Source organism: Vulpes vulpes, chromosome 7, assembly GCF_048418805.1.
Source record: "Vulpes vulpes isolate BD-2025 chromosome 7, VulVul3, whole genome shotgun sequence".
Classification (NCBI taxonomy): domain Eukaryota; kingdom Metazoa; phylum Chordata; class Mammalia; order Carnivora; family Canidae; genus Vulpes; species Vulpes vulpes.
The window spans coordinates 92,723,120-92,867,298 of record NC_132786.1 but is presented as its reverse complement, the minus strand read 5'-3'; the positions used below and the strand labels follow the sequence as shown (position 1 = coordinate 92,867,298).

Sequence of the window (144,179 nt, the reverse complement as noted above, 5' to 3'; positions counted from 1 at the left end):
TTGTAATCCAGATTTTGTAACTCTGTGGGAGAGAGGACTGTTTCTGATTCTTTCTTTTGAGGTGAGGTTTCCTTCTAGTCATTTTGCTCAGTGCAGAGTGGCCAAAAGCAAGCTGTATTGGGAAAAGGAGAAAAAGAGAGAGAGAAAAGAGAAAAGAAAAGAGAAAAAGAAAAAAGAAAAAGGAAGAAAAAAAGAGAAGAAAAAAGAGAAAGAAAAAGAAAGAAAGGGAAAAAAGGGGTGGGGGAAGCAAACAAATCAAAAAGCAAAAAAAAAAAAAAAAAAAAAAAAAAAAAACCCAGGGGGGAGTATCTTCCGATTCTGTATACTTTAAGTCCTTTGACTTCCCCTGGAACTGGTCCGTCCAGCTGGTCTTCTGGGGGTGGGGCCTGCTGTGCTGATTTTCAGGTGTTAGCACTTGGGGAGCTGCTCTCCCCCTTCCAGGTGCAGGGCTCAGTGTGGGTTGTTTACCCCGTGAGGCCCCAGGAGGAACAACTCCAGTGGCGGGGCCAGCTCTGCAGCCCTGGAGTCAGCCCCCGCAGTATCTCTGGGGCTCTCCTTCTGCAGGGCCTGGGGGCTCCGCTGCAGGGCCGCTGATCTGCTCAGCCCCGGGCAGGAGCGTCCTTGCTGTCCTGGGCCCTCCCGGCCTCTGCCTGTCCCGGGGGGAGGCCAGATCCTGGGCTGTGTCCCGGCGCCCTGTGCTCCGGGGCCTGCGCTGTTGGATTCGCTCCCGCCCCGCAGCCCCCTCCGCGGAGCCGCCGCCCGAGCCCCTCCGAGCTGCTCCGGGTCCCGCCGTGCGCGCTGCAGCCCTTAGGGAGCTCGGCGCACTCTCCCGGGGCGCAGGTGCCTGTTAGTGTCCCCGGGAGCCCGAGGGCATCCCTGCCCTCCTGGGTCCTGCTCTAACTCCCTGCGGGCCCCTTTCCACCCGGGAAGGTTGGTGCAGCTCCTGCTCCTCCGGGACGGGGCTCTCCTGTCCTGGGGACACTCGCCCCGGCCTCAGCCCGGCTCCTCGTGGGCCCCTCCCCCTTGGAGGCCTTTTGTTTCTTTATTCCTTTTTCCCCGTCTTCCTATCTTGATAGAAGCGCGAAGTCTTCTCACTGTAGCATTCCAGCTGTTCTCTCTTTAAATCTCAGGCCGAATTCGTAGATTTTCAGGATGATTTGAAGGTTATCTAGGTAATTTGGTGGGGACAGGTGACTTGGGGACCCTACTCTTCCGCCATCTTCCAATATTTTCATATCATTATCAAAATCAACCAAATCTAATGAGAGAAGGAGGGAAAGAGTGCTTTACAGATCATTATAATCTAGTCCTACTTATTAGATGACAGTCCTATTGATGTTAATACTCAACAAACTGGGCAGCCCGGTGGCTCGGCGGTTTAGCGCCACCTGCAGCCCAGGGCCTGATCCTGGAGGCCCAGGATCAAGTCAGGTGTCAGGCTCCCTGCATGCAGCCTGCTTCTCTCTCTTCTCTCTCTCTCTCTCTCATGAAAAAATAAATAAAATCTTAAAAATAATAATAATAATACTCAACAAACTGTGTTGGAATTAGTATAATGCAAACATAGACAAATTCATCTTTATTTTGTCCTCTCTCCAGATTCAACATGGCACATAGTCCAGCAAGTTATTAACACAGGGACCTGAAACATAAGCCTATTGAGATCCCTTTCTGCAAAGGCTTTTGCACCAGCTGGCCACGCCCTCCTCCCCATGCCCTCCCCCCACACACACATCTTTTCTTTTTAATTTAGTCCAGTCATTGCCATGGAAGCCCTGCCTCTTATTCTAAGATTGGCCTTTCTGTACTTGGAAGTTAGCACTAAAAATCAATCAATCAATCAATCAATCTGCTAAGAATTTTTAGCATGAAAATGCCCCTATTTTATATACAAGGAAAGCAAGATGTAAAAAGTTTAATGACCCTACTAAAATGACATGGCCAGAGCTCACTTTTCTTCTCTGTGTATCCAAGCTTTGTTCTGTTGTGCCCTATTTATATTTAAGTATAGAATGTCTTTCCAAATCCACCTCCATTCTAAAGTTGAAGAAAATACTATTAAGTCAATAAAAGCCCATTAAGCCAATATACCTAGAAATCTTTCCTTTCCTTCTTTTACCCACAATCACATGCAGTTGTAAGCAAATCAACTAATTTTCTGATCGGCAACATTGGAATATTGATCCCTGTTCCACTTCCTCACTGTAAAGACCACATTACCTACACCAAGTTCATCATCATCATTAGGATTCTTTCACAAACAGTAGGAGAAAAAAACAAAGCTGTATGTTCAATTCCTGAGCCCCCCCTATAAAAGCCACGTCAATTCCAGAGTTATCATGTTGGCTTAGAGGACATGAACTAGAACACATTATCCATAAACATGGTTCTACTCAGGAAATTTTGCAAATGGATATGAATGTACTTTACAGAGCCTTTCAGGAAGTCTTCAATAAACTGAATCCATCATATCAACCTCTAATATATTCGTTTGATACCAGCAAGCAGCTGAATCAAATTATTTTTTTGGTGTAAGCTATTGAAGTCTTTGATGCTGGACTGCAGCAGAGTCTTCTGAGGCAAATCCAACTGTCCTTGTGTCTGGAAGAATTTGTGTCAAAGAAACTACAAAGCACTTTTTTTATTATTATTATTTAATCTATGTTCTACTACTTCCTCCCTTTCCTTCCTAACAAAGAAAAAAGAGAAAGACATCAAATAGGAATGGGATCAAATAAGAATATTTATGAAAGTGATTTGAAAATACAGAGTTCTATATAAACATCAAGGATTACAAACTTGATGACTCTAACCATGCTGCAGAAAAAGGACTCAGTATTCATTCTTCAACCCTGACAACCTTTCTACTCTGTCCCTCTTTTCTACTCTGTCTCTCATCATGAATGCACAAATGAGTCCATTTAAATCTTTTTCAAAGGATCAAGTTTTCTGAGATCAAGAATGGCATTTCTTTGCTACATTCCTAAATGGTTATCTTATGGTCTTTATTTAGGCTGAGAAATTAACACCTTTCAAAGAAAATTGCCGGAAGAGCACAACTCAAAAACAACCAAGTAAACAGGAGAGCTGTATCAAATTTTTTATCCAGAAGGCCTGGCCAGTGACATCAGCCATGGAAAATATCATGGAAAAAAGGCTTGGCTGCCTTTGTTCTCTGGGGCCTCAAACTTTCCCTTGTCAGGGCTGATCTTCTCTAGACCTAATACAGTGGTGATTTCATTAAAAAGAACACTTGAAAAAAAATGAAAAAAAAAAAGAACACTTGATAAATACTCATGTTCAAGTGAGAGAGAGTCCATTTTCTTGCTGATTTTCTTGTGGGTTCAATTTTAGCTACAGCCACACCTAGGAACCTAGAGTTTAGTGGTTGTCCAATAATCTAATCTTCAGTTCAAAGTAATACAAGTTTAGAATAGCTTTTGACCTACAAGCAGGTTTTGGTAGTTCTGTGAGGTATATTTTTAGTGGTAGCAGAAGCTTCTAGGAGTCTAAGAGATAGTGCATTTGAATGAGTATCTCACTTCAGGTAACCTTTTTAGATTATAGTAGGGATCAATGACTCAGTTAACTTCAAATTAGCAATTTAGTATCATGGGGGAATTTTAAAAAGCAGTGGAGAGGTACTGATGAGTTTGAGAAAAGAAGACACTCCCTGGAAATTTGTATAGGTAAAAAATGTTACCTCATACAGAAATCTAATGTTAATTTGTTGATTTTTCAATACATAAAAGAGCCTGTTTTAGATTTTTCTTAGCTATAATAAATTTCCTACACTCCACAATTGGATCATAGCTGACATTTTCTTAAATAAAGCCTTCTCTCACTATATTCTCTCTCTTTTCCAGTGTTCTCTAGATTTATCTATGCAGTATTTCATCTGCCTCACTTAAAATTATCTATCTCCTTGAGGATGAATCTGTAGTTGCGAATTCTGTCTCCTGAAATGCAAAAATACCTACAAGAGAGTATGCAAATATCTGTGGGGGAAAGCATAATTTGCTTGTTTCCATTTCTCATTGTATGAGGTTTCAAAAGTCAGCTCTATTACTGCCTTATACATAAGCAGTTTCAATTTAATATACATTATTTCTTAACAGAAAGGGAAACAGAACATGAGAGACTCCTAACTCTGGGAAACGAACTAGGGGTGGTAGAAAGAGAGGTGGGCGGGGGGGAGGGAGTGACTGGGTGACGGACACTGAGGGGGGCACTTGATGGGATGAGCTGAGTGTTATTCTATATGTTGGCAAATTGAACACCAATAAAAATAAATTTATTTTAATAATAATAATAATAATAATAATAATAATAATATGCATTATTTCTGTATGACTTACCTGTAAGTCTCCTGAAAAGATACATTTCCTGTGTCATTGAGTGCTCATCTTTCATAAAATGAGTCAAGTTACTGATATCCTTTGAGGGTATGGTGGAGGGAGGCTTGGGATAATGAAGACCAAAATATGGAGCGAGAAAATGTCCATTTTGTGGAGAGGAGGCAGTTTGTCATGCAGGCAAAGACATGTATAATCAACACGCCCACTGTTGACCTTTCAAGTTCAGAAATACACCCTTAGTCAAAGATTCAACAAGTTTTATCAACTACTCTTTTGAGTAGAAAATTATCCTTTTGAGGGCTAGTGGGATCAATTGTATTTAAATTTGAGTGGTTTTGAAGCACCTGGGTGCCTCAGTTGGTTAAGCATCTGCTTTCAGCTCAGGTCATGATCCCGGGGTCCTGAGATCAAGCCCTACATGGGGCTCCCAGCTCAGCAGAGAGTCTGCTTCTCCCTCTGCTTCTCAACCTCTGGCCCTTCCCTACTCGTGTTCTATCTTACTCTCAAATAAAAAAATATAATCTTTAAATAAATAAATAAGAGTGGTTTATCAACTGTGACAGTAAGAGAAGTAATTCTGCAGTTTGAGATATGGGAAGGAAGGCAAGCCCAGGTGAGTGACCCTTGGCAAAAAGAAGAGAGGTTGAAGATGGTTTACCCACCTGGAAGTTTTATCTATTAGTGGCCAATTTTCCTTGGATCAGAAGGCTATGGCAGAAAGAACACTAGATACATTACAGAAAGGACAGAGAAACAAATCTACTACCAACAACAATAACAATGAAGTTACATAATAAGCCCATCATGCATGGAATACTTCCCACAGGCCGGGCACTAGCCCGTCTTCCTCTGTACCAGTTATTACCATTTAATTTCCATCAAACTTTAGGTCAAGCCTTCCATTACATTTTTACGGAAAAAGTTTTTCTAATTGTGTATTTGTGGTTGGTGTGCCAGTCTCAGAACTCAGAGATCCTAGAGAAAGGCAGTTATTGAGCTAAGCTGGGCAAAGCTTGATAGTGTACCTCACCACACACAAAAAGAAAATGAATCTGTCAAAAGCAAAGAAATAAAGTGTTGGTGAAAATGTGAAGAAAAAGGAACTCTCACAGTGTTGGTGGGAATGTAAATTGGCATAGACACTGTGGAAAACATATTTTAAGTATTTTCCTCAAAAAATTAAAAATTGAACCACCATATGATCCAGTAATTCCACTTCTAGGTTATTTACCAAAAAAACCCCAAAAATACTTATATGAAAAGATACAAGCACCCCTATATTTGTTGTAGTATTATTTTCAATAGCCAAGATAGGTTGCTTCCATAAGTGCCCATCAATAGTGAAATGAATAGAGAAGAGAAGACATAGTGTGTATGTGTGTTTGTGTGTATAGATATGTATATATATAGATAGATATGATAGAATATTATACAGCCATTAAAAAGGATGAGATAGTACCATTTGTGACAACATGGATGGACTAAGAGGATATTATGCTAAATTAAATAAGACTCAGAAGGACAAATACTGTATTTCACTCAGTGCCTAATCCAAAAAAAATTAATAAAGAAACTAAGAGCAGAACCTGACCTCTAGAGAACAAACTGATGGTTGCCAGGAGCAAGGTCAGTGGAGAGGTGGACAAAATGGGTGAAGAGGAATGGGAGATGGAGGTTTCCAGTTATTGAATAAGCAACTCATAGGAATAAAAGGTAATAGTGTAGGGAATACAATAAATGGTGACAAATGGTAGCTATACTTGCAGTAAGCATAGCATAACATATAGAGATGTTGAATCATTTTAACATTGTGTATCAACTCTGCTAAAATATGTAAAAGAGAAAAGAAAATGGGTCAGAAATTGGCAAGGGCCCTAGGAATTGCAACATTCTGGTAATTTCTAATTTGGAAACTGAAGGAAGCTTCATGCTCTTTAACAGTAAAACTAAAAATGTGAGCCCTAGAAATTCAAACTGTTGTAACCTTCACTTCATGGAGACACATGCATGAAGAGAAGCAGGGGCAGGAGGAGATGGAGAGATGGAGTCTGGCAGCACTGGGGCATCTAGGTGGTCCTTACTTCCAATGCTTCATGAAATCAGCTCTACATTCTCCTTCTTGCACTTGGTAATGTCAGCCATTCCATGCTTTCCCTCACTGTGAATCCAAGTCCTTCACTTACAAATATACATGGAGCATCTAATTAACTTCTCACAACCTTCAATTCATCAGTGAAGGAATAACTTTGAAAGGATAAATAGTCAAAGAACCTCCCTTAAGATCAGACAGGTAGCAAGTTATAGGCCAAGTCCACTTGCAGGCTCTGAGCTCCTCACTCCAAGTTTGTCTACCAGGACCCTTAACCACCCCAGGCTTTGTTCTCCAAGGTCAATTTTATTGTCCTTTTTTTTTTTTTAATTCTCTTGAGAATCAAATCGTTTAACATAAGGAAAATCACTTAGATTACTGAAAAATGCCACAAGCTAAAGCATTTCCCCACTGGTCCAAGTGCCTGCTGCCCGCTGCAGGCTATCTGGCTTGAAATTCAGTCTATTCTCCCATAAATTGGACTTGTTGAATTGTTAACAGATTCTACTACTTACATCCTGCTTGTCTGTTTCATCCAAGGTTTAATTTCTTTGTGCTTGACAATACAAACTTAACAGATGATAAATGATCACAACATTAATTTAAACTTTAAAATAAATACTGTGCAGCTTAAGTCAGGGTCCATGAATTTTAAACCCCCTCCTCAACAGAAAAAAAATGTGAGAAATAGAGAGGGCACTAGAATTAATACCTTAAAAAATAAATGACAGCTCTCATCATGCTCAGGGAAAAGGTAGGAATACTGCATCACTCCAAGAAGAATGCAAAAATGATTTCCATGCTATTGCCAGTGACATATAAAGGTAAGAGAGATGGGCTATCCAACAAGAGCATAATCTATGAAAGAAAAAAAGCTTTTTCATCATGTTTATTGAGCTGGATACTACTCATGCCAAAAGGGTTAATTGTTCACTGTAGCTTCAGCATTTATTTTAAACTACTACAATATCCCTTTTAGGTTACACATAGGGAAACAGAATGTAGCTGTATTACATTTAAGTTTTTGATGATTCAGTTATTATATACAAATCGCTTACCCCCATGCTCATTAAAATCATGGTCTGAGACCAGTTGTTTTTATTCTCTTGCTAAGAAACAGTAAAGTATCTTTGTATCCATATTCACTAAACAGATCAAATCAGAGATAACCAGAAATTTTAGCACATTTTTTTCCCAAAGAAATACTGATCATGAATGGTGTCTGAACATGGGAGACATCAACTTGACCCAAATAAAATTAGCAAAGCTAAACATTGCCCCCAGTTGTAACAGAAAATACCAGCTTTTGTGCATATTTACATTTCTTGTCTCTAAAATCCAGGTTGGTAATAATGAAATCTTCTCCTTTCTCAGCCACAAACAAGTTAAAGCTGATCTCAGATACCATAATGTGGTTTCCAGGGCAGGGGGGGTTTACTGCCCTCAACTCTCTGGAAAGCTGGTAAGTTTTCAGTGCAGACAGCAGGGACTCTGGCCCAGACTACACACTCTTTGGTTTTATACAAAAATGCTGCCAGGTTGGACCGTGCTACCCAGGATAGGAAAGTAGGGCAGTATTCTCTAATGAGAAGCTATGATTAGAGGCAAACCCTTCTGTATGCAAATTTCACTGATCCTGTATTTATCTACATATTTTTATAAGGGATTGGTCATCTGTGCATGTGGTTGCCCACTTTATCCACTGCTATTACTTCTAAGTATATCACATATAAACCTTTTTTTCTTTTCAAGTAATCTGTTACATTTTCTCTTTTCTTCACTTTGATTACTTACAAAAATCTTTATTTTTTTTTAAATTTTTTTATTTATTTATGATAGTTACACAGAGAGAGAGAGAGAGAGGCAGAGACATAGGTAGAGGGAGAAGCAGGCTCCATGCACCGGGAGCCTGACGTGGGATTCGATCCCAGGTCTCCAAGATCGCGCCCTGGGCCAAAGGCAGGCGCCAAACCGCTGCGCCACCCAGGGATCCCTTTTTTTTTTTTAATTTTTTTATTTATTTATGATAGTTACGCAGAGAGAGAGAGAGAGGCAGAGACATAGGTAGAGGGAGAAAAAATCTTTAATAAAGGTATCTCTACACCCAATGTGGGGCTCAAACTCACAACCCTTTGATCACAAATTGCAAGCTCTATAGACTGAAACAGCCAGATGCTCCACTTTGATACCTTTATTAATTAAAATTTGCAAGTGTAGGAGGCACCTGGGTGGCACAGTGGTTGAGCACCTGCCTTGGCTCAGGCCGTGATCCCCAGGGTTCTGGGATCAAGTCCCACATCAGGCTTCCACAGGGAGCCTGCTTCTCCCTATGTCTCAGCCTCCTTCTGTGTGTCTCTCATGAATAAATAAATAAAATCTTTTTTAAAAAAGATTTGCAAGTATCAGAGGTAAGGCAAAAACTCATTTATTTCTATATCATCCCCAGCTGGTAGGTCTAGATATTCCTCATAGTAAGAAATCCCCCAGAAGCCAGCCGCTGGTTGCAGAAAGGTGGTACACTGTCAGGTTTCATGTGTCAGGACACCATGTTGCATTCACTCTGCTAATGGCCATTAACTATGTTGTGCTCAGCTATAGTAATATTATGTTTCACACATTATGTCAAGCAATGCTTCTTATACCTTCCATCTAGGGTGGATTTTATATATGTATTTTTACTTTCCTCTATTCAAACCAAGGGGTATGGGAAGTTAGAACCTTTCACCTAGATCCTTTCAGCCCTGTAAAACACTTCTTCTTATGCCAAAACCTTTACATATCACTGCCAGATTTATCTTTCTGGGGAGTAATTCCAATAAAATTCAAATTATTTAGCCTGGCATCCAAGGCCTTCTATGTTCTTGATACAACTTGTCTTTCAAAGTCAATTTACCATTATGCCTCCCATAAGCATTCCCACTCAAACCAAACTCATTTTCTACTTTATTCCCCTGTGCTTTCCCACTTCCAGGTAGAATGCCATTTAGTTGGTCTTTTAAACACTTAAATTATACCAATCCTTATAAGCCATCCAAAACTCTTGCAAGAAACTGCCAATAAAAGTAGTTTCTTTTTCCTTCTATAACTCTCATAACACCTTTTATATTTTTTACCACATTTATTTTCCATTATCATTATTAGGGAATAGGTCTGATTTTCCCTGTAAGACTGAAAGCAGGATTTGTTATAACTATAAAATAATCCCAGTACATTCTGTAGCATCGAGTGGGCAGAGACTCAACCATTTGTAGAATGAATTGAACAAATTGCCTCATTTTCAAGAAACGATTCAGCATTCATGTTTGTCTCAGCAACATTGTATACACCGGTGATATAAAGCCCTTGGATAAACATGGTACAAACAAGGTGATTAGCTAAGCAGGGTATATTTCTAACTTGCTAGAGCAGTGTTCATTGGGAAAAGCTCCTGGAGTCAGGGTAAATAGTAAAGACACCAGTCTCTCTTGCCCTACCACACTCTGCGGACGTTTGGAGCCACCTCACGAGGCCAGACATCTGACTCTCCATGAACAACACCTCCCAGATCTGTTATGCTGGGATGCATTTAAGAAATGTATCTCATGATGGAATTTTTGCCTCCAGTCCTAATTGGCAACTCCATATATGTGGGGATAAGCACAAGGCCTTCATCTGATGAGGCATCCAAGCATTCAAATTGCAGCTCCAAGACTTAGGAAGCTTGCAACAAGGTTCACCTCTGGAATCCTGCTCGGGAAAATGCTAAAGCACCCTCCTCCGAGCCCCCCATCTGCCCCCCGCCCCCGTATGATGCAGGAGCTGTGGTACAAGTCCAGGGGCTGACTAATGCGCTTTAATTGGTTTTTATGGTGTTTTGCAGGAAGGAAGGCTTAACTGGTTTCTATGGTGTTTTGCAGAAGACAATTCTTTTCCTAAGAAACTAGCTTGCAGGGGTGCCTTGGTGGCTCAGTCAGTTGAACGTCAGATCTTGGTTTTGGCTCAGGTCATGATCTCAGGGTCATGATATTTATATCATGGGCTACCTGGGTCTCTGTGCTCAGCAGGGAGAACTCTACTGAAGATTCTCTCTCTCTCTCTCTCTCTCTCTCTCTCTCTCTATCTCTCTCTCTTGCTCTCGCTCCTGCTCTACTCTCTCTCTCTCTGTCCCAACCCTCTTCCTTTCTGTGATTCTAATAAGTGAATAAATCTTTAAAGAAAAAAAAAAGAAACAAACATATAGAAAATTAATCTTAGACAAATTCATGTTTACCCTTCATATATTCATAGTTCTAAAACATCCTAAATTGTGTTGTATAAAATGTATATATTAGGGGACAGGCCTAAGCATATATCATGGAAGTCACTCCCTATTATGTGTATGTAAAGCCCTAGCTAGCACAAAGGAATATGCTCACTAAAGTAAAACTGATCAACAAGCCAGATTACCATAAAACCAAGCCTGGAGTGGTTGTTTAGGTCTTGGCACTCTACTTCCAAGGAGAGACAGTGGATCTTCTTAAGCTCTTCCTTAGGGATCAACTGAAGAGGGATATCTTCATGTATTCTCACAAAACAGGGAAATATTAAAATTTATCTCCTATGAGACAAGAGGACTTGTGGTCCAAGGGATTGTTTTATCATTGCTTTGAAGTCTAGAGAAGCATGATTCTGGCTGTCATCTGTTTTAATGGACTAAAGATCAAAGGAAGAGCCATCTGAGTCAATCACATTTCTAACCACTGGCCCTGTAAAAACAGATGATGTGTTTTATTAGCCAATGTGCTCTAGGAGAAGGCAGTGGTGATCAGAAACCATATCCAAAATCATATCCCTATCAAATCCCCTCCTCAAAAAGAATGAAAACAAGAAAGACAAAGGGAAGATTTGCTCTGCCAGCTAATCGCTATTAAGTGCAGTCAGAGCTGCTACCCTCTCCTTGCCACCCAGAAGCAAGTTTCAAAAAGCAAAACTGACTAATTTATGTGGGTTTTGTGTGGGGGATAGCTGTCAGAAATCTTAAGTCCAGAAATCCAGAGAGGGGCAGAGGCAGTATGCTAGTTTCCCGAGACCTAGACTGTCAGTTTGCCATGAAGATCCAGCAAGGAAGAGGAAAGAGAGCAAGGCTTAAACATAATTCTTTGCAAAATTGCACCAGGGAGAAAGGAGAAGAGAAGAGTCAAGGTAGGGACTGAGCTCTAAGCTCAAACATATCCCACCTCCCTGGATAATGGTCTAGAGGGTGGGGTGGTCATAAGATACAGCAACATCCTAGAGCATAAAAAAAGCCTTACACTCCCTGGCAGAGCCAGCGCCTGCAGTCCTAGTGACCACTGGCACCACAAAATAACGCTGTTCTACTTAGGTGCTTAGTCAACTTGAAAATGCTGTGTGATTTTTGCTATTTTTGTAAAGTCCCTGAAACTGGAAAAAATTTCACTTGGAATTATTTAGGATATATAGTTTTCAACAGTCAAGAGAACGATGTTTGCAATGGAGGCCATGGAGATAATTGTTGAAGGAAAGTGAGTTTTACATCAATGAAAAAAGTAATTATCAAAAGGAACAATTATTTTAAATGTAACTGTTGAGTATTTCCTCGTTATTCATGTTTTAGATAGCACCAAATGTTGCTTTGTAGAGGCTTGAGAAATTTCTAACCTTGTACACTGAAAGGATATTTCTAGTACTATACTGCACATTGTACAATGTGTTATTCCTGAGATTTAGTTTTTGTGTAATTGTACAGCCTGACCACAGAATAGAAATACATAATTAAGATGATTCATGTTGATCCTGTTTTTTGCTTTTGAGCAAAAAATTTTGGTTCTCATATTTTCATGGTTTACCAAGTGCTCTCTTTAAAATTTAAGGATCCAGTATATTTAAAGGGGATTAAATTCTATGTTGTCCATGCAAATTGGCAATATTCTATTTTAATGGGGAGGAGAGGGCTTGTATATATTTTTTAACTGACTTACCAGATGTTAGAACTTTAAAAAAATCTATCAAAAACTCTGCCACTGATTCAAAATACCCTGGCATTTCTCTTTCTTTCTTTTTTCTTTCTCCTTTTTCTTTCTGTTCTTTCTTTCTTTCTTTCTTTCTTTCTTTCTTTCTTTCTTCTTTCTTTCTATTTCTTTCTCTTTCTTTTTTCTTTCTTTCTTTCTTCTTTCTTTCTTTCTATTTCTTTCTCTTTCTTTTTTCTTTCTTTCTTTCTTCTTTCTTTCTTTTTCTTTCTTTTTTCTTTTCTTTCTTTCTTTCTTTCTTTCTTTCTTTCTTTCTTTCTTTCTTCTCTTTTCTTTCATGTGAACACTATTATTTACTGAAGTACTTTTGAAGGGTATAGGCAGAAGTTGAACTACCACCGTGCATTGTGTTAGAACTGCTAGGCTAACACTTTCTCTGGTCTTTAAATTCACAAATGGGGTATTTGCAATTATACAAAACTGAAATTCTCTGTGCAGTTTTCTGAAGATCTGAAACATCTGCAATGAATGATATATTGCTTTCACCGAGATAATACTTACTTTAGAAGTAATCTTTAAGCCTCTGAAAGAGTAATAAGACTTTATTGACTTTGATATTTTCTTTATAAAATTTAAACTCATCCATAGGGGTCAATTTCTAAAATGCTTGAATTCATGCTCTCTTGATATCTCATCATTCCCTAGAACACAGCATTTTGATACAGTTTCACAATGGCACCAAGTATAGGACTAAGCACAAGATAGGAAAAGGAAAGAAAAAATGAAAGAGAGAAAAAGAGATGAAGAACAGAGGAAAGGATGAAAGCTTATCCAGAAGGACTGTGGTGTGGACACAGACATTTAGAGTGGTCCATCAAGCTTAAAGAGCCTTTCAATCTTTCAGTTATTCTCCATGTGGTGAGTCCCATCCTCACAAAGTAGGAACAACAGAATCTCTAGCATCCCTGCCCAAGTATAATCAGCACCCCTGAGCAGGTGACAGCTCCACAGGTGTTTCCATGCCCAGCTTCTCACCCCTTTTCTCCAGGCTAGTCAAGATCCCATCCTGATGCCCTTTGCAAAAAACAAAGACCCTGACCAGCACAGATAGTTTATTTGTGGCTTTCCTTTCTATTTACTCTGTCTTAATACACCTCTTGGTCATTCCATTGAAGCTAAAAGAGGTCTTAGCATATATGATTCTCTGAATTCATATTACAGCACGGAATTGAGAAATACTGTGCACCCCTAATGCACAGTCTCCCAGCTCTTGCCAATTTTAATACAGTAGTGCGGCTTTTTCCTTAGTGCCTCATGCTGAACTCAACACCCAATGAAAGAATTTGACAAGTCAAATAGATTTTAGATCAATAGCTATAAGTAATTAAATTCTACCATTTGCAGGTATATGATGAAGTATTTACATTTTGGAATAAGTGTCCCTTAGCCTTGCATATTCCTCATCTGTATCTAGTGACCCCAGCAAAGTGAAATAAAAATACGCAATAGACACACCTCACATGAATGTATGCATATGTATTGAACATCACATATAAAACAATCAAAATCATTCTGAGCAGCCATTTGAGCAGTTTGGTTGATTCAAGGGGAAATTCAGTCAAAGTGAAGATAAGCACCCCTTTCCTTTCATGATCCTTAATTAGGAGGATCAATAGAATAACTGTCACATTTTGGCAGGCCATTAAAATCTGTTAATTAATTGTAAGTAAGGTTCATCAAAGCTTGGAGTGTATTTATTGTACTTGATTTTCTACCATTAGCAGTTAAGAAACTAAAGAGCTTTCATTTCTAATTTTATTCTCATCTAATTAATTCAATGACACCCCAGTCTTGTTTCTCTCCTAAAGCAGTTATGCACAATACCCACAACCACTAACAAGGCACCAGGGCCAGGCACTACAGACCAAATTAGAAACCATCTCATTCCAATTGTGCCCACTATTCATCCCTGATCACAGTTTGACTGCATCTTGAGAATAGATGTCAAATTAGTTTATAAAGCGCTTTTGAAAAAAAGGATCCTGCTAAGCAGTATCATGAGATCATAGATTTAAAGTATCTAAGAGTCATTCAGCTAGAAAGATGGTTCCAAAGGCCAAAGACATTGTAACAATGCTGCCTTGGAGCATATTGCTAATCTTTATCCTTTGTTTTTATTGTTTCAATTTACAGTTCTCTTCATTTGCATCATTTTTCCATGCTCTCCCCAAAAAAGAAAATTAAATCTATTTCACCCTTAAATTTTCAAATGTCTGAAAGAACAAATCTATACATACAAGGAACTTGCATACAGGTAACTTTATGTCAAGTAACAGTACGGATTCAGAAAGAGCCCTGGAGTAGTAGGCTCTCTTCTTCCTGCCCTCCACTTAGGACAAACCCCACCTGCTTAGTCAATACAACTAACTAACTCCTAGGAGGCAGTCACAAAAGCCATGAGGCCAGCAATGGAGTATGTAAAAACCGCCAGAAATACCTGATAGGGGTACCTAACTCAGATTGAGAGAGGGGATCACGGTAGGCATCTTTGAGGAGATGCCTTTCAAATAGCTCTTGAAGAGGAACAAAGAATTATCAAGTAAAAACCCAGGGGGAGTCTGTGGGGGAGAGCAGTAAGCAGAAGGCAAGGGGATGGGCATTCCATAATGAAGGAACATCATATACGTGAGTTCAGAAACTGATAAATGTCTGCTTTATTCTGAAACAGTTTTTTAACAAAGGAATCAAGAAAAAGGAAAAATAAAGATTTAACATTTTTTCAAGTTTCCCTGTATTCCGAGCACTGTGTAGGGTGCATTTCACACACAATGAATATCTTCACATATATAAGTGCTGTCTACACTGTGGGGTCTTTGGAGGCTGACCTCACGAAATGTCAATCCTATGACACCACAAGCAGTTTGCACAGAGGGCTTCACACTGAATTTTCTTAAATGTTTTTTTTTTTCTGAATTGAAAATAGGAGACTAAGCAAGTCCACATCATGTAGTGAAGGTGTGACTTTTTTTTTTTTTTAATTTGAAGGCAGTCAGGGACTCGAACATACTCTGTGTCTCTATCCTTGAAGTTAAATAACGTGTGTTCTTAGTGCTCTGAACCCTTTCATGAGTGGTGGAAAAAAGCCACTGATGAGAGAGGTGGGTGGGGAGTTGAATATAGGGTGCTTGCATAGAGTGGTAATTTTAGCACAATTACCCTATTTATCATCATAGATCAATGAAATGATAAAAATAGAACAACAAAACACTCGTCATGGAAAATAAAGCATGTTGTATGTCTCTTCACTATCACCATGTGGTAGACTTTTCAGCCTGTTTCTGTCCAAAGCCCACATCTAAATACCATTAACAATTTGCTCCAGGAGAATTATGATCTCACCCTCTGTATGAGGCAAAAGAAGGCAAAGCAAGAAAAAGGAGACTGCCAGAAAGCGAGGCCAAGGACAAAAATATGTAAAAAGAAAGAAATGGAGGAAAGAATAATAAGCTCCAGTGAAAAAATGCCAAGGAAAGATATTTTTATAAATACTCTGGTTCTTAAATCAGCAGACTGAATATGTAATCAGAATATAGGGATGCTATTTAGTGCTTTCCATGATCAGAAGGAAAATGTGATTTAATGGGAAATGAAATATTTCTGGATACTTACTACTAATTCAAAATATCAAATAAATGTTCCAGGGAATAGCGGCAAATTAGATGTTTCCTAGGATTTTTTCCCCCCCTTTTAAGGACTTTTTAATTCTAAATATAGGACTTTCAGTTTATCATCTTAAGGCACTTTTTTTTTTCAGATACAAATGATGCTTGTCTTTTACCTTGTTGATTTAGTTTTTTTTTTTTAATTCAAAGTTATCATAAACAATAAGGCTAATTCTCCATGGCTGCAATTTGTCCACATATTGCCATGTACTCAAAACAGGAATATTTCAGGAGCCAAAAAATGAGATTAGTTCAATGAATATGTTTCCCAAGGCTATTTCAGTAGATTTTTCTTCTAATTCAGAAGTGTTCTTAATATTTACTTAGCAATTATTCTATTAACTAGCAAGTTTTTTACATACTATTCCATGTAACTCTACTAATTTTTTTGTTGTTGTTGTGAATGTAGTTTATTTGTATATTTACCTTAAAACAAGATTTTAACATGTAGTGCTAAGTAATCTGGTTTAATGTGAAAACAGCTCAAAGTAGATGCCCCTTTGAAAGAGCTCACATGGAGAGTCAATGGAGGCAAGTTTGCATAAATCATCTTATGATATGGTGATTAATATTGTTTGTAAAGAAAAAAAGCTTAGATGTAGATCTGTATTTAAGGAATTATTTCTTTTAAAGTAAAAATGGTCACTGATGGCCGCTTTGCTAGGTATAGTTCCATTATATCGCTCTTGTTTTATTGACTAGTTCTTAATCCCGAGGCTTATACCTGGGATAAGTGTGCTTTAGGCATTTGTGAATGAACTGAATGAGGTCATGGGGCACAAGGCTGTAACCCTTTTCTTGTTAATGACAGTACTGTAAGTCTGATGCACAAGCAGTATGCATTCAAAACACTGATACCTGACAGTAGGTCGGGGGAAAGAGAACCGGGACTCCGACTCCGGTTTATGGGGTGAAAAACTGAGAAGGCGTAACTACCCCACAGATGAAGAAACCGCAAAAGACACGGATACGATTGTGCTGTAAAAAGGAAATGAATCACTCCCTGGCGGCTGATGCACTGGCAGTTTCAGCACACTGCAGCCTTGCCTCTTTCGGGGCCTTCACTCCGACTTAATTTCATGGAAAAGTAGCCATCTCCAAACAAAAAGAATGCTATTTACCAAAAGAAAGAGGCCTTATAATGTGGGACTTAATAAGGAAAAATATTTATCTGTGCCCTGCACAGTTTTCAAAAGCCATTATTTCGATTCAATGTTTGGTATTTTCTGCAGTGCTGGTTACAGAACAAAAGAACAGCTTCCGGAATGAATGAATCACAGGATATAAAAGGTGATACAGTAATTTCTCGAGAGCTCAAATTCCTTAACAGTGATCCTTCTAGGCAACCTGGTAAGTAAGGGTTTGGGCAACAAAGAGTTCAGTGCATGCCGCAAACGTGCATGATCTGCTGCACAGTGTATTAGTTTTCAAGAATGTCATGCTTAAATGAGGTAAAATTGGAAGCTACCATCCCCCAACTAGCATTTCCCAGCTTGCACTGAGGTAAATATGAAGAACTTTAACTGTTCAGTGTTAAATGAACCAAAATAACCGAAGGATCCTTCCAGGTACCTCAAAAGAAAAAATGTGCGTAAGGAGTATTTCAAACGTTCATGTTCAGATGAATGAAATGATACAAATTAAAATCAGTGCAAACTAATAATTGACCAATAACAGAATAACAAAATATAGACTCGATTCTTTTTACAGATGGTAGTCAAAGTGTTTTGCTCATATTTGTTAAAATCAGACCTGAAATGATGATGTGTATAGAATAGGTACAGTGGTTTTTCACTATAGTCCAGTGTGTCATTAAAGTTCCACCCCTTGCTTTGAGCTGATCAGGGCATGTGGTAGGCTCATGTGGGCTCAACAGAGCAGTCAGGTAGACTCACAGTCATCCCAACTGGAAGCCTTTCTATCTCAACATACATGTCCGACCCACCCTCGGGTCAAATGCCAGCACCAGTGGACTCGCTGAGACGTTAGGACTTGCCTTCTGCTTTTTCTCTGGTACCATTTCCCAGATTGGCTCCTTGATGTGTTCTGGTAACCGTTCTAATTTTGTCTTTGTCACTCCCATGGCAACTCCTTCAGGTAAGTTTCGCTGAATATATTCCAAATAGACATCTGCTGTACTTCCAGTTGGATGTTCTAACTCTAAACATCTGTAAAGTGTTCTCATTTCATACTGAACTCTGTGCTTCTTGAAAATATGCACTGATTTGAGAAGAGTAAATCGTTCTGTTTTCCTTGGAGGTTCGTGTACTTTAATAGAGATTCCAAGTTCTTTTGCAGCAAGCACGGCAAAATATTCGTAACTGTCCAATACAGCCTTATCATGGCCTTTTACTAAAACTGACAGGCGCTTATATCATGTATCTGGTTCATCAGAAATGGTTATCGTAGGCTTAGTCAGATCCTTGGGAATATCAACCTGTAGGCTTGAAAACTGTACCCATTTCATGCTGGTACTGAGGAGAAAGCCACCATTTCTGGCTGTACTGCTCTTAGAACTATTTATAGAAAAATTCCTTGAACCCTGCCACAGACGGCATGTCTTGCCGTCTCGCACTCTACTAAATTTTTATTTTATTTTATTTATTCAAGAGAGCAAGAGAGGATAAGAGAGAACAAAAGAGATTGCAGGGGTAGGAACAAGCAGATTCTGTGCTAAGTGCAGAGCCTAAGGCAGGGCTTGATCTCAGGACTCTGAGATCATAATCTGAGCCAAAACCAAGAGACAGACACTTACTTGGCTGCGTCCCCAGGCACTCCAATAATTTTTTTAAATAAAAGTACTGTTATTTTTTTAAGTCATCTATACACCCAATATGGGGCTTAAACTCATAACCCTGAAATCAAGACTTGCACAATCTACCAACTGAGCCAGCCAGACAGCCCTAGATCAACTTTGAAAACTAATTCTCAATTTCTCTAGAACCAAATATACTGTGACATAAAAGTTAAATTGTGTTCCTCATGGGTTTGATGGGAAGAATATATTTTAAGGTCAATCTTTATATGTTACTCTGATCCAACAGGTAAACCAAAGCATAGAAAAACAGTTATAAAAAAACACAAGGGAAACACATTTTAACCCAAATAATTAGAATACCGGATGTCATTTTCAACGTGTTATATTAGTTGACATCCATGCCTATGTATATTTATGTACACAGATACTAGAATGAGTAAGGATACTCTTTATTCAAGAAAGATGGAGGTGTGAATTGCTACAATTTAGCAGAGGCAATCAGACAATATTACTAAATAACACAAATGTGTACATATACTTTGTAGTTAATTCTAACAATTCTTGAGTTGATAATCAAGTTTATGTATCATTTAAAAATTATAATGTATTGTCAGTATTCTCTCACTAAATAGAAACTTCTTCAGTAATGCCATACTGCCTTGCATATGCTAAAAAATATGCTTTCTGATGGATATATATTTTTATTAATAAGATCCAATGTTTTGCATATTGATTCTTTTTATAGAAAACTACATCTCAGATTAAGAAGTCTAAGTATAGATAAAGAGGATTGATTGAAGAACCATGTATAAAAATATATTCTTTTTTGTTATTTCAAAATCTATTTTGAGGATAATCAAAACTGAATTTTCCCCTCAGATTTCATCACTTAATCATACTGATGGTGACAAGTACTTTCCCTCTATCATAAATAATCTTGAAACTTCTACTCAAAGATGTTGAGCAAATTAAAGGGCCCAGATCTCTGTCTTTAAGTTACATATGTATCATCTAATAGTTTTTCTGTTGTAGAAAGGTATGACACCATATGAGGTCCTAACATCTCACTTCTTTCTTTTTTTTTTTTTTTTTTTTTTTTTTTTTTAGATTTTACTTATTTATTCATATGAGAGAGAAAGAGAGAGAGGCAGAGGCAGAGGGAGAAGCCAGCTCCATGCAGAGAGCCCGATATGGGACTCGATCCCAGGACTCCAGGATCATGCTCTGAGCCGAAGGCAGACGCTCAACTGCTGAGCCACCCAGGTATCGATAACATCTCACTTCTTACCAAAAAGCCAAAAGTGTTTAAAAGTATAAAATTCGGGAAAAAAAAAAAGAAAGAAAAAAAAGAAAGAAAGAAAGAAAGAAAGAAAGAAAGAAAGAAAGAAAGAAAGAAAGAAAGAAAAAGGGATCCCTGGGTGGCGTAGCGGTTTGGCGCCTGCCTTTGGCCCGGGGCGCGATCCTGGAGACCCGGAATCGAATCCCACGTCGGGCTCCCGGTGCATGGAGCCTGCTTCTCCCTCTGCCTGTGTCTCTGCCTCTATCTCTCTCTCTGTGTGGCTATCATAAATATATATATATATATATATATATATATATATATATATATATATATATATAATTCGTGGACTGTCAAACAACATCATGAACTGAATGAATATCAATTGGTACAGAGTTCAATGAGGATGAAGAGGAATGACAGATGTAAGGACCAAGAGTCATCAAAGTATTTCCTTTCCAGATCACATACTGTTAGAGCAAGATTTTCTGATATACACAGAAATAACACACAAAATTTCTTTGAAGTTTTGAGTATTAATTTTTGAATTAAAAAAAAAACTACAAAATCCCAAATGTTGGTTGAGTTTCTGAATAACAAACCAAATAATGAACGCTTCTCTCAAGTTTCATCTGGACCAAAAAATTCAGTAATACATATCCCAATGCTTTTCTATACACAAAAGTGAAAAACTTGGCCAAGAAACTGAACTATAGACTTAATATTCATCTACCAAATTATAGAGTTGGAATCAAATTTCATTTTCTTGTTCCCCTACAATCTTCTGCTGTCCTTCATCGTCAGTGTTAAGGAAATGTAGGGCTCCTAGGAATAAAATATTATAGAAATCTCCTTTTGGTTATTCCACTCATTTACAAAGAAAGTCTTATACCAACAATGTGAGGGTTGAGTTTACTGACATCATTGGAGCAAATGATAATGTTGATCACAGTCATGTTTTTAAAGAGTTAGTAGCCTACACATACACTTTATGCAATTTTACAAATCACATGCCACTTTCTGCCATCATCAGCATCCCATGCTCATCACCAGCCTTCTTAGAGCAGTTATAGAAAGCCTGGTGCACAGTCACCTTTCTGGTAGGTTCTCCTGCCTTTTTCTATATCTTTCTTCTCACAGTCCATCTCCTGCCTCAGTGGCTGTTCTAGCTCAGTTTCCTTTACTGACCATTATTCTTCTGCAATGGATTTCTGACAGGAGCTCCCCAAAGCTGAGCCAAACTTCTCAAGTTAATGGCACAATCCTCCATACTGCCCTTAGTTTAAATACCAGCCACAAGTTCCAGGTCCCTAGGACACCTTTACTTTTGACCAGCTGGCTATAACATAGGGGGGTTTCCACTACCCCTTCAGGATTTTAAATACTAGAACAACTCCTAGAATTCAGGGAAGTGTGATACTGATTAGTATAGTTTTATATAGCAAAAAGGGCATAAATCAGAATGAGCCAAAAGAAGAGATATACAAACCAAGATCAGGGATATTTTTAAAATACACATGTTCCAAGGTCTCTTCACCATAGAGTGAAGAGTCAGAACATGTCACTTTCCTCCCAGATCCATGTGTGACAAGACAAAATATTGCCAACTACACAAAGTCACCTGTACTTCAGGATCCAGAATTTTTATTGGAGCTTTATTACATAGGTAAGATTGATTAAATCTTTGGTTGCTAGGTTGAATTTCCACAGGTCAGGCTAACGTCATGAAGTTCAGAGTCCCAACCCTCCAATCACATGGTTGGCGTTTCTAGCATGGCCAAGCCCCATCCCAAGTTATCTTAGCGAAAACCACTTAGGGACACACTGTATGTCAACTTCATTGGCATCAACTAGCAGGGCCACCATGAATAAGACACTCATCTCTCCGGAAATTGCAAGGATTTAGGCCTCCTCCAGGAACCAGACCCAAAGACTAGCCAAATTCTTTATTACACAGGATCCTCTGTCCTTCAAATGCTGCCCCCACCCCCACCGAATTCTGTCTTCCTTATTGTCATCAAGAAACTAAGGAATCTCATCTTTTAAAATGCATTCTATTATTCTCTTTAGACAGTTAGCTCCTACTTCCCCATCACCAGATGGACTCGCTTCTGTTTTCTAGATAAGTTCTCTAAGTACCGTACATATTTTCAGCAGCACCAACATCACCTCAGTCTAGAAGAAATCTATGTTCTCAGGTCCCACCCCTGATAAACTCAATCAGAAACCCTGGGATGGTGTCAAGTAATCTGTATTACTTTAATCTTTAATAAATCCTACAGGTAATTCTGATAAACATGAAAGTTGGAGAACCATTTTTCTTGATCTGTATCCTAGCTAGCTTTGGGATCTCCACACACTTCAAACCCAGTGAGTAGAAAATCTATAATCATCTTTTCCCTCATAGCCTCTTCTCATATTTTCCCTGTTTTAGGAAATAGCACCATCAACGTATTGAACAAATATATTTCATTTATTCAGTGCTTTGTATGCATTAATAAGGACAGTCTCTATTCTCGTGGAGATCACAGTTTAGTAGAGGTAAAAGACAGAAGGAATGTCCTAGTCTAGTGCAAGACAAAAACCAGCATCAGGGAGGCATTTCCCTGTGGAAGGGAGATTTAAACATTTATAAAATGGCAAAGGATTAACTGGAGACATAAAAAAGAAGAGGAAAAGCATCACACAGAGGAAGCCACATGTATAAAAGATTAAGGTTGGGTAGACTGTGTCTAATTTTAGGAACTTGAAAAGGTTCTTCCAGCATATTAAAGCATATTGAGAGGGAGAGAGGAAAAGTGAGAGTTAGTACTTCATGTAGAAAGGGATGGTGCTTACACTTGCAAGCCTTTAAAAGATTTTGGTCATTAGATTAAGAACAAAAATTGAATTATGAGTAAGGACTAGTATATTCAGAAGTTTTTGAAAGGTCATTCTGGATAAAATAAGCAACTTAAGGGGGGGAAATAAGGGAATATGGAGCCCAGACAGGAAATTACTCCTACAGTGGTCTATAGGTAGGTGGGGAGGTGGCTTGCAATAGGAAGGAAGTGGAAGGGAGAGGTAGACCACTTCAGAAAGTATTTGGTCTCCCATCCCAACAACTTTTATCCTTGGTTCTTCGCCTATGCTTTTCTAAACCAAACCATCTTACAAGCATGGGATTTTGAAAATCGAATTTTCTTTTAGATCAAATGTTCTGATTCCTATAGCTCAATCCTAGTCTAACTTTGAACCTGTAGTAACCATTTAACTGTTCAACTTTCAATGCCCTATCACAAGAGATCTCAGTAACATATCTTGATCTTATCATACCCACAGTAAACTTAGAACATTTTTATTTTTAGCCAACTGAAAGAATAAAGCCCAAAATTTGAAACATGGCTTTAAGGCCTCCTAAAATTCAAGGATTCTTATCAAGGCACAACTTTTTAAAATTTAACTTCCAACTCTCTGTTTCAGCCATACTGTATTGTCCTGAGTTTCTCCTCGCCTCCCACATTGAACTTTGTTCTCCGTTGCTATTCCTTTTGTTTGGACATTGCCTTACTACCACCCACAGATGGTCCATTGCCCATATGTCTAGTCACATGCCTACTAATCAACTTTTGTTCAACATTCAGTTCTTGGTATCAATGTGACTTCCATCTCCTGGAATCCCTCTCTAGCCTCTTGATTAGGGGTAGCTGCTCATCCTTGCACTCTATAGCACTGTGTAGCTCTGTTGTAGTATTTATTGGACTAAGTGATATCCATTTACTATTCCCTATCTGCCATTCACTCCTTGGACACAAGAAATCTATTTTATTCATGTCTGTATGTGGTGTGCCTTGAAATCTACTAAACTTAATAAATGATGATAAATGATTAAGTTAATGGAGTCAAATCCTAAATTTAATCATGGCTTTACTTTTGAATAACTGCATTAAGGCCACTCGATAGCCTTCTCAACTTTGGTTTCTCCATCTCAAAACCAAGGTAACACCCAGATTCAAAATGGTATAACAGTTAATTGAGTATTTGATAATGGATACCATTTTAACTATAAAAATATTAATAAATCTGATATATTTAATTTCTTGGTATTTTGGTTTTCTCTTCTATAAAGTAACAAAGGTTTCAGTAGGTCTGGCTTTTAAAGGGATCCCAGTAGATGCTATGTGACTAAGTACATGAATGAATGAGGCAAATATGGTATAATTTTCTGTTCCCTTGTCAGAAAAACTTTGCTACTATTTACTGTTTGAGTCCTTTTGAAACTCCAGCATTGAAGTCACTATTTACCTGATTCTCTCAAAATCCTTGATTGTTCTTAGTATTATTTATTTTCCCTCCAATTGATTCAGCATCAAACACAGAAAATTAAAATCCTCACATTTCTCCTGGTCTGAGAATGAGCCTGCTTCATAAAACAAAAATAAGCATACATACAGTCCCTCTGCATTTTTTATTTCTTCATTCTCCCCATTTGAAAAGTCAACTCCCTACACACACCCCTGCTTCATTTCTGTCATATTTTCCAATATCATGTAAAAATAACTTAGAGTAGATAAAACAGTCTAATTTCTCTCTGGATAAACAACCAGCATAAAAAAATCCAGGATACAGCAAACAAATATTATATCCTGCAAAACACTTGCAAAATGTGTGATGTAGAATCCAAATTTAGGAATAGAGTCCAGCTGTCCCCCAATGTTCCTTGGGTAAATTCATTTTGAATATTAATTTACCATGCAGTCATTGAGTATCAACTCAGAACAAGGACTCCTCATCTTCTCATCAGTGATTTTCCCTCCTATTGTGACCTCTGGGCAACTAAAGGTCAGTAAAGTAACTTAACCAGCAATGAAAGGTGAAGTCAGACATAGCCTGTGCTTTTTAAATCTCTATTCATCTACTTCATAGAGAGCTTTTTAAGATGAAAACCAAGTTACCAATTTTCTTCCTCCTTTCAGAGAAGTACCCTTAAGCAATTGATAAAGGTTACAATATTTCCCGTTATGCTACTTTATACAACATATGGTATATTTTAAGCTTTTAACCCTATTTCATATATAACATGTTTCATGTTTATTCTATGTGGAAACTACAACCCAGAGTTCTTAACTTCAATGGCTTTGAAAAACACAGGAAAGGGGAGAAAAGGGGGGTAGCCTTCAGAGATAAGAGAAATAACATCAGTTATTTCTTACAACAGTCCTATTGTCAAAGATATTTTCTCTTCCTTATCCATCTTTTAAAACATAGATTTAAGATTCTGAAAATCCTGTGGGAGAACCTGAAAATGTCTCAAGTTTAGATTGGAAGTCTAGCAAGAAGAAGAGGACCCCATTAGTGGATCTCCCAGCTTACTTCTGAGCTGACTCCAGTTTTCAGGTATGAGACCAGACTTATACTTCAGGCATCATTCAAAGGAAATGGTTTCTCAACTATCAAGGCCTCATACTGTCATACATTAAGTTGCTATGCAATTATAATGAGGCAGTTTAACTCTGAGCAAATAAATGAATCTTTCTATGTAACACATATACCTATTTACAACATTGTAAAATATGCATTCTTGAATATATATATGCAATTCTCCTAAGTTGATCCACTTTGTTCAGTCCTAGTATACTGACGGTCACAAAAATAGAGTCCATGCTAATTTCATTATAATTTCAGTCACTTATAGTATTTCCTTAATACTGTAGATAATATTCCTCAGAAATTTTTAAGATCCTTATTTTTCTACTTCCACTCACTTGTCCTCACCCACCACAAAAGCTGAAATAGCAAATCTTCACTCCCCCAAGCACAGAGCTGTGTGCCCCCAAGGCTGTTATGCTTATTCTTCTCTTCCTCTGTATTCTTGGGCACCTTCCATTCTCACTTTCTGACACCTCCTGTTTCTGCCGGCCCTCTGATTCACCATCAGGAGACTCAAGAGTCTGATTAATGTAGCAAGATAGTCATTAGAAAACAAAGGAAAAGATAGTGTCTTCTTTAGAGTACTGAAGGAAAGCAAAGGCATTAAAATATGCTGTCCTCCCAAATAAACAATTTATCAATACATAGTAAGTTCAATAAGTGACAATGGGGGTGGATCAGAAAAGGGGGGGCGGTATTAGGGTTTTGGTTTTACAAAAAACATCATAGCCATAATGATAAGAGTACATCTAAAATAAGGTATGTGGAGGGGCAGCCCAGGTGGCTCAGCGGTTTAGCGCCGCCTTCAGCCCAGGGCCTGATCCTGATCCTGGAGTCCCAGGATCAAGTCCCACATTGGGCTCCCTGCATGGAGCCTGCTTCTCCCTCTGCCTGTGTCTCTGCCACGCTCTCTCTCTCTCTCTCATTAATAAGTAAATAAAATCTTTAAAAAAAAATAAAACAAAATAAGGCATGTGAATCACACTTTAGAAGTTACTATATGCAAGTTAGGATGCGTTCCAAAAAGAATATGAGTCTAGAGGAAGAAATTTAAGTATTCTATGAACTAAGATTGAAGATTAATAAAGTTAAAAAATAATATGACAATATAGTGAATTGGGGTGTTCAAAAGCCCAAACTAAGGGGAAATGAAATACTATTATTTGTTTCAAGGGCCAATGGATGAAACCTAATAGGGAGATAAATAAATTCATCTTATGAATGAAATATCCACATGTATTACCCAAAATATCAATTTTATATTAGGGGTTTATGATGTTTCTAACAAAGTAAATATTGAAGGGTAAGCTGGATAAAAACTTGAAAAGGATGTTATGTCCTTTACCCTATGGGAGTCTTACAACTCTGTGTTTTCCTCATCTTCTAGAATTTGATTTAGTAATATAATCCTTTAATTTTGCCAAAATTTTTTCCATGGACTCCATTTCGAGGCTCAGGAAACCTGGATAGATTTAGCATTGACATGTATTTTTTTTAACCTTCAAATTGACATACAAGATCTATATGCAGACTTTATGTTTCGCAATGAAAGTTTTAATTATATACCAATACTGTAACACTTAATCATTTAAAGATGCCTTTATTTATCCCACAAGATGTAATAGACATTTTTATCATTTTTATGCAAGCATAAAAAAGGGGGAAGGAACTGTGAAGAATAGATACCAAAACGTCTTTATCTAACCTCAAAAACTACTATGTAGTGAATTCATGAAGCAGTGAACCACATGTCAAGGATCTTGGGGCCAGCCAAGAGCCTTGAGAAGTATAACCAGTCAGTAACTTTTTGTATAAAATGAAACAGCTAAAATGGATGATACTGATCCATTCCAATTCTAGGGAGATCAACTAGGTCTAGTTTGCCTGAGACCATCTAGACGTTAAAACTCAAAGTCCCACATCAGATAATCCCCTAAGTCCCTGGAAAAACTGGATGGTTGGCAAGTGATTATAAGGTTAAAATCTTTTTCAAAAAAAATTACAAATATTTATAAACAAAATTTGAATGGAGAAAAAAGTGATTAAGTCCTTCAAACATTTGTTCTTTCCAGGATGGAAAAAGGTGAAATTGTTTTTTAAAATTCATTTGCCTTTTATATTTTTATTCCAAATACTACAATGTACACTTTTTAAAAAGTGATAGTTTTAAGCGGAGTATTAGATGGGTAGTAAGTATACAGATTTATACCAGATTACAAAATGTGGGAACACAAAGACCATATTTTCTTATATTATATGTAGCTCTAGGCTAGTTCCATAAGAATGGTTGGAAAAAACTACATTGAAATCCGTTGACCTGCAAGTTAACTTTCTAGGTCATTTCTATGAATGTCATTTCTATGAATAATCATGAGCCTAATTATGAACATACAGTTGACTGGAATTTTATAATACACACAGGCATATAAAAATCTTTTCCATTTTTGTCAAATTAAAAAACAATTTTAATAAAATAAAGTAAAGGATATGCCTGGGTGGCTCAGTGGTTGAGCATCTGCTTCAGCTCAGAGTGTGATCCTGGGGTTCTGGGACCAGCCCCATATCTTGCTTCTCCCTCTGCCTATGTCTCTGCCTCTCTCTCAGTGTCTCTCAAAAATAATGAAGTATTTGAAAATTAAATAAAGTAAGGTAATGAAGAAGAAGAAGAAAGAAGACAGAGGGGGGAGGAAAACAAAAATTGAACAGAAGACTAAAGTAGTTGTGGATTCCTTCTTTTATTTTATCACCTTGATTTTTTTTTTTTTTTTGAAGCTGCATGATTGGAAAAAAATGTTCCCTCTCAGTAATTGTGACTTGCAGCTATGCCAAAGAGAAAAAAAGTTGTGATAAATTATTCAGACTCAATTAACTGACTGCCTTTTTACATGTTTAGACATAATTAATGAAATGAATATATATTTTTAAAAGTAATTCATTAGGGATTTTTTTTAAAAATCAAATTTTCTAAAGAACTTTTCTTCAAATGCTGTTCTAATTGGCATTGATGACATTATATTTTTCAAGCTTTAAAAGCCCTTTTCAAAATTCTTTTGATTTTTCATTAAGTTATGTAAAATAATACATTAAAGTATGTTTAATAATTTTTGACATCTCAATATCATGTATTACAGGTCTGTGAAAAAATGAAAGTCATTCTTATTTATCAGTTAAATACATTAGATGTGAATTTAGTAAGTACTGGGAGCAGAGTTTTGGAAGAATTTCTTATGCATTCCTTTTAAAAATTTACTATATTGATCTTGTACAAATAGATACTGAATATTCAGGCAGCATATTATTAGATATACACATTTCTTACAGTATTAAAAACCAGATGCTCAATAACCTGCATGACAAATTAGTGAATCGGAAATAATTTGTTGCCTTTAGATAAAATAAATATAGCTAGGTAGTCTGATCCCTACCCATTCAAATTTTTAAGGAAGCTTTAAATGATCTTCACAAATATTTACAATGACACACTGTCAATTCCTATTCAATTATCTTCAGAAAATATTCTACGTTCTTCAAGTCCCTCATCTCTCTTCTAATATCCCATACCTAAATCCTAAGTAAACAACCTTGTCCCTTCTTCAGAGGCAAAGTATATATTAAAAAAAAGATGGTTCATTTTCAACTCTTCTCTCAAGATTCCTAGATAATTTGTTCATTTTAAGTTGAAGAAAATATATGGAAGGCAAAATTTTAACTCTTTGAAGGCAGAGGATATGAAGCCTACCAAATAATGACCAAGACCTGATTCGCTTATTTTACCTAAAGAGCTGATTTAACAATTAGTCCAAATGTATACCACTTACATACAGTTGATACTATAAAACAACTTTTGAAATTATTCACTATGAGAAATTCCATTAACTTCATTTTAGAATGGAGATAAAATATTTTACATGTCTGAGAAGTGACTCAGAGCCACATCTTGTACTATCATCTACATTATCATTGACTATGCCTTCCTGAGATCTTCCAATTCCATTTCTTCAATTCCCTTAGAAAGAATTCCTGTTTCCTAACTATTTAGCTCTGCATCATCCTTCTTAAAGGGCCAGGGACAGTCGATTTCAAGGTCAAAGTGTAGCTCTTGGAATCAAATCAAGATGTCAACCAGGTCTTAAATCTGTAAACAAAACTACAAGTTTATCAAGATGCTATTTTCATTCTTTTCTGTCTCTTTAGCTGGGATTTTCTGCTTTTCCCTTTTCATATTGCACAAAGCTATCCATAATACCAACTTTATATGCTAAAATGCCTGACAAACATTTTTACTTTCTGGTTATCTCAGTCTCAGTCCCAATACTTAAGATAGCACTTGCTTTGACTACTTCAGTTAAATGCATCTCTTGTTCAATAAATATGGCCTGAGGAGGAATGGGGAAGTCACAGTGCAAATGACTAGATGATAGACTCCAGGAGAGACAGTATGTATGAAATCATCAGAAAATAGCGTATAATTAGCAATTGAATAGCAGCATATAAACAGTAAGTACTAAAGATCTGACAAAGGATAGATCCCTTCAGATGAAATGTAATGAATAGAAAGCCACTATTTAAACATAATTCTTGGTTTCATTCTTTAGTGAAGGTCTAAGTGTGGGTAAAAGAATCCAGAAAAAATATACAACATAAATAAGTAAATTGGTGTTAATCGTTAGGATTTTGCTCTCAGAATATATAGTAAATAGAATACTAAACCTAATAAGTACTCATGTATCATCTGCCCTCTGAGAATATATGTTTTCATGTGAAATCTAGATTAAACTTTAAGTCGTTATGACCAGGCCTGGTGATATTACCACCATTTATGGTAAACCATCTCTAGCAGATTACATCCTCACTCAGGGCTTGCCTCTGATTGTTCCAACAAACCCTTATAAGGATTATCTTTTCAACAAGCATTTTTTAATGCTTGCCTGTAGGCCAGCAGGATTAGTAATTTTTCCATTCCCTAAGATCCAACTTGGAATGAAGCATAGGTGATAATGGGGAAAATGACAGCCACATTTTCCGCAGCTAACATATCTGATGCCATGATATAATAAAATGTAAAGATTCACAGTTGCTGGAAAATGTAGTCTACTTGGTTGATATGATATTACAGTGAAAATTCACAGAGGGACTTTGTTTTTGTTGAGTCTAATATATACTTTGCTCTGTTCAACATTATTCCTTGGTCACCTTTAAAAATTCTTTAGTTGCATATATTCAAGGTATAAAACATGATAATTTGATATACATATATATGTTACAGGATTACTGTAGTCAAGCTAATTAACCTAACTTACCCTCACATTGCCACCTTTCTGGTGTGTAATGAGACAACATAAAATCTACTCCTTGCAAATTTACAGTTTTCAATATAATATTATTAACTACAGAATAGTTTACATGCTGTACCTTCTTTTTCTAGATTTATTCATCTTCCATAATCGCAACCTTATATCCTTTGACCAATGTCTCCCCACTTCTCCACCTCCCTGATCCTATTAACCACTATCATATTCCCTTTCTCTTTGTATCCTACCTTTCTAGATTCAACTTTAGTGAGTAGATGCTGTTTTTTCTTTCTGTGTCTGGCTTACTTCCCTTAGCATAAGGTCTTCCAGGTTCATCCACATTGTTGGAAATGGCAGGATCTCACTTTTTAAAGCTGAAAAATATTCATGTGTGTGCACAGAAGCACCCCAGTCACACTTTTTAAAAGACATTTCAAGTATATCAAGGAACACGGCTTGTTCTCCTTGAAAGACAAAGTATTTGAATGAGACTGGAGTTTCATCAATAGGAAACATATGTTTCTCTTTTAAAATGCTGTTTTAAGATTCTAGAAGATAAATTCAAGTTTTTATCGGGGAAAAAAAAACTCTATCAGGTTGAAGAGATGGTAGACTTCTAATATATATGTAGCATTTATCTCCTAGGAAAGAGTAAATGAAATTCTAGATGGTTCTTGTGAAAATGACTTGATCTTTCATTTTTGATAGTTTAGAAATACAAAATTATCAGGCTACTTGTCTATAAATGTTCCTCTAGGTTACCTTAAACTTAGAAAGATAGTCGTTATTTATTTATTCCAATTCTATCAAATTTTAATGATACAGATATAGCCATTTCCTATTTTTAGAAGCACTATTTCAATCCTCAGACCTGGTACTTTCTTCTCCCTTTTAGATAATTTATATAAAGCTTATTTGGTATATTCACCAAGGATACTGGAATACTGACAAAAATTTAAAATCAATCAGGTGTTGATTCTAAAAGTGTGATTCAATGAAACAGACACCATCACTTTTTTGTTCGTTTTTGGTTTTTACTGTGGAGTTATTTTCTGGGCAGTAAATAAATAACTGAAACTTTATACACAAAGATTTTAAAGGATTTAGGGGTTTTTTTTTAGAATTATTGAGTCAAGATAATCATTATGTAATTTTAATGCTTAATATTATATTGTAAATAAAAAATGTCTAGTTGGTAATGATCAATATTCTGTCACCAGTGTTTTATAATTGGGTTTTTCCTTTCTATATATACTAGTTTTCAAAGAGATACCTGATGAGATGAATTAAATAAAAATCACTGTAACTCAAGTAACATTTTTTTAACCACTATACAAACTACTGAAAATTCTCCATCGTATGGGTAATGGGTATATTCTGACTCCTCCTAATTCACAAAGGCTTTAAAGAGCCTTTCAGCAACTGGGAAAATTACCCATTCCTTGCTTTCAGATCCATCCAAATCTCCATCTGTAACCACTCAGATCTCAGTCAGATTATCACTTTTTCTTCCAGGGTAAATCTGATGGATATTCTAATAAAACAATTGGAAGGGAGTTAGGAAAGGGAAAAATAATATATAGGGTTTTTTTTAAATATCAAATCCATCCATCCATCCATCTAATTTTACTGACCACCTGCTGTATGGCAGTTTCTTTGCTTGACACTGACTCTTCAATAAAAACAACTCAGGAAAGGGGCTCCTGTGTGGCTCAGTCAGTTAAGCATCTTCCTTTGGCTCAGGTCATGATCTCAGGATCTGGGATCCAGCCCCACATAAGGATCCCTGCTGAGCTTCTCCCTCTCCTTCCCACCCACCTCCACTCATGCTCTCACAGTCTCTTAAAAATAAATAAATAAATAAAATCTAAAGAAAAAAATTCAGGAGATACACAGAATTCCCAAGGTAAGTGAAATCATTACTCCAAGATGACATAGTAGGTTATGGAACACCTAACAAAGAAGTCTAGAAATGACTTGACGGGATGTGCACTGGGTGTTATTCTGTATGTTGGCAAATTGAACACCAATAAAAAATAAATTTATTATTAAAAAAAGAAGTCTAGAAATGGAACATAGGACCAAAGAACCTCAAATTTAAATAAAAATAAATTAGATGAAGAATAAATACTGGGAAAGAGAACTAGGATGAGAATGGGAAGGTTGGCATATAGGGCAGCTTGGAGGTAAAGAAAGGGGCATAGATAAATCTAAGCCAAGAGCAATCAGGATAGTTTATAGGAACAAACAAGTCCAGTTGCCCTGAGTACTACCCTGAGAGGAGTAGGGGCAGGAGAAAATATTGAAGACGTAAACAGGGTGCAGATCATATGGGGCTGTGTTAATCACAGGAAGCAACTGGCATTTTCTCCCCATCTATAAAAACCCATGCTACCCTCATCCAAGTTTTATCATGTTCACTATGTTTGTTTCAAACTAAATTACTCAGAGCCCAAGGGTATCTGCTCAAATGTCCAAGACTCAACTAAGAAAAATTAAGTCAGCATAAACTACTCAGATGCTAGGCCAAGCTGACTCTATATGGTAGATAACATAACTGGATGTTGGTTAATATAAATAGAAATTCCACAGAAATATCTTACATCCAGAGGATGAGACCAAAGTATGCCTAGACAATAATCAAAATGTCATCTGTAGAGTTAGCCCAGGAGTCAGATAAGGCAGAAGCACTGTGAAAGATATTTTGAAAGTAAATAGTATTCAGGCAACAAGTGAGTCTAGAGATTAGAATAGGCAGGAAAAAAATTGAAAAAAAGAAAAAAACAAAGTGAAAAAGAACTATCAGTGTCTTAGCCTGAGTTTCTCCCAAAAACCTGACTTGATATAAATGCTCCTATGGGTACACTCTCTGGGAATTCCATACCAGAGAACAGAAGGGAGGGAAAGAGACAAACAGAGGAAGAAGGAAAGCACACACACACACAAAAAAATAATTTGTCACCTAGTTAACCACCACTGTGGGTCAATGGTTATTAAATCTGGGAGCGTTATTGAGAACCTTGTAGAAGTTATCTCAGAACTGTCTGCCAAGGGACAAAGCACAACCATTTATTTATCCATTGGGTCCCTTTGTTATTAGTCAGAGATAGCAGCATGGGTATAAATTCTCCCAGATTTCTGCATTGCCCATGCAGGGTGCCAAGAAGATTGCAATGGCTGTCACATGCTGCTGCATCAGTGAAGCCCCTGGGGAATGGAGTGAGAGGCAAGTAGGCAACAAAGTCTGAAGCAAGATGCTGTGTGGTTCCATCTGCCCAGAACTGGCTGAAGCCAGACTAGAACTCCTGGAATAAAAAGTGGTACAGATTCTGGTAAGACCTAAGAGGCTTTTGATATAACCCCCAAATACCTCTCAGTAACCAGTAGAAGTTGGGAGATTCATCCCAAATGAGGACATGGTGGGGTCCTAGATGAGAAAAAGCCACTAGTATGGACTAGGCAGATGGCTAACAGAATGGCTTCTTCACACCAAGGAAGAGCCCACAGGTTTATGGGTGCAAACAGTTATGTCTTCTTCAGAGTCCACAGTAAAGAGTATACTAGAATGAAACCTAAGAGTGTACTTGCCTTTTGGCATTTGGAATGTAAAAAAATAATAGTAATAACCCTGGGTAAAACAGGTATACAAAGTATGTTAAATTGGAGAAATGCATGCACTAAGTCGATCAAGAATCACCAAGTATTTGCCTCATTTTAGAGAGCTTTATGGCAATCCAGAGATAGCAGGGAGCAGAGGACAATGAGGAAAGTCAACAGATGGTTGAATTTCACTGGGAAGCAGAAGAGAAGGAAAAATATTTGGGTGGTATATATTTTTTTTTTTACCAATTGATGTTTAAGCCCTAGATCCAGGCAACAATTGATGTAACTGAAACTTGAAACAATGATGAAATTGACATATGTCATTTATCTAATTGTTTCAGGAATCAAAAGAATTTCAATACTTGAAAACACTTAATGCTCAAGTTTTGTAGGTGTATTTGCCTGCTCCACAGGTTTGTTTTTTTCTTGTTCTTTCAATCAAATTATCAATTGGCAGAAGTCCAACTTCAGGAAATAATGGCAGAGGTGGGGCTTGAAGGAGCCTAAGGAAATCTGGGAACTCTCCAGAGCACTTGACCTCCAACTGCATTCCTCTACACCTGGAGAACTGAATCTTGCTTGACTCTGCCAACCCACAGGAGAAAGGTTTCTTAAACCTGAATACAGGGCAGGCAGGACTTCCCATGGATAGGCTTTATAGACTACTTTTGCTACCATGCTAACTCGCCTGCCTGCTCTCAGTCTGGTTGTCTGAATGTCATACCCTAACTGTTCCTTCATGCTAGGTTTGAATAAGAAACCATGCCTCATTCCCATGTTTTTTGGAAGGCATTACTGCCCGAGCTGGCTTTCCAGCTTGCCACTGCCAAGCCAAGTGAGTCCCTGCCTGTACAACCCAACTACACCTTTGTTTATGATACATACCTGGGTTGAACATCTGGAAAATTATGATAATATACATGATAGCAACTAGCTCTTGTAACTTTTTTTCTGGTCTGTTTCCTTAACAGTGGAGGAGGAGTATGTTTATTTATATTATGAGAAGAAAAAGAGCGAGTCAGACCCCATTCTAATATAGGAGCACTTATATATGAAGAAGTAAGTCTCTGTAGCATGTAAGATAACCTACAGGGCAAATAATCTGGAGTACTTTTAAGTGTATACCTTAAAAATGTGAATTTTATTTGCATTTGAGATATTTTAATGCTCTGAGAGTTGGAAAGTCAATTCAACTTCTTTGTCAACATAGTGTTTGAATTAATTATTTTCTTAGTCTCCACTTCTAGCTAATTCTTCTATTTAGAATACTGTGAAATATAAGGTACCTACTTGAGAGCTGGGCCTATGGATCTCTCTTCCTTACATACTTTGCCCACCAATGCCTGTAACTAGTGGTGTTAATTTGTTTGGAGTTCCAAACTTTATTGTAGGTTGGTTTGGTTCATCTAGGGAGCTTTAGAAATTACCTGAGCTACACCCTAGAGATACTGCTTTAATCCTCGGCATCCAGATTTTTTCAGGCTCCACAGTGATCATAAAAAGGCAGCCAAGGTTATACATCTCAACTGCAGTGGCTGCCCAAGTATAGTCCCTGGGCCAGTATCATTGTCAACAAGTAGGAATTCATCACAAATTTAAATTTTCAGATGACTTCTCACACATACCAGTTCAAGGACTATGGAGATAAAATCAAGCAATCGTTTTTTTAAACCAGCCTTGAAATCTAATTCATATGCCATATAATTCACCTATTTCAAGTGTACAAGGGTTCTTTGTATATCCACAAAATTGTACCATTCACACTACAGTCAATTTTAGAACATCTTCATGACCTGAAAAAAAATCCTGCAGGATTCAGGTTATCACCAATCCCTTTACCTTCTCACCCCTAGGTAACTCCAAATCAGTTTTATGGCTCCATAGATTTGCCTCTTGAAATTTATTATAAATGTAATCAGATAATGCATGGTCTTCAGTGACTACTTCTTTTATTAAGCATTGTATTTTTAAGTTTCATCCATGTTAGAGCATGTAGTGCTTCATTTCTTTTTATTGCCAGATAATACTCCATTGTATGGATATATGTATCATAATTTGTTGATTTGTCAATGGACATACAATTGGCTTTTTCTACTTTTGGTTATTTTGAGTAACACTACTGTGAATATTTGTGTACAAGTTTTTGTGTAGACATATACTTCCATATGAATATATTTAGGAGTGGCATTGCTTGATCATATAGTAACTGTTGAATCTTTTGAGGAACTACAGACTGTTTTCCAAACCACCTATACTATTTTACATTTCCACCAGCAGTGAATGAGGGTCCTAGTTTCTCTACACCATTGCCACTATTTGTTATCAGACAGATTCTAGACATCCTACTGGATAGAATGTGGCATTTTGTGGTGGTTTTGATTATCATTACCCTGATGGACGATGATAATCAACATTTTTTCATGGGCTTATTGGTCATTTCTTCTTTGGAGAAATATCCATGCAAGTTCTTTGCCTCCCTCCCTTTCTTCTAATTTCAGTTGTCTTAATAGTATTTTTGTTTGTTTTTTTAATTCTAGCTACAAGTCCCAAATTATAATCTGATACTAAAAAAATTTTCCCATCCCATGGGTTGTCTTTGCACTTTTTAGCGTTCAGGAAAGAAGTGTTTTTTAATTTTGGTGTTACTCAGTTCATCTATTTTTTTATTTGTTGCTTGTACTTTTGATGTCTTAACTAAAAAACTGTTGTTTACCCCAAGGCCACAATGATTTAGGTCTATGGCTTTTTCTGTTTTTATAGTTTTAACTCCTATATTTAGACCTTTGGTTTGTTTTGAGTTAATTTTTGTGTATGATTGACTAAGATTAGCTTCTTTTTCATAAGAATATCCACTTGTCTCAGCAATATTGCTCAACCATATGTGTTTCAATAAACCCTACTGGTAATTCAAACACACACTCAGGTTTGAGGATCACTGTACTGCATGTGCTAGATGTTCTCTCTCATCACTATGCACTCTTTCTAAGCCTAGTATCTAGGATTATCTACTATAGAAAATTATCAACTCTCTCCTAAAAATCATATAAATCAAGTAAGTATAATACTCTAGCTCTCCATTTGCAGGCAGTGAATCAAAATAATTTGATGTATTGGTTGAGTATTCTTGGTTTTTTTTTTTTTTTTGCAAAGCTAGACAAAAAAAATTATACCGCCATATTCTATCATATGTTCTCCAGCATCGAGTATTTATGTACCTAGGAATTCCCTTTCCAGCTGCCTCTACCTAATCCAGAGAAAGGTTTAATACTTTACTTAATCAGATTGTCCCGTGAGACTACTCCAAGACTTTTCATTCATCAACAGAGCCTGGACATGTATGAAAATCCAGTCCATTGTCCTCTACCCTATCTTTTTGTCACTTTAAGGGAATTAAGTGTCTGCTAATAATGAAAGGGGTGATTTTTGATGATGTCATGAGGTTGATGTTTTCCAAAGCCAGCTCCATTAGTTTCAGTTCTGCCAGACTGAAAATTAATTGTTTAAACTTAAACATGGCCAATGCCAAAGCCATCTGTCAAGCATGTAGGATTTTCTTGAAAATATTGTTTTTCTTTGCTATAATTTTTAGCATGTTGGAGAGCCTCATTTGGTTTATATGTCTTTAAACAATGAAGCTTTCCTCATGTCTTTTAAAACACTGGCCCCATCAAAGTGAAGTTATAGTTAAACTTGAAAAATGTTTTATCTGGTAAATTTTTTCTAGTTATCTCTCCTGAAGCAAGGGCAATAAAAGCAAAAATAAACTATTAGAATTACATTAAAATAGAAATTTCTGCACATGAAAAATAACAAAACTAAAAGACAACTTACTGAATCATAGAAGGTATTTGCAAATGACTTATCCAATAAAGGATTAGTATCCAAGATATATGAAGAACCAACTATAACTCAACACCCCAAAAGAACTAACAATCCAGGGCATCTGAGTGGCTCAGTCACTTAAGAATCTGCATTAACATTGTCCATGAGGGTAATGATAATCAAAACCACCACAAAATGCCACATTCTGTTCAGGGTCCTGGGTTGAGCCCCACATCAGACTCCCTACTTAGCAGGGAGTCTTCTTCTCCCCCTCCTTCTGGCCCTCCTCTCCACTTGTGCAGTCTCTCTCTGTTTCAAATAAATAAAATCTTTAATTAAAATATGGGCGGACATGACTAGACATTTTTCCATAGAAGACATCTAGATGGCCAACAGATACATGAAAAAATGCTCACCATCACTCATCATCAGGGAAATGCAACTCAAAAACCACCATGAGATATCCCCCTCACACCTGTCAGAAAGGCTAAAATCAATTACTCAAAAACAAATATTTGTGAGGATGTAGAGAAAAAGGAACCCTCCTGCACTTTGAGAAAATGCAAATTGGTATAGCCAATGTGGAAAACAGTACACAGTTTTCTCAAAAAATTAATATAATTACCCTATGTTTCAGAAATGGCACTACTGGTTATTTATCCAAAAAATACAAAAACACTAATTCAAAGGGATACATGCACCCCAGTGTTTATTGTAGCATTATTTACAATAGCCAACTATGAAAGCAGCCCGGAGTCCATCCATAGATGAATGGATAAAGAAGAAATAGGTATTGTATATTATATACATACATTATACACACACACACACACACACACACATATATATATATACACAAACACACACACACACATATATATATATACACTGGAATATTAGTCATCCATTAAAAAAATAACAATTTTGCTATTTGCAACAACATGGATAGACCTAGCAAGTATAATGTAAGCAAAATATGCCAGTCAAGAAAGACAAATACCTTATCTCACTCATACACGGAATTTAATAAACAAAACAGATGAGAAAAGAAAAAGAATAAAAGAGAGCCAAACCAGGAAGCAGACTCTTAACTCTAGACAACGAACTGATGGTTACCAGAATGGTTATCAGTGGGGGAATGGGGGAAATAGGTGATGGGGATTAAAGAGTAAATTTATAATGCAAAAAAATATATTTAAAAATGTCCCATTTTTATACAGCAAATTGTGTTATCACCTCTATCATGGGTTGCAACTCATCGAGGCCACCACCTCTCTCCTAGGTAACTTGACTACCTGAAAACTAGTTAGAACTTCAACTCAACATGTTGTGTTTGCCTGCCTCAGTCTTTTCCTGCCACCAGCGTGGTACAGAAAGAAAAACACATCATTAGAATTATTTCTTTGGGTTATTTCATGGTAATCTCCAAATGACCTGTATTAGCAATAGCATGAAGTATAATCTATTCCAGATCCTACTCCATTGGCTCAAGTTATTTAGCTGAACACCTACCGACTGTGTGAAAATGGACATGTAGGCTTAATGGCTACCATGGCATAAGGCATGAGTATTTACTTCAGGGGAGTAAAGATCTTTCCAGGAAGGCTCCCTGCTAGCTTACAACTAACAAAAGGAAACTTAGTTTCTGCAATGAAGCATGATGAATTGTAGGGGCAGGGAAAAAAAGGGGAGATGGTATATGAGTCCAACTTAGTGTATGTCAGAACTACAGTATTTTTTAAATGTAACTCTGGAACCCAAAACCACCTCTACATTATTGTTTTTGAGTTAATATACTAATCATTTGACAGCGACTTTCTTCAAAAAATATCAAGTAAATTGGAATAGAAATTAATTTCCTTTTAGAAAACTGGTGACTTCTATTTGGACTTATTAATCAAGTTGTTTTCTTATCTCTGAATCTGAACTGGAGAGTCATTCCTTTATTTAGAAAACTACTTTCCTAGTATGTTCCTAGTAAAACATTATGTATTATACTCCATCATGATTAAGGGTTGTTGGAGTTGAGCCCACTCAAAGGGTTGTATATAACTATGCACGATGTATAAGAAAATGAGGGTGATAAATCTGTCCATGCTTCCTGGTAGCCAAGGGAAATAAAAATGATCATTCTCAACAGAGCTTCAAGCCAACAGCACAACTAGTTTCTTATTCATTCACTTTGTAAAATTAGGTCAAGTTATCTAATTTCCTGCATTTAAAATGTCAAACTTTTCTTCTAGAATGTAGCCAATTTTCAATTACCTAGAGGAGGTTATACTTGGGCTTGGCTTTCTTCAAGTCAAGTTAGGGCAGAGTCACAAGGTTATGGGGGAAGGAGGGGGAAATGGTCTTTGATGCTTCTCTCTTTCCCCTCCCTGTTAACTATCTGTGAAAATCCCCCAGCAGAAGTCAGAAGACTTTAATTTCATTCCTCCCAATTCTATCAGGCCCTTCTTCATGTGCTCCTGCCTTTTCAGAAGTGATCCTTTGACTTTAAAAAAATTAGAAAAGGAAGTGCCTTCCATGTTTATAGATCCCCTCTCCATGCCAAGTCCTTCTCATGAAAGATGGGCAATTTTTAAAGTCAGCTCTGATTGTTTATTTCCCACCTTTTTTACTATCACTCCATTAAATTCACTTCATGAATCTAACTTCAAGAGTCCCATGAATTTTCTCCCCTGTACTTTCTTTGTTGTACTCTCTCTCTCTTCATGTTATCATCTCCATCTTTTAAGGTTTATGAAGTATACCTCTTTTATAGTCCAGGATTCAAACTACATCAATGACATTCCTTTATGTCATCCCTTAGAAACTACACAAATAGTATAAATTGTACAATGGTGGTCCTTCAGTATAAACACGAGCTATTACAGTATGTCTTCTCACCCAAAGTTGTCTGATGTTATCAGGATGCTCTTGGCATAAGAGAGGTCAGTCCTAAGTTTATTACAAAAGTAGTTAATATAGCACTTACTATGAGCAGTAGAGTAGTCTGGCTGCATAACATATATATTTTACATACATAGTCACTTAACAGTCCTATGAATTGGGAAGTATGAAGACCCTGCCCATCTTACAAACTGGAAACTCAAAAAACCAAGTGCATTGCTTATTGTCTCAAAGGCAATAACTTAGTGCATGGGCAGCCACCCAAAGCACTCTCACTTATGGTATGCTCTCAGCTGCTCTCTGCCCATGAGGCAACACTAAGAGCGCTTTACATGAAATCTCAGCTGGTCAGGTTAAAAGTCATATCACGTAACACTATTTTAATATATGCATGTATTCAAATATGTCTCTCAGAATTACAGCTCTTGTTCCATGTATTAATTGACTAATACAAGGAATAAATTTTGTAAAATTTTCATACAAACGATGGGAGAAGTAATGTAAGAGACAGAGATATAATCTGTCTAGACTCTAAGATTAAGTTGCTTTAACTTTTTTTTTTTGTATTCTTTTTTTTTTTTAAATTAACTTTTATTGGTGTTCAATTTACCAACATACAGAAAAACACCCAGTGCTCATCCCGTCAAGTGTCCACCTCAGTGCCCGTCACCCATTCCCCTCCAACACCCGCCCTCCTCCCCTTCCACCACCCCTAGTTCATTTCCCCGAGTTAGGAGTCTTTATGTTCTGTCTCCCTTCCTGATATTTCCCAACATTTCTTTTCCCTTCCTTTATATTCCCTTTCACTATTATTCATATTCCCCAAATGAATGAGAACATACACTGTTTGTCCTTCTCCGATTGACTTATTTCACTCAGCATAATACCCTCCAGTTCCATCCACGTTGAAGCAAATGGTGGGTATTTGTCGTTTCTAATTGCTGAGTAATATTCCATTGTATACATAAACCACATCTTCTTTATCCATTCATCTTTCGATGGACACCGAGGCTCCTTCCACAGTTTGGCTATTGTGGCCATTGCTGAGAGAAACATCGGGGTGCAGGTGTCCCGACGTTTCATTGCATCTGAATCTTTGGGGTAAATCCCCAACAGTGCAATTGCTGGGTCGTAGGGCAGGTCTATTTTTAACTCTTTGAGGAACCTCCACACAGTTTTCCAGAGTGGCTGCACCAGTTCACATTCCCACCAACAGTGTAAGAGGGTTCCCTTTTCTCCGCATCCTCTCCAACATTTGTTGTTTCCTGCCTTGTTAATTTTCCCCATTCTCACTGGTGTGAGGTGGTATCTCATTGTGGTTTTGATTTGTATTTCCCTGATGGCAAGTGATGCAGAGCATTTTCTCATGTGCTTGTTGGCCATGTCCATGTCTTCCTCTGTGAGATTTCTCTTCATGTCTTTTGCCCATTTCATGATTGGATTGTTTGTTTCTTTGGTGTTGAGTTTAATAAGTTCTTTATAGATCTTGGAAACTAGCCCTTTATCTGATATGTCATTTGCAAATATCTTCTCCCATTCTGTAGGTTGTCTTTTAGTTTTGCTGACTGTATCCTTTGCTGTGCAAAAGCTTCTTATCTTGATGAAGTCCCAATAGTTCATTTTTGCTTTTGTTTCTTTTGCCTTTGTGGATGTATCTTGCAAGAAGTTACTGTGGCCGAGTTCAAAAAGGGTGTTGCCTGTGTTCTCCTCTAGGATTTTGATGGAATCTTGTCTCACATTTAGATCTCTCATCCATTTTGAGTTTATCTTTGTGTATGGTGAAAGAGAGGGGTCCAGTTTCATTCTTCTGCATGTGGATGTCCAATTTTCCCAGCACCATTTATTGAAGAGACTGTCTTTCTTCCAATGGATAGTCTTTCCTCCTTTATCAAATATTAGATGACCATACATTTCAGGGTCCACTTCTGGGTTCTCTATTCTGTTCCATTGATCTATGTGTCTGTTTTTGTGCCAGTACCACACTGTCTTGATGACCACAGCTTTGTAGTACAACCTGAAATCTGGCATTGTGATGCCCCCAGATATGGTAGCGTGGCAGGATACAAAATCAATGCCCAGAAATCAATGGCATTTCTATACACTAACAATGAGACTGAAGAAAGAGAAATTAAGGAGTCAATCCCATTTACAATTGCACCCAAAAGCATAAGATACCTAGGAATAAACCTAACCAAAGAGGTAAAAGATCTATACCCTAAAAACTATAGAACACTTCTGAAAGAAATTGAGGAAGACACAAAGAGATGGAAAAATATTCCATGCTCATGGATTGGCAGAATTAATATTGTAAAAATGTCAATGTTACCCAGGGCAATTTATACGTTTAATGAAATCCCTATCAAAATACCATGGACTTTCTTCAGAGAGTTAGAACAAATTATTTTAAGATTTGTGTGGAATCAGAAAAGACCCCGAATAGCCAGGGGAATTTTAAAAAAGAAAACCATATCTGGGGGCATCACAATGCTTTAACTTTTAAATGCAAATGAGGGATCCCTGGGTGGCGCAGCGGTTTGGCGCCTGCCTTTGGCCCAGGGCGCGATCCTGGAGACCCGGGATCGAATCCCACGTCAGGCTCCCGGGGCATGGAGCCTGCTTCTCCCTCTGCCTGTATCTCTGCCTCTCTCTCTCTCTCTGTGACTATCATAAATAAATAAAAATTAAAAAAAAAAAAAAAAACAAATAAATGCAAATGAAACATTGGTGAATTATTTAGGTTTGGATATTTTGTGTGACAACCCAAGAAACTAAGAGATTGTTCAGAAACAATGATCTTCTTTTGGAATTTAAATTTTATACCTCATCTTTCTTCTGGTCAACTCTGATGGCTTTTTTCCCATATATTATTGCCTTTAACATTCTTTCCTCTTCCTTCCTGCTGTTAATCAGGTCATCCATGCCTTAAATTGGAAAAAAAAAATGCTATCTTTGAAAAATCATACTTCTATAGAAAAAAAATAGTCTTTTATCTTTTTAACAAGGTTAATGAAGCTTTTTTTAATCTCAGGAACTTGTTTTGCCACCATAATAATCGATATATAGAAAGTTACTAATACAATTTCAAGTATTATTTAGTCCTGAATTTCTTTGATTTGGTGAAATTATAGAACAATGCAAATTAGAGATAACTTTATAAAGAAAAAACAATGATTTCAGTTAAACTTGGAGTTATTATTCAATGCCCAATTTTTCTCATTAAATTGTTTTATCTCCTAGTTTATATTATTTTTCAAAAATTTCATTTTATTATATTGGGACATATTTACTGATTTACTGATTTTCATAGAACCTACAAATTAATGTATTTACACATATGTAACATTATCAAGTTTATAAACTAATAAACATTAGCATTAAACAATATATTTTCTCAATTTTCTACCCATATCACTAGTTTCAATATTAGTTAAGCAACAGATATTGAGCCATATGGCCTTTTGTTTCTAATATTTTATTCCTTATTCAATCTGAATGTATTGCTTAAAAAAATCAGGCTTGCAAAAAATGGTATCATTTTATTAGTATATGGTTTGACCATGTTAGTTTCAGGTGTACAACAGAGTAATTCAGCAAGTGCTTATATTATGCTATGCTCACAAGTAAAGCTGCCGTCTTTTCAGATACATTGCTACTACAAAATCATTGACTATGTTCCTTATGTTGTGCCCTTTAGTCCCATGACTTATTCATTCCATAACTGGAAGTACTTGACATTGTCCCATTGTATGGTATTAAGTTCATAATTGTTCTAGCTTCTCCAAAAAATATCCATGTATGAAATATGGAAATAATATTCCAATACTGTGAATTCCTCTCAAAAACTCCTTTATTCCCAAAACCCTAATCTTCATGGCAAAATATGTTTTTCCTAGAGTCAAACCTTTTAGTCTTACACTCCTGAATAGCAACAAAAGCAGCAAAGCAAGATTTTAGAAGCCGTGGGCCAAAATTAAAAATATAAATCTTTTTACCCTCCAAAATTGGGCTCAGAGACATATTTACTGGTGTCACATAGACAAGTGCTGCTGAAAAGCAAACCATTCTGTAGGAGTAAAAAAGAGAATCCTTTCTGCATGGGGCAGAAAATTCATCTTTTCATTTAACAGACCCTGGACCTCTGGAGTCTCAACCAAACACCCAGATGATTTAAAAAATTTAGTGGCATTGTCTGCTTATAAGTTAGGTCTCTGTCCTGACAGAAAAATAATTTCAAATTTTCCATTTTCATTTCAAAATATATGATCTGCATTTATAACGTCCTTTCATTTAATCATTGACAACCTCCATTCCTTCAACATGTATTTCATATTTTGAGCATGTATTCTGTGACAGAAAGTCTCATACCACTATTAAAACTTCAAAGATCATTAAGATGAGTTCATACATGAACATACATGGAGCACATACTATACCAGATGCAGGTGATGCACAGCCTATGAAGAATGAAGATAAAGAATCCTTGCTCTGGAGTTTATATTCTAGCTTGGGACATTGATTAGTAAAGCAATGGTTCCTACAGTGCTATGATGTAAGTAGACACAAAGTACTGGGGGTTTGCATAAGGGACAAGTATAGGCACTCTAAGGTATCTTCCAGAACAATGTGAATCTTTGAAGAAATAAAAAAGAGAAGGAGAGCTCTGCCCATGAGCCCATAAGTCCATGAGCTAAATTCCAGGTAGAAGAAATATATGCATAGACACAAGCAATGGCATGCATCTCTCTAGAACGTATAACAGGCTTCAGTATATAGAGCCTTAACTTCCAACAGATGAGGAAGGGAGAATTGGTGAGAGGTTCCTAAAGAGGAGAAATGATCCAATTTGAATTTAAGATGCTTATAATCCTGTGGAAAATGGATTGGAAAAGGGGAGAATGAGCCTCAGGAGGCCAGTCAGAACCATTGCTGTGATCCTTAAGGAGGCAAAGGGAGAGAGAGTCAGTCATCACACCAAGATAATGGGATTTTAACCAATCATAATGCCCCCCAAAATTGTGTATTTGCTATTAAATTGCTTTTAGAGACCTGGTTAATATGCTACATGTATCATAAGATCCCAAATCTGGGCAGCCCGGGTGGCTTAGCGGTTTAGCGCCGCCTTCAGCCCAGGGTGTGATCCTGGAGACCCAGAATCGAGTCCCTCATGGGGCTCCCTGCATGGAACCTGCTTCTCCCTCTGCCTGTGTCTCTGCCTCTCTCTGTGTTTCTCTCATGAATAAATAAATAAAATATTTAAAAAATTAAGATCCCATGTCATACATTAAGGATTTAAAATGAGGATAAATTTTCTTCTGAAGGTTGAGTTTCTCATTTGAAGATTTAATTATAAACCTTTACCATTGCTTTGTCATACAGCTCAGTTCTGTTTGCTATTTCCAATTACGAGGACTAACTTCACCCTCCACAGACAGGTACAGTTTCATTTTATTATATGTTTTAAGAACGTTTTAAAATATAAAAACCCTTTGCTGTAAATCTACTCATGTTCACTTCCAAAGTACCTAATGTATAAATATTTAATAGATTGTATCTTTACATTAATTTACAACTCTAAATCCTAAACATGACACCCTAAATAACACAGCAGAACAACCCAAAGGGGCAACTAGCTTCAAGAGTACCTAGACTAGTATTTACAACACTTTTTGTATACTTCCATAGATGAAAAATTTTATTCAAAGCCTTTATATTATTGTTAGGTCCTGGTAACACCTCTAACTTAATTAAAAGAACTTTTTTTTTGAATGCAGATCTATTTTCATTATAATGTTTTGACATTTTTAACTACTCAAATATAAAAATTAATTTGTTTTTAATCTATCCTGAGAGTATCTTAAAAGCTCCTCTATGGATGTGCTTTTCTAAAAAGAATTTATTTCAGACCAATGATAGAAAAACATAATGTACTTACCACATCTAGTCTAAGTCAGGAAGCTATTACAGTGCACTATGAATTTTTAATCTAAACATGTGAAGCTATTATAGGAATCATTCTTAATGACCCCAAATTCTAAAGGACAGTTCTAGAAAGAACAGTTTCAAACATATTTCAGTAAATTGTGTCATTTATTTAATTTTAATTGAGAGAATTCAGCATACAGCTTACTACTAAGCTATTTTCATCTTTTCCTATATAGCCCAGAAGTCTACAAGTAATGCTGTGTAAACAGTTTCATGGGAGCATCACCTCTGACATGGTGTACACCACCTTCCATGCAAGCTGATATCCACTCTGAATTTAGGCTACAAATATTAGTTGGGTACCCTCATGCAGCCATGTTTTAGTAACAACATCTGAGGAGTTTTGCTCATCCTATTTATAATTTTATAGCCAACTAAATATTATCTATGGTACCTTGTAGATTGAGAACTAGTTTAACTTAAAATATACTAGTCCCTACTTCCTGACTGTATTTTTTCCTTAAGGAATCTACTGCCTTAATGTTTGGTGGTAGGCACACCTGAGAGGGTGCTAACCATTGATGGCCTCCAATGTACTAAGGTGCTTATGCCTGCACTGAGCTTATCCAATTCCCCCCTCAAGGGGCCTAATTTTCCCTCTGTTTTGTCTTTATTGAACAAGTTATAAAGGAGAAGTATAAGAAGATATGGAAGATTTTTTTAAAAACACAAAAAAAGGAAAAAGTAGCCTTCCTTTACTGGATATTTTTTTTTCTAAAGATTTTATTTATTTATTCATGAGAGACCAGGAGGCATAGGCAGAAGAAGCAGGCTCCCTGCGGGGACCCTGATGCAGAATTCAATCCCAGGGCCCCGGGATCATGCCCTGAGCCAAAGGCAGATGCTCAACCACTGAACCACCCAGGCATCCCCTTTACTCAATATTAAGTTTCCTGAGAAAGTAAACTCTCTAGCCTCTTGTTCCCAGTGCAACAGTACTCCTGCTCTTGTGGCAGCTAAATATGTTCAAACACACAGACATCCCTTTCCTGTCACGTGCCCATGCAGGATCATGGAGAGCTGCCAGCTGAAGCACATCTCTAACCTATGTGCTATAGGAATAGGTCTGTTTCTGAACCCCTGCACCGACTGTCCTCTAGCCCAATGAAGACTTTCAGGGTCATCTTTGTGCACCTAAAATGGACTAGAGAGTAGGCTCTGCTCCCTGGATTTTGCTGAGGAAAACTAGTCCTTCTTATCACCACAATTACAATCATTTTGCTCCACTGGCCAGGTTCTTCAGCCAGAACTCAATTTTCATTAATATATATTGAAAACCATATTGAAACGTGTATACAAATTTAATTCCACTGATGTCATTATCAATGTAAAATTAATATACATTGCAGCATATGTGGTCTGGTCCTAACTCACAGTCCTACATTCAGATAATGATGTGGCTAAGCAGTCCTCAATAGCTCTTCCTCCTTAGTCAACAACGTGTATGTCACCCGCAGAGCCTTTCTGGACCCCATGGGCTATATACTTCATGCCAATCTACAATTAAATGACTATATGTATCATAGTGGAAACTAGCTTATTTGTAATTGTTCAGTATTCTGACTCATTGTTTACAGGCTGAATAGAATGCTTCTATAGATCTAACATTCCAAACTCTTATCTATCACTGAATGCACACCATTGAAATCTTGAACATATTGGTGCTATGGTCTTTCCAATATGCAAAATAGTCCTCCTTCAAGCCTCTCTGGGAGAAACCACAAGGATTTTATAAATGCAGACTCTACTAATGGGAAAAGGAAGACAATTCTAAGTTTTTCTGATGCTACCCAGTGAATTTCATCTAATACCCAAAGGTCATTTAGATTAGAAAAGGATTTCTGGCAGGACCATTGGTAGAATTAAAAGTTAAAATTTTTCTTACTCCTGGTTCCCTGGCATTTTGTTATTAACTAACTTTACATAGACATTGCTTTACCATTTGAAATATAATTGATTGTACCACTCAAAAATGGACAAGAGTTGCAAAGATCAGAAAGGCGGAAATGCTGATCTTTGTAAGACTGAGAAAGACATCAAGTCAATGGCAGTATTAGAAGGAAATATAAAAGACTGAGAAAAACATCAAGTCAGTGGCAGTATTAGAAGGAAATATTGATTTAAACCCATCAAGTGGGGTGCTAACAGTGGAAAAAGGGGTAAGGAGCAGGCAATAACCAATTGCTACTATGAGCTAGTACTCTTTTTGAACTTGTAAAATGTTCAAGAAGTATAAAAACACAAGGGTCTCCATGAAATGTTTTTGTTTCAAATACATGACATTCATCAAGATTACATTAATTGAAGGATTAAGTAACAGATTTTTAAGTGACACATGTAATAGTATTTTACTCTAATTCCGTATTATTTTCATAAGGGTATTAGATATTATACTAAATATATAACTTTCAAGACTATTAAATTAAGCAACTGGAAAGGAAGGATAAATATGGTTAGGAAGTACAACTATTCATCAACTATTTGAAGGACATAGTCGATATTTGAATCTAGCTTTTTTTAATTCAACTATTGTTAAGACACACATTTGATTTTCCTGTGACTGAAAGCCAGTTGTGAAACCGAGAAACCCTTAACTACAGTCAGATTCTGGATTTCTTCCAATTGCCAGCCTCATGGTTCTGGAAAATATACATTGGTTCAACATCAACTCTTTCTCGCATGTGATTCTCAGCTAATGGTCAGTTAAAAGTTGTTCAGTATTTTAAAGATGTTGAACAATTTGTTCTACATGAGAACTAAAGGCATGCTAAATGACCACATTTTTAAAAGCAGACTCAGAGCAGTGAAACTCCTCAGGTAATGCCAAGCCATGGGATTCCCGTCCTTCCCCAACATGGGTCTGAAAGGAAAACTTCCTCCCACAGGAACCCACAGGCAACCAGCCTTCAGGTTGCTTCATGAAGTCCAGACAGGTGAAGAATCCTAACAGGTTCACATGTATTGTGTTATTTAATTTACACGCATCCCTCTAAGGAGGCCTTTATAATTTGCTCCAGGTTTAGAGCTGAGAAATAGAGCCTCCAATAATTAAAGCGCACAAAGCATGAAACTGGAAAAAATAGATAAGCAAGAGGTCTCCAAGTGAAAATTTTCAGTACCTTCCACTATGCTATTTAGAATTTACCTCCATACCCTCCAGGCCCTAACAGAAATAATCTAAAATTGGTACAACTTTGGGGAGGCGGTCTAGGAGATCACTCCTTAGGAGGAAGTTGAAAGAATTCATCTTAAACAGGTAAAAAAAGAAAGAAGAAAGAAGAAAGAAAGAGGAAAGAAGAAGAAAAAGAAAGAAGAAAGAAAGAAAGATAGATAGATTATATGCTATTGAGTCATTTTGTGAGTCACAGAGCCAGACACGCCTTACAATAAACAGCTAGGTTTCACTTCCATTTTTTTTTAATTTCTCTCACATTAAACTGATTTATCACAGGTATAGATAGCAACAAACCTATTTTAAGTTTTCTATCTATGAGCAATCAATATTCGTTGGAAGTTTGGGGATTTCTCGGTATCTTTTATAGTATCTTGCAGGATGAGCAATGTGTTTCCCCTGGCTTCCCTAAACAGAGGACAACAGGTTTTAAACATAAGACTCCAACTTCTGTAAGCAGAGACCCGAAGTAAAAACACGGGTAACAGAAAACATGTAAGAAGCAAGTTTACCTTCTCACATGCCCTAGATAGACTCCTAAGAGCTCACTGATGGAGAATTCCTCATTTGTCAGAGAAAATAATTAAATCATTAGGGAAAGAATGAAGGAATCATTTCAAAGTAATACATCACATCTGTGGGATATCTTCTGAAGGAAGCCATGGAAACTGAATTTAGACACACATGTACAATGAGAATCATTCATGCCAGGCATCAGGGTAGACACCACCAGGCACACAAAAAGGATTAAGATCCAGCTTTTGTCCTGGGGAAACATTTTATGGAGAAAAAAAATTTCAACTATCATCACCATTATAGTAAAACTTGGTGAGTGTCATTGTGAACTTTTAATAGTATTGGGAAGGTACAATAGTTAAATAAAAGAGATAAAGAGAGACCAACAGATACTGGAAAAAATCTTCCCAATTGAAACATGTTACACAGGGCCAAATACACCATACCAAGAAGAAAGGACAAAGACAGCAAATGTGAAGGTACCAAGTTGAAAGGTCAGGATGTCATCAGTCATTAATAGATTCAGTAGCATGAGGAGAAGTGGAGGGGATAAAGGTGATGAGCAAAATGAAGATTGTTCATTCCGGTGAAGTCATTATCTAAATTCCAGGACTAGTCTTCAGTGGGTCTTCGTGGCCCTAAAGATATATATCAGGCTCGTGGATCTCATTAAAAATTTGAAATTCATGAGAATTAAGTTCATTGAAAGATTTAAAAATGCAGACTTCAAGCAAACCATGTTTGCTCTGAAATCTGTGCAAAGTTAACAGAGTTATCATCAGACATCTTATCCCTAAAGGTCAGAGGTGGGACCTGAGAGTCTGCATACAACCAGCTCATAGGGTCAGGTTCACACTGGATGACTGCAAGACTCACGGAGAAAAACTTCAGCTTCAAGGTGGGAGGCAGCAGCTCCAGAGCTGCCGTGGCTTGTGTGGACTGGCTAAAGGAATCCAGCAAACAGGACAGTGCCCAGGGCTAGTGGAAAATAGATTCCCGTATCATTATGGGCTGTAGGAACAAGTTCAAAGTCTTTGGAGATTATAGCTTATTTTAAGTCAGAGGTGGGAAAACTTATCAACCAGGTTTCCCATAGTAATTCTCAAGTTTCAATATGAAAGAATCACCCAGAAGATGCGTTTTAAAAGGAAAATGCCAGATTCTTCACTTTCAGAGTTCCTAATTCAGTTTGGCTGGGTAAGGCCAAGGATCTGCTTTTTTACAGATAAAGTCATATTTTCCCAAGACACTGGGAAACTACCCCAATGGGATCTTTATAAGTATTCAATAAAATTGATGGACTTACCAACTTTTTGTTAGATGTCTTGTCTGATTTATAGCAATTCCATCCTGATTTATTTTAGGCCCTGAGTAGCTTTTGACATTTAAAATTCATAAATAGAGGTTCCTGGGTGGCTCAGTCAGTTACTCATCTACTCTCAGCTCAGGTCCAGATCCCAGAGTCCTGGGATTGAGCCCCGCTTCCTCGGGCTCCCTGTTGTCTGTTCCCTCTCTCTCTCTGCCCTTCCCCTCCTCCTGTGTTCTTTCTCTTTTTGCTCTCTCTCCCAAATAAATCAAATCTTTTTGAAAAATTAAAATTCATAAATAAAAGAATATAATAGACTAATTACCTTTTACCTTCATACAATGATCACAGTCCTGTAAGATTTTCAGGTAATTAGTATGGAAAGCCTATTTTCAGTTATCACAGTTACTTCTCAGTGAATCATGATCTTTAGCCAATTAGAGATTTGTTTTATTTAGGTAGATGAATGTCAATTAAGCAACACAAGCTATTATTTAGAATAATTCTCTATTAGAAAACATTAAATAAAAAATTCAATGCACATTTCAACTGCAAATTAAATACAAATTCAACTGTATGTAAGTTTCTCGCATAATTACCTTACTCGCTGCTCTACTAGGGAAAGATTTTAAAGGGTAGATCTCCCATTAGCAAATCCTGAGTCTACCATTATGGTGCTAAATCAGAAGCCAGGTTCAAAGTGTACGTTACTGAAAATGTATGATTGATCAACTCTATAAATTACATAAGCTATATATACACAGCAAATGTGGGTATATTTGGCCAGGCATGATGACAGCTGGGCAATGGAGAACAGACTGCCTTCTCTAACCACTGGGCTCCAAATATCTCATACGTGAGTTTTGCTGACAACTGGGACCCCAGTAAGCACCACAAAGATGGTCATCCTCTCTTTCTTGTTCACTGCTTTTCCTCAGCATCCAACATTGAGCCTGACATATGCAAGTATTTAGTAAAATATTTGTTGGATCAAACCATCCTCCCAAATAACTGAGAAACAATGAATACTGTTTGATCTCTGAGACAATGCACCTGATTAAAAGGACTTGATGCTCTTCCAGGATGGAGTTGCACACTTAAGATTAATCAAAAGACACTTGTCTGAGAATATAATAAGGCAAGGTATTAATGATCATGGGGATTTATCTCTTGGCATGATGCTTTGAAAAAACAGGAATTTTACTAGATTTCACTAGAAAGTTTTTTTATCAATTGTGATATTTAATATATAAAAATCATCAATTATGATATTTAACTATAAATTAAACTTTAGAAAGTTTATTTTTTAACTTTACTTATAAATACAATATTCATGAATGCCCTATCTTTTCTCACATTTACTTTCCAAATAATATGTTTTAGATTTAATTGCTTTAAAATGGTTCTTATAGTGTAAGAAGAATGTGATAGCAGTAACTTTTGTAATTAACCTTTCTAGGGGAGCTTCCAGTATCTTTTCTATGTCACAGGGGTTTATTTGTAGGAGTCTATGCAAAACAGTTTTAATCATTTGTAAGACTTGATAAAATAAAATCATCTATATCATTATTAAGTGTTCCAGAAGCAAACATGTGTTATCACATAAAAAACAAAAACAAATTAAAAAACAAAAACATACAAACATTTAGGAAGTAGATTTAAAAATAAGAAAAGCAAATTCAAAGTTAATTTAGAATTATAATATGGAATATCCAACATTTTCATAAACGTGCTTTTACATTACAAAAATAATGTAACATCCCTACTTAACTTGCCCATTGTTCTAAACTTATTCTCTCTCCTAATATTTGTTGAGGATAAAACAACTTCCCTGTTTTGATTCATAATCTAGGACTATACTGAGTTCTTCAATGGCCTTTTCTATAGTTGGGAAAAGATGTCAGTTGGCCAAGGCCTCGTATCCTAAAAATTAGAAATTCCAGGCTATTCTCCTCCCTACAAAGTGACTTTCTCACATCCACTCCACTCCTCAGAGTATACCAGGGAAAGCAATTAATTTTCAGGAATTTCCCAGAGTAGATACAAAAGACAAAAACAAACAGAGGATACCAATAGCATAAGAGGTGACAGACAGAAAGCTTTTTATTTTTGGTCTTGCTTCCTCTCCTTTCTTCCTCCCCATGCAGAAAATGAAATCAGTAGGTTTAGTTAATAAAGTCTGAATTTCAGTTTGGATCTGCTTCAAGGATAGAAAGGAGTATACAAACTGATTGGGATCAAAATCATGAGGAAATTGTCAAGATTTGTATAAGGGAACCGATTCACCAGTACTTTGTTGCACCCTTCCATGGCCTTAATAACTTAGGCCAGTATGTGATTTAATCTAAAAATATTGATTGAGGTACATTTTCTCTTGATTAAAAGAAAAAAAAAAAAGCAAGAATTGGCTTAATGAGCCACTATATCAACATTAATTGATGCTTTAATTGACACTATATCAAGCATTAATTGATGCTTTTTTTTTAATATTTTAAACTAGAAAATGAGAAGTGACAATTCAAAAGCATTGCTAGTAAATATATATATATTTATATATTAAAATATATAAGTATGATATATATAAACATAGAGTAAATGTATACATATCAAATACATATAGAATATACATAATCAGTATGTATAGAGAAATTAACCAAGTAACCAAATAAATCCAATGTGAATTTTTGTAGGGAAAACACACACACACACACACCACAGAGAATTCAGTAACTGTCCCAATGTTCTTTTAAAAAAATAATAAATTAAATAAATAAATAAAACACCTCTTTTCTCTTTGAATCTTTTAGAAGAGATAATGAGGTAGTATGAGTCACTAAAGGTTTTGGGTTTTATTCTTCAGTCAAATCTTTTAGGACTCTTATCTAAAAAGACATGTAATGAAAAGGATACCAGACTTCCATTTCTCTAGTACAATTAGCTTATTATGTTACTGGAGATTATTACATATGGTTTCACTGGGAGTTCAAAAAAACAGTGAGCTGGCAGAGTGTATTATGATGCCCATTTGGGACATACAGTAAGTGAAGATAACAGAGTGCCAGCTTGTTGAAACCAAGTCTCAGATTACTATCATTTAGACTTTAGCCTTTCAAAGAAATGTATTAACAACTTGTGATAGTCACAACATTGGCTTGGGCCCTCTTTAAGAAGAAAAGAAATAAGCAATCTTGACCTCCAGTAAACAGTAACTTCAAATTCACTTTATTCCTCTTTTATCAATATGCCCTTAACCCCCAGAAGTGAAGTATCAATAGCCACTAATGTCAAGAGTCCTAAGAACCTTGTTAAAACTTAAGTTATCCATTCTTTAATAAAGTGGTAATACTTCAATTTCATTTAGAAATAACAATTTTAAGTCAAAAGCAGTTAAACACCACAAAAAATAAAAATAGAATTCTTCAGTTCAAATTCCTAAGATTACAATTTGCATTAATCACTATGTTTATCAATTCTATCTTCTAACAGAAACTCAAATATTCAGTGTTGTAAAGTAATTCATAGGGTAATTGATGGATTAGTATGAAGTCACAATTATACTAATTTGATGATGCCAGTTACTTTGGTTTTCTCTTTGAGAAGGAGTGAAATTGAAATCTTTAGTCATATAAAGATTATTGGACAGTATTTTGTATGAAAATATTTACTCTTACATGTACCTTATTAGAATTGGTCACACAATACTGATAGTCTTTCCTTAGAAATTAAAGATTGGCACATCCCATCTTACCCAATGACACTCATTCTATTCCTTCTGTCCCCAATAAACTGTCATGTAGGAAACAATCATTACCAAATATAAAAAAGATATTAAAAATAGAATTCTTATACATTTTTTACATGAAGACCATACTGGGGGAAATATTCATTGAGTTGATGATGGAGATTGAATCCTAAAAGATGTGAGCCATATAATTAAGTGTCCTATCAAAAAGACTAGCAGCCAGCAATTTGCCACAGGATATTCACATTCAATTCAAAGACTAGAGTTAGTAAATCACTAAGCAGTATCATTTGGAAAATTTAAATTGTCCTATGGTTCAATTTAATGTACGAGGAAATAGCCCTGCATGACATTTCATTCCTGTAAACAATATCATTTAGAAATCCCTGTAATTTCCTTCACAAATTCTACAAATGGAACTACAGTCTGTTAAAAAGCCCCTTGAATAAACATGTAAAATTCTAGCTTTTGACAAATTATAGCATGTTTCTTCTTAGAGATCTATGTTGGGTTTCCTAATTTAATCATGATCAAAAGATTCCCGGTGAGTAAACTTATTTTTAAGAGTAAGATACTGTCCTGAAAGTAAATTAACTATTTCCTTTGTAATGCTCATTAATTATAGTTCATTGCCTATTCCTGTTTTCTTCAAACAGGGAAATGCAGTCCATCTGTGTTCACAGACAGCATAGAATTCTTTTCCACATTCCCAAAGACTTAACATACTGCGGTGAAAACAAAATACTATAGCAATTGAATTGAACAGAGGTTAAGTTGTGTTTTGAAAAAATACAACTATAAAAATACAACCTAAAAATATGGTTAGTAGTCCATATGACATCCCAGGAGGGGGTGGGAGGGAGCTGTGCATTTGTTCATGTAATATCACAAAAGTACCCCATTACCTATGAAAGTGAGACAATATCTGAGTTATCAGATGTCTAAAGAGACAATTCCTTTCCTTATGTGTGGATGGCACTGTGTTCCAAAGAACAGAGACTTTGCCAACTACATTCTTTTATTTATAATAAATGGCCTGCTTATTAGGCACTGCAAAGGAGCTCTAAGTTCCAAAGAAGTCAGGACTTGGTTCTCTTCATCTGAAACTTCTAGTCTAAATGTCTGTCTTGGAATTTTACTTTTATCTTAATAATTACTGCAGTAATGCACGATTGACAAATTCCTCAAGGTCAGTGAAATGAGCGTGGATTCTTGATTCCATTCATAAGAAAATTAAGTAGTTGCCTTGCTCCTGTAGGCAAGTAGATAGGTCATCCATGTTATTCAAGTTGAGAAAGCAAAAAGATATTATTCCAAAAGTCATTATCATCTAACATTCCAGATGGCATTCAGGCATCCCGTCACTTGCCTACTCTACCCAATGGGTAGTGGTTGCCCAGAGAACTGTGTTAAGACTTTGGGGCTGCATCTAAACTCAGCCTCAATGACTGCTCTAGATGCTTAGCAATTTTGTTCACTGAGGTGAGAAGCAACTGGGAAGGGGGGAGGTCAGGTCCATGAAAAGTCCATTTCAAATGATATTGATTGCTTGTATCAATTAAACTCACTGAAAAGCACAAAATCTTCATTTCCATATTTTATTCTGAGTTTTAGAAGTTGGTGCCACTAAAACAAGCACTTTTCCAGAAGTTTTCCACCTGCTATCCCTGAGATACAAGGATGGTTCAACATATGCAAATCAATAAATGTGACATATGGTATTAAGAATGATAAAAATCATGACTATCTCCATAAAGAAGAAAAAGCATTTGATTAAATATACAGTCTTTTTAATGGTTAAAATCCCCAATTCTATATTGGGTATACCAAGACTGCACTTAAGCATAATTAAGGCCATATATAACCAGCCCACAGGTAACTTTATATTCAAATCTAAAAATTCGGAACTTTTCCTTTAAGATCAGGGAAATGACAAGAGTGCCCACTCTTACTTTTTCAAAATAGTACTGGAAGTCCTAGATAGAGCAATTAGGTAAGACAAACAAAAGTCATACAATTTGAAAAAGAAAAACTGTCACTCTTTTCATATCATCATCTTATCACTATCATCATCTTACATATAGGAAATCCTTAGAACTCAACCAAAAATACTCTTGGAAGTAATAAATTCAGTAGAATTATGGGATATAAAATCCACATACAGATATCAGTTATTTTTCTACACACTAACAAAACATCTATAAAATAAATACAATGATCCTATTTGCAATAGCATCGAAAACATTAACGTATTTAGGAATAAATGTAACTAAGAAAGTATAAAATCTGTACAATAAAAACTATAAGACTATGATAGAAACTAAAGATACATAAATCCAAGGATAGCTTTTTTTATTATTATTATTTTTATTTATGATAGTCACACACAGAGAGAGAGAGAGGCAGAGACACAGGCAGAGGGAAAAGCAGGCTCCATGCACCGGGAGCCCGACGTGGGATTCGATCCCGGGTCTCCAGGATCACGCCCTGGGCCAAAGGCAGGCGCCAAACCACTGCGCCACCCAGGGATCCCCAAGGATAGCTTTTGATCATAGATAAGAATGAATATTCTTAAAATGTCAATATTATCCAAAACCATCCATAGAATAAATGCAATCCCTGGGACACCTGGGTAGCTCAGGGGTTGAGTATCTGCCTTCAGCTCAGGGTGTGATCCTGGAGTCCCGGGATTGAGTCCCACATCGGGCTCTCTGCATGGAGTCTTCTTCTCCCTCTGCCTGTCTCAGCTCTCTGTCTCTGTGTCTCTCATGAATAAATAAATAAAATCTTTAAAAACAATATTTTAAAAAAATAATAAATGTAATCTCTATTAGAACTCCAATGGCATTTTTCACCAAAATAGAATAATCCTAGAATATGTATGGAACCATAAAGGACTCTGAGCAGTCAAAGCTATTTTAAGAAAAATAAAGTCAGAGGCGCAGCACACTTCATTATTTCAAGCTATACTATGAAGTTATGGTAATCAAAACAATATGTTGGCATAAAATTAGACACATAAACGAATGGAAAAGAATTGAGAGCCCAGCAATAAACTCCCACATATATGGTCAACTCTGATTTGACCAAGTAAGGGAAAACCTTGGTTTTACCAGAACATTTCAGCTGACAGAAGTATGAACCATCAAGTGGTGGTGAAAAAGAAAATCCTAAATTAAAAAAAAAAAATTGTTAAAAAAACAATTTGCTTTTTCAATAGAAATAAAATTGATAAAAACTTGGGGAGCCAAGAATAGTCATTAGGAAAAATACCATCTCTTCAACAAATGGTGTTATGAAAACTGGATGACCACATGCAGAAAATTAAAACTGAACCCCTGTCTTACACCACTGACAAAAATAAACTTTAGGGATCCCTGGGTGGCACAGCGGTTTAGCGCCTGCCTTTGGCCCAGGGCGCGATCCTGGAGACCCGGGATCGAATCCCACGTCGGGCTCCCGGTGCATGGAGCCTGCTTCTCCCTCTGCCTATGTCTCTGCCTCTCTCTCTCTCTCTCTCTCTCTCTCTCTCTGTGACTATCATAAATAAATTATAAATAAATAAATAAACTTTAAGGGGATTAAAGACTTAAATCTAAGACCTGATACCCTAACATTCCTAGAAGAGAACAGAAAAAAAAAAAAAAAAAAACTCCTTGACATTGGAAGGGAGAATGATGTTTTTTTACTAGGACACCAAAAGCACAACAAAAGTTAAAATCAAGTAGGAAGACAAACTAAAAAGCTTCTGCACACCATGGAAGCCTACAAAATAAAGCAACCTTCCAAACAGTAGAAAATAGTTGCCATTTATGTATCTAATCTTGAAGTTAAACAAATCATGCAACTCATTAACAATGATAACAATCTGGAAGAAAAAAAAAACAGGCAGGAACCTGAATACACATTTTTCTAAAGAAGACACACTAATGTCCAACAGATATTTGGACAGATGCTCAATATCATTTGCCATCAGGGAAATCCAAATCCAAACACCACTGAGCTATCACCACACACCTGTTAGAAAAGCTGGTATCAAGAACATAAGAAATAATAAGTGCTAGTGAGAAATGTGGATTTAAGTGAACTCTCATACACTGATAATGGAAATGCAAACTGGTTCAGCCATTATGGAAAACAGTAGCGAGTTTCCTCAAAACTAAGAACAGAATTGCCATATGATCCAACAATCCCAATTCCAGATATATATCCAAAGGAAAGGAAATAATTTTCTTGAATAAATACATGCACTTCCATGTTTATGGCAGCATTTTTCAAAATACCCAAAATGTCAAAACACTTTAAATGTCCATTGATGAATGAATGAATAAAAAAGTTATTGCATATAGGTACAATGGAATATTATTCAGCCATGATAAAAAAGGAAATCCTGCCATTTCCAACAACATGGATGGACCTTGTGAACATGTCAAATGCTCTATGTAATCACTTATATATGAAATCTAAAAAGCCAAACTATAATCAATATTCTGTTGTCTGATTTACAAAGGGCTAGAGAGTGAGGAAACCATGGAGAGGTTGTATAAGAATACTAACCTGCACGGTGCCTGGGTGGCTAGGTCGGGTAAGCCTATGACTCTTCGTTTAGGCTCAGGTCATGATCTCAGAGTCATGAGATCAAGCCCCAGGTCAGGCTCTGTGCAGAGACTGCTTGGATTTTTCTCTCCCTCTCACTCTGCCTTTCCCACTCTCCTCTACCCAGTTCTCTAATAAATAAATGTGCCTTTAAAAAATAAATACCAACTTGCGGCCAGTGGATACCAAAGTTCTGGAGATCTGATGAACAGCGTAGTGATCATAGACAGCAAAAAATTATCAACTTCAAAATTGCTATCAGACTAGATCTTAATTATTCCCACTACAAAAAAAAAAAAGAAATGATAATTATGTGACATAATACAGGTGTTAGTGCTTTGTAATTATATTGTAATTTTAAAATGTTGTATATCCTAAGATCAACATGTTGTATTTCCTAAACTTATAAAAAATACCTGAAGTTTTTATCAATTTTATTTCTATTGAAAAAGCAAATTGTGATTTGGTAACAGTTACCTACCTGATTATCAGACATGAGTAGAAAGAAATGAACTGGCTCATAAATATCAAAGTTCCAAATCATATTGAAATTCTCTTCCATTCCCATTTTTTCATTGCTATAAATCTTAACCTTGGTCCAGCACACATCCTAGCATGATTTAAGATCCTAGCTCACAAAAAAAAAAAAAAAAAAAATCTTAGCTCACTCGTATTAATAACTACACTCCTGTCTTGAATTTCATGTTCGTGAATTTAATATTCCATTTGCCTTATAATAACTACATATGGGTAAACATGTAATGCCAAAGCACCTCATATTAAAGAACATCTTTTATTTAGTAACATTTGTCTCATATAAAACTGCAATCCTAAAAAGTGGCTAAGCCATTTTTTTTTCTAATGATTCTCCTTCATGCTATTTATTTCTTGGCAGATTTGTCATCTGAATTAATGCTCCTGAAGTTAAGGTCAGGACTAATTTTCTCTTCAAAGGATGTAGATGCTGTCCTTTATTTTACTCTGTAAGAAGAACTTAATGCCAGTATCAGTAACACCTCATCACCCTTTAGGAGATGTCAGGATGGAACTCGGGGAGGGGGGGGCCGTGGGAAGGCTATTTTTAGCATATTTTTTAGAAGTTATATGCTAGGAGTACCGAGGTGGCTCAGTTGGTTGAACTTCCAACTCTTAATTTTGGCTTAGGTCATGATCTTAGGGGAGCTACTGGCTCTGTGCTCAATGGGGAGTCTGTTAGAGATTCTCTCTCTCCCTCTCCCCATACCCCTCTTAAAATCAGTTTAAAAAAGAAGTTTACATGCTAAATTTAAAACCAAAGGCTAAAAAAAAATAAAAATAAAAATAAATATATAAAAAACAAATAAATCCTAAGCCAGAGACACTATTTCATCAGGAAGAGAAATCAAGAAGCAGTCTTTGGTCAGTAGTCCTCACTGCACAGAACGTCCTCCTTCCAGATCCCCTTTCCTCTTTCCTTCAACTATTTGCTTATTATTCCTAAGTTTTGCTTATGCCTTCTACTTGGTTCCCTATTGGTACTTCAAAGAGCAGAACTGGCTATTTTGTGACAACTTCCCAATAATGGAGTTATCCTATTTAGAATTTCTAGCTTGACTCTAATTCATCACTTGTGTCTATGAATCAGCAGTGAACGCCTGCAATGAGGGGGCTTTTCGTTCTTTTTGAGAGTACAGTGTGATTTCTAGGGTCCTAAAAATATCTCAGGATTCAAAAGAATCCAAAATTGCCCCACCTCACCTGCTGAGCAGTCATACTATCCCTTAAAGGTAGCAGGTTACATTTCTCACTTTACATCTTTGTGGGGAAAAAAGAGGTAGAAGAAGACCTGTGATGCGAGCCAGGAAGGGGACCTACGGTCCACAGAGCATGGAGAGGAAGCAGTTGTTCTGCTCTACAACTTGCGTGTTTACAGAGAGATGATGGAAAATAGAATGTCAGCAATGGTATTGTAAGAGACTGAAGTACATGCCCTAAATTCCAGGTGGTTGTGGTAGTGAAGGCTCCAGGTGGGATCTGAGGAGCAGGTAAGAGCAGCAGCAAACTGCAACATAGGCTGCCTCTAGAGGAGGTTTAAAAACAAGAACATTCCCATTCTAGAAGTCTGCCAGATGAAGGGAACTATGAAAAGATTGCACATACTTTCTGCATAAGGAATACCATTGAAGAGATGCTCAGACATGAATTTTATAATATTCTCTTCACAGCCTTTCCTTTAACACAGTTTAATTAAGAACTCCTTACTACATGGAAACTTCCATTCACCGTGGGAAATTTAACTGCCAGCGTCACAAAGAATCTTAATTCACCCTCTGATAAGTTTGCCTCAGAGCCTAATTTTAAATCACAGCCATCAGCCACTTTCATGTGCCAAAGATATAAAACCATAGATTTATAGTAAAAACTACATTTGACTATAGTATGAGTGGTTTTAGAAATGGCTTTATTTTTTTGTTTTTTTTTTGTATTTTTGTACATTTTTTATTGGAGTTCAATTTGCCAACATATAGCATATCACCCAGTGCTCATCCTGTCAAGTGCCCCCCTCAGTGCCTGTCACACAGTCACCCCAACCCCCTGCCCACCTCCCTTTCCACTACCCCTTGTTCATTTCCCAGAGTTAGGAGTCTCTCATGTTCTGTCTCCCTCTCTGATTTTTCCCACTCATTTTCTTTCCTTTCCCCTTTATACCCTTTCACTATTTTTCATATTCCCCAAATGAATGAGACCATGTTTATCCTTCCCCGATTGACTTACTTCACTCAGCAAAAGACTCTCCAGTTCCACCGTTGAAGCAAATGGTGGGTATTTGTCATTTCTAATGGCTAATATTCCATTGTATACATAAACCACATCTTCTTTATCCATTCATCTTTCGATGGACACCGAGGCTCCTTCCACAGTTTGGCTATTGTGGACATTGCTGCTATAAACACTGGGGTGCAGGTGTTCTGCCATTTCACTGCATCTTATCTTTGGAGTAAATCCCCAGCAGTGCAATTGCTTGCTGGTGCTGGGCTGTAGGGCAGCTCTATTTGTAACTCTTTGAGGAACCTCCACACAGTTTTCCAGAGTGGCTGCACCAGTTCACATTCCCACCAACAGTGCAAGAGGGTTCCCCTTTCTCCGCATCCTCTCCAACATTTGTTGTTTCCTGCCTTGTTAATTTTCCCCATTCTCACTGGTGTGAGGTGGTATCTCATTGTGGTTTTGATTTGTATTTCCCTGATGGCAAATGATGTGGAGCATTTTCTCATGTGCTTGTTGGCCATGTGTAGGTCTTCATGGGTGAAATTTCTGTTCATATCTTTTAGCCATTTCATGACTGGGTTGTTTGTTTCTTGGGTGTTGAGTTTAATAAGTTCTTTATAGATCTTGAATACTAGCCCTTTATCTGATATGTCATTTGCAAATATCTTCTCCCATTCTGTAGGTTGTCTTTTAGTTTTGTTGACTGTTTCTTTTGCTGTGCAGAAGCTTTTTATCCTGATTAAGTCCCTATAGTTCATTTTTGCTTTTGTTTCCCTTGCCTTAATAGATGTATCTTGTAAGAAGTTGCTGTGGTCAAGTTCAAAAAGGGTGTTGCCTGTGTTCTCCTCTAGAATTTTGATGGATTCTTGTCTCACATTTATTTTTTTTTATTTTTTAAAGATTTTATTTATTTATTCATGAGAGATACAGAGAGAGAGGAGAGGCAGAGACATAGGCTGAGGGATAAGCAGGCTCCATGCAGGGAACCTTGATGTGGGACTCGATCTTGGGACTCCAGGATCACTCTCTGGGCTGAAGGCAGACGCTCTACCACTGAGCCACCCAAGCATCCCTTGTCTCACATTTAGATCTTTCATCCATTTTGAGTTTATCTTTGTGTCTGGTGTAAGAGAGTGGTCTAGTTTCATTCTTCTGCACGTGGCTGTCCAATTTTCCCAGCACCATTTATTGAAAAGACTGTCCTTTTTCCAATGGATAGTCTTCCCTGCTTTGTCGAATATTCGTTGACCATAGAGTTGAGGGCCCTTTCTGGGTTCTCTATTCTGTTGCATTGATCTATGTGTCTGTTTTTGTGCCAGTACCACACTGTCTTGATGATCACAGCTTTGTAGTACAACTTGAAATCTGGCATTTTGATGTCCCCAGCTCTGGTTTTCTTTTTCAATATTCCCCTGGCTATTCAGGGTCTTTTCTGATTCCACACAAATCTTAAGATGATTTGTTCCAACTTTCTGAAGAAAGTCATGGTATTTTGATAGGAATTGCATTGAACATGTAAATTGCCCTGGGTAGCATAGACATTTTCACAATATTAATTCTTCAAATCCATGAGCATGGAATATTTTTCCATCTCTTTGTGTCTTCCTCAATTCCTTTCAGAAGTGTTCTGTAGTTTTTAGGGTATAGATCCTTTACCTCTTTGGTTAGGTTTATTCCTAGGTATCTTATGCTTTTGAGTACAATCGTAAATGGAATTGACTGCTTAATTTCTCTTTCTTCAGTCTCATTGTTAGTGAGAATTCCCACTGATTTCTATGCACTGATTTTGCATACTGCCACATTGCTGATTTGCTGTATGAGTTCTAGCAATCTTAGGTGGAGTCTTTTGGGTTTTCTATGTACAGTATCATGTCATCTGCAAAGAGGGAGAGTTTGACTTCTTCTTTGTCAATTTGAATGTAGAAATGGCTTTTTTAAATATTAAATTTTGCCTTTGTTCTCTCCTTTAGAAAAGTTTTTTGTTGGCATGTGCACATAAGAGCAACATTTGCCCACTAAATAGAACAATTTAAGACTTATCAGAAATGGATTACAATTCATGTAGGCTATATAATTTATGGATCCGAACATAGGTCTACTGTTTCCTCAATGATCTTTAATTTTTACTATGAATTAAGTTTTAAACTGCTAATGACACACTAATGAGGATCAAATATTAAATAATGTTAAATGTCTCATTCTTGGGGACACATGGGTGTAGAAAAGATCTCAGATCCATTAAATTTGATTCATATTTTTGAAGTTTATTGATGCAGATTTTTCAATACTACTCTATGTCTGTATTTATACCTAAAAGAAAAATACTACATACAATTTTAAGCAAAACCCCTCCCCCTTTGCTCTTTCATAACAGAATTATGGAGTAAGGATTTAGAAAAGATAGCCCCATGTGAGGCTTAAGAAATTTCAATTTCTATCACTTAAAATTGTGTTCAAATTCCAAATGTTCTACAGGAGTGCTCAATGTTTCTTCTCAGAGTTTGATAGGAATTTTTCAAACTTTTTTTTTTTACTGTAAAATTCACTTACAGCAAACATATACAAAACAACAACACTAAACACATTAATGACTGCTGTTCACAAACTTGAGCTATCAGACTACTTGGTTGGGAGTACAACTAGTAACCATTTGCCATTTCTCTACATAGGTCTAAATTTTGTAAATACACCTTTTATCTCAAAGGTTGTCAAACTACAACAGATTTTTATATTCAAACCTGAGGTTGTATCCGGACATTAAAAAAAAACAAAAACAAAATCAAGCATGACAGAACTTTGACAGTGCTTTCATGCCAACCATGGCTCAGGGAGAACTGTTCTTATGTTCAACTCATTGAGCAGTAGCATAAAATGTAAGCTTAAGTTTTAGTTTTCAGAAATAAGGTATCAGTACTTACTGGTAAGTATTAGTACTCCTTTAAGTTACTTTTTAAATACTTTAGTTATAACTTAGTATTTTCCTCTGATATAAAACAATACATCTTGAAACTAATTACTGGTTCATTTATTTCTGTGGTCATAGGAATTATTACCTTTTTTTAAGATTTTATTTATTTATTTATTTTTTTTAAGATTTTATTTATTTATTCATGAGAGACACAGAGAGAGAAAGAGGCAGAGACACAGGCAGAGGGAGAAGCAGGCTCCCCACAAGGACCCTGATGTGGGACTCGATCCCGGGATCAGGATCTAAGCTGAAAGTAGACGCTCAACCACTGAGCCATCCAGGCGTCCCAGAAATTGTTACCTTCTTTAGAATTGGTGTATTTTTGCATAACATCTTTCAAACATGTTATTACTGCATTTTATTAAGGCTTAGTTTTTATTTTTTAATTTTTTTATAACCAAATGTGTGATTTATTTTTAGAGAAAAATAAAACTCAAGTTTTTCCAATAAAGGGGAGAAATAACAATATGAGATCATGTCCTGGTTACATGTTAATTACCACATTCTATACAATGTGGATGTGATCAACATGTATTTGATGATAGTATGAATAAACATTTGAGATTTAAAAATCACATACCATTTGCCAATGCTGTAAATTCATAAATGTTGAAATACCCAGAAATAAGTAAATTTTAAAAATTGAAGCTTTTGACAGTGTTTATAGATCAACCAATAATGGTACATATCAATAGTACAGCCAATAAATTGACATTACTGTTGGTTTCCACCTAATTTCTTCATAATATGACTGTCTGGTGTTGCATTAGTGAAGATACTTCCTACAACCACATGGGTACCCCAGAGCCTATGACGAACCACTTTACAGCAGCCAAGATGATCCACAGAGAATCCTAAATGTCGATAGCGTTCATCTGTTTCAAAGACAGTGTTGTTTGTATATGGTCCAAAAAATGCCAAACCAGATGATGGGTCAATAAAGTCAGCCCAATGGCCTTCAGCTCGAAGAGCTTAGCAAATTTCCTTAGCGCCATTAATGAACTTTTCTAAAAGCATTTCTCTTTCATTTTCTACCTCTTCACTCCAAACAGTCATATCATTCTTAGTTTTCTGTGTCATAGTGAGAATCATTAGTTTGTTGGTGGCTCCTTCTGGAAACAGGGACTCAAAATCTCTTCGCGGCAATTCTGGACACGTTTGGATCGCACACTCTACTTTGGCATTTTCAAAGTAAGTTTCTGCACTGCTGATTTCTTGTTCACCGGGTGCATTACTACCCTGAAATTCATTCACACACTGTGCCATCACAAACTCGTGTCTCTCCCTTGGTAAAGGTTCTGCTAGAACATCAGGTAAAGTTTTATGAAGCTGGCTTTTCTTTTGTGATGTAGTCCCATTGAGATGACAATCAAAACCTATGTTCCCAGGAAGCTGGCATCTCTGATCCTGAGGTCCAAACGGTCCCACAGTTTCATCAGGCCCTACTGTTCGAGAGCATATACCTGGAGGTGCAGTGGCCACATGAGACTCATCAGAACCTGAAGATCCTGCAGTTGAAAAGGCTTTGGGACTGACAACCCTTTTAACTAAAGAGCAAAATCCTGGGAGATAGGAAACCAGTCTGGCTCTATCACAGAGCACGGTGGCCCTTTCCAGCGGGGAGGGCGGACCCTTCCGTGAAGCTCTACCCCGAGCGCGGGGCCCCCAGACGGGCGCGTTCAGGGGGGCCCACACGGTGGAACCGTCCGTCCCGGCCCCGCGCTCCTCCGCCGTCGGGCTTAGTTTCTAAAACCTGGACTTTTCTGAAGTATTTATGAGCATGGAGTTTCAGAACTTACCTTAACAAGCCATAAGTCGGGCAGCCTGGGTGGCTCAGCGGTTTAGCGCCCCCTTCAGCCCAGGGCGTGACCCCGGGGTCCCGGGATCGAGTCCCGCATCGGGCTCCGTGCGTGGAGCCTGCTCCTCCCTCTGCCTGTGTCTCTGCCTCTCTCTCTCTCTGCCTCTCTCTGTCTCATGAATAAATAAATAAAATTAAAAAAAAAAAAACAAGCTATAAGTCATTGGTTATCTGCTAGTTCAAATGTATCACGTGAAAATAAGATATCACAGTTGTTTTCTGATAAAGAAGCACTTCGTACGTTAGCTAAATCTCTCTCACTACAATATAGTGATATTAGCCTCATTATCTTGCTAATAATTTTATCATGTGTAAGATTTTGTCTTATAAAATTTAATTCAATGTTACCATGACTTTGACTTTTAAAATATTTTTAATTTAAAAAAAAAAAAAAAAACCTTCCGAATTGAATATGCAAGACAATTTTCATTAAAGCATTTTGAACATCCAGGCACCTGGGTGGCTCAGTCGGTTAAGCATCTGCCTTTGGCTCAGGCCATGATGCCCAGTCCTAGGATCCAGCCCTGCATCAGGCTTCCTGCTCTTGGGGAGCCTGTTTCTCCCTCTTGCCTCTGTGCTCTCTCACTTCTCACTCTCAAGTAAATAAATAAAATCTTTAAATAAATAAACAAATAAATATATAAATTTTTAAGTAAAATAAAATCAAGAACAAATAAAACTCAGACTAGAAACAAAAAAAACTTTTTTTATTAAAAACCCTTTTGAATATCTATTAAATGTAGTTGTCATTCCAGATCTAATTTTCCCTCACTACTGAGACAAAGACAAGGCCTCTGTGTTCCTAATTAGGGTCTCCTTTATGTTGAGGCATTCCTTTCTTGCACGTGGGAACAGATATAATTTTTGTCTATATGAGCACCAGACACTGTTACCTATAGCTCTTTGGGGTGATCTTTATCACCCACTGGCATCCAGTAGTTTTCTTACATGTTTGCTGCTCACAGGTTCAGACCTTTTGTCAGACCTTTTGTCAGACTGTCATATATATATATATATATATATATATATATATATATATATATAATTTTGAAATACACAGATTCTAAAGATCATCCTTGAAGATTGTCATCCTTGTATTTTCCCTGTTTCTTACATACTCTTAACACTTGCCTTTAACTTACAAAGCACAGTTACTTTATTCTATGAGAGCAAGAAAAATTGTTTTATTTCAAATAATGTTATAGCAACTGATTCAGTAGGAGTGATACAAAATCTAATCATGCTTATAAATTTGAGCACATTATCTCTTTAAATTACATGTTAATTTAGTTTGTTTGACATTATAAAAATGATGAAAAGACTTAAACCTGGTATGAAAACAAAAGGTCACTTGATTCATTAGCTTGAAAACTAGTGTTAACAAGGACTTAGAGTTTAGATCATCTCTCACCCAGCCTTCCCAGTCTATGCAAAGATTTTTGTGAATTTTTAAGAGTCAAGATGACTCCTTTTCAAGTTTAATATTGGGTACCCGTGGCCCTAAGTTTATTATATTCTGGATTTCATACATTAATTAAATTGATTGTGACAGTAATGTTAGTTTATTCTCATCATGTCAGTTGAAATCTGGATGTACTGTCTTGGACAAAAAGATGTGATTTTGCAACAAATAGGTTTTCCCCCACTACTTTCTAAATCTGAGGATGGCACATGATCTTACACTTCCTTTATATCAAGGCCTTTTATAATAGACTCACAATAACATCCGTTGATGTTGATAAATGCACGAAAAGCTTTTTCTGCAAAGGAATTCACCATGTATGTTTACTGCAGAACTTAGTTCTGGAAGTGGGCAATCCACTTGTATGCCAAATGGACTTTAATTTGTTTTGTATGTTTAGCACTCAACAGCATTTTCACAGAAGGCAAGAAGTAACTTTTATTTTTTGGTCCTCACAAAAACCATCTAAGTTGCTGGTATTATTGTTACTTAGAGGAGAGAAAAGGGAGATGGGGGATTGCCTAAACCACAACATCAGATGCCAAGTGATGAGAAGAGGCTAGAACCCTGCCATTCTAATGTCATTACTACTGCAGCACATAGAGTTGCTACTCAAAAGTAACAAAGACTTCGCCCCAATTTCAAATATATTTTGTGGAAGCTTTTGGTCTCCCCTTAGATATGTGTGCTATTAATAACTGTAACAATACTGTGGCATTAAGGTCCAGAGTAGTCAACCTTAAAAGCATGGATACTGAAAAACAATTTAAGACCCATGGGATTTTCAGATCTAGCCCTATTCTTAAAACACACTTATTTCTATAATATCTATATATTGAGGCATTTCGAAAAACATTTTAATAGAAGCCTTCAAACTTGCAAAACATAACAAAGGCATTTTATGCTTAACTAGAATAAAATGACAACTTTTTTATACCACATTTGAAATGCAATCCATTCCAATTTTTTTTTCTCCTGAGGTTCACCCTGTATAGCTTTCTTAAAAATTTAAAATCTTCTTACCACTAATGCTTATGTACATGTATTCTTATGTAATAAATTCATTTTTTTCAGACTAGTCATTATGTAACTTGCAACAGCCTATTTTTTAAGTATTTTTGTCTCCAAGGTAATATTTACATAAAGAACATTATTTCCTGTATTCTACCCAACAATGAGTAAGAGTTCTTTAAAAATGATTTTTAAAAAAAAAGAGGGGGAGAAAAAAGGCTACTAAGGAGGCAATCGAAACTCAGATAGTTTGCTGTCTCACATTGCATCCGTTCTTCTCCTGCCACTGACGTTAACATAATCCGGGTTTACTAAATTGTACGCAGGCCAGTCTTCACATCTTCACTGCTTCCATATAGCTACATGGTACCGACTCCTTATGTGACTCAGGATTCCTTCTATCTTTTCACTATTACCTGATAATCATTATCTAAGTTAGCACTGCAAATCCAACATTATCTGGGCTTATGCTATCTTTTTTTTTTTTTTTTGAAGATTTTATTTATTTATTCATGACAGACACAGAGAGATAGAGGCAGAGACACAGGCAGAGGGAGAAGCAGGCTCCATGCAGGGAGCCGGACGTGGGACTAGATCCTGGGTCTCTAGGATCACACCCCGGGCTGAACGTGGCACTAAACCGCTGGGCCACAGAGGCTGCCCTTATGCTATCATTTTAACTTTACATCCTGATCCTTTACTTTTGGGTTCTTAGAAGTCTAGTCAAACTGCAACATGCTTCCCATCCCTATGCTTTAAATAGGACTTGTCAACCATCCAGGCTGTGCTTTCTCCAGGCTTGAATGTGGTAATCCTGTTCTTCCCAAAAGGGCTCTTCCCTAGGATGCCCTCCTATCCTGGCATCCCACAGATACACTAGCTGGAGTAAGGTGGGGGTGAAAAAGAACGAATGAAACTAGTATTTGTTGAGTAAGAAATATTGAAGGCATAATGCTAAACTCCAGGATTTCCATATATTAATTCAGATTAAAAAATTACCTTCTAGGTTTTTTAATTCTTTTTATTTTCATGTTTTCATCCTGTCTAATTTGTCTTTATGAGCAAAATTCCAGGTCTGACTTTCAAGAGTGAATTGAGTTCATGCTGCTCTTTACAACCTTGGCCAAATTTCCAGGCAGTCCATCATTTCCACATTTGAACTCTATACCTTTACCTGCCTCTACTAGAGTTTTTAATCATAGTGTAGCATAATTCTACTTCCTGAATGCTTCAAGGAAGAGCTATAAATACTATAAATGCTCAACTGGCATTAACCTGACCAAGACTGTAAAATGTAAATATTTCCATTACTCTCCTTCTAGATCTGAAATAACTTCAAACCAGATAAGTAATCTTAAACAAGTTGTTAACCTAGCTTGCTAGCCCAGTTTGTTCATCTCTGAATTCTGTGCCCTTTTAACATATTGGTAAATAGAGCCCTAGATTTGCAAGAGTTGATAGAATCACTGTGGTTGGGCTCAGGTGCCCACCAGTGACCATACAGGATTTTTTTTTTTTTTTAGATTTTATTTATTCATCCACGAGAGAGGCAGAGACATAGGCAGAGGGAGAAGCAGGCTCCCTGCAGGGAGCCTGATATGAGACTTGATCCCAGGATGCAGCAATAATGACCTGAGCCAAAGGCTCAACCAGTGAACCACCCAGGTGCCCACCATATAGGATTTTTACTAACCTCTGCAATACATGATGAGCCTGGCAGACACTGCCCAGCTGATGCTCATGCTGGATCTGAATGAGCCAACCCTTCCTCCTGTATCACACCTTTCACTTTGTCGAAAGGGATTGAATTGTTAACCAGTATACTTTTCTTCATCTTTTATTATATTGGCTTAATCTAAGAAGAGTATAGAAAAAAACTGAAAAGGAATAAAAGTTGTCCTATTTCTCTCTTTTTAAAAGGTTATTAAGTGGGCAGCCCAGGTGGCTCAGCAGCTCAGCACTGCCTTCAGCCCAGGGCCTGATCCTGGAGATCCGCATTGAGTCCCGCATTGGGCTCCCTGCATGGAGCCTGCTTCACCCTCTGCCTGTCTCTGCGCCTCTCTCTCTCCCTCTCTGTGTCTCTTATAATAAATATTTTTTAAAAATAAATAAAAATAAAAGGTTATTAAGTCTATAAAGATTAATAAATTCTTTTATAAAGAACTTAAATACACTGCATAAAAGCTCCAACTACAAGTTTTCTTAATATCAGAGTAATATTGTCCTAATCTTCTAATATTTACAGAAAACCTACTGGGTGAAACAGGAAGTCATGGGAGCAGTGGATTACATATTTCAAAGCCATTTAAAAAATACAGCTAAGCTGGGAAATAGTCTTAGGGACAGTCTCCAAAAAGGGAATCCATTTAGTCCCAGGAGAGAAGACGTAGAAGAGTGAGTCACAAAAGTGGAGTGCCTTGTATAAGAAGTACTAAATCCACTGAGTGTGGCTGCAAACTAACCCTCTCTATCTGACCATAAGAATATGCATGTTTATTGCTTTGTTCGTTCATAAGTGTATCTTAGTGATTTTCTATCATTTACTTTAGTAAATCCATCCCATGAATAATCTGTTGCAGCCCAGAAGGAAAGGAATAATTTTTGCTCCCTGAGTGCAGTGGGGCTCAGGTTAGCCATTCAAGACATACGAGGGGCTGCAGATGTGAAAGCCTCACACCTCAATCTGCCACAGCATTTTATGGGGAGCTAAGCAGCAGGAACACGAGAGCATGTGTTTCATTATAGGGTAAAAGAGCATCACTGGAATTTGTTAGTATATTAAGTTTTTATTACTGTAAATATTTGCCCTTATGCATCTCATTGATTTCAATTCTTCAAAACCCAGAGAAACTTAAGTGGATATTTTAGGAGTAAATATATGCTTCAAGATTGTAGTATTCATTTCAAAAGTGACTATACAGGCATATAACTGTCGTGAATTTACATAGAGGCTCCCCAAGTAGAGGGCATGAGTTCAAAGTTAAAACAGAGGACTTTTCCTGTAAAAAAAACTTGTTTTAAAAGAGCAAAATTTTTAGGAAGATGAATGATAGTCCCAGTGAGTGTTGTTTAGTAGAATACTTATATTTCCAACGTATCTATCATAACTGGCTTCATTTTCCATGTTATTTTGACTAATAAGCTACTAATAAAAATATTAAAAATTTATGACTAAAATAGAATTTAGTGTGCTTCCTGAATTAATCAGAACAAAACCCCATTGGACATTAAGTATTTTACGGGCAAAAACTACATTATATATTTTTATTTCTCCTTCATTTATCATAGCTCCTAACACGTAAGAGCACTTAAATGTTTGCTGGGGAAAAAAAGTCATAGAAATAAAAGAGAAACAGATTGTAATTTGATTTGATCTGTGTCTCAAAAAGTGTTCTACATGAAGGAGAATGGTTGATGGAGCAAGAAGCAGAATTGTTGGAAAGGGACCTGGGAGCCCAGTCTGAGTAGCCTGTATAAAAATCCTTTTTTGGATGCTGAAAAAGAAAAAGGTGCTTCTCTCCATATTTCAGGTGAAAGGCTGCACCTGAACTCAATTTCTCAAGGGATCAAAGTCTCCCTCCTGCCAGGGTAAGGAGCCATAACATCCTACTGATCTAAAAACCTCTGGTTCTGGGCAGCTGCCATTTCTGGAAGACTTACTAAGCAGCTGCGAACCCAAATCTAGAAAGCCTTATGCCTTATCTCTTGGACAGGTTAGTTCTGGGACCCTCAAAAGGGACAAAAGCTACAGTGGGGCATGTCTGTTCACCAGAATACATACCCATGCAACTGCACCCCATCTTCTGCATGGCTCTCAACAGCACAATGGGAAGATCAGGGAAACATATGCCTTGCCTTCTCTCTATGACAGCCGATGTGGGACTTGATCCCAGGATGCAGAAATAATTACCTGAGCCAGAGGCTCAACCACTGAGCTCAACCCTTCCCCAGTAAAGCTTACATCTTGGCCTATACCATATTATAATGTGCAATTATTTTCCAAGTCCTGAGGCATAACTGACATATACCTAAAGAGACAGAATCATAGGTCATTTCAGTGCAATTCAAAGTTTATTGAACATTCGCTACATGCAGAGCTCTGGCTAGACAATATTGTTAATATCACCATTAGGACTTCGTAAATTATAATCTAGTAGTGGAAAACTTTGAAAATCAAATAATTAAGTCAAATAAAGTTCATTTCAGAAGTAAAATGGGGCAAAGAGTAGCTGATTCTAAATAATTGAAGTAAGATCTTTTCAAAGGCTTTGCTAAAATATGATTTTGAATTAAGCACTGAATAATCAAGAGGGACTTCAATTAGGTAAAAGTATTCCAGGAGTTATGAACAACCTGAGCAGAAGCACAGAAAAAAAAAAAAAAGTTCCCAGAATAGTCAGATATTCTATGTGACTATAAATGAAAGTTTCTGGAATGTCAAGAGGCTAAAAGTACAGATTAGGATTATATATGCTTATGTATAAGATAATTAGGTTTCATTTAAATAGTGCTTTTGCATTTTCTAAGGAAACACAGAGAAAGATTAATCTTTTTCTCCTTGCATGATACATAGGTCCTTCCTAAAATATTCCAGGTTTAGGTTAATGGAACAGTAATCATCAGTACCATATGACTCATTACAAATTATTCCACCAAATCCTAATAAAACCATCTCTTTGGAGGCAAGATGCCAGTATATAGGGTCACTGAACTTCAACTCTTAAATAACCATAGCCCATGGAAGTTTAAATCTGTATAAAGTTTCTTGAAAGCAATCTAACATGTATAAAAATGAATTAAAATGCTCACAGCTCTGACCTCCTAGTTCCAAATCCAGAAATTTATCCTAAACTATGTAAGGGTAATTTTACAGAGCTATTTATTATAAGAATAGAAACAATCAAAATCACACATTAGAAAGTGGTTTTAAAATTGCATGATAGGGATCCCTGGGTGGCGCAGCGGTTTGGCGCCTGCCTTTGGCCCAGGGCGCGATCCTGGACGACCCGGGATCGAATCCCACGTCAGGCTCCCGGTGCATGGAGCCTGCTTCTCCCTCTGCCTGTGTCTCTGCCTCTCTCTCTCTGACTATCATGAATAAATAAATAAAATCTTTAAAAAAAAAAAAATTGCATGATATATCCATACCACTATCATACATCCATATAAAAATTACTTTTGAATAATACTTAATGACCTAAGTGTTCATAACACAGAAGGATAAAAATCTGAGTTTTTAAGTCTACTTATTAAATAGAAGGAGAAAAGGAAATAAGGACAAGAAGTGAGGACCAGACACATGTCAATAAAAGGACGACTATAATACTCAAAGTTTAAAATTATCTCTGGACTATTTGATCACATAACGATTTCTATTTTTTGCCTATGAGGTATGAAGAACTGCCGCTTACATTTCTTCTTATAGAAGTAGTATGGTTCTATCAAGGGCAATAATGTTGGAAATTTAGGATATTAATGAGCTTTAGCTAAGGAAGATAAACCCTTCAAGATGTGTTCCAAATAGAAGTTGTGACCCTGTTTTTAAAGTAGTTATGAGACCATGTAAAGAATGTTGACATCCCCAGGCATCTTCATTGTCTCCCTTTTCTGATAAAAGAGGACTATATAACATAAAAAATTATTTTAATTTCAGGGAAAAATATTAATTATCCATTCTAACCTAGCTGCTTCTTGCTCTGGACAGTAATCATGGTGGAAAACTAAAAATCTTAAAAAAATTGAATGGTGAGCAGACCTATGAAAGATAGGAGGAAAAATGTCCTTTCTCAAAGAATATAAAAATTAGTGAAAGGGAATAAAGGAAAAGGAGAGAAAAATGAGTGAAAATATCAGTGAGGGTGACAAAACATGAGAGACACCTAACTCTGGGAAATGAACAAGGGGTAGTGGAAGGGGAAGTGGGCGGGGGATTGGGGTGACTGGGTGATGGGCACTGAGGGGGGCACTTGGCGGGATGAGCACAGGGTGTTATGCTATATGTTGGCAAATTGAACTCCAATTTAAAAAAAAAGAAAATGAAAACAAAGATTGATTTTTCTTCTCCACTGGCTTGGTCAAAGAGCTTACCAGTTAGCCTCAAATAATGTACTTTATTCCTTTATGTAACAAATGCCACTTCACACAAGAACACCAACTTTGCCCTTTTTTATCTCTTGATGAAATTTGATCTTTGGAGATTTGCCAGCAAACTGTATAGTTCTGGGATTTTGACTTTTTAATTAGATATACAACATTGAGAATGGATTGTAAATCACACCAAAATCACTTTCCTTTTAGGGACTTCTGTTTTCCTGTCACTCACGTTTGAGTGGATCAAAGCAAAATCTGTCACACATAGGACCATTTTGCCTGAGCCCTTATATTTAGGAAAGGGTTTAAATATTAATTTTGGGATTATTTCCAAATTAATTTATAACTAATTGTGTTTATATAAGCATTACAAATGTTGCTCTTATTAAAAACATTTGATTAGGGCAGCCCGGGTGGTTCAGCGGTTTGGCGCTGCCTTCAGCCCAGGGCCTGATCCTGGGGACCCAGGATCGAGTCCCACATCAGGCTCCCTGCATGGAGCCTGCTTCTCCCTCTGCCTATGTTTCTGCCTCTCTTTCTCTCTGTGTCTCTCAAGAATAAATAAATAAATAAAATCTTTTAAAAATTTTTGGTTATCAATGTATATGGTGTGGGAATATTATTTTCACATTACTCATTATATGTATTATACCTCAGTAATTCTTTTTGGAGTATGATTGTACCCCCATTTTAGGCAACAGCTAGGGTAGCATTGGTTTCTCACAAAAGTAAGGTCATAGCTTCTCCAGCCAGGGTGCAGAATCATCAATCCATGACCTTTCTACTTCAATATAGTATTTTTCAAAGTCCTAAAGGAGACAATGAGATGAAAGGAAGCAACATCTGCCTAAGTTATGTATTTGAGAAAAATGAATGGTGATGTTAAGAGCTAGCTTTCCTACCCTTAACTGAAGAATCCAAAAGTTGAGAAGAAGTAAGGAAGAAGCCAGAGAATAAGAGCTTATGTGTACATGCCTCTCTAAAGTAGGCCTGAGCACTTCTCTACTCTCCAGGATTATGCCCAGAAGGAAAGGAAATGGACAATAAAACATGGACAGTTTCATATCATATTCCTTAAAAATTTGGATACTCCAATCAGTGCCTGATACCTTTTTTGGAAACCTGGAAGGTGACACCATGGGAAATGTTCCCTGTGTCATATTGGAATAACAGCAATAGAGCAAAAAAATGGCTCAAAAGGTCATCCAAGCTAATGGATGGCCCAGGGAAACCCAAAATCTTCTGTACCTTTTGGGGGAGGAGGGGAATCAGTTAAACCTTCCATGTGTTTCTTGAAAGGGCAAGATCAGTAGATTCCAAGTTATTTCAAGGTCACAACTCGGAAAAGAAGTCTGAGGAAATAAGCATGGACTATAGTCAGAAGCTCAGGTGAAATGACGTCCATCTCTATATATGCCAGCTTGAAGGAGGCTGACACCAGAGAACAAGATGAACACCAAACACTTCATTACACCAATTGGACAGAAGATGAAAACTAAGGAACTTTCCCCAAAACAAAGACTAAGATGCAATCAAAACATAGGAGAATTGGCTACATTTTCTGCCTAAATGTATAAAAGAAACTTGAAATGGGAATTAAAGGAAGCTATAGAAAAATAGAAGTTGCTTTTTGTACATCCACGTTTGTAGAATGACTAAGACAAGAAATTGACCAAGACCATGTTTTGTCATCAAATATAAACTAGGCCTCACATAGAGACAGAGTTAAAGAATGAGCTTTTTTCTATACACAAGCTTATAGTTTGACAAATTTATACCATTATATTTTAAGTTATCCACAATTTTTATGACCCTGTTTTGCCATTGCTGATGGTCCTAGACTGTAAAAGGGACCATGATATCAAGGTAGCATGGCCCCATTCTATATCTGTATTGAAAATTTCTTGCTCAGAGTTTAACTGCTAGTATCTCATAGAATCTGTTGTTATCAACATAGCATTACCTAGTAACTAGAATGGAATCTCCATAAAAAGGAACAGCTACAACATTTGGGATGAAAAGACACAATGTTACTTTTTTTTCAGTACCAGACCTGGTAAGCAATAGACTACAGGTTCCATGACAGACCTAAAACAGACTAAAGGACTAAAATCAAGTCTAAACAGAACACTCTCATTAGGCTGTGATTCCACTTAAGAATTTAACCAGTGTGGGATACCTGGGTGGCGCAGCGGTTTGGCGCCTGCCTTTGGCCCAGGGCGCGATCCTGGAGACCCAGGATCGAATCCCACGTCAGGCTCCCGGTGCATGGAGCCTGCTTCTCCCTCTGCCTGTGTCTCTGCCTCTCTCTCTCTCTCTCTCTCTCTCTCTCTCTCTGTGACTATCATAAATAAAAAATAATAAAAATAAAAATAAAAATAAAAATAAAAAGAATTTAACCAGTGAATAGTGACCAAGAGTCCTGGTGCTAAATAACTTTCCATAATTCAAGTTCCTAAAATGTAGCTTTGCAGAACATCTCTATATCTAGATTGAGTTTAGGAACTTAAAACTTCTGTTTTGCTCCATCAACTGCTTCAAGAAATACAGTTTGGGAGATATCTTACATAACCTTTCCATTTGTATACTTTTCTACAAATTCTCCAGTTAAATGAACTGCTTTAATGGACTACTGCTATGTTGGTTTATGTGTTTCAAGTTTTCCTGCCAACACTCTTTGTTACAAAATATAAGACGATAAATTAACTGCAAACCTTCTTGCTAGAATGGCCCATAGTTCTGTAATTTTCAATTATTTAGACTGACTTATCCTTATTGATTGTTGTTTGAGGAGGCAAAGCCTCATTCCCTACTGGTCTTTGTACTACTGCACATTACGGAACCACCCCAACCATTCACCTTCCATGGAACAAAGGAGGATGTGCAATTGGAAATCTTTCAACACTCACCTCCACTGTCCCTCTAGGAACATTAATACCATGGTTTCCACATCTGGATGCTTGATTCTCTTTAGCCTTGAGCCACTTCCCATATAGATATCAGATTTGACTGTGCCACTGCAGTGGAAATATTGTTCAATCAATTCTTGAACTGATTTCAGTTGATGGTGTTGCAAGTAAAAATGCATAATTTACATGGATCAGAGTCTTGAAACATTTATAGATTGGGTAGTCAACAGAGACTTTTGAATAAACAAGGTATTACTGGCATGCCTCAAAATGGATGGTATTTATGCAACACTTTTTTTTTCCCCCAAGACATTACTCTTACTGTCATCCTGGCCATATTTAATAGTATATTAGATAATTCTTTACAAAAGGTTAAAAAATACATGAGTCATTATTGAGTATAGTAAAACTGAAATAATGGAGCATAGCAATTATTTTGCTGGATCTCTGTCTAAAATCCCTATGGATTTTGTACAACTCAAAGGACAAAATTTCTCAATCATGGTAAGCCCATCTTAAAATGGCTCCCGTGAACTTTGTTTCACCTCAACTTTTAACAAAATTCTATAGTAGATATTTCAATATCCATATTCTAGTCATTTATGTTTCAGATAATGGCTGACATTTGTCTCCACTAAACTAATATGGAAAACTATATTGTCCAGAATGTCACTATCAAATCTCAAGGAAATGAGTAGGTTGAAACTAACAATCCAGCAAGACCTGCTAGAACACTTTATTATTTTAGACCAGATTGTCCTGTGCTTCAACTACTTCTTTGAAAATTTTAAGCATTTTAAATTTAAAACATAACAAAATATGTTTTCATTACTGTTCTACTTAGAAGTCTTCACTCATTTTTATGGTAAGTAACTGGACTTAAGTCAGCTTTAGCCAAGTATAATTTCTGTTATAAAATCTGTGTTAATGAAGATCCAGAAGGCCAATCATGGCATAACTAATTTTATCAATTTGGAAAATTTTCATGAAATGATCTGAAACAGTCAGCCCTAGGAGATCTTTCTAGACTGAGAAAGAAGCCATAATGTTATCACAACTGTTGACTTTGTCACCAGGGATCTTTACGTATTTTCATACAGTAGGAATAACCCTCTATAGATTAGAAAGGTATATCTGTTCAATCATATCTATGCAGTAGGAAATCAAGTTCTTACATAAAATAATTTTGTTCTCTATTAACATGTTAATACTGCAAAGTTATAAAGAATAAAACTTTAAAGAGCTAAACTAAGATGTCATGAATAACCTTTTTTCTATATATGTGTCATTACGCAACTATTTGTTAATGAGACAGATGTATGTGTCACACACACACTTCTCACACTGGCTATAGAAATATTCTTTTACCATTAACGGGACCCTCCATTATTATGTACTATATATTCACATATATGTAGAAATTTAGCTTTTTAAAGTTTTGAAAGTTTTAATCACATGTGGCACAGATTTCCCATTACAAAGTAAGTTTATTTCCTACTGACAGTGTTATCAATTGGGATCAGGATAGAAAGAAGAGAATTAGTATGTATCCCTTTTAAAGTCTCATTTGGGGATTAAATAAAATTGAACAGATTTTAATGAACCTGAGCATTATTGAAATGTTTGTTATTTTGAGGAATACTTTATTAAAAATAACTTTGTAGTTGTCTCATCCAGAAAAATTAAAGAATGACATTTCATAATATATTACTTCCTGACATTAAAGGTTTTATGTAAAGCCTTAGTCTTTGGAGTCTTCCAGTTATCATGTTTCAACATATTGTATTGGTTGACATTTAAAGAGTCTGCAAGCTTATGTGGCATTTTAGTCCTGACTGTCATTACTGTTGCCTTACAACAGATTTTCCTCAGGAATGAAACCCAGTGACCCAACTAATACCACCAAAAGAGTGTGAACATATTAAGTCCAAGTAAATCTAATAAACTATAGTGGTAATCCCTTAAAATATTTTGCTTCCTAGAAATCTTTTGTTCCTAATGATGTAGGTTTAGTAGAAGATCATCCAGAATCATTTTCAGTAGGACTGTTCCAAAGAAATCTTTTCCAATTAAAGCCACCTAAAACTAAACTCTCTCTCCCCTCTTGGGATAGTTTAATAACTAAGTTTTTTCGCTTGAGAATAATAAAGAAACATATAAAGATGTGATCTTATTAGTCGATATCACCTTTCTAAACTCCCTTCACTTCATTATCTGGTTTACCCACACCCATGTTTTCTGGAGATTTTATACTTGACTCTTTCCCTAGCTCCAACCCCAGTATTCTTTGTTATGCCCCACTTACTGCATCCAGTTCATCTGTTTCCTCTTTCCCTCACCACATACACTTTTTTTTTGGTTTCCTATAGATCTCTAAAATATTTTTTTAACCTTACTCCCTTTTATTTTTTTTTAAAGATTTTATTTATTTATTCATTAGAGACACACAGAGAGAGAGGCAGAGACATAGGCAAAGGGAGAAGCAGGTTCCATGCAGGAAGCCAGATGTGGGACTCGATCCTGGGATTCTGGGATCATGCTCTGAGCCAAAGGCAGATGCTCAACCACTGAGCCACCCAGGCATCCTTCTTACTCCCTTTTAGATCCTCAAATGTATTCTTGTCTGCAGTTATTAGAGTCTGGTTTTCCCATTCAGATTCTGCTAACTCATCATCATATTCAATTTAACCATATCAACACCCTCATAATCCATCAGGAAGTAAGAGATAATAAACATAATGACAAATTTACTGCCTTCTTAATGTGTATCAAGCTCTCTAACAAGTGCTGTGAATACATTTTCATTATGAGATACATTTCAAGATAAATTATTGATACAGTTACCATGGCATGGACAGATAAATCTAAAGATGTGTAGAATTTTCTAATTTCTTCTATTGATGTTCTTCAAACAATCCTCACCCACATTTGTTTTTTCATTGTTTCTCCATAACCTTGTATATTCCAACTCTTATAGTTATGATTATTATCAGATATAACTTGATTAAATATCAGTCTTTATTCATTAAAGGAAGCAAGAAATGTTTTGCCAAATATTTTTTTAAGGGAGACTCAAACCTACCATGTAGACAAAAATACATCCCTAAATCCCACATTATGAGCCAGCCATAAAGCTTTCTGGGATCCTGTGCCTAGAAGTCTTTTTCTGTTCTCTAGGACTCAAGCACTATGATGCAAGGAAGGGGAACTCTAACAACCGGGGGGAGGGTTAAGAAAAGACACACATAGATTTTTTTTTCTAGCGATAAAGAAAACAGTCTCTAATATGACCTACCTACTCTCTACTGTATTCAAACAGATACTTTCTTAATTCAATGACTATATACTATTGAAAGTTTTATCACTGATACAACCCTCCTTGTTTAACTCCAAAACATTAGTAGGAGGTAGCCGACTGAGTTATTAACTCCTGATGCCGGAATCACCTTGTTGACCATTGTCCTATATAATAAAGTCCTGTCTTCTAAAAGCAAATATGAACAATAAGCTGCTAACCTAGTAATTTAAGGAATGTTTTTGATTACTCTACTTGAGCCCCTTCACCTATATAAGGGTGAAAGTTACATTTTTCCAGAACTTTCCCACCCCTACAAAGTAGTAAAAAGAAAATTGATGTTTAAAGAATATTGCAAGGATAAGATTTTGCAAAGTAAATTTACTATAAACTAGTTTTTTAAACCAACTTGCTTTCAACAACTAATCTTCTAATAATCAAATTCTATACAATAGATACACTGCATTTTTCTTGCATTAGAGTAGTAATTTTTATTGGCGGTTGACTTTGCTCCCTAGGAGACATTTGGCAATGTCTGTAGACATTTTTGGTTGTCCCAACTAGAGGGCCACTAGTAGGTAGAGGACAAGAGGTCAGGCATGCTGATAATCATCCCACAATGCACAGCACAGCCACCATTCAAAAAGAATTACCTGGTCAAAAATATGAATTTGGCCAAAGTGCCAAAGTTGAGAAAGCCTATGGAAGCAAATATATAGTATACATTTAATTATATTCTAATATTAGAACATGTGAAGAGAAATAATGTACCCAGGAATAGTTCAACACATGATAATGGTAATATTTTTCCTTTGGTCTTTAAAAATCATTTGAAGAGGGGAAAGACAGAAGATGAAAGGGAGAAGACATAGTCATATACACATTTATCTAATTAGTTCATCCTGACAGTCCAATGAGAAGATGAGAATATTATAAAGCAATAGTCAAGGGCATGAGCTTTGTAGGCAGCACTCTGCATTCATATTCCAGCTCTCACACTTTCTAGATGTATAATAATTTGGCTACTCAATCTCTGTGTACTTCTGTCCCTTATCTTTAATACAGCAATAAGAACAGTGCGATTTTATAAAGTTGTCCTGAGGATAAAATTAGTTAATGTAAGTCAGGTATGCAGGGTACATCTAGCACCTTTGCTTTTATTTCATGAGTCTTATGATTACCATCATTCCATTATAATCATTTCATAGATTAGAATAGTGAGGCTCAGGTAAGCCCAGCAAGACAGCTTATAGGTAGCAAAGTGTGAATTGGACTGACCCCAGGCCCAGTAATAAGCATGAAGTCAGGCATTAGACACTTGCTCAGAGGCCGAGGAGTTGCTAAGATTTCTCTTGGAGGTTCTATCATGTCAAATTACTTATAAAGTTGTACTTTTTCCCCCTATGTAATCCAGACTTTATTTTGGAACTTGAATATTTTGTCTTTAAAACTCACTCTTGTTTATTATTATTGTTATTGTTTTTTAAGGATTTTATTCATTTGAGACCAGGAGATAGAGCATGAACAGGGGGAGAGGGAGAGGGAGAGGGAGAAGCAGACTCCCTGCTGAGCCAGGAGCCTGATGTGGCACTTGATTCCAGGACCCAGAGATCATGACCTGAGCCAAAGGCAGACGCTTAAGCATCTGAGCCACACAGCTGCCCCTAAAACTCATTGTGGTTTTGGATACACTTCAGAATATTTACCAAATAATCCAACATCTTAACAGTTTATTATAATAATGCCTGTGATAAAGTGTGAGATATAGCCCATTGTCATTAGTGCACAAACCTCCAGTTCTGATTACTGGAATATTCACTAAATGCATTGCTAGCTGCTTCTTTCTCCTCTTCAACTTCCCCCCACCCCCCACCCTGCACCATCCCCAACCCAGCTCCTAGCTAAGGGGAGTGTAAGTGCTTCACTCATCCTTAGCTTCAGCCATTCAAGGAAAAAACAAAACAAAAAAACAAAACAAAAAACAAAACAAATCAAATCAAAGCACTACTAAACCATTGGTCTTAAAGTTTTGGGAATTAGTTCAATAATAAAGCAACTAAGACCACGAAAATCTCACTTACCTTTATCACAGACTGAACGGTCTGGTCTGTCAGTTTCCCTGTCTTCGGCCTCAGCAACAACCACAAGATTACAATTTGTTAACTAATACTCCGCTTTTATTTTCTGATTTGGACAAGTCACCACCTCCTTTTGCAGATATTAACTTCCCCATCCAGACATTCCTTAGAGGTTGCACCCCCAATCTCCACTTCTGGTTACAGCTACTGAATTGAGCTCAAGTGCATAATTTTGGCATTCCCTCATCATGGCCTGATTGCCACTTCTAACCCTCCTGATCATCTAACAATTGAAAAGCCATCCAAGCAAACCAACCACAACCAAGCAAAATCCCTAGGACCTCATACAATCATGTTACATGATTTTTTCCTATCTGTAAGCCATAATGAAGCTAATTTCCTTAGCCTAGATTACCTCGAATTTTCACTCTTATATTAACATTTATAGTTTTCCCCTTTCCTTGCTCCCATTTTAAGAAATAGAATAATCCCTTCTTGGGTACTACAAACATTTTTTAAAGATTTTTTTGAAATTAAATCCCTTACATTATTGTCTATCCTTTCCCAATTCTGCACTTTCCAGCCTGCATTTTTTCTTTCATAACTCTCCCTGGTTTACATAAAAAACAAATTCTGCTTCATCATTGCCTCAGAATCACTGTTGTTTGCAGCAAACAGGACAGGCAGCAATGAGAACTTTCACCTAACCAGATTTGGATGAGGAAAAAACCAACAAGCCAAAAAATGACCATTTCAGGGAATTTTTTTTTCTTCCAAATTATGCATTTTATAAGTACTTGCATTGCTTTCCTGTTGCTGCTGTGACAAGTTATCACGAACTTAATGAGCAAAAACTACAAATTTGTTAATTTACAGTTCTGGAGGTCAGAAGTTTGACACAGATCTGAGTGAAAATTCAAAGTGTCGTCAGTTCCTCTTTGGAGGCTGTAGGAGAGAATCCATTTTCTTGCCTTTTCCAGCAAGAGACTGACTGCTTTTTTGGGGGGCTATGGCTCCTTCCTCCACTTTGAAACCTGGTAACTGCAGACCAAATCTCTCTCCTACGTCTCGTTCTGACTCTCCTACAGCTTCTTTTACTTATAAAGACCCTCGTGATTACACTGGGCTCACCAGGGTCATCCAAAACACAGGCCACATCTCAAGGTCTGCTGATTCACAACATTAAGTCCACCTGTAATCCTAACCTTGTAACACAGCATATTCACGGCTTCTGAGAATTAGGATGTGGCCATCTTCGGGAGGAGGGATTATTCTGCCTACCATAATGCTTTTTCTTTTAGGGCTTTCTCTTTTTTTGTCACTTTTAAATCATATAAATTAGATTACAATTAGAATCATAAATCTTTTCTTTCTCTCAGTATCTCTTAAATTCCCAACCAGCTCACTGTTCTACTGGGCTATCCCAGAAAAGTCACAGCACCTATCTCTGTCTCTTGCACAGATCAAAAATTACAAAGCACTTTATGGAATAATTAATAGCTTTTTATAAATTGGTAAAACAAAACAAAACAAAATGAATGCCAATAAATGCTTAGTAGAACAAAAATTGCTTTAGAATTTAACTGTGTCTTGTTCTCATAATCATTGCTGAAACTTTTAATATAAGTAATGCATAGTAGAATAATTATAATGACAAATAAGTAAAAGGAAAGTTATAAAGTTAAAATTATTCCTAAACTGACAATGGAAAGCAGTTACCATTTTTATATACATTCATCTAGACCATATTATCATGAAAATATATCTATGTCAATAATTACACATTTATAATTATGATGACTAAATATTTCATTATGTAGCTATACTATAATTTATAGTGCATGTTCTGTGTTTGGGGCTGGTTTCAAAAGATGTGATAAATATCCCTGCCTAAATACCTCTATGTACTTATCTTTAAATTGCTAGAAGTAGAATTGCCAGGTCAAAGATTATGAGCATTTTCTAGTTGTTGTTTATGCACATTGTGTGTTACTTTTTCAATGAGGTATATTCATGAACTTCTTCAACTGGAAGTAAAGTTTAATTTTGGCCCATAATGTAAAGTATTGCAGGGTTTGTTTTTTTTTAATTATGTGATTTCAAAAAACTTTTTAATGCACGTGGTAGCATTATAAACATGGTTGCAAGCACTCGGTAAAGACCATGGTATATAGTAAGTAGTTAGTAAATGTTTTCTGAGTACAAAGATGAATGAGCATGTTTGTTTAGAGTTATGTAGGGCTACCGAAGGTAATCAGCCCAGATGGCATGAGCAATCTTACATGCAAACACTGTGTAGAATTATCATATCCATGGAGCTCCTCAATATTTTTTGTCAAATGACAGATTACATTGTTTTGGAACAATGACTCTCAACCTTGGCAGCACACTGAAATTACCTGGGAAGTTTTAAGAAATAATGCAAACCATGCTTTGATTTTTAAAAACTCCCTAGATGATTCTGCTGTGCAGTCAACGTTTTATATTCTACTAATCAGGCTTTGTACCAGACCACATCATTAAATTAGAATCTCCAGCAGTAAGACATGTACAAGAGCATTTTCTAAGGCCATGTACAGGCCAACCTGAAAACCTCTGAAAGAATCTTCTGGATCAATTCTCCAACTCATTCTGGTGAGGATAAATGAGATCTGAGCGCTAAATAGTCTTGCCTCAAAGTTAAATGGCTGAATAAATTTGTGTTAGAAGTCAAGCCACATTTAGCATAGGGATTCAAAGTACAGAGGAAACCATTTTAAAAGATAAAGACATTTTTCAAAATACCAAAAATAGATAAAAATATGGCCTCATTTAGACTCTTCCAGAACTAGTCAATTATGCATCTTATCTATTTGTTGTTTCAGACTGTAGTCTTGGCCAATCTTCTATTTTAGGTGATTCTGAAGGGCCTTTGAACTAAGTTTAGGGAGAGCCTTGGGACTGTGAGTGCTACACCCATGAGGTCCCATGACAGTAATTGGTCCACTAATGTGTTAATGGTTGGAGTTTAACAGAATGAAAACAATAGGAAAAGAGAAGATATATCTTTAGAGGACTGGCTGTTCTGTGCTGCGTTTCCTGTGTGGAAAATCAAACGACTTGCTACTAATTGTTTGTGTGCAAAAGTCTTTGGCAGTGATGCCAACAAAAGCACTGGATAGTGTGTCTGCTCAAAGCAAAACACGTCAAATTATGTATTCAGCAAATCCTTATTATCAGAACCTTGGTCATGTGAATTACTTGCTTTTTAGTTAGGCTTCAGGAGGCCCTTCCTGTGAACAGAATGTCTGGCCTGTTAAATACAGAGCTGCCAAAACAGAGCCACAGGTGGCCATGACTTGGCAAGTGATAAAACACAAGCCACACTGAAGACAATAAAAAATGGGCAGGATTTTCCATCTGGTTTTTAATACGTATACACAGAACATAAGAGTTTCTCGGGAAAAACTGAATTTTACGATTGAACCTGATGCTCAATATACTTCCCTGCATTATCTAGCCCACATTTAAGATTTGTGAATTTTTTATTCAAAGCAGCTGATTTAAAAGTCTGTATAAAAACAGTATTTTAGCTGAATCACAAGAAGCTTTTACTTTTTTCCCCAATTTCTTATGTTCCTAAGGATTCGTCATTGATATTTATATCCTCTGTAACCTTGGAGAAAAGGCATGCAGAACATGTGTTCTGAGAATTCCCCAAGTCCACAAACCTCAGCTTCTGTCTTGCTCTTGGCCACAACACACAGTCGTGGGATGTCATTTGCCTGACTATGCAGACTTGTACACTCCTGTTTTTTTAAGAATATGTTCATTGCATTTCTTTTTTTAAGATTTATTTATTTATTTGAGAGAGAGGCAAGGAGGAGCAGGGGTGAGGGAGAGGGAGAATCTCAGGCAGACTCCCCACTGAGCATGGAGCCCGACACGGGATTAGATCTCACAACCCCGAGGTCATGACCTGAGCCAAAACCAAGAGTCAGGTGCTTAACCAATTAAGCCACCAGGCGCCCCTGTTCACTGTACTTTTTATCAATCTGATCCTTCCCAAGGCTCCTGAGATACTCATGTTAACCCAATTTCAATTCACCCTACATTATATACCAGGTACAATCTCATCCAGCACTGGATATTTCCTCTCTATGAATCTTCCACAAGAATGTATACATAATGACAGCATATGAGTAAACCCTTGCACCTGCATTGCATGTCTATTTGTTCCTCCTGTTCTCTGGGGTTATAAACTCCAACCTCAGAGCTCCACCCCCAGAGACGTGGTGACTAAAACCCAGGCCCAGTGCCAGGGAAACTGCAACCTATTCTGGGTCCTGCCACTTTATAAACTAACCAGATGGAACAATTTTAGGGGCCTGTTTTCTTCATCTATAAAATAAAAATAAAAATTTTATAGTGTGCTGTTCAGGGTATCTGTTATTGATCAAGTAAGCTAATGGAAAGTGAGCATCTTAAAAAGATATATGATTGAAATTTTTGTATCAGGAAAGATTTCCATATTTTAGAATTAAAATACCTTATAGTTTGAAGGAAACTTAAAATACTAGTTTACATGCAAAAATTCATTCTTCTTCTCTGGCAGATGGTCATCAGTTTCCGCTCTAATACATTTAGTGATGGGTACTCTTTACATATGAAAGCAACTCATTCTGATCTTAATAATGTATATTTAGCCATGATAGGGGACAAAAAAAGCACCATCTCTAATATAGCTCATAAACCAACAAAGTTTTGCCTTATGATATCAGAAAAGCAAACAAAACAACTAGTTCCCTTGTTTCTTTTTGCTTTTTGCCGTTATTGGCAAAAGACAACAATTTATAATTAGGTCCAAGCTATCCATCTAAAATAATAATAATAATAATAATAATAATAATAATGGAATGCCAAGCACATAGACAGTCATTTTCTGTTCTAAAACTTTGATTCCTGCACCCTGAAATATTTGATGGTCCATCTTGCAGTGATTTTTAAGTTTACCAAATCTAGGTTTAGGTTGAAAAAAGTAACAAATAACAAAAAGGAGACAATGATGAGAATATTAAGAGGTACTAAGAAGGGTGCCTGGCTGTCTTGGTCAGTGGAATATGTGAGTCCTAGTCTTGGGGTCATGAGTTTGAGCCCCACATTGAGTGTAGAGATGACTTAAATAAAAACTTAAAAAAAAAAGAAGTACTAATAGACTAAAGGCCAAATGGAATTTTTGTGTAACTATGGCTATCAAAGACAAGTTACAGGCATTATGGTCAATAGCATATGAAAATGTGCCCAACACATTATCAGGAAAATGCCAGTTAAAACTACAATAACAGGGCAGCCTGGAATGTGATCCTGGAGACCCGGGATCGAGTCCCACATCGGGCTCCCTGTGTGGAGCCTGCTTCTCCCTCTGCCTGTGACTCTGCCTCTCTCTCTCTCTCTCTCTATGAATAAATAAAATCCTTTAAAGAAATTTTTTATTTTAAAATTAATTTTAAATTAAAAATTAAAAAAAAATTTTAAACTACAATAACATATTGATATACACAACAGATTGTTTAACTAGAAAATAACAGCACAAAGTGATAGTGAAAGTACGGAGTGACTGGAACTCTTACACATTACTGATGGAAATGTCATTTGGTACAACCACTTTGAAATATTATTTGGCTGTATAATGAAATTAAAAGTACCTGTGACCTAACAAGTCTGGACCTGAGGACAATAATACTTAACAATAATATTTTTTACATCTACCAAAAGATATGTACAAAAATATAGATAGAATCTTTATTCATAATTGTCTGGTAGAAGCTTTACTCATAATTGTCTAAAACTGAGTTCAACTCAAATGTCCATCTACAGTAGAAAGGATAAGCTACAGTAGTCATGCTACTCAGTAATAAAAAACAACAACAAACCATTGCTACATGTAACAACTTAAATGAATAAAATGGGCATAATGTTCAGCAAAATAAGACAAACTCAAAAGAGGAAATGGTGTATGATTCCATTCATATGAAGTTCAAGAACAGGAAAAATCAACTCAGGATGATAAGGGTTATAATAATGGTTACCTTTGTGGATTCACATGAGGAGGGGCATAGGAGAGGCTCCTGAGGTGCTGAAGATACTCTGTATCTTGATCTATGTGGTGCTTACACAGGCATCTACATTTATAAAATTTAATTGATTTATATATTTAAGAACTGTGCATAGAAAAAATACTACCAGTAGAGGATTATAGCTTTACAAAATTATATTCTAAAATATAATTCATCTTTCCTCTTCCATCTCAGTCTCTTTAGAATATACCAAAACAACATTGCATGTAATACAGTCCATTTTGAAAGAGTTGCCAAGAGTTTAATTTGAATTAATTATTGTGTTTGCAGAAGAAAAGCTGCTCTATAATTGTATATCTTGACAGTAAGAAAGTATATTAAGCATTTCTGAATGTCTTTCTGTTTATTTAACATAAGAGCTTATTAAAGCGAGTTGCAGAATTTCTCATTGATGGGAGCACTCTCAAAAAATAAGTGTATCTTACGTAGCAGTCACTTTATTCTCTACAAAGGGAAATTAGGTATGACCGGGGTCAACAAGTGGATTTAGCTGAGAAGGAATGCCTTTTAATTTGGGGAATTCTACAGCAAATTTAAATTAAAATGACTTGCACCACATAACTCTCTTGAAAAATGGAATTTGACAAAGAAAGCAGTCACATAGAAAAAGTCTGTTAATATATACCTAAGTGTTAAGAACTCAAGGACCTAAAATTTCTAGTCACTACTTCCCTGAGGCAAACACCTGGGAAGTTGGGAAGAGGAATGGTTTCTCCTGCCCACCACCTCCCTTCTCTGTGCAGTGGCCAGTGTGCCCAAGCACACTCAATCCTTGCACTCATTCAATACTTTTTCCATAGCGCATGCTTCCCGTAGAGAGGAGTATGAAAATAAAAGTAATCTTACTCTTCTGTTGTTAATCAGATAAAAAATAATAATAAAGCATAATAGAGAAGACCAACTACCTAAAACATTTCATACTTTGAAAAATAAGTCACATGCTCACACACACACAGACAAGGGGAGAGAGACAGAGAAAAATTCTAATCTCTCCTGTGAGAATTGTTTTTCAATCGAATGGAGAGAGAAATTAATTAGACAAAGGAAGGATGGAGGATGCATTTCAGAATTCAGTATCAAATGCTTACTTCTTTTATTATGTCATCCTGACATTACCTGAGTGGGACAGAAAAGAAAAAGGTGACAATTTCTGAGAAAGGCAGAGAAGCCCTGTTCTGTGGGAGAGCAGGTAATTTAAGTCCTCTTTTGCGGAGGGTTGAGCTCCACCCCAAAGCCTGCATTAGGGATCTCCTCTGATACTTACCCTTCTCCTAAATCCTTGCCTACCATATCTCCATTCTCTGCTGAGGTGGTTTTGTTTTTCATTTTGAAAAAAATGGAAGAGATACACTCTAAGATGCCAGGAAAATGCTCTGGTTTTAGGAAAGTAGTTCAACCCGTCTGCTTTTATTCAGTAGACATTCAATAAACTTCTACTGTATGCAAAGCACTGTGACACATCCAGGAGAAGAAAGACTGCAAAATGGAAATAAGACATATTCTTCGAAAGGTTGGCTTCAAATTGCTTAAAAACCTGTAGAAGAAATGGGTGGCACAGGGACGTTTGAAACCAAGAGAAAACCATGAAAACTTAAAGTAAAAGGGAAAGGATATCCTAAATGCATCAAATCTAAAACAATTCAGCTTTGCTTTTCCATTGGAAATAAGGGTGTTTTTCTGAATAAGGGTTTATTTCTGTAGTAATAAAGTAAACCCCAAATTTTATTACTCGGCGTTTGTTATTATCACTGAGTTTCAGGAGCAATGATAAGAAAACAAAGGACCAAGTATTATTTGGTCAAAAATTCAAACTTTAATTTCTGTTACAGCTTTTACATTCTATGGCTTTTGATGTGTCTGGTAATTTAAACAGAAGTAAATTATTAAAGTAAAATAGGCTCATCCCCTCACTGGGGTTCTATTAATAAAAAATGGAGGTCTGAAACCATAGTAACAAAATGCTCAACAGTAATAATTTATTTGCCTTAATAACTTCTCTCAGATTTACAAATGCAAATGAGAGAAATAAAAATATGAAAATAAAAATCCTGTTCTTCAAAATATTTTATTATTTATAACCAAAATAAAGTTATACTCAAGAAAAATACAATTAATCTATTTCAAGATGTTAAATTATTTATAACAATTATTCCAATTACTTCTAAAAAGAATCTCTTAAAAACAATCTCACAGACTAAATTTTAAAAAGAAAGAGAAGCAGGTTATCAGTTAGTATTCAATGAAATGTTTCTCCATGCTCCTCCTGAGACTAGTAGCTAAAAGTAATAAAGAAATGGGTAACAGACATATCAACTTCAGTTGTTCCATTAAGCTACCTACATAAATGGGTAAATAATACATATTACAAAAAATATTCATTCTGCTATTATAATAAAAGAAAAGAGAATAATGAAGGGATTATTCTTTTTTTGTCAACTGGACTTTAGAAATTATTTAATAAGTCCTTGTTTTAAAAAGGGAACAAAGTGGGAGGTAGTCACATTAAGGATATGTTTATCAGAAACAAAAACAACTATATTTTAACTCTACTTTAAATAAAATTATTTTGGGGCACCTGGGTGTCTCATTTGGTTAAGTATCTGCCTTTGGCTCAGGTCATGATCCCGGGGTCTTGGAATGAGCCCCTGCATCCTCACATGGGGCTTCCTGCTCAGCAGAGAGTCTGCTTCTCCCCCTTCTCACCCCCGCTCATTTTTTCTCTCTCTCTCTCTCTCTCTCTCTCCCTCCCTCAAATAAAATAAATACTTTTTAAAATAAAAAGAAATCAGATTATTTTGATTCAGAATCCAACCCTGCAACTGAAAAGTTTTTGCTCTTAAATAAGCCATTTAATCTGTCTGGGTTTCAGGTTATAGGTCAAAAGATATTGGACAACCTCATAGGATGGTCAATTTCATAGGATAGTCAGCTTAGATAAGACGCTCTATCGGAAAAGGATTTATAATCTGCATTGCTTTCCTCAAATATTGCTTATAATTTTAAAGCCCTATGTCATGAAGCTATTGAAGAGGCAAAGCCAGGACTGGAAAGACAAGTTTATCCACTCTCAGTTTTATAGGTTTAGTTAGGGAGTGGCATAGCTTGGATTCCCTCAGGCTTCTTAAGGAGCCAGGTGGTCCCAGAGTGCTCACAGCTTATGGGCTAGTCTGTTCTGCCTATTATTGCCCTTTCTCCTCAATGTATTGTACAAACAAAAATGCTTCCTCCTTGTGTAGTTCCAGAACAAAATTAGAGAGCAATACATTCTTAATACGGACCTCTCCCGCAGCCTCACTAATGGTCCTTCCTGGTCATCAGGACTTGGTTCTTCTTTTTCTTTTTTTTTTTTTAAGATTTTATTTATTTATTCATGATAGACACACACACACACAGAGAGAGAGAGAGAGAGAGAGAGGCAGAGGGAGAAGCAGGCTCCATACAAGGAGCCCGAAGTGGACTCAATCCCAGGACTCCAGGATCACATCCTGGGCTGAAGGCAGGCACTAAACTGCTGAGCCACCCAGGGATCCCATGGACTTGGTTCTTTGAGTTAGAACATTCACAAAGTTCTGGGAAGCCGGTGGTAGCCCACCAGTTATTGGCCTGAGGCAGCTACAGTACCCCCTGGAGCCAGAGAGGATCTCCTGAAGGCCACAGAAATGTCCTTCTACCTGGTGCTGTGGCAGTTGTGCAATGATTTGTTAACTAAGTTATGGACATGAGGTTTCAGTTTTCCTTAAAAACTTTTATATGTACTGCTTTGATTGTTTGCCAGTGTACTTTGAGGCAGATTAAACCAGCCAAAGATTTTCTGCCCAAATTAAAAAGCATAAAATCAGTGAGAACGCTAAATTCATCACAGAAGGCTTTGGAGCCCTCGAGTCACCTGTAGCAGAGGCCAGTCCTCTGGAATTACAAACTCTGTGTTTGGCAGCACTTAGTAAAGAGCTGAACAGGTCTGCCTTTTCCCCTGGGGGATACAGTAGACTTTCTCAAATAAGAACAGAAAATAAGTCCCATAAAATCTCTCTTTATGGAATAAAGATGGCTGATCCTGGAGGACATATTCACTCAAAGAGATACCAAAAGAGACTAATTACAAGTGACTAAGATGAAAAATGTCATAAGGGAATCTCAAAAGAATGTGGAATATCAGAGGGAAATAGTTAATGGCCTTGGAGATGTGCAGTTTCAGGAAAGCCTAAAGCTGCACCCAGGAAGATGCTAACTAGTCAGGAGTGGCAGAGCTGAAGAACAGAAATCTTTGAAAACTTCAACATATAAGGAAACAGGTTGGGAATGATAAAGAGAGACGATTAAATTCCAGGACCAAATCTGTACTAAAGGTGATGAACTTGTTTGCTCTTTTTATAAAAGATTACATGCTGATGGCAACAGAAAATTAAGAGAGAGAGTGAGTCAGAAAATGGAGGCCACGATGATCGGTCAGGTGTCTCCCTAAAGAGACACTGATGATGTTAGCTTAAACTTTACCTTTAAAAAAATTGCAAGGGGAAGGGTGCCTGGGTGGCTCAGTCCATTCAGCGGCCAACTCCTGACTCTTGATCTGGACTCAGGTCATGGTTTCGGGATCATGAGATGGAGCCCCATATCCCATCAATGGGTTCCCCACTCAGCAGGGAGTCTGCTTAAGGATTCTCTCTCTCTCTTTCCCCACCCTCAGCCCCTCCCCCCTCATGTGCTCTCCCTCTCTCTAAAATAAATTATCTTTTAAAAGAAACTTGCAAGAGGAAAACAAGGAATATTTGTAAAGTACATGAGGAAAATCAAATGTGTGAATTACCTCTAGTTCAACTCAAAAGTCCCCAACCAGGGTGGTGTGGAAATGCACAGTTCAAGTGAGGTTCAAAGACTTCAGCTGAAACCCCAGACACTCCTGACAGATATCCAGAAATGCAACTGCACAGAAAGTCAATTGGAGGAGAGAGTTTAATGTTTAGAAATAGAGGAGAAACTTCTCAATGGGTATGAAAACAACAGCTTTAAACACCAAACCCTTGACTTCTACTGGAAAATGGCCAAATACCTGAAGGAGAAAAAATTAGAAAGCATCATTCCTTCCATCTAAGCTGGAGGAGCTCCATGAGAAAACAGCTCAAGAAAGTTGGTTTGTGATTCTGTTCATCAACAAAAAGCTCAAGGGATCTAAGGAAAGAAAATTTTCACAGCAGGCGAAAATGAGCTGATTGGAATTTCAAATCCAGCCTTTTCAAGAGGACCCTGAAGCACTTGCTATTCACATGAGGTCCAGGGCAGAAACCCAACAGGGTTGGGGCATTTCGGCATCTCAGGTCCCCAGGGGAGCCAGGGGAGTGTGAGAGCCCCTGGATGGAGGATGAGGTGCAGGTTTCAGTCAGGTTTCCAATAGGCATCCCACACCCAACATCCATAGACACAGTGGGATAGTGGATGTGTTTTCTCTTTAAATTCATGCCCAGCGTGAATTTGTGCAGCAGTGCCCTTTTAGTTCACTTTGTTATTTCATCAAGGCTACATTTGCTCTCATTGAAATTTTATGTAATTATTTTAAGACTGTGTTTCCAGAATATAAATGGCTTTAATATAATTCTTAACAATATGTCATTCCCAGTTCATTGGATCCTCTAGAATTAGATCTTATGAGTATTGTATTTTAATTAATTCGTTCCCTATTACTTAAAACATAATTGAAGTTTGGGATGACCTGAGAGAGACCATTGAAACATGAAAAACATTTTAATATGCTATGAATTATGATAAGAAATCTATTCTATACAAGTAACCTCACTTTTATTTTAGTAAATGCTGAGTGATTTGTAGAAACAAAATAACACAAAATAACGAAATGACTCTAACTTCCTTTGCTAACTTATTTTTTAATTTGCTTGGCCTCAAATTCACAGGTTAACTTTGTGGAGTTAGCATTTGATAAGCATTTATTTCTTTTTTTTTCCCCTTTTGTTATGTTGTTTATAATACTCACTGTACTTTAAACATTTCTAAATTGTATGCAGTCAAAAGTTTCCTTATAAACGAAAACTATTTAGCTTTTTTACTTGAAAACAGTCTCTTCTAAGAATTTTTTGTCATTTTTCCCTTTGGTAATTTTATGGTTTCAAATTTGTACATTTAAAAGTTAGAAGTTTAGGGGTCCCCGGGTGGTGCAGGTGGCTGAGCTGATCTGGGCTCAGGTCATAATCTCAGGGTCCTGAGATTAAGCCAGACTCTGAGCTCAGCAGGAGTCTGCTTGAGGATTCTCTCTCTCCCTCACCGTCTGCTCCTTCCCCCACACGTGTGCTCTCTCTCTCTCACTCTCTCGCTCTCTCTCTCAAATAAATAAATCATTTTAAAAAGTTAGAAGTTTAAAGTTTTATATAGGTAATGAATTAGAGATATGGGATCCTTTTCCCTAGATCACCTGCCAGTTTTCAAATACAATTTATAAGGCAAGTCATGTTCTACAATTATTAATCTCCTATTAAATCCCCATATGTATTCAGCTGTATTTACACCACTTTATAACAGCGATTATCAGGATTTTAAAAATTCATAGTGATAGTGAAATTTTTGTGGGTTTTTTTCCTAATGTTTCTGGAAAATTTAATCTTTCAGGTGAATCTAGTAGCATTTCATCAGGTTTTCTTCCATACTCAAGAACAAAAAAAGTATATAGATTAATTTAGGAGAATTGACCTTTCCTTAATGTCTTCATATTTGAGAAATAGCATACTTTCATATCTACCTATGCTGTCATTTATACATTACAGATTTGCCACCCATGAATTGCATACTTATTTTTAGATTTCTTTGTAGGCACTTTAACTTGCTATAATTACAAGTATTTGGTATTATGAGATATTAATCTTTGTTTGCTTCATCCTGTATCTTCCCCATTTTTTCTTCAATTAGGTACTAAAATGCCTTAGGAAAGGAACACGATGGGAAGATAAACCAAAAATACACATAACATTCTTGCTTTTTGTTTGAAAAATGACAAGACCTAGAGGAGAGGTGATGTTTTGGAGAGCGAAGAAAATATCTTGGCATAAAAGAGGATGAAAGAAGGGTTTTTGAGGGTTAATCAGGATTCTGTTGGTTGCAAGTGACAGAAATGGAGGGGGAGCGTTTCATCTGAAACCATACGCAAACCCTAAGCACATGCATACCCCCACCCAGACTCCACAAGAATCTGAAGAGAAGTGAGTTAGGGCTGGATCTTCTAATAGTCATGCTTCTTCCAGCCTTATTTGAGACCCTAGAAACTTTCTGCAACACAGGGCATGGTGACTCAATGAACCATGGTGACCAACACAATGTCTGCCATGGGAGATAAGAGAAGAACAGAGCTCTGCACCCTGTCATTCCTGCTTCTATACAGCATATGTAGGCCCTCCAAGAGCCCACATAATTTAGAAGAGCCTTAAAGTCCCCAACACACACACACAAAAAAAGTAGTTTTCTTATAACTAAGTCATGTTTCCTCAACCCTATCCTTCTTGTCATTTTGTGAAGTCATTCAGAATTCATCTCTTGATTCTGTATTTTAAAGTGAAAAATAAGTGTATATCACTTGCTACTGTTTTATAGAATTCTCTGTAATTCTCTCAAAATCCAGACATGTGTTTTCTCTTGTACTGTTCCCTTGATTTCATCCATATTTCACTAGGTTTGGGGTATATGTCTAATAGTTAGAGATATAAATTTGATTGCTTTCAGGTTTGATTTTTTTTAAGTTTTCTGCTTTTATACATTGTTAACGGCAAATATAACATTCTTATACAAAGTAATAAACCATAACTATACAGTCACACATATAAGGTGACTCTCACAGCCATGTGTCCAACAAAAATAACAACAGCACCCCCAAAAGCCACACCTCCCTGCCATACCTTGCAGGGCCAAGACACATAACCACCTGAGATTTTGTTGTATGGATATGAATCCCGAGTGAGGTCAATGTCCTCTTCTCTTTTCCTTTAGTTTAAAAATTAACATATAATTTATATACAGTGCAGTTTACCCTATAAGTATCCAGTTCTATGAGTGTTGACAAATGTACACCTGCATGGACTCACCACCACAATCAAGGTATAGAGCAGTTCTATTATCTCCTCTCCCAAAGCAACCTCTTTCCCTTTAATGTCAACCATTCCCCATTCCCCACTCCCCACCTCTGTTCCCTGTTCCAATGGCATGGCAACTCCAAGAATGTCATATAAATAGAATCCAACAGTATATAGCCTTTGGTTCTGACTTTTTCCATCCAGCATAATGCATTTCAATTTATCTGTTTTGTTGCATGAATCAGTTCTTCATTCTTTCTATTGCTGAGCAGTATTCCATTGTATGTGTACCACATTTTACTTAGGTCTTCTCCAGTGGAAGGATATATGACTCTTTCCAGGTCTAATGATTCAAAATAAAGCTCTTATAGACATGTGCCTACTAGCTTTTGTGTAGAACATAGGTTTTCATTTTACTTGAGTAATGCCAAATTGAATTGCTGGGTCATAAGGTAAGTAAATGTTTTCTTTTATGAGAAACTGCCAAATGGTCCTCCAAGCTAGCTGTGCCATTTCTCACTTGTATCATGAGTATATGAAAGTTTCAATGGTTCTGCATCCTTGTCAGTACTTGGAGTTGTTGCTTTATTGAAAAAGATATGTTGTGCTATATCCATGTGGTTTGTCAGATGAGTAAGGATATTGAGCATCTTTTCATATGCTTCTCTGCTATCTGCATGTACTCTTTGGGGAAGTGGTTTGTCCTAACCTTGTGCCATTTAAAAAATTCTTTGTTGTTGGGGGATCCCTGGGTGGCGCAGCAGTTTAGCGCCTGCCTCTGGCCCAGGGCACAATCATGGAGACCCGGGATCAAATCCCACGTCGGGCTCCCTGTATGGAGCCTGCTTCTCCCTCTGCCTATGTCTCTGCCTCTCTCTCTCTCTCTCTCTCTCTGTGACTATCATGAATAAATAAATAAAATCTTTAAAAAAAATTATTTGTTGTTATTTGTTTCTTTGTGTTGAGAGCTGTTTATGTCTTATTTGTATACAAGCATTTTATCAAATGTATGATTTGCAAATATTTCTTCCAACTCTTATGGCTTTAGTTTTCAATTTCTTAAGTGTCTTCATTTATTCAGAACATTTGTAACAGAGCAGAAATTTTAAATTTTGACAGTCCAATTTGTTATATAGATGATTGATAGATGATAGATATATAGGTAATAGATAGATGATAGTATCTTTGGCATTATATCTGAAAAATCATCACCTTACTGAAATTCATAAAGTTATTTCTACATTTTTTTAAGTTTTATAAATTAGGTTTACATTTCATTCTAACACTCATTTTGAGTTAATGTTGTATATGTTGAAACTATACACAGTGTTTAGAAAAATGGCTGTCACATACTAATCACCCTGTATTTGTAAGGATAAAAGCTAGGTCATTGCCCCCAACAGAGTCCAGGCTCCATCTCCTTTCTTAACATCACAACCCAAGATTAAAAGAGTCTTTTCTCATAACTGTAACCTAAAAAGTTCACAAGAAGGTCTTTGATTATTTTGTTTGGTTGCCTACCCCATCCTGTGGCACAGAAAGAAGATGCTAAGAAGGCAACTCCTTATAGAATCACAAAGTTACTCTGGGAATGGATTGCAGGAGGAACAAATTAATACACAAATACACAAAGTGTGCTTTTCATTTTCCAACAGAAGATGAGGAATGTAGCATGCAGGAAAAACCTATCGTTGTCCACTTTTGTCCCTCAAATTTAACTCAATGGAGTTTCCTTCCAAGTGTTGGCTGAAGTAATCAAATTAGCAAGAGTGGAAGCTCAGAAAAGAAGTTAGAATTTAGGTAATCTATAAAATACAAGATAAGTAAATAAATATTTGAGAACTCAAAAAATACTTATCTAATACTTTAAAGTAATACTTTATTACTACTAAAGTAAACATTTATAATAAGTAAACACATCTATAGGCATTAAGTACCAGAAATATTATCTTACCTCAGTTTATAAATAACATTTGTGTCTGATCTTTTTTAATATTGAAATACATTTGACATGTAACTGTGTAAAATATAAGGTGTCCAAAATGTTGATTTCATACATTTATGCATTATAATATGATCAGGTGTCCCATTTTAAAGATTTCTGAGGTTCTTCAATCCAATAAATGCCATCAACCTCATACCACCAGTTCATATATGGCTATACACAAAGAAGCAAACATTTGACTCATATTTTAATGGGATTTCAATTTTTTGTTGTCCTTATAAACTTATCTTTGAGCTTAAGATCAGCTGTCCTTACCCAGATCATTTCAATGTTTTTATAAATTGATTTCTTTATCATCATTTTTGCATTATTGCCCTAAATCAGATTTATATTTTAACACATCAGAAAATCTAAAAAAGAAACTGAAGTATTTCATGTTGTATACTTTGAAAAGTAAATAACTCTGGATAATTCTCTTGACTTTATCCCTTCACAAATCCAGGGTGTTTGAAATATATATATTTTTATAATATATATATTTATATAATTATAATTATATATATTAATTAGAATAATTAATTAATGGACTAAAGAAACTACTAGGATTGGCTTGTTCTGGAGTGGGAACACACTGAGATGAATGATTGGTAAAGGGGCACCAGGGTGGCTCAGTCAGGAGGGGAACCTGAGCCTTTGGCTCAGGTCATGATTCCAGGGTCCTGGGATGGAGCCCCATCAGGCTCTCTCCTCAGCCAGGAGTCTGGTTCTCCCTCTCCCTCTGTCCCTCCCTTCCCACTTGTGTTCTCTCTCTCTGTCTCTGTCTCTCTCTATCAAATAAATAAATAAATCTTTTAAAAAAGAATGATTGATAAAAGTAGTAACGGGAAACCAAAGGCTATGGGATATATAATTTCCAGAGGAAGAAAAAAAAAAAAAAAAAGGAGAAGCAGTTAGTTTGGGCCCCATGCTGGCAGCCTGGGCACATTGCATAATACCAGGAAGACGGCTCCTGGATGCCCCTGTCCAGGTCAGAGGCTGTTTCCTGCCACGCAGCCCTGGCATGTGCTTACCTATGTCCGGCTGCCAGACTGTCTGCTGATAAACACAGAGTCTGAAGCATAGCGTGGGATGGCACTACCTCATCATCAATTTCCTGTACATGCATGAACCCGGAGCAAAACAGAACTGATAGAAAAGACAGACTCTGGGGATCAAGGAGAGAAATACTGAGGAGAACCAATCCGGGCCTCACTTCTTATATCTCCTAGCCGAATACGTCAAATGCTACTGTTGGCAGGAGACAAGACAGGAGGAGAATGGGCAAGCGATATTATACAAGCAAACTAAAAGTAAGTTATACGTACAACAAATTGTATCAGGATGTTGATCTTTGGAATGAAAGTCAGAGCTGGTAAAACTGCCCAAATCACCCAATTTTACAAAAATTAGACTCTGAATTTTTCTTGTTAATATAAACGAAACAAAAAGAAAAAGAGAGAGAGAGAGAGAAAAGAAGAAAGAAAGAAAGAAAGAAAAGAAAGAAAAAAAAGAAAAGAAAGAAAAGAAAAGAAAAGAAAAAAAGAAAAGAAGAAAAGAAAAGAAAAGAAAAAAAAAGAAAAGAAAAGAAAAAAGAAAAGAAAAGAAAAGAAAAGAAAAGAAAAGAAAAGAAAAGAAAAGAAAAGAAAAGAAAAGAAAAACGAAACAATAAATTAATCGGGCAACACTTGTTGCAGACTTACTCAGGGCCAGCTTACATAGGTTATTTCATTAAAGCTCACAACAATACAATGAGACTGGTCACATCAAATATTAAATCGAGCTCAGGAAATGAAATCTTTGACGTTAGATAACTTACCCTGAATTTGAACTTGGTCATCTTACTCCAAGTTCCATATTAATGAGCACATGTACTGCTCCTTTCAAGTCAGGGCTGTGCCCCAAAGTATGAGGAGCAAGCCACTTTCAGGGTAACAAAGCCACCCTCTAGTAAAGTACATGTCCTGAAAAAATTCAACAAGGATCATCTTAGAAGGAATTGATAGTTGAAGGGAGGAAAATTTAATTTTCTTATACCTCATGAAGCTTACCCTTGACAAAAGAAATAGGATTATCCTTTTAATATTAATCCATCTGCAGTGTGAATATCTGAGGAATGTCTGAATTTGTGTCACAGAAGCACACAACGTAGTACAAGAAATTATCTTCCAGCTTATACTTGGCAGTTGCCAAAAAAATTCAATTTGTCATTATACTTGTTTAGCCTATTGTCTAGTGGCAGGAATGCAGGGAATCTTCACAGGATTATTTCCATTATTCACCAAATATAAGCTCTGGATAACTCACATGTTTTTAATCTCTAAAGTCAATGGGACTGTAAGCAGTATTTTTACCTTTGCACATTTTTTGAAGAGAATAAAAAGGGATCATACGCTAGCAAAAGTACAAAAATATGAAAAATGAACGCACAGAATTATAAAATGAAGCATGAAATGATTAACCAATTCATTTAATATCCTGGGTTCATTTTAAATATATTTGGCTTAATGGTTTCAATTCCCCATGCATATATTTTGGTAAATAAATGCTAAATGGCATATTTATATGATTTCCATATTGCTAGACCAGAAATTTCTTCCTATGCCCTCCTGCTCCTCATTGGTTATTTATCATTATCAGGGGCAGTTGAGTCTATAGCTCTTTCATAAATTAATGTTTTCATTAATGTGTGTATTGAAAGTTTTAAAAAATCAAGCTTCTAGCACATGGTCCAAAAAACTTGTGAAAATGGCAATTTTCTTATTATTCATGATAATAAGGCTCTTCTCTCTTTTTCCTAAAGCTCTCCTCTATAAATTTTATTCTCTTTAACAGATCAGTCTATATGAGCATGTTTATCCTCAAAGGTGATGTTGTGATATAATAGAAGTTTCTGGCCACTTAAAGACAGACTCCATTGATGAGATTTTCAAACTCCATGAAGTTTGGAATGCATGGTTCCTTGTAATATCAACAACTCAAATTGTGTTCTGGGTTCTAAAAAGAGAAAACATTTTAGAAAAGCATAATATAATGAAAATAAGAAAGATTTTCTGTGCTATTTTCAAAAAAATTACCAACTCACTAATTCATTTCGCCATGAATACATTTAACGGTATTAACTAAGTACTTGTTAGGAACCTGTCTTCAAAAAAGAAAGAACTTGTCTTCCTACTAGAGATGCAAATAAAAAGATAAAAAGATGACTAAAATGCAAATCTTGCTCTCAGGGAAGTCTAGAAGAAACCACACAACAAGCGTTACAATGGTGCTATGACTTCCGTATCAGGGGTATGCAGTATGTATGAAACAGTAGAGGCACAAACTAGTAGAGCCCAAAATCTTCCAAGGGGCAGCAGAATGAAAAACATCATGAAATCTTTCACAAAAGGGGAAAATGTTAAAGATGAATTGTAAAGGGTAAAAACATACAGCATGGGGATTTTCGGTGTAATGATGCTCGGCTCTTGAGTGGCATCATGAATGGTTTAGAATGCAAGGGATGCAGCTGAAGAATTGGAGACCAAATCAGAAGAGGCATCACATACCATGCCAAGGGTTTGATATTATCCTCTGAGCAATGATTTGATACTTTATGTGTCACTATTTCTCTGGGGAATGTCAGCTAATACGAATGGGAAGCCACCAAAAGGCTAAAACCAGGGAGTAATGTGATCAGTGTACTGTGTGCAGAGTAATGTCAATGGAATTATATTCTTTTAGGTTTTTAAAAAGTGTGTGTGTGTGTGTGTGTGTGTGTGTGTGTGTACACTTAATGCCTACTGTGTATTAGGCACTGAGGTGGCAGTAAGGTTGCAAACATAAAAAGTAAGTAAACACAACCCTTGCCCCCTTAGTGAGTTAAAGCACTTACAGTATTCGTTTGTTAGAAGGGAGATCAAGTAAGAGATTATTGAAAAACCCCATCAAGAAATAATGGAACAGAAATGACAGGCTTGTTATAAAATGGATTAGGAAGAGATCACTAGCAAGACTCTAGCAAAACAAATGAATGCAAGGTAGGCGTGATTTCAGAGTAAAAAAATAAATAGAAGATGATTCCCAGGTTTCTGTCTTATACACAGAGCAATTCATTTCAAAGAGCTAAACTAAAAAAAAAAAAAAAAAAAAAAAAAAAAAAAGCTAAACTATACAGTGCACAGATCTAGGTGCTTCACATAGATGATTTGATTAGTAAAGTAATCCTATGGAATAGATATTATTATCCTCCTGATTCTTCTGCAGATAAGGAGACAGAGAATGGGGAAAGTTAAATGTCTAAACTGACACATCTTGCTTGCAGCAGAGCTGAATTCAAATTCAGGTAGGGCTGAAGCCAACCCACATTCTTTCCTAGCAGCTCGGTGACCACAGCATGCTGCCTGCCCCCCCCCCCCCCCCAGGTAGTTCTCAGATAAGTCAGCAAACAGAAAGATATAACACTAGAAGCTCCTTAAAAAAACGTAATTTTTTTACAGCACCACCCCTTCATTTAGACTTTCACATGAGTCTGTAGATCACCAAAGACCTAGTTTCCCTGTTTGATTCTTCTGGCATGTGCATTTAGCATGATAAATTAACAATCTTTTGCAAGTCATGAACCAACAGACACTTTCTGATTGACTGATTTACTGAATTAGAGAGGTTTTCTCTTAATGAACTACTTGTAAATCATTAACCCAACTCTTCTTTTGCACTATTCCAGCCACTGCAAAATGGGTATATTCACTGATTGTGTGTATGTACTTGGTTCTGATTTACAATATGATTATCCTGTTCCAGCAATAATCTAGGTATATTTAACATAAGGGTGCTCTCATTATACTTTTAAACATTATCTTTAGGCATCATAGGCATCATAAAGACATGCCATTTTTCTTCAATAACATTTAAACTTCTTCAATGTCAAGTGATATCCAATATTTATGTAGCACCTGTTGTGTGTCAAGTACCCTTATATGCACTTCATGCCCTTATATGCTCATCTGTTCTTGACAATGGCCTTATGAGCTTACGATTATAATTATTATCTCTATCTTACAGATGGAGAAACTGAGACATTTGGTAACTTCAAGGTCACATGGCTAGAGAGCAGGAGAACCAGAAGGAGAACCCAGAGTCCAGAGTCAGCTCCTAACTGCTGCACTACACTGCCTCTCCCATAAAGGATCTTCATCTTTCAACCCTCATCCTCTCACTTCCAGAACCAGTTGCATTCTTGCTTAGCTAATAGTAAAAAGCAAGAGTGAAGGAACTCTCCCAATCTATAAAAGGGTTGGGAATAGTCTAGAATTCTGAGTCACTATCGTCTATAGAGTACAGATTTGAAGAAGCCCTGATGACATGGATCATTTTCCTTTCCCTCCATATAAATCCAGGAATTGATCTCTTGAGTGGACTTCGTGGGCCCAACTTCCACCCCGGAAGTAAAGCCAGGACTGAATTCCCCACTGCTACAGGCCAGGCACTGTAAGATCACAGAAAACAAACCAGTAAACTAACTGTGGCTCAGAAGGAAAGGTAGCAGGACTGAAAATACACATCTCAGTAATCAGAAACCTTGCCAATAATTTACCTGCCACATCATTAATGGGGACTTTGCACTTTTTATTACAAGATTGAGACAGAGGGGAAAGCAAAATGTTTGGATTTAGACAAGACTAGGGTTTAGGCATGGGCCTGCCATATGCTTGGCAAGTGACCCCACAGAACACATCTAATCTCCAAGTCTCTGTTTTTGCATTTGTTAGAAGGAAACTAAAAAGCTATTTCATTTTGTTGTATGAGCTATAACTATCTAAACCAAAAGCACTAAAAAAAGACAAGATGTTATCATTATAGATAAGCAACCAGAGGTGGTTATACTTGGTTGCTATGCACATGATCCATTGGGCCACACCATTCTAAATATAGACTACTGGGTCAAAACTCTTTTTATGGGATAGGCCATATTTCATTAGCATTCATATGCATAGCAATACCTTTTAAATATACATGTATATATATTCCTTAAAAAAAATGTTTGTATTCTGCTTTCCAAAATATCATGTTTGGATAATTTGATTTCTCCCTTTCACATCTCTATTAGTATCTTGACCATATTGATGGTACCAAATGAAATCTTTTTCTGCAAGATATGAAAAATCTGGATACCGGAAAAGAGGGGATACAGAAAGAGAGGAAATATTTTCAATGGGAAAACCCTCACTTTTGGCTTATTTGTTACAAAACAGTTTAAATCATTTTTCCCTACCCATTTATTGTTCAAAATCAGGTGTGCGTGTGTGTGTGTGTGTGTGTGTTCTTAGAAAAGCTATGATCTTAAAACCTCCTTCTGAATTACCTTATAAAAATTATAATTATTGAATATTATATAAGAAAATAACAGTGTGGAAAAGAATCCATATTTCATTTTTTGCCGAAAGAGAAGATCAACCAAATTTTTTAAAAATAGATTTATACAAGTTTTACTCTAGAAATTGAGTCTACAATTCAGAGTAAGTATTCTTTTGGTTTTGTTTAAGGAAGAAGAAAATTACTTCAATTATAACTTTCAAGTTTCTATTTCTTCTGAAGAACATATTTTTATGGCAAAGGCCCAACATACTGAAAAAGGTTTTATAGTTTCAGAGAAAAATAATTTCCAGGTAAAATCTAGATACAGGTAACAATGTTAGTGAAAATTATTTTAAAATGACTCTTTTAAGGGACTCCAAATAATAGTTCTGAATAGAGAATAAAAAGTCTGGAAGGAAATACAGCAAGTTCAAGATAATAGCTACCTTAAGAAGCAGGCAGGAAAGGAAATAAGTCCAGAGGTGGTAGTTAAAATTTATCTGCAATGGAGAAATTTCATTTATATTAATTCAGGGCCATTTTAAGCATGACCTCAAGGTTTTTGCCTTCATTAATTAGATAGCTCATAACTGCATTTATACTGTGCCCTTAGTACTTTTGGAAATCATTCAGATAGAAAGCCCATGAATAATTATAGTTTTAGTATAGCACCTAAATAAGTGTATATAATTTTTAAAACTCTTTTATTCAAACATGAAATACAGGCCTTGCATATCTTTCATTTTTAAAACATGACCTATTTCTCATATATTGTCTAAATGAGAAAATAATTCAAACATGGACAGACTTCCAAAAGGTAACATGAGTTACAAAAAAAAAGCATAATATAAGACACTTTCATAGAAGTGATTATATCTCTTGATTGAGAGATGCTCATTTTTCTTTAAAGTTTTGGATAAATGTGGTGGTGTCACAAAATGAGATGCCATTGCATTTAATACTGTAACAATATCTGAAACACAAATTCAAAGACATAGTTCTTTTCTCCACCACAGATGTAACTGGAAAAAAAAAAAAAAAGGAAAGAAAGATAAAAACACTCTGTGGATAACACTGTGCTACTGGTGAAGTCATGTGAATACCAAGAGGAGAAAACGAGAACACTGACACAAGGCTTTGATGATGATCAAATACTAATTCGACATCTGCAGGTGATTCGTCAGGTCCTGGAGTCTACCCAGTGATTGCACTGACCCTGTAGTGGAAGTGTTCTCTATTAATCCTATTAATCTTCCACTCTGAAGCTTTTATTAATGAATCTAACACTGATGATTTTCTAAATTTGGAGACTAGCCATCAAGAATACGTTTGTAATAGTAATTGAAAATTCATGTGCATTTTTAAAAATCCAATTCAGTAGCAAATGCTTTTGGAATTATCCCTTACATATTAGAAGGAATTTTTGAGCTATGTTTATTTTAAAACTCTTCTTCCAAATACCTTTTACATTTACTTACTTATTTCTACATTAATTAATCTAGAGACACCAACTCTCAAATACCATTAAAAAGATCCCATATGTTATATTTTGGTTAAAATTTGATCCCTGGATATAGGAGAAAACTAACACTAAATACAGGGTAAAATATCTTCAGTAAATAAGGTTTTGTTTACTAGAGAGCCACAGTTAGCTCTATTCAAGACTTTGTTGACCTTTGAAGGCAGCCTCTAGTAAAGGATATCCTATCATGTAATTGAAATGTAATCATGGTTACTCTCTAGGCAGTGAAAGGTAGTTTAATGTACCATCTCAAAATATGCCACTTTGGCATATTGATTCTTTTGAGCTATAGGTGCTTGAAAAACAGCAAAGGGGAAAAAGCTTTCTCTGAACTCCCCTTATCTGTCTAAAGACAGATCCTCCAAAAGGAATTCAACTGTTATAAGTCCCCCCAGAAGTTTCTTCAACCAGGAAGGACTGACTCTTACTGCAGGAGTGACTAGAAGTCCATACCACACCCAGAAAACTCTGTAACAAACTATCATCCCTCCCCTCCCATCAATTTTTCTGAGGGCACATCCATCTTTCCTAAAATCATTTATTCTCCTTTAAAAAGCCTATACTCCTCCACTCTTTTCTCTGCTAAGATAGTATTTAAGCCTGAATTTTATGAGTTACTCATTTTTTTCCTGGTCATCTCTGATGTATATCTGAGTTGTACATGTTAATCAACTTGTTTGTTTTTCCCTTGTTAATCCGTCTCCTATTATAGAGATCTCAGCTAAGAACTCAGAAGGCTGGGGAGAAAATTATTTTTCCTCCCCTAGAGCAGGATACTAGGAAAGTTATAAATATTAAACAACAGCATCATTTATATTGAGTGAGGCATAGGCTATATCTGACACGGCCTCTAAAAATTTCATTTCCAGTACTGCGTGGAAATGGGAATGGGAGAGGAGTCCTTTGATATGAAATCTACATATGTCTTCATGAAAGAATTTTCCCCTACTTACAATCAGATTTCTGCAAGCCTACCCCAAATGGCAACTACTAAAATTAAAATGTAATTAATGCTTGGTTTCTTGCAGGCCAATAAAGGGTAAGTGCAAATGATGTTCTCTCTTCCCTGGAATAATTCAAAAGCACACCAGGATCACTTTTTAATTTATTTCATTATAATGGTAAATGCTCATAGTAAAAATCTCAAACTGTTCAGAGGGTTAAAAGCAAAAATCAAAAGTCCCTTTTACCCAAAACAACTCTTCAGTTCTACTCCAAAGAGGTAAACACTGTTTTCAGTTTCCTGTGCATCTTTCCAAAATTCTTGTAACTTGCATTAATTTTTAAGTCCTCTCAAAGGGTAAAATAATCTCAATTTGGATCAAAATAAAAAGAAATGAATAATGAATATTATGCAATTTCTATGCATCAATTGACAACTTCCTCATGTAAAATGTTTTGATTTTTTTGTGCATACATTGAGAGTATCTGTGCAAACTATCATATAGGAATGACGTAACTATCACAAATGATCTAAACTTACTCAAAAGGAAAACTTAAACAAGTTACCAGAATATTACTATTTATCACCTAGGGAATCTCATATGTTGGCAAAATAAAAAATCATTTTAAATATCAAGGTTCGGATATTTTGCATAAAAATTTTTATTCTATGGGTACCTGGGTGGTTCACTCAAGCAACCAACTTTTGTTTTTTTTTTTTTAAGATTTTATTTATTTGAGAGATAGAGAGATCATGAGTGGAGGGAGGGACAGAGAGACAAGCAAACTTCCTGCTGAGTGCAGAGCCCCACATTGGCCAATACTGGGGTGGGGGCATCACAGGTGGGACTCAAGCAGCTGGAGGCAGACCCATGGGTGGCCTTGATCCCAGGATTCCAAGACCATGACCTGAGCCAAAGTCAAATGTTTAACCATCTAAGCCTCCCAGGCACTCCTAAGCATCTGACTCTTGATTTCAGCTCAAGTCATGATCTCAGGGTCCTGAGATGGAGCCTGGCCTCAGGCTCCATACTCTGCAGGAGTCTTCTTGAGATGCTCCCTCTCTCTCTCTCTCTTTCTAAGGAAAAAAAAATTATTCTAAACTCTACTGGGAGAAAATCAGTAACAATTGTTTGGGGATTGGATAAAATCTGGCTCATTTTAATGCCATTTGTTGAAATCTCATGTGTTTGATGGATAAATATTTGCCCACTCAAACCATCTGCATTACCATTTTAAAAAACTTGTAACAAATGGCAGTATTACTTCCAAAACACAGTCTCCAAAGAGGCCAAAGATTTCTGGAGAGTATTAGAACTGGTACAGACATTAGAAAATCTCTTTAGTGACATGAATGGAAAAATTCAAAAGAAAATTTTTTATCCTAATGAAGGAAAAGAGGGGAAAGTATGGTAAGAAAGAATTATGAGAATAGAATGGGCAGGATTCCAATTCACTTAATTATATCTGATTTATCTTCATTTGCAATGTATACTAATTTCAAACAGTTCTTAATATTGAAACTAAGGATTTCTGAAAGTTACAAATAAATGATCCCCACAAATGCACAAATAATAAAATAGTTGTTATAGGTATTTATTAACTCTCTATAGATTAAAATGAAATTACCTGAGAATAAAGACAAAATGACTAATGATCAATAGTGGCAATATAGTTTAATAAACCTGTTCCCCTGCTAAAAAAATAAAGTTTCCAATTTTAGCAGGATAAGAAATCTTAAGAAAGAATGCATAGCTCTGGAAAGAGGTCTTTGACTACATTGGCACATAGATTTTTTTGCAGCAAATACACTTACAACATTTTTTTCTTCTGTTAACTTTACAGAAAAAAAAAATATATATATATATATAAAACCATTAAAACCACCAGTAGCTGTTGCTGGGGGTGCAACTATCTGAGCCTTGAGAATACATCTGGTCCTTAGCAAAACTCATCTGGACAGAGAAAAAAAAAAAAAAGCCTTAAAAACAAAACTCAGATGTGGAAAAAGCAAGTTCTCCAAATCTTGTTTTACCTTTGACTTCAAAGGACTCCTATATGGGATAAACTTTGAGGAATATGAAAAGAGAGGGATTTGGCTGTAAGAACAGAAGGATAAAATCAAAGTACAAAGTTGTGAGAAAGCCCAAAAAACATTTCACTGCCTTTGGGGCCATTGGCTGTGCATTCTGACCAAAACCAGGTTCATTTGGACTTGTTGACTATGTGAAGAAGAAAGTGATCATAATGAAGGCATTTTAATTGTTTTAATTGAATAATATAACTTACTTAAATAATGTTTTCTTTTTATCCAAAGCCAAAGTAAACCAATGTATATTATTGAATGCTGCAGATTTTTACTGATCATTAATTCTGAATGTGGAGATTAATTAATTATTCAAATATGCTTGGGATAAAAAAAATCACCATAGTGCTTGTTTGAATTTCTAAAAATCAACATTTTACAAATAAATAAGGGTAATCTACCTTAACTGTAGTATATCTACTCAAAGATGTCATGTGCTTATTACTCTAAACTCTCTTTATAACGAAATCTGGGCCATTGAAGAAAATTATCTCCAAACTTCCATAGGACTTTTAATGGAATATTTTGTTTTGGCTACAAATCAAACCTCTCTTGTGTAAAAAATTTTAAAGATATTTTTAAAATAACTATAAAATAAATAAAACAAAATCATTCGTAATTTCTTTACCATATTAACCTTTTTTTAACCTTTTAATATATATTCTTCCAGAATGTTCCTATGAATTTGTCACATGGAAATATTTTACATGATGGTAGCATTCTATATATGCTTCTTTTTCCTCAATATATGTTACATATGTGATATATAACATATATACATACATCATGCTTATGTAATATATAGTACATACATATATAATTAGTAATATGATTATATATATTACTAGAACTTTCCATGTTAATAAACATGCCTCATTAAATTCTTTATTAGTGAGTAGTATTTTTATTGAATGGATCTGACACAAAATTTTTAACACTGTTCTCCAAACTACTTTCTGAAAGTCTTCCAAGATGTTTCAAATTACAAAGAGGGGAGAAGAGAGTGATGTAGATCAAACAAAGTTGCAACAGTTGCAAAAGTCTTAATTGCAAGACTTTTCAGTGTTAAGCATGCTAATTTAAATCATGAACTTTCAAAAGTGGAATATTTTATGATGCATTTACAAAACAAAATAAGCCACTGGATTTTTTATTTGATAAAATCCTATTAATGTTCTGATTTACTCAATTTCTAGGGTGTGTACCTGGAAAAACTCTGATTTAATCATCTCTTCATCTCTGGGTTTTTAGGTTGTTTTAATTTTATTAACTCTCCTAAATAATGCTTTGGTAAACATTTTCAGAATTCACCTTTGAGTATTTTTCTGATTATTTCCTTCAAATAAGTGTTTAGACATAGGATTGCCTGGCCTATTCACGATTTTAATGATTTGATTAAAATCACCAAATTGCACCCAAAAATCTTTCAATTTACATAGAGAACTTTCTGAGACAATTTTCCCATAAATTAATCAGTACTTGTTCTTACCATTCCTTAAATTAACTCATTTTTTCCCGCCCTGATTGATTAGCCACCTTAATCATAAGTCTGACTTCTTAATTGACTTTTTGTAACCTCTTATGTAATAAACCACATCAACCTAGGGATACAGACAGAATATAAGAAAAAATTAGTCTATAGAGTCTCACAAACTGCCATTCCCTCTTCCCCTGTCTCATTTTTCATCATCACCACTAGTGCACTGTTTCATAAATTTAATTTCTATGGCACAGCAGGAAAGCCACACATAAAGTCACACCTGACAAACTTATCTAGGTGAATGGCATCATGGCACCACATTGCAAAACTTAAAATTAAAATGCATGTATTGAAGGTCTTTAAATCTCCTAACCTCTGCCTGGGAATTGTCGCTGCTCTACAAAATAGTGCTAAAACTAATAGATAGTCTAACAGTGAACCTTAAGGCCAAAGACAATTCGCCAGCCAAGAATATCCAATCATTAAGGAAAAGCCAAATCTATGAGAAAAGCAACAAACTAAGAGTGGGAAAATCTGGTCTAATAAACACAGGTAATAGAACACTCAAAAATAAGAGTTATGAATTTTGAAATGGTTATGAAATCTTAAAAAGAAAAACAGTAGAAAGGATAAATAAAAATAAAGTCTGATATTTTCATTAGTTTCACTTAACCAACAAAAAAAAAATTAATCCTTACCTAATTGTTCCAAAGTATAGAAAAACATAAAAAGCCACCCAAAACTTCATTTTTTAAGGCTTTCCTAACATTGGAATCAAAATCAGACAAAGATGGCATAAGAGAAGAATATTATGAACATAGATTCAAAAATAATGAATAAAATATTAGCACACTGAATATAGCAATATAAAAATTAATATATCATGACTATTTATAGCCTATTCAAAGAATAGAAAAATGGTTTAGTATGAGAAAATGTGTTACTGTAATATCCACATTAAAAATTTAAAGAAGAATTATTTTTATCATAGAAGTTGATGCAAAAAAAAAAATTCAATATGCTTCAATTTCCCTTCATAGAAAACAAGAAAGGCTCTTAGCAAACCAGGAATAATAAGGAATATCCTATTCTATTAAAAACCTTCAGCAAACATTATAGATAACAGTGGGATAGCAAAAAATTTTGTTTCATATAACAAGCAACACAAATTTTTCTCCAAATTTTTAATGAGGGGGGCACTTAATGGGATGATCACTGGTGTTATTCTATATGTTGGCAAATTGAACACCAATAAAAAATAAATTTATAAAAAAAAGAAGCCTGAAAAAAAACAAATTTTTAAAATTCTAAGAACTGCTGAAAGTGAAGGGAAACTGGCACTTTCATATACAGTCTCTGTAATACAGCCACCTGAGAGGGAGATCTGCAGTATCTGCGAAAATAAGGATTTGTGTTCACTGTATGACTTGTGACCTCTGTACACACCCATACTAACACATGAACCTAAGAACAAAAAGGCCTGGAAATAGGCGAAGGGAATTCAGAATACACTTATCTTGATGAGCACTCAGTAATATAAAGAATTGTTGAAAAGATATATTGTATACCTGAAACTTATATAATACTATGGAACTAAAATCTTTTTTTTTTAAGATTTATTTATTTATTCATGAGAGAGAGAGAGAGAGGCAGAGACATAGGCAGAGAGAGAAGCAGGCTCCTCGCAGGGAGCCTGATGTGGGACTCGATCCCCGGACCCAGGATCATGCCCTGAGCCACCCAGGGGTAGCAGAATTAAACTCTTTTAAATAAATAACATTATTTTTAAAAAGAAGAAAGCCTATATGGGCTGCTCCAACATTATTTATAATTGTTAAGAATTGGAAATAATCTACTATACTACAAGCTATAGTAATCAAAACAAGCTACAGTATGATAAAGGCACATAAATCAATGGAATAAAATAGCCCAGAAATAAACCCACACATATGCAATCAATCTACAGCAAAGAAGGCAAAACTATACAATGGGAAAAAGATAGTCTCTTCAATAAATGGTGTTGGGAAAACTTGACAGCTACATACAAAAGAATGAAACTGGACCACTACCTTACATCATATACAAAATACATTTAAAATAGAGTAAAGATTTGAATGTTAAGACCTGAAACCATAAAAAACCTCCAGAAGAAATCAGTATATCAGTAGCAGTAATCTCTTTGATATTACATTATTTATAATAGCTGAGATATGGAAAGTAAACCAAGTGTTCATTTTTAGATGAATGGATAAAGAAGAGGTGGTATACACACACACACACACACACACACACACACACACACACACACACACACAATGGACTATCACTAAGCCATAAAAGGAAGGAAATCTTGCCATCTGCTACAACATGGATGGACCTAGAGGGTATTATGCCAAGTGAAATAATTCAGACAGAGAAAGACAAATACCATATGTGTGGAATCTTAAAAAAAAAAACAAAACAAAACAAAATAGAAACAGACTCTTAAATACAGGAAACTATTGGTGAGCAGAATGGGAAGGGGGTTCAGAGTCAGGTGAAAGATGTAAAGGAGATTAAGAGGTACAAACTTCTGAGCCCCTCGGTGGCTCAGTTGGTTGAACATCTGCTTTTGGTTCAGGTCATGATCCCAGGGTCCTGGGATTAAGCCCCAAGTCAGGCCCCAGACTCAGTGGGGAGCCTACTTATCTCTCTACCCCCTGCTCATGCTCTCTCTGTCAAACAAATAAATAAAATATTTTATTAAAAAGTAAAAAAAAAATTTAAGAGGTACAAACTTCCAGTTATGAAATAGGTAAATCACAGAGATGTAATGTACAGCATAAGGAATATAGTCAATAATATTGTAAAACTTCATATGGTAAGAGATGGAAACTAGACTTATGGGGAATCATTTTGTAATATGTAAAAATATCAAATGTACTATGAGGTACACCTGAAACTATTAGGATATTGTATGCTAATTACACTTTGATTTTTTTTTCAAAGAGTTAGAAATAACCTAAATGTCTATAAATAGAGGAGTTGTTAAATAAACCATGCTGCGTCTACTATAATTATTAACAGAGAAATCTCCAAGACCTATGGTTGAGGGGGGAAAAGGAAAACCAAATAGCAAGAAATTATGTAGACTATACTATAATCTACATTTTAAAAGAAGAGCAAACAGGGGCGCCTGGTGGCTTAGTTGGTTAAGCATCTGACTCTTGGTTTTGGCTCAGGTCATGATCTCAGGGTTGTAGGATTGAACCCTGCCTTGGGCTCCCTGCTTAGAGGGCAGTCTGCTTGGGATTCTCTTCCTCTCCCTCTGCTGCTACCCTGCAAACACTCTCTTGCTCTCTCTCAAATAAATAAATAAATCTTAAAAAAAAAAAAAAAAGAGCAAACACTATCATGTATTTTTCAGGTATGTATATATGTGTATGTATATACATACAAATAATTCTGAAACAATCCCCACCAAACTGGTAATAGTTGCCATTTCTGAAAAGTAATTATGGATATGGTACATATGTAATTATACATAAATACATTTTAATTATTGGAGGCCATTAAATATTTCCCAAATTAATAAAATATTAAATTTGCTTACTTAATTTTTAAGAGAATGTTTCCACAATGACAGTAATCTCAAATTTCTAAGAAAGATACTAGACTTAACAAAAAAAAAAAGGATACTAGACTTGTGAGGACACCAGAAACAGCCTTATGACAGAAGACTAATTACTAAGGGAGATACTTAGATAGTAGATGAGACCAGAATTAGCCTGAAAACAAATCAGAACAGACAACAACTACAAAAAACTCAGGAAATCGATTGTGTCCCAGGTTTTTCCATATACATTAGTTTTTGATTCTATATAACAGAAACTATGAATTCTAGATTCCTTTAGTCTAACCAATCCTGTTCTCCTATGTAGCTACTATAGGTCTTTCAAATATTCCTGGGGAAAAAAATCACAATTCTCATTTGCTACAGAACTTTTAGAGCCCTCTCCATCACCACCCATCTTCTCTTCAGCCCAGAGAGAGAGCAGGGTTCTCTAAGACAATGCTGATGCACGGCTAGCACTGGGGGTGGGGGGGTGCGGGGGGTCCATGGATGGAAGGGAGAGCCAGAATCCTACCATTTTGTTACCAGTGTTTGAGCTGCAAACTAGGAAACCTAAGTCTTGATCCCTACTTTGCTCTGCTACTTGGTCAAGCTTTGAACTTTATTTTTCTCATTTGGAAAATAAGGAACCTAGATCTAGAAGGTTCTTTCGCATTCTGTAATTTGATGACCATATGTTTAACTGGTTAGTATGCACCTAAAAACACCATTATCCCTTGGGGTACCTAGGTGGCTTAGTGGTTGGGTTTCGGCCTTTGGCTCGGGTCATGGTCCCAGGGTTCTGGGATCTAGTCCCTCATCAGGGTCCTTGCAGGAAGCCTGCTTCTCCCTCTGCCTATGTCTCTGCCTCTCTCTGTATGTCACCCATGAATAAATAAATAAAATGAAATAAATAAATAGATAAATAAATAAATAAATAAATAAATAAATAAAACACCATTATCCCTTAAAAGGCCTTGAGCCAACACCTGTCACAGTAACGTCCAGGCCTGTCCTCAAAAATTCTATCCTTTGAGACATTAATCACTAATATAATTACCAAATGTAGGTATGTTGTCAGAGAAAACCCTCTTATTGCAAAGTCATCTGGAATAAGAAAGAAACATGACATAAGGGATAGCATAGGTATTATTTGACATGAATACTCGACCAAAGCAGAAGTATTATATTACATGAACCTTCATACAATCTCTTATCAAAATTCATTCATACAAAAGCAAAAGTTTCACAGCAATTTTATTAAAAAGGCCTTTACTAGATTTCTCAGGAAGGTTTTTTGAACAAGGCTGTGTTATTTAATTCTAAGGATAGCTGGCTTTATTCACTGGCAAAGAGGAGTTGGCTTCATGGAGGCAAGAACTTACCTGTCCTAAAGAAATTCTTCCAGGGACTTGTCCTGGCACCACCTCCCCTCTTCCCTGCTCCAATCTGCCTCTCCCAGGGTCAGCTCATGGCAGAGAAAATCAGAGCATGAGAGACAGGAAAGCAAGAACACTATAATGAGCACACAGAGTGGTGTCAAAATAAATCTTAGGTTGTGAGAAAACAATGTGGGGTGCTGAACAAGAAGTGGAAGGGGCCTCCAGGAACATCAGGCAGCCAAGCTGGGGAACATGGGACATGACTAAGGAAGGGAGAGTAGGGTGGAATAGGATGTTCAGGAGTAAATACTTGGCAAGCTCAAAGGATGAGGGAGGGGAGGAGGGAGAGACAAGGCGCCTTGGCTTAGGGTGAAACTTCTGCCAGAGGCTATAATTAATGTTAATCATTTTAAAAGCCATTTTGCTTAAATTATTTTTGGGAGGCTTTGCTTCACTACTTCTCATAAGTGGTGCTGATTCATCACATTTAATTCCATTCCTGGACTTCTCTGATTTTGTTCCTCCTGAGTGAACAAGTTAACATCATAGTGCAAAGGGTTTACTGTCTAAAAATCAATGCCCACTGAAAGAACGTAGTGCAAGCTTGCCGAAGTCCACTCTCTCTGGCATCATTACATCTCCTCCCCTAGTATTTGGAGGATAATCACCAGCTCCACCTCACCTCACCTCTCTAACAGCCAGGGGGAAATAAATCAGAGCAAAATCATTCTCAATAGATATAATGGATATAAAACCAGGATGGAAACTTCATGACCAACTACAAAAAAAGGAAGAAAAAAACAGAACATTGGACAGATGAGAGAGAGAGAGAGAGAGAGATGTTTATCCAAGCTTGTTGAAGCACCAAACTAAAACTTTCTGGGTTAGTTGCTGTCAGTAACAGAGAGAATGAGAGAATATCTATTTAAGATTGAATGTTAGGCAAGTGAAGGCTGAATTGATTCCTGATAGATTGCTGTTGTAAGTCCTAACTTTGTGTTCACTGGATAGTCATCTGGAATCCACGCAGACAATTGGACTTGAGTGATTTAACCCTCAGTGAATTCTATTGACTCTGCGGGTAAATTTGACTTCAACATAAAGACATTTATTGGATTGCTTCATCAAAATATTATATTTTGAAGACATTTTAAAAGTCCTTGGCATCGATGATTTGTACTGACCACCTTTACCTTCTACATATGAAACTTCATTTAATGTTTTTTTTCAATAGTTAATTTTGCATCATCCAAATATCATTAGCTTCTTTCTTCAAAACTTGACACCTTCAATTCTCAGTTTCGATGCTGCTCTCAAATGAAAGGAAAACATATTAAAATTCACTTAATAGATATGCATTTCCTTTGAGAAGATTCATTTTCCTTTCTGGGAGCACAAAGTTGGACCCTTTTATATCTCCATGGCAAAAGGCTTAATTCCTTTGATTTGAATTTAAGTGCTTGCATCATAAACGCAGGAGAAAAACAAAGATAAGAACTACTAAGTAAACATATCTTCTCAAACCAGTTAAAATAACACTTATTTCACTTTTATGCTTGTTTGCTATAAAGTTTTCTTATTACCATTTGAGTGGATAAAACTTTCTGAATTCCGGGCTCGATTACGGGAATAGCCAAATGAGTTTTCCAAGCATTATAACTAAGAAATGACTTAGAAAGAACAGGTTTCCATTCCTGCTGTGCTCTAAGTCCTTCTGTGGCATTAGACTTTCTGTAACTTTACAAAATAAGCAAGCCATAACCCGTCCTAAGAACTTTTTTTTTTAATAAATGAATTTGATACAGGATAGAAAATGGTACATAAAGTGCAAATGTTATCCTTCATGACCCTTTACAGACCCATCCTATGTCAATCCTATGTCATCCTATGACTAATTCTATTGAGAGAATTAAAGACCTCAGGTGATCTCAAAAAAGGCAATCATTTCCATGTTGAGTACCATTTACATCTGTTAAAATTACAACACACACATGCAAAATAAAGAAATTAAATACCTCACATCACCTCATACACATCCAGAAAAATAACTCAGACTGGATCATATGTTTAACTTTAAGAACTAAAACCATAAATAGCATCAAAAGCACGAGTGACAAAAGGCAAAATAGATAAACTTGACTTCATCAAACTTAAAAATATTTTTGCTGCATATCATGGAGAAAGAAAACATAGACTAGGAGAAAACATTTATAAATCAATCTGATAAAGGTCTAGGAAAATATAAAGAAAATATAATATCCAGAAATATCCAGAAAATATAAAGAACTCTTACAGCTTGATAATAAGAAAAGACAAACATCCTAATTAAAAGTGGGGATTAATTTTAATAGGCATTTCTCCTCAAAATATATACAATTGGCTAAGAACATGAAAAGATGTTCAAAATCATTTGTCACTGGGGAAATATAAATCAAAACCACAATGAGATACCATTTTACAACCAGTATGATAGTTATAGTAAAAAAAAAAAGACAGACAATAAACCTTTCCGGAGGCTATAGAGAAATTAGAATCTTCATGCATAGCTGATGAGAATGAAAAATGGTACACTCACTTTGGAAAATAGTGCACCAGTTCCTCAAAAATGTTAAACAGAGTGACTCAACAATTCAACTCCTAGATAGTAAACTAAGGAAAATTGAAAACATATGTTTACACGAGAACTTGTACATGAACGTTGATCACAGCATTATTCATAATAGCCAAAAAGTTGAAACAACCCAAATGTACAAAAGCTGGTAAGTAAATACAATATGATATATTCATATCCAAACAAAGAAATATTTGTCAACAAAAAGGAATGAAGCATTCATATATGCTACAACATGGATAAACCTCTAAAATATTATGCAAACAATAAAAGCCAGTCACGAATGGCCATAGGTACTCAGCATGGAGTCTGCTTGAGATTCTCTCTCTCCTGCTGCCCTTCCCCTCTGCTTGCACACAGGCATGTGCTCTCTTTCTCTCTCTCAAGATAAATAAACAAAATCTTTTTTTTAAAAAGGCCATATATTGTATGATTCCATATATATGAAATATCCAGAATTGGAAAACCTATAAAGATAGATGAATAGTTGTCTAGGATTGGGCAGCAGTAGAGGAGAGGAGAAATGAAGAGTACTGATGGAAAGTGACTACCAAAGTGTGTCGGTTTTTTTCAGAAGGATGATAAAAATGTTTTAAAATTTAATTTGGTGAATAGTTGCAGAATTATGTATACATACTAAAAACCATTGGGTTGTACATCTTAAACTGTAAATGACATGCATATAAATTATATCTCCATAAAGCTGTTTTTTTAGACATGCATTTAAAAAAATCTGTGCAGAAAAACAAAATCACACCATCATGCTCTGCCTCTAAAGCTTCCACTCTAATACTATACTCTCAATCATACAATGTTGCATGAATGGGATTCAATTCCACTAGATATTTGGTGTTCCTAAAACTTTGTTACTCCATTATATATGAAACATTCTACTATTCAATTCCAAGCAAAACTAAACTCTTTAGTTATGGGGAAAAATTAAAGCTGAATTTATTCCTCAATTAGTTGCCAAAAATATTGGTGGAGGGAAAGTAAAAGAAAACTAATGATGCTATATGACAGGGGTCTTATGGCTTAGGATAGTGTGGTATTCCTTTGAATCTCTGTGGTTGCATCCTGCAGAGACCTGTGGCTGAGTTAGTGACCACTCTCAGAATGGTCCAATGCAGTCATTCATATTCCAGTATTGATTGTCTTATTATGCTGGCTGGCACACTGACATGGCTGAGCCCACAACTGGATCCAGATTCATCTGGACATGGCGGATAGATCATTGCTTTGGCCCCACAGGGATGTGAAGAGCTCTGTGGAAAAAATCTGGACACGGTGGATAGATCATGGCTTTGGCCCCACAGGGATCTGAAGAGCTCTGTGGAAAAAATCTAATGGAAAGAAGGCAGTAGGCAGACCAGGATAGCCCAACAGCCATGGCAGGTCAGAAGGGTAGAGTTAAGTGCTCTCTTTAATTTGTCTTCCAGTCCTACCTCCCAGGGATTTGTGTCTGACATCTATGACAGAGAGTAGACTATGAGTAAGAACCATAGAAAATAGATGTCTTTACCAAGAAAGAAATCATAAACATCTGGCCTTATAACTTTACTTTCCTCATCCTTGCACTTCTCCCCTCAAAATACAGTGTAGAACAGTGTATACAGCAAGCATCATTTATGTAAAAAGCACGTGTATTTATTTTGTATTCACTGGTATATACACAGAATAATAAAATATGGTTAACTCATGAGGGGACTCTGGGGTCTGGAAACAGGTATGTATGGGAAAGAGGTTTTAGTATTTTCTTTTGTATCTCTTCTGTACTTTACAATTTTTTGAACCATATGGATATATTATTATCTGCTCAAAAATAAAATTATTTTTTTAAGATTTTATTTATTTATTCATGAGAGACACAGAGAGAGAGAGAGAGGCAGAGACACAGGCAGAGGGAGAAGCAGGCTCCATGCAGGGAGCCTGACGCAGGACTCCATCCTGGGTTTCCAGGATCATGCCCTGGGCTGAAGGCGGCGCTAAACCACTGAGCCCCCCGAGCTGCCCTCAAAAATAAAATTAAAAATAAAAATAAAAAGTGCCATATACATACATATAGGGAATATATATATATGAATATATGTACACATGCATATATATAAGTAATCTATATAATTTATATGCATAAATATATATGTATATGTGTACATGTGTGTGTGTCTTCACTGGGACAACTCTATTTACCTGAAAAATACAAAATAATCATTTGAAAAAGTACTAAAAGCCATAAGAGAACTTACTTGGCCTGTGTCAGGCTCTAGGCTCTCTCTCTCTCTCTCTCTCTCTCTATATATATATATATAAGCAACACAACTATAAAAGAATAGAAATAAACATAAAATATTCTGAAATAAGACCTAGATAAAGAAAGCTTGAAAAATCTAATAAAGAATACGTAATAGAAATAGACTTGTTCTTCGAAAGAAAGACCCCATATTGCAAAGACGGCAGATCTCTCTGAATTAATTCATGAATTCAATGTGACTACCAACCAAAGTACAAATGAAATTGTATAAGAATTCATTTGTACTTTAGAACTTGATAAGAATTCAATGGAGAAAATGGAAAATAAAGGTATGGAAGTATAAGGATGCTGAGAGAACTATAATAAGCATGAAAGAGTGGCCATGGAGAACTAGCCCTTTATGGAGCTAAAAGATATACTTTAAAATATGACAGTGTTTCAGGAACAAACAGAATGAAGGCAGAATCTCAAAATAGAGCCAAATGTATGTGATAATTTAGTATATGATAAAAGTGGCTTTTTGCAAACTAGCTGGAAAAGGCCAGTTAGTTACATCAGTAGTGATATTGAGAAAATCAGCTAATCATTTGTGGGGAGAATTGAGATCCTTTATATAAAAATACATTTCAAATTTATGAAATATTTCAAAATAAAATATGAAACCAGAACTATGCTATGAAGACAACTGGCACTTAGGGAGAAAACAAACAAACAACATGGAATGGAAAAGCTTAAAAAAAGAAAAAAGATGTATTCATTTATCTTAGAGATGGATTGCAACTGGTGGAGGGGTGAGGAGCAGATGGAGAGGGAGAGATGGAACCTCAAACAGCCACAGAGCCCAGTTCAGGGCTCCATCTCACAACCCTAAAATCATGACCTAAGTGGAAACCAAGAGTCACATGCTTAACCAACTGAGCCATTCAGGCACCCCAGGGCCATTATAACAAGATATAAAATCTAGAACCCTATAAAAGAAATAAAATGGACTTGCTTTTATAAACATTACAAATACCCACATAGCAAGAAATTTAATTAATAAAGTCAAAGATGAATAAAACACTGGGAGAGTTTATTTACAACACATGCAAATATATTTTAATTACCTTAATAAAGAACTCTTAAACAAACCACTAGAAAAATAAATAGCAACACTGACTCAAAACAGAAAACAAAACAAAACAAAAAAACAGAAAACAAATCAATCATATACATGAAGCAAAAATGAAGGACTTCTTTTACCTTTTAACAGGCAATGATGACAAACACTGATAACATATAATGTTGGTGAAGTGTAGAAAAATAAGAACTATGATGTTCATTGCTGGTTTCAGTGAAAATAGTGCCATCTCTCTGGAGAGAAATTTGGCAATACCTACATTATGTATCAAAATTCTAAAGGCAAACATTTCATTCAATAGATCTACAGAGAAACCATAAATGTAGGCAAAAATGGAAATAGAGTATTCATTTAAGAAATTAAGCTAAATATTTGGTAAATGTATAGGCAGCCCCCGTGGCACAGCGGTTTAGTGCTGCCTGCAGCCCAGGGCCTGATTCTGGAGACCGGGATCGAGTCCTACATGGAGCCTGCTTCTCCCTCTGCCTATGTCTCTGCCTCTCTCTCTCTCGCTCTGTGTCTCTCATGAATAAATAAGATAAAATCTTTAAAAATAAGTAAGTAAATAAATAAATAAATATTAGGTAAAATGTAGATGTCCCTTAATACAAATCTGATTAACTAAGTAAATATATATTATACCACTGTTAAATACAGTGAAATAGATCCAAAAGAGTGATATGGAAAATAATCTCCAAAATTACATGCTCAGCATAAAAATAGCACTATATATATATATGTATATACATATTTACATATACATATAGTGTATATTTCTGTTTATGCAAAATTAGTTTTATATATTTTTACAAATATGTCATTCATATATTTACATATGTGGAGAATTCTGTGAAAATGAATAAGAAACTTTTAACAGCGGTTGCTTCATCACCAGGGGTGGGGTTGGAACATGGTGTAGGATGTGTGGGAGACTTTCTTTTCATTTTACACATCCGTACAATTTGAGTGTTTTTACTAAGTGAGTGTGTGTTTTTGATCAAAATAACCATTTCAAGATAAATAATTCAATCGTTTGAAAATGTAATCATACATATATAATACTTGACCAAAAAATTACCTTAATTGCTTCCTTACTGCAGAAATCATAACTCAGGGACAGTCAATGGCAACTTAGGCTTGCTGTCTGCAGTAATTTCTGACCATTGATCTGCTTTTATCTAAGGTGACTGCAGGGTGTTTTAAAGCAGGAAACATCTAATCTTTACTACCAGTTTCTATCAGCTCAAAGGTCAGACTACAATATGATGCAAGTAATCATGCCATGCAGCAAGCAGCTAACTGGAGGACGTTGGCCAAAATGTCCTACTAGGTTTCTGATTCTTTGAAAAGCGATTGCCCAAGAAGAGCCCACTCTGTAAAATAACTAATATGGCACTATTCAAGACTTACCCTTGCTGCCGTTATTCATATTACACAAAAATGTAACAGGCCTCTCTTGTACTTATCCTACAACTATGTGTGCCTCATGTTCCATGCTCATGGATTGGAAGAATAAATATTTTTTAAATGTATATGCTACCTAGAGCAATCTATACATTCAATGCAATCCCCATCAAAATACCATCAACTTATTTCACAGAGTTGGAAAAAATAATCCTAAAATTGGTATGGAACCAGAAATACCTGAATAGCCAAAGGAATCTTTTTTTTTTTAATTAATTTTTATTGGTGTTCAATTTACCAACATACAGAAAAACACCCAGTGCTCATCCCGTCAAGTGTCCACCTCAGTGCCTGTCACCCATTCCCCTCCAACACCTGCCCTCCTCCCCTTCCACCACCCCTAGTTCGTTTCCCCGAGTTAGGAGTCTTTATGTTCTGTCTCCCTTCCTGATATTTCCCACACATTTCTTTTCCCTTCCTTTATATTCCCTTTCACTATTATTTATATTCCCCAAATGAATGAGAACATACACTGTTTGTCCTTCTCCGATTGACTTATTTCACTCAGCATAATACCCTCCAGTTCCATCCACGTTGAAGCAAATGGTGGGTATTTGTCGTTTCTAATTGCTGAGTAATATTCCATTGTATACATAAACCACATCTTCTTTATCCATTCATCTTTCCATGGACACCGAGGCTCCTTACACAGTTTGGCTATTGTGGCCATTGCTGATAGAAACATCGGGGTGCAGGGGTCCCGACATTTCATTGCATCTGAATCTTTGGGGTAAATCCCCAACAGTGCAATTGCTGGGTCGTAGGGCAGGTCTATTTTTAACTCTTTGAGGAACCTCCACACAGTTTTCCAGAGTGGCTGCACCAGTTCACATTCCCACCAACAGTGTAAGAGGGTTCCCTTTTCTCCGCATCCTCTCCAACATTTGTTGTTTCCTGCCTTGTTAATTTTCCCCATTCTCACTGGTGTAAGGTGGTATCTCATTGTGGTTTTGATTTGTATTTCCCTGATTAGCCAAAGGAATCTTAAAAAAGAAAACCAAAACTAGTGGTATCACAATTCTGGACTTCCAGCTCTATTAAAAAACTGTAATCATCGAGACAGTATGGTACTGGCACAAAAACAGACACATAGATCAATGGAACAGAAGAGATAACCAAGAAATGGACCTTCATCTCCATGGTCAACTAATCTTTGATGACACAGGAAGGGATATCCAATGGAAAAAAGACAGTCTCTTCAACAAATGGTGTTGGGAAAACTGGACTGCCACATGCAAAAGAATGAAACTGACCATTTCCTCATACCACAAACAAAAAAATAGACTCAAAATGGATGAAAGATCTAAATATGAGAGAGGAGTTCATCAAAATCCTAGAGGAGAACACAGGCAGCGACCTTTGTGATCTCAGCCGCAGCAACTTCTTACTAAACACATCTCCAAAGGCAAAGGAAACAAAGACAAAAATGAACTATTGGAACTTCATCAAGATAAAGGGCCTATTGGGAAGTCATCAAGATTAAAAGCTTTTGCACGGCAAAGGAAACAGTCAACAGAAGCAAAAGACAACTGACCAAATGGGAGAAGATATTTGCAAATGACATGTCAGATAAAGGGCTAGAATCTAAAATCCGTAAAGAGCTTATAAAACTCAACAGCCAAAGAACAAATAATCCAATCAAGAAATGGGCAAGAAGACATGAGCAGACATTTCTCCAAAGAAGACATACAAATGCCCAATGGACACATGAAAAAATGCTCAACATCACTCAGCCTCAGGGATATACAAATTGAAACCACAGTGAGATACTAACTCACCACCAGTCAGAATGGCTAAAATGAACAAGTCAGGAAACAACAGATGTTGTCAAGGATGCAGACAAAGGGGAACCATTGTACACAGTTGGCAGCCACTCTGGAAAACAAGTTTGATTGAGGCTCCTCAAAAAATTGAAAATGGAACTACCCCAAAACCCAGAAATTGCACTACCTGGGTATTTTTTGTTTATTTATTTATTCATGAGAGACACTCAGAGAGAGGCAGAGACATAGGCAGAGAGAGAAGCACGCTCCCCACAAGGAGCCTGATGCGGGACTCAATCCCAGAACCCTGGGATCACAACCTGAGCCAAAGGCAGACGTTCAACCACTGAGCAACCCAGGTGCTCACACTACTTGGGTATTTACCCCAAAGATACAAATGTAGTGATCCAAAGGGGCATCTGCACCCCAATGTTTAGAGCAGCAATGTCCACAATAGCCAGACTATTGAAAGAGCCCAGATGTCCTTGGACAGATGAATGGGTAAAGAAGATGGGGTATGCATATACAATGGACTACTCCTCAGCCATCAAAAAAAAACAAAAAATCTTGTCATTTACAATGACATGGATGGAACTATAGGATATCATGCTAAGCAAAATATGTAAATCAGAGAAAGACCATTATCATATAATCTCATTCATATGTGGAATTTAAGAAAGAAAACAGAGAAGCATAGGGGAAGAGAGGAAAAATAAAACAAGATGAAACTAGAGAGGGAGACAAACCTTAAGAGACTCTTCTTCATAAGAAACAAACCGAGGTGTTAGTGGGGGGATGCGGTAATTGGGTGATGGGCATTAAGAAGGGCATGTGATGTGATGAGCACTGGGTGCTCATCATTAGTCATAAGACTAATGAATCACTGACCTCAATCTCTGAAACCAATAATACATTATATGTTAATTAGTTGAATTTAAATTAAAAAAATTTTAAAGGGCTGTGTTTGGTACTATACAAGTAAATCATGGTAACCTTGAGATCAAAATTTAGGTGTTGGGGGTGGCATGCCCAGGTGGCTCAGTTGGTTAAGCATCTGTCTTTGGCTCCGGTCAGGATCCAAGGGTCTCGGGATCGAGTCCTGCATTGGTCTCCCTGCTCAACAGTGATTCTGTTTCTCCCCCTCCCTCTGCCACCACTCCCCCAACACCACTCATGCATGCATTCTTTAGCTCTCTTTCTCTCTCTCTCTCTCTCTCCCTCTCTCTCTCATGCTTGATCTCTTTCTCAAATAAATAAAATATTTTTAAAAAGAAAAAAATAAAAAATAAAAATTCAGATGATGGGATAGTTCTGGTCCCAAATCCAAATTCAAAGTCCAGGTCTGCATCCAGAGAGAAAAAGATCATCATTGCTTTTCCCAGGGCCATTTTAGAAGAGTGGAACCATGAGAAGCACCTCTTCTAGAGACTTTTGGTCCCAAGCATCTGACTTTGCCTCATCAGAGTTTCTAGAATTAGCAAGAAATTTCTAGAAAGCCTCCTAATATTAGACAATTGCTCAGTATAACACCAAGAAAGTCTCAGAAGAAGCTATCCTGATTAAACCAACATGGTTATCATAAGGAGGAAAAACAAAACGGTAACAATTTTATCTTTCAGAAAGCAAACTGGAAAACTGGGGTTGGGGTAGGAGGAGACTTTACTTGCGTGGCATACCCTTTTACCATATATATACCTTTTTAAAAGTGGTTTGACATATATATTTAAATCTAAAAATTTTCAGAAATCATAGTAATAGGGGCTTTTTAAACATTAGGTGGTGGTATGCTATGTCAAAAAGTACCATACCAGGATCCCTGGGTGGCTCAGCAGTTTGGTGCCTATCTTTGGTCCGGAGTGTGATCCTGGAGACCCTCTCCAGGAGACTTGACCCAGGATCAAGTCCCATATCGGGCTCCCTGCGTGGAGCCTGCTTCTCCCTCTGCCTGTGTCTCTGCCTCTCTCTCTCTGTCTCTCATGAATAAATAAATAAAATCTTTTTTTAAAAAAAAAAGTACCATACCAATGTTTATGCTTGCGTAGTTTACAGGCCTCTACATTTCTTGATGATTCCATTTCTGCATTATTTAGTTGTGAGCTATGGTGATTTTCAGGAGGCTTAACTCAGAAATGCTTCTACCCCATCTTGTCTTATACCTTCTCACACGGCATGCAATATCTGATTTATTGTCCTATCCCTCCCTGGTCCCACACACTAGGTTCTTATTGCATGTTTTGTGTGTTAGATAAATGAATGACTGGGATCCCTGGGTGGCTCAGCGGTTTGGCGCCTTTCTTTGGCCCAGGGCGCGATCCTGGAGTCCCCGGATCGAGTCCTGCATCGGGCTCCCTGCATGGAGCCTGCTTCTCCCTCTGCCTGTGTCTCTGCCTCTGTGTGTGTGTGTATCATAAATAAATAAATCTTTTTTTTAAAAAGGTAAATGAATGACTGAGTCATGCCAATATTGATCCCTGAAGAACCTTATGGTTAACATTTATCAATAATAAAAGAACTATTATTCAAAAAACTTACTACTTCTACCATTATCATTATTTTTAAAAAGAAGAAAAATTCATTTTCTATTTGTAATTTCTGAGTGAGTGGATACTAGTAATTTTTAAACCCGCTTTAGGGGCGTATGGGAGCATATAAATGAATTCATATACAATTCTGCATATATCAGGGCATTCAGAGGGTGTACCAAGTCTTCCCATGGATTGCTTTGGTTTCAGTAAAACTCAGATTAAGATCCTCTATTTAAACCAAATATCTGTGTACCACAAAAATGTTCATCTCAACTCAAATTATGTAGGCTCTTCTTAAGCACCTCATTAAAGGATTTTTAAGCATTCTCATAGTGTGTCTCAAACACAGATAAGTCCACATAGAAGAAGACTGATTTTTTAAAAAAGCAATTAATAAGGGAAATAATTAGCTCTTTACTACTAATTGTAAAATAAAGTGTTTTTATTTGTTTAGTTTTTGGTGGGAAGGTAAGCAAATAGTTTGAGGAAATAAATATTTAGTAAGAGAAACAACAACTGAGACCATCTTGTCTTAACAAATATTATGCTATCTTAAGAAATAAACATTTCTGAAGAGCCACATAGAAACTAATCATTTCTGTTTAGATTATTTTGTATTATTTGTCATATAGTAAGATTGCTAATCCTACTCTTCTGTGTTCACATGTGCTTTAGCTGCACAACTATCTGCTCTGCAAATGCAAGGTGTAGTGAGTGGAAAAACCTGTACATCCATCAACAGACTTCTTATACTGTAGGTTAATGTGCTGCCAACCAAAAATCTAAGATATTGCTAGTTCTCTGTGAAATATGCAGATTTAAGTTTATTATTATATTAACAGGTGAAAAGATTGCCAGGGAAGTATAATCCATCTCTTGAAGCAATTGTTTCCAAGTGACTAATATAAAGTAAAAAAAATTATTCAAAGTTCAAATGAAAATAACATTTTCAAGCCCTGTGAAGAGCATATTGGTATTTTCAAGACTGCCTTGCTATAATCATTAGTCTTTTGATAAAGGAAAAAGTACCCAGAGAGTTAAAGAAAGAGAGAGAGAGAGAGAGAGAGAGAGAGAATTCTTCTTTGCCCCAGCACACATTTCTTTCTTGGGCTCTGTTTTCACATAAAAAATAAATTCTGTCTGGAGTTTGTATTTTTAAGTTTGGGTCTGATAAGAGATTTCACCCCTGGCCATCACTAACCAACCCTATGTCTGGGCCAGGTGCGGCCTTACATCAATGCCACCATCATCCCTGTCTCCTGAATACTCATGAAGTTTCTTCTTCTAGCTAATGTTACCTTTCCAAATCTCTCCAAAATTAAATTTAAAGAAACAAAATGCAACAGGAAGAGAAGATTTATAGAATTAGCAAATAGGTCTTAATAGTGTTTGTTTAGTTTTCAGTAATAGTCTCAAGTGGGGCTCTTCTCAATATCCAGTGTAAGAGGTTGCCAGGAACACTATACCCCAGGCACAGGCTTAAGTTCAAAAAAATTGAAGGGAAACTCATCCAAATGAAGAGCACAATTATAAAGTAAAATTAAAACTTATTCCAATAAATTTCTTTACAGCTGCATGAGAGTATACTCCACACATCTGTAGTCTTCCTTATTTCTCTCTTCTGGTTTTCTATTCTTTTTCCCAAGTAATACTAGTTAATCATGAAGGAAGATCACAAAAGAGGTTTAAAACAATAATGATCATTATTCAGAGACACTTCAAGTTAAAACATGTCATAGGGAACACGCTATAAATTTTGGACTTCTGATCTACAAACTGTGTTAACTTGGATTACAGGAATTAGTCCTCTTCTCCAATTCTACAGTGTTCACTGGTGTACAAATCAAGATTTCAACAAAAAACGGATGTACTAAAAAAAAAAAAAAGGATGTACTCAAATCAGGATAATTTGAGGAGGGTTTATTTACAAAGGGACTATTTACAGAAATGTGGGCGTAGGAGAGTCACAAGGAGTAGTGCAAGAATGCTGAGCTGGTTACAGTGAGTTAAATGCACCCCTAGGTCCATAAGGTGAGGAGGAAGGAGCAATCACTGGAACTGGAAGGAAAAAGTCATACAGAGATGTCCACCTTGAAAGGCTGAGTGACCTTTCAAGGTGAGCACAGGGAGCCCTAGGGCATTTAGCAGAGAAGTCACTCTCTTTGCTGCCCCTGATTTACAACCAGCAGCAAGCATCAAGGGAATGGGAGCTTTAATACTCTCTCAACAATGCCACCCTCTGCAACCTCCCAAATGATATCAAGGAGTATTAGAAAATCTGTACTCAAATGGTTCAAAAACTGTAAGTTGGTGAATTGTTTGGAAATTAAGGGACAGATTGAAAATACTGCCCCTCCATAAAATTCATAGAGTATAGAATATTTATATTATGATCCATAGGTAGACATGTAAGAGTCTGTGTCTTGATAAAAGAGGCTCTAATCTATGATCATATATAAAGATTTTTATCTCTTTATATTTCTTCTTTTTTTTTTTAATGATAGAGCCATTTTGGAAGATAGGCTGGGTTTTTTTTTTTTATTTTTATTTATTTATGATAGTCACAGAGAGAGAGAGAGGCAGAGACATAGGCAGAGGGAGAGAAGCAAGCTCCATGCACCGGGAGCCCGACGTGGGATTCGATCCCGGGTCTCCAGGATCGCGCCCTGGGCCAAAGGCAGGCGCCAAACTGCTGCGCCACCCAGGGATCCCTATATTTCTTTATATATATATATATATATATATATATATATATATATATATATATATATAAAGATTTTCTACAGTGGTTACTCAACAGCCAAACCTAACCAAAAGCCAGAAAGTGCAGGAGCCATTTGATAAAGTATGAACGAGTCAACTTCCTAGGGTAAAGATCAAGATGAAAAGCCAGAGATCCAATAAGATACACAACACACACATGATTAAATTCCTGTGCCTACATATTTGTATGTTCAGGAACATATAACTCACACATATAACTTCAACTTCTCAGGAATGAATTTTCCTTGGAAATTTACACTTTTTATGTCTTGCATGCTTAAAATATCTACCATCAGGTACTTCAGGGACTTAATACCACTGATAGATACCAAAGGGTAGCATTGGTAGCAAACTAGAAAGGAGAAAAAAAGAAACCAGCGTTTTTTAATACCAGCCCTTTATATATCATACCTCACCTAATCTTCAAAATGACCCTATGAGCTTTAAAGATTTATTTATTTATTTATTTATTTATTTATTTATTTATTTATTATTTATGATAGACACAGAGAAAGAAAGAGAAAGGCAGAGACACAGGAGGAGGGAGAAGCAGGCTCCACGCCGGGAGCCCGACGTGGGACTCGATCCCGGGACCCCAAGATCACGCCCTCGGGCAAAGGCAGGCGCCAAACCGCTGAGCCACCCAAGGATCCCCACCTATGAGCTTTAAATTATTATCCAGGGCAGCCCGGTGGCTCAGTGGTTTAGCGCCACCTTCAGCCCGGGGTGTGATCCTGGAGACCCCAGATCAAGTCCCAGGTCGGGCTCCCTGCATGGAGCCTGCTTCTCTCTCTGCCTGTGTCTCTGCCTCTCTCTCTGTGTATCTCTCATGAATAAGTAAATAAAATCTTTAAAATAAATAAATTAATTAATTATTATCCAGATTTTACAGATGAGATTCAAATAATTTAAAGAATTTGTCCAAAGACACACCAAAAATAAAAGGTGAATCACCGAACCCAGGCCTGTTTAATTGTAAAATTCATTCAGCATATCCTTTTTCACATGCTTATTGTTAACCGACTGTATTTGAGTATTTAACTCAAAATATTTTAACATCTTCCTAGCCAAATGTAGAGAGAGCAAAATCACCTAAAGATATCAAGAAGGATATTCATTGTACAGGGTCCATGTCTGTCTAGTAGAATATTAAAGGGAGAATCCTGCTGGTAAAGGGAGTAGGGCAGTTACAAGGGGCTGAATATCTGGGGAGACAGGGAACGAGAAAAAAGATTAATACAAGCTTTGAGTTCTTCCCACTTCCCTCTCTTGCTGAGCCAGCCCTGCCACTTTTTACTGCCTATGGACTTTGCATCTGAGGTCTACACCCTTCCATAAAGGAAGTATTTTATTATGTCTACAATGATGCAGTGCCTCACCCCTAGTAATAATTTTACCAGCATTCCATCTTCCCCTGCTCCTACCTGCTGAAAGGTAGCAGTGTGCAATGGTCAGTTGATCGCAGGCTCACTGCAACTACCCTGAGGGCCACTGACTCCCTCAATCACACCTGCCTTTGTGCACATGTACTGTCAGAGTAAAACAAAAAGCATGCCTACTCAGGGAGAAAGATGTCGCTCCCAACACATTTACATCTTGATATCACTACATGAGTCAGGGACTCCAGGCAAACATAATGATTTCATATGAAATCATAAAGGGAATGTGCTGTCAGACTCGGGATTACTTTGCTTGGAGAACAAACAACGTGGAGCCCCAAGTGAGTAAATCCTCTTTTGCTCTGAGGAGTCTGCAAGCATGCGCTCTGACCACAAATAAGAAAATCCACGTATCCGTGCTTTTTCCCCACAGGCAAAAACGACCAAATGGAAATGACTAGTAAGAAAGATGATGGAGGGGGCACCTGGATGGCTCAGTGGGTTGAGCCTCCAACTCTTTATTTAGACTCAGTTCATAATCTCAGGGTCACAGGATCAAGCCCTGCCTGGAGCTCTCAGCTCAGTGGGGAGTCTGCTTGAGATTCTCTCTTTTTTCCTCTTTCCTTCTGCCCCTCCCTCCACTCTCACTATCTCTCTCTAAAATAAATAAGTAAATCTTTTTTTTTTAAAGATGATTGAGTTATGCTCTTTTCAAAAATATTTTTTTAAAGACTTTTATTTATTTATTTATTCATTCATTCAAGACACAGAGAGGGAGAGAGAGAGGCAGAGACACAGGCAGAGGGAGAAGCAGGCTCCAGCAGAAGACCGATGTGGGACTCGATCCCAGGTCTCCAGGATCAAGCCCTGGGCTGAAGGCGGCGCTAAACGCTGAGCCACTCGGGCTGCCCTTCAAAAATATTTTTAAACATAAATGCAATGCCCTGCTCTAAGCATTCAATGTTTTCTTTTTTAGAATAGAGCTAGAAACCTCTAAAAACAGAACACAAAGAAATGACTTCTAGGGCTGGGCAGCCACTCCCTGAGTCAATGGGGAATCACTAGCAGTACTTTTATTTTTGACTCAAACTCCACAGTTGTCATAAGGCCAAACATTCTCCTAGCTTCTTCCATTTCTACCCTGGATTCTACACAACTTATTTGTGAATATTCTGTTTACCCAGCTAGCCTTCCTGCCTGAGCTGTGAAATCATTTTAGACAGTTAACTGGATAAAGAGCTTAAAATAGGGTGGCCTTTATTCTTTATCAGCTTAAAATTGCCAACTAGCAACCAACTTGGTCTTTGGATAAATGCAGAAATGCTTTTGAGCTATTTATATTTTCTTCACCATCCATGGAATAATGTCATTCGGAACTAACTTAAATAAAAGAGACTCTTATTTAACTCACGGAATATTTTTTGATCAAATAACTGATAGGGGGGCACTTGGGTGGCTCTGTCAGTTAAGCATCTGCCTTTAGTTCAGGTCATGATCCCAGGGTCCTGGGATTGACCCCCACGTTGGGCTCCCTGCTCAGTGTGGAGTCTACTTCTCCCTCTCTGCCCCCATCATGTTCTCCCTCTCTCTCTCAAATAAATAAATGAAATCTTAAAAAAACAAAATAAAATAACTACTGGGCTCAGCTTCTGTACTCAAATGGTTCAAAAACTGTAAATTGGTGAATTGTTTGGAAATTAAGGGACAGATTGAAAATACTGCCCCTCCATAAAATTCATAGAGTATAGAATATTTATATTATGATCCATAGGTAGACATGTAAGAGTCTGTGTCTTGATAAAAGAGGCTCTAATCTATGAGTAAGAAATACGAGATTTCAGCCATGTCTTTGCCATAAATTGGCATTACCAGGGATATTCTGGTAATGTCACTTAAAACTCCATGCCTCAGAGTCCTCTGTAAAGTGAAAAAAGTTGGACAAATACATACTTTTTAAATTGAGCACTGAACACTCTAAAAGGGGTGATGATGGCCATTATTGGAGATGGCAGTTGGACCTCCATCAACCCCACTACCACCCTTTACCACCATCAGAGAAGATCCACATTTTGTATCTGTGTAAAATTTTGGTTGAAGACCACTTTCAAAATGTTGAAAAGATTTGACTATAGTATCTGTTTGATCAAATCCTATGACTCTGCATTTTTATTTCCATTGACAATATAGGTATACTTCTTTGCAAAGTAAATATAACTTCCTCTGATGTATTAAATAAGTATAAAAAAATCAGTGTGCCCCATAAGATACATATAGGACAATGATAACCTTATTTTATGCCTCTGGAGATGGGCAAACTCCTCTGCTTGGATAGATTTCTACAATTTTTTTCTTATAGCAATGCTTTACTATTTATATGTAAATAGTTTGAAAAGCCCTAAATGGATTTTCAAAATTGGGTAAGAACTAACTAGCAACTGGCAGAAGGACATCTCTCTTTGAAATGGCTGAATTATGTAATTGGTCCTTCAAAACACACACACACACACACACACACACACACACACACACACACATCTCCTTAGAAACATATCTGCATTTAGACAACTAAACACCATCAATGATCAGGAAAAACAAAGCAGGGTGGTAGAAGTACAGACCAGATTGGGAAAGGGGTGTGATTTTTCTGGTTCACTTCTCCCAGTTTGGAACAAAAATGGGATAGGCCTGGACCTCACTCAGTTAAAGCTGCCTTAGAAGCCAGCACACAGATATGTGTTTGCAGGTGTGTGGGGGTGGAGCAGGGAGCAGGAAGAAAAGGTTAAATCCCTGGGGAAGAGCCCAAAGGAAGCATTTTTATGCTAACTGCTGCAGTTTGAAAAGCTCAGAGAACCTGGGCGCCAATCCTCACACCACAAAGAGTAAACTAAACATAAAGATGTGAGGCACAGAGTGATGTGAGAATCACAGAATGAGAGAGGTGAAGGCATTAGAAAATGCATTTCCTAAACAAAGCCCATCTCATGTCATGTAATTTTCAGGGCTTGCCACACTTTTGATGAACTGGAACCTATCCTTATCACTTTACCCTTAAAGTGAGCCACACCCCCTGGAAGATGGAAAATCTTGTGTGCGGGTGAGAAAAACAGGGGAAGGGGAAGCACTAAAGAATTTCAGTTACTTTGACGTGTTAGTGCTTTGGATGTAATGATGATTGTGTATTTTAGTAACTTCATGACATTTCTTTGGATAAAAAGACATATCCTCATGTCATACAAAACTAAAGAAAATTGAATTTTTAAAGTACTTTGTAGGCTCAGGGCACCTGGGTGGCTCAGTCCCTTATGTCTCTGCCTTTGGTTCATGTCATGATCTCAGGGTCCTGGGACGAGTCCCGCATTGGGCTCCGTGATCAGCGGGGAGTCTGTTTCTGTCTCTCCCTCTGTTCCTCCCCTGTCGCTCAAGCTCTCTCTCTCTCTCTCTCTAATAAATAAATAAAATCTTTGAAAAAAAATTGAATCAGTAATCAAAAAATTTTCAATAAACAAGTCCAGGACCGGATGTCTTCCCCCATGAATTCTACCAAACATCTAAAGAAGAGTTAATACCTATTCTTCTGAAACCATTGCAAAAAAAATGGAAAAGGAAGGAAAACTTCCAAATTTATTCTATGAGACCAGAATTGCCCTGATACCAAAACCAGATAGACACCACAAAAAAAGAGAAGTACAGGCCAATATCTCTGATGAATATAGATGCAAAAATCTCCAACAAAATATTGGTAAACCAAATCCAACAACACATTTTAAAAGATCTTTCACCCCAACCAAGAGAGATTTATTCTTGGGATTAAATATATTTTATATTATTTGAACTTTTTCTTCTGTATTTAAATATTCCACAAAAATTCTACCAATATATTGTTGATAAAATAATTATAATTTTCACAAAACAAAGTCATAACTTAATAAACCTACTACTCCTTCCTTAAGAATATACTTTTGAGGGGATTCCTGGGTGGCTCAGTGGTTTAGCACCTGCCTTTGGCCCAGGGTGTGATCCTGGAGTCCCAGGATCGAGTCCCACATTGGGCTCCCTGCATGGAGCCTGTTTCTCCCTCTGCCTGTGCCTCTGCCTCTCTCTCTCTCTCTGTGTCTTTCATGAATAAATAAATAAAATCTTAAAAAAAAAAAAAAGAATATACTTCTGAAATAAGGAAAAATTGTTTTTTGCCAAAATTTGTAAGTGACTGGCCCCTAAGTTGAACTAAACATGAGTTTTTGCCCTCAGAATTGAATTACATAAGCCTTTATTCCTGGTCTCTAGTCTCATAAGTCAAAAGAAGGTTAGATTTACCAAATTTATCAACTGTCACTATATAAAGGACCACTTAATGATTTTCACAAATTGAGATAAGCAATAGCAGGTTTTGACAATACGTGCGATTTGCCTAAAGAGAAATGCCATTATTCTCACTTTTATTAACAACATTGTGTTGGGAGGGGGAACCCATATATTCTTTAGATGTAAGAGAGGTAACAGGAAATTGGCTAGGAACTGAGTGACCCATGTGAAGATATGGAGATAGCTGAATACTCTGTTTGCAGATGTTTTCTTGGCCTATGAAGCAGAAGCAACCTAGATTTTTATCTATATGACCATAGAAATGTTACTTCTCTCATGATCTCCTTCATTCAAACTTAGGGAAAAATCATAGATTGTATTTTAATCACGTAACTCCTCACAAAGATATTGGACATCTGACAACTCCCAAAGCTATCACCAACCAGGTGATGTTTCCACAGAAGGTACTTTTACTGTTTTGGGAGGATGGGGCCACTAAAATATAATGTCTCTTGAGTTAAATTTCTCCTCGTATCCTAAGGCTGAAACTAGAATTTCTAAATGGACTATGAAAGAAATTAAACAGGCCATCAGGCAAGTTGGTTGCTTATACAATTATATTTTAATATTTTATTTATTTATGAGAGAGAGAAAGAGAGCGTGCACACATATGCACACACAAGAGGCTGGGAGTCACAAAGGGAGAGGGAGAAGCGGGCTTCCCACTGAGCAGGGGACCTGATGTGGGGCTCAATCCCAGGACCTCAGGATCATGACCTGAGCCAAAAGCAGATGCTCAACCAAGTGAGCCACCCAGGCACCCCCTTGTAGCATTTTTATTAGTCATTAATGATCCCAGTAGCCATGAATGCATTTGTATCTTTAAGTATATATTTTAAACCTAATGGATTGTGTAAACAGATTTCAGATTAGCAGTTTTATGACTACTGATTGTGAATGGGACATATTATTTTGCTGACACTACCACCAAAAACTAAATGAAAATCAGAAGCTCAAATCTATTAATTAAATCGACAACTCATATTTCAAAGTAAAAGATAATGGAGGATATGATTGTTTTAGGTGAGAGTCCCTGACGAAAAGACTAAGAAGGAGAAATTTGTGTCATCTTACAGGGAAACGCTCTGGGGACAAATTCTCTATAAGGGAGTGAGAGAAGCAGGATGGAGCAGAAGATGGACTTCAGGGCAATAGAAGCTTCACCAGTTCCCACATACTGTTACGAAAGTGGAACAGCCTTTCAGGGTTGTCCTGGATGAAGCAATACGGCCGAGCTTCTATCTTCCCACTCCCCTGCCTCCACCACTCACTGGACATGGTCTACCTCTGGTGAGAGTTTGTAAACCTAGCTAAAGTAGCTCCTTCAACTGAGGGCAATGTCCCAAGGGGTACTCAAATGTGAGCCTTCAGCAGCTGGCACAGTGAGTACTTTGTTCATGAAGGAGGCATCTGGGTAGCACACCACAGCATCTACGAGAGAGATTAAATTTGGAGGAAGCCTAGGATTTTTAGAATTTTATTCCCAGTGAAGTAGCAATTATAGTTAGTTTGGCAAACTAAAGAGTTTAAACACGAAACTTTAGCATCTCTAGAATAACAATCATCACTATCTCTCATAAACAGATGTGAAATAAAATTCAGAGAAAGAGCTGTCAGAATAAATCATCATCTTAAAAAATAATTCCTAAGAAACCAATCATCTTTGGTGCTTTGATGGAATCCATGCAGCCAAATCTCTGGAATTTTGAACTGTAAACCTTTCTTAGGACCTATCTCCAAATTACCTAATGAGAAGAACAATAAAACAGTAATCCTTGCTTCCTAACAATTTTTCATTTTAACCTGGTGTCCTCGTTCCCTGATTTGGGAGTGTGGTTTGGTTCCTAAAAGGGCCCATTCAGGTGAATGGCATGAATGGTGGAGCGTGAGGAAGAATATTGTGTACATAGTGGAATTAGACAGAGAAGACAAAGATTCTTAAGATGCTGACAATTTTTTTCTCATATCTTTCCCATCTGTGAAACAGAGCAACATTTGCACTCAATCACAAGGCCCAAGGAGTCCATTCTCTCTTGATGCTAGAAGTAGCTCCAATTAGAAAATACCTAGGAAGTGTCTTGCATCTTCTAGGCCCCAGAACGACTGAATTTAACAAATAAACTTTAAAAAAGGACAAGTGCAGGACACTTTCTAAAAACCACAGTACAAGTTTATGTACTGTTTGAGATAAAAAAGTGCATATTTTCAGACTACATTGAATTTTTTTGAAACATTTTCCTAAACTGAGGGGGGGAAATATTATTTGCCTGTGACCTGTGCTAAAGCAATATATTTCAATGGGATAGTACCTACACATCATATGAAAACTGTAAAGAATAATACCTTTCAAAGTTCTGGAAAAGAACAGAAGAAAAAAATAAGAATTGACTCGCATTTTAAAGTTACATTCTGAGTTGTGAAATAACGTCCTTGACAAAAGGGCTCTCCACTTTCATAAAATACAAAGATTTAAAGGAAATGGGTGCAGTGCACAAAGAAAATTTAAAGGGTCTATAGGAACATGGAATGGCATGTCCTGCACATTCTTCTAGGTGCAAATAGGTTCTTTATAAGATGGTGTTTCCCCTGCTATAGACGCCTCAGTTCAAGATCTGCCCTGCAATAGCCTTTCGAGCTTGGAAATTCAATTTTATGGTCCAAGATGGCTTACTCCCAAGAACACATATGCACACTAACAAAGGTCACATTAGACTGATAAATAAACCACCTAATTAATATACAGCAAGTGTCAACCAATGACACTCCACTAAACTGACCAACAGATTCTCTTTTCTTAGAAAACTATCAGGAAAGCCAAATCATCAGGAAGTAGCTGGATGAACGTGGAATATGATTTAGTTATTTAATGGAATCTTATTCTAATGGGCAGACACAGACTTCATTCTACACAAATGATATTTCTGAGAAGTCACAGGGAAACTCACATAAGCTGGGCAAGGCAGCATCTTTCCTGAATAAAGAGTTCTTTGATGGAATCTGGCAGCAATTATGTGATTATTCTTTTTCTACGATTCCATGGATAGACTCAGGTTTTGTTGGTACTGGAGTTTATATTTTGGTGATCCCTGGTGGGAGGGGAAAAAGAATATATTTGTATTAATATTAACTAACTGCCTAATTCACCATTTAATATTCTCCCTGTATTTTTGACCCCTCCTGCATGCAACTGTAATTCTAAAAGATCATTTTCTACAAAGAGAATAGAAAGATATTCAGTCTTTCCCCAACCCAGTATAACAAAATTTGCTTTTTACCATAGAGGTTTCAAAGTTTATTTTAGTTTCTCACGTTGTTAGTGTGATGGCACATCTGTATTTCCCACCCTGTTTCTTGCTCAGGCATTACAGAACCAATGGGGGTTAGGGGAGCGGTGGTAAGAAAACCCGAGCCCTTTGATCATGCAGGCCCACAAAGCCCCCTGCTGCTGCCAGGGCTCCAACAGGAACATCAACTGCCCCTGCCCCTGCAGCCCTGCAAGGAGGAAGCAGACAAGACAGCATGAATCTGGTTCAGGGAAGCCTCCAAACCACAGTTTGGCTTCTGCTCTAGATCTTTTTCTTGGAGCTAACTTAGTGCTAGGAGGTTCTCAGAGCCACACAGGCCAGGTGCCACTGTTGGTGCAGCAAAGCAGAGATACCGTTGGCTGCAGGGGCTCCGTCCTTGGCCCCAGGACTGAACCCAATCTCCCCAGCTTAGAAGGGCCCCCTCACTGGGAAGTTGGGCCAGACGCTAGTACCTCCTCATGCCTGCCCAGAGAATACCGAGGGCCTTCAGAGGAGCCTGGCAGATGTAGGTCCCCAACAAAAGCTTCGCCAGCCTCAGGTAAATCAAACCCTGCCTCACTCAAGTTAAAAAGTCTATGGAGGGAGCCATCCTTTCAAAAGGGAGGCATAGGGGCACCTGGATGGCCCAATTGGTTAAACACCTGCTTTTGGCTCAGGTGGTCCTGGGATGGAGCCCCAGTTAGGGGTTGGGGGTTCCCTGCTCAGTGGGGAGTCTGCTTCTCCCTCTCCTCCCAACTAGTGCTCTCTGTTGCTATCTCTCTCTTTCTCTCAAATAAACAAAATCTTAAGGGGGGGTAGGCATTTATAACACAGAGATTTTTAGGCCCCTCCCTCGAATTCTTTTCAGAATTTGTGGCAGGGCCCAGATTGTATTTTTGGTAAGTGCCCCTGGTGAGACTTTGCTACATTTTGGAAACAGGGCTTTAAGGCAAGTAGTAAATCTCAACTTTGAAATTTTAAGTGTGGCTGAAATATTTTAAATCTCAATAGACAATGTTATTGCCCTCATTTCCACCTTTCTAAGGCATGACTGTGTGGCCATGTATGTGTGGATGGTGGTGGTGTGAGTGTGTATACGTGTGGTGTGCATGAGAATGTATGGGTACATGTGGACTGGTGTGTGCATTTGTGTGCCATGAGGGATATATGTGGCCTCTAGAGCTGTGTACTTATTTATATGTGTATGTGTGTGATGCATGTGGGAGTGTGTGGCTGTGTGAAGTGTGTGTTGAAGTCCTGAGAGAATAAAAGGAAGAACAGCTCACTCTCGTTGCCACCTATTGCCTATAAGGAATATCTTGACAATGAAGACTTTCATTTGTGCTAGAAACATATGACTCATTTCTGAGGGAGGTAAGGAAGATTCACTTTGGACTAGCCCTTCTTAAAAGAGTTGTCTTTTAAATTGATACCGCTTTTCCTCATCTGGATTTCTACTTATTACCAGGTTCTTATGATTAGCTGTTATTAAGCTGAGCCTTCCCCAATACAAGTCTCATAATTAAGTTCAAAGAACAATATTGTTTTTCAAAAGAAAACTAGGTACTTCAAATAGTAGCACAAAGTTAGAATGACATTACCCATAAACATCTATTTTGTTTTCTGTAGATAATTTGATCTGGTGAATCAATGAGCTAAATTAACTTAAAAATAATAGTAATACAGTAATTGCCTTTATCTTTTACTTGAAAAGCTCTACTCAGATTAAAGGTATTAGCTGTGGCATTTGCAAAACAAAGTATAACTTGGTCAATCTTAGTCTCCATTACAAATGAAAAATAACAAGCAACAATTTATTAGGAGCCCATTTAGTCAGTGGCAGACCAGAAGCGCACCTGCCTAAACGTCTATTTGGCCTTGTGCATTATTTTCTCTTACCTTGAAGATAAAAGTTTATGGGCACCAGAAGCAGGGAGGCCTATGTTTGAATTCTTGTTCCACCACATAGTTGAGGTTTTTGTCACCTACAAATTATGGGTAACAGTCCCTACGTTATAGGTTTTAAAAAAGTTTAGATGGGATTTAGCAAACACCTGTCTATAATAATAAATGCTACTACATTTCCTGTTTTCTAGGGCCCTTGCTTGGTTCTAGTACTACACTGTTTTCCACCCCTTAAACACCATTTCACAAAACGTATTCACTCAAAAAATACTTCACAATTTTTGGCACCTTCACATAGCATTATATATCATATTATGATATATAATTTTATTTATTTATTCATGAGAGGCA

At 36.7% G+C, this 144,179-nt stretch overlaps 1 protein-coding gene and 1 pseudogene across 1 annotated transcript; both read right to left on the bottom strand.

Annotated features, from left to right (window-relative positions):
• Positions 1-17,762: 17,762 nt before the first annotated feature.
• On the bottom strand, positions 17,763-22,032 carry LOC112923870 (small ribosomal subunit protein uS10m pseudogene; annotated as a pseudogene).
• Positions 22,033-66,816: 44,784 nt separating this feature from the next.
• Positions 66,817-102,190, bottom strand: LOC112923869 (methylmalonic aciduria and homocystinuria type D homolog, mitochondrial-like). Its single transcript, XM_026003729.2, is given in 3 exon segments — positions 66,817-67,944; positions 98,907-98,991; positions 102,096-102,190. Coding segments are annotated over 3 exon segments (1,212 nt in total). The 3' UTR covers positions 66,817-66,912.
• Positions 102,191-144,179: the final 41,989 nt, after the last annotated feature.